This window comes from Oncorhynchus mykiss, chromosome 5 (assembly GCF_013265735.2).
Source record: "Oncorhynchus mykiss isolate Arlee chromosome 5, USDA_OmykA_1.1, whole genome shotgun sequence".
NCBI lineage: Eukaryota > Metazoa > Chordata > Actinopteri > Salmoniformes > Salmonidae > Oncorhynchus > Oncorhynchus mykiss.
The window spans coordinates 13,781,671-13,925,849 of record NC_048569.1 but is presented as its reverse complement, the minus strand read 5'-3'; the positions used below and the strand labels follow the sequence as shown (position 1 = coordinate 13,925,849).

Here is a 144,179-nt window from a genome sequence, read left to right as displayed (position 1 = left end):
GTAACTACAATGTTGTTGATCCATCTTCAGTTGTCTCCTATCACAGGGATTCAACTCTAGCTGTTTAAGTCACCATTGGCCTCATGGTGAAATCCCTGAGTGGTTTCCTTCCTCTCTGGCAACTGAGTTAGGAAGGATGCCTATATCTTTGTAGTGATTGGGTATATTTATACATTATTCCGTGTAATTAATAACTTCACCATACTGAAAGGGATATTCAATGTTTCTGTTTTGTTTACCCATCTACCAATGGGTGCCCTTCTTTGCGAGGCATTGGAAAACCACCTTGGACTTTGTGGTTGAATCTGTGTTGGAAATTCACTGCTCGGCTGGGGGACCTTACAGATGTGTGTGGGGTACAGAGATGAGGTAGTCATTCAACAATCATGTTAATCCCTATTATTATACACAGTGAGTCCATGCAACTTATTATGTGACTTGTTAAGAAAATATTTACTCCTGAACTTATATAGGCTTGCCATAACAAAGGAGTTGAATACTTATTGACTCAATAAATTTCAGCTTTTCATTTTGTATTCATTTGAAAAAATGTGTAAAAACATAATTCAATTTTGACATTATGGGGTATTGTGTGTAGGCCAATGTAAAAAATGTAATCTAAATTAAATCAATTTTAAATTCAGTCTAACTCAAAAAAAAATTGAAAACGTCAAGCGGCGTGAAGACTTTCTGAAGTAGGCCTATCATTAACATCATTAACATTGTTTTATTTTTCCTGCTTGAAACTGACATTTTACTTCATATTATGAGGCATGTCTTACCTTGCTTCAAAGTAGCCTATAGCCAAAATCCCACCATAGCAACATGGAGGCAATTGTTTTATAAAGACTTCCTCGTATGCGTACTGCTGTTCTATTGGTTTTCTTCCAACTTCCTTTTTTATTGTCTATCAGCCAAAGGCATCCTAGTCATATTAGCAACCGATAATAGTTGTTGCATCTTTAGATCTCACCTCTTTCTAAATTCCTTACAGATATTTCTAAACCGTGTGTGGTTGTGTGGTGAGCATTTTAGAAAGATGTTTTCCCGCAAATTGCATTTGGGAACATTCACGCGTAGGCCTAACGCTGGGTGCACATTGCTGCACTTTAAATGTGAAGAAATAATAGTTTATCAACATTTGAAGCTAAACACTCTGATCTGTTCCATCAGCCCTATTAATTGATACAGCGTATACCTCCACTGCACTACTTTGATACACATCGTGGGGATTAAGAAGTGAGTACATTGAATGCCCACTGAAAAATAAGTGGGTATGTGACGTATACCCTACACTACACCATGGTCTCCCAATTGAATAACAACCTATGGCTGGCCATTGGCCATGTTGCTCGCCCCCGTATCCCTGTGTCCATCCCCCAATCAGTCTCCGCTCTCAGCCGCCATCACAGTGCAGGGCGACCAGCGCCGGCCATGGTGTTGTTGCCATGGAAACCCCAACCCCTATTGCGCCTGTGGGGATAGGATGGAGTGAGTTGCGGCTCTGCAGGGTTTGGGGATTATGCCCAAGATGCATTAAAATAGGGTCTGTTCTCCCCTTATTAAAATAGGGTCTGTTCTCCCCACATTGAAATAGGGTCTGTTCTCCCTACATTAAAATAGGGTCTGTTCTCTCCACATTAAAATAGGGTCTGTTCTCTCCACATTAAAATAGGGTCTGTTCTCCCCTTATTAAAATAGGGTCTGTTCTCTCCACATTAAAATAGGGTTTGTTCTCTCCACATTAAAATAGGGTCTGCTCTCCCCACATTACAATAGGGTCTGCTCTCCCCACATTACAATAGGGTCTGCTCTCCCCACATTAAAATAGGGTCTGTTCTCTCCACATAAAAATAGGGTCTGCTCTCCCCACATGAAAGTGAAATATCTCACCGTGTGTACCAGCGAAGACTTGCGTAAGCATCAGAATGTAGGAACATAATGTTTTGCTGGGGGTTGTGCCAAACATTGCATCTGTTTACATTATCACCATGACACGTTGTGCTCTGCAGCAACCTTTCTCTTTATCCAGGCAGCTCCCTACATATTTAACATGGCTGAGAGAGAAAAGGATCAAAGGACTGCCGGTGCCTGTGACATATCAGTGTCAGAGCAGCAGACCTGTAATAATAAGCTGAACACCCCTCTGTTCTACCACTGTGGACTCACTCCATACAAACACCAACAATACAGGACAAAGCTATTTCATTAACACCTTCATATGAATAGATTTGACCATGTTGAAATGTTAATGAATAGATATTGTATCTGAAATAGTATCTCCAAATATTTTGAACTGCCTAGGTGTACTCACTGCTCAAACATCTGGAGTGGAAGTGCTGGCCTAACTTAAGTGAATACTGCAAGTAAACACAAGGTGTGGAAATCTCCATGTAAATTACTAGACTTAATCTACTAGAGCTAGCGTAGTATTTTTATATGGAGAGAGTGATGCACCTTGATTTTAAACCAGCTCTGTGTACTTAGTATCCTAGCCCATGAAGACTACTGCAGTGACAGCCACACTACTGTTTAGTGAGAACACTGCACTTTGTAGATTAAGATGGATTAAGATGCCAAACACATTTCCTCTTCCTCTCCCTCTCCTCTTCCTCTCTTTTCCTTGAATGAGGGGGAATCTCCTTCCTCGCTCTAGGATGCCCCATACATAATTTATGATCCCTTTATTAATTGAAGGTCTGTCTCCACCGTGTTTGTGTGTATATGTCTGTGTTTGTGGGCCAACCCACCCTCTTTTATGCATGAGTCTGTAGTAGTAGTAGTAGAACACATTTGTCTGGTGAAGTGAGGAGGTAAAACTCAAGACAGGCTATCTGAGACTGGGAGCAGTTAGTTTAGTCTGGTTTCAAACACTCCTAATGAGGCTCATCTGGCTCAGCTCTGACCACTGACCTCGTAGCCTGGTCCCAAGACTGTATTCCATATTTACACAGAAAGAGCAATTCCATTATACTGGGTGAATGCTGCAATAGACAAAGTACATAATATATGAGGACAATGCAGAGACGAACCATATAACTAGGCCTAATAAAAGTGTACTCTCTACAGGCAGTTCATGCACAATATATCGGTGAACATATCGGAATAGGCTGATATTAGCTTAAATTGCCAACATCGGTATCGACCCGATGTCTAGTTTAACGCTGACGTGCAAAATGGATGTCAAAGCTGATGTGCAGACCTATATAACGTAGGTACATGACGTAATGACGATCTAGAAGAAAAATAAACGCACACCTATTAAGACGAGGTGCTGGCTAGCGGAGTAGAAACTAGAAAATAAAAGAGAGCCGCACACTCTTGGAGCTCAGATGCAAAAATTGAATACCAATGTTTCGACAGCCAAGCTGTATTCATCAGGCTATAATCACACAAACACTACGGGATGACTCATTTATATAGTGTCAAAAGACACAGGTGTGCACACTGTCATCACTACGGGATGACTCATTTATATAGTGTCAAAAGACACAGGTGTGCACACTGTCATCACTACGGGATGACTCATTTATATAGTGTCAAAAGACACAGGTGTGTCTTTTGACACTATATAAACGAGTCATCCCGTAGTGTTTGTGATTATACCCTGATGAAGACAGCTTGGCTGTCGAAACGTTGGTATTAAATTTTTGCATCTGAGCTCCAAGAGTGTGCGGCTCTCTTTTATTTTCACATGACGTAATGACACCACGTAAAATGTTGCGCTACACGTGCAACACAGCATTCCTAAACTAGCCCACAATGTCTGCTGTGTGGATCGAGCAGTCATTTAAAAGAGTAAAAAAATAAAATTGCATGCTTATGAATGTGCTGGTTGTCATACCGCTGCTGCCATTTCAATGGCATTTGAGAACATGTTTGAAACTTGGAAACACACTAGCGAGCTCCTTTCGAACAACTGACTCGAGAAATAAGCTCATTAACTGCACCTGCAGCAGATGTGATAGCTTCTGTCATGGCATTGAAACGCCTGCTCAACAAAACTGCCGACACAGGCTGTGAACAAGCGATTCGGTGGCATTCTCTCTTTACTGTGTCGCTACCATGCTCGATGCTAGGTACAAGGACTGCTACTTTGATGCAGACAAGAAACAGGGTTAAAGTGAAATGTTACAGACACAGCAGGACAAGATGGAAACAGACACAGTGACAGTGTGCACAGAGGAAGAGAGACCACAGACAGACAGAGCTGAAACTTCACTGCTTGACATGTATGACATGCACTCCACACTGGCCTTTCCCACCTGGACAAAAGGAACACCTATGTGAGAATGCTGTTCATTGACTACAGCTCAGCGTTCAACACATGTGTGCCCACGTAGCTCATCACTAAGCTAAGGACCCTGGAACTAAACACCTCCCTCTAAAACTGGATCCTGGACTTCCTGACGGGCCGCCCCCAGGTGGTAAGGGTAGGCAAACACGACTCCAACACCGTCATTAAGTTTTCTGACGACACAATAGTGGTTGGCCTGATCACCGACAACGATGAGACAGCCTATAGGGAGGTGGTCATAGAACTGGCTGTGTGGTGTCAGGACAACAACCTCTCCCTCAATGTGAGCAAGACCAAGAAGCTGATCGTGGACTACAGGAAAAGGCGGGCCCGAACAGGTCCCCATTAACATCGAAGGGGCTGTAGTGGTGCGGGTCTAGAGTTTCAAGTTCCTTGGTGTCCACATCACCAACGAACTTTCATGGTCTAAGCACACCAAGACAGTCATGAAGAGGGCACGACAAAACCTATTCCTCCTCAGGTGACTGAAAAGATTTGTCAGATCCTCAAAAAGTTCTACAGCTGCACCATCGAGAGCATCACCGCCTGGTATGGCAACTGCTCGGCATCTGACCGTAAGGCACTACAGAGGGTAGTGCGTACAGCCCAGTACATCACTGGGGCCAAGCTTCCTGCAATCCAGAACCTATATAATAGGTGGTGTCAGAGGAAAGCCTATAAAATTGTCAGACTCCAGTCACCCAAATCATAGACAGTTTTCTCTGCTACAGCGGTACTGAAGCACCAAGTCTAGGACCAAAAGGCTCCTTAACAGCTTCTACCCCCAAGCGATAAGACTGCTAAACAATTAATCAAGTGGCCACCGGAATACTTACATTGACACCCCCCCCTTCCATTTGTTTTGTACACTGCTTCTACTCGCTGTTTATTACCTCAACTAACCTGTACCCCTGCACACTGACTCGGTACCGGTACCTCTATACATAATATAGCCTCATTATTGTTATTTCATTGTTACTTTTAATTATTTTTTTTACTTTAGTTTATTTTGTAAATCTTTTCTTAACCAACTGCAGTTCAAGAAGAGTTAAGGGCTTGTAGTGAGCATTTCATGGTAAGGTGTACTCTTGTTGTATTTGGCGACTGCAATGTAGTCAGCCTGGAACGCGGCCCATGTCTCTTCCCTTTGCATTGATCATGCCTACTACAGCTCTCAGTTTAGAGTGCACTTGAGACAGGAACCTTATTTTTGTTCCCTTTTCATTGCCTGTTTTGTCAGCTAAGGATCAGCGACATGGAGGAACCTTGAAATCTTAAACCTCTTTGTGCCTTTTGCTTGCGGTGAAGAGGGCTTTTTCAGTAATGTGTAATGAGGCCTGAAGAAGATCCTTTAATGAAGAAATGGCATGACCTTGATTACGCAACCACTTACCGTTTCTGGGTCGTCTTGCTTTATTTTGATCTGTATAATGTCATTACTAGCACATGCATGTAGTAGCATACGTCACTCCTATGTTATATTACATGTCTGCATATCTGGAGCTTTCCTTTCACCCCAAGCAGATTTAAGAACCTGCCCCAATGCATAGTGCCAACTGTAAAGTTTGGTGGGAGGAGGAATAATGGTCTGGGGTTGTTTTCATGGTTCAGGCTGGGCTAGTTCCAGTGAAGGGAAATTATAGACGATTCTGTGCTTCCAACCTTGTGGCAAGAGGTTAGTCCTTTCCTGTTTCAGCATGACAAAATATTTGTATTTTTTTTATTTAACCAGGCAAGTCAGTTAAGAACTAATTCTGTATGGACCTCGCTTTGTGGGCTCCCAAGTGGCGCAGCGGTCTACTGCATCACTACAGCACCTGGTTTGAATCCAGGCTGCATCACATCCGGCCGTGGGAATATGGGAATAGGGCGGCTAAACCCATATCGTCATGACGTCCTACCCCGGCTAAACCCAGACGAAGCAGGACCAGTTGTGCGCCGTCCTATGGGACTCTCAATCACAGCCGGATGTGATGCAGCCTGGATTCGAACCAGGTGCTGTAGTGATGCCTCTTGCACTGAGATGCAGTGCCTTAGACCGCTGCGCCACTTGGGAGCCATACAGAAAGGTCCATACAGAAATGGTTTGTCGAGATCGGTGTGGAAGACCTCAACCACATCGAACACCTTTGGGATGAATTGGAGCGCTGACTGCGAGCCAGACCTAATCACCCTACATCAGTGCCCGACCTCACTAATGCTCTTGTGGCTGAATGGAAGCAAGTCCCTGCAGCAATATTCTAACACCTAGTGGAAAGCCTTCCCAGGAAGAGTGGAGGCTGTTATAGCAGCAATATTCTAACACCTAGTGGAAAGCCTTCCCAAAAGTGTGGAGGCTGTTATAGCAGCAATATTCTAACACCTAGTGGAAAGTCTTCCCAGGAAGAGTGGAGGCTGTTATAGCAGCAATATTCTAACACCTAGTGGAAAGCCTTCCCAGGAAGAGTGGAGGCTGTTATAGCAGCAATATTCTAACACCTAGTGGAAAGCCTTCCCAGGAAGAGTGGAGGCTGTTATAGCAGCAAAATTCTAACACCTAGTGGAAAGCCTTCCCAGGAAGAGTGGAGGCTGTTATAGCAGCAAAGCGGGGACCAACTCCATATTAATGTCCATGATTTTGGAATGAGATCCTTGACGAGCAGGTGTCCACATACCTTTGGTCATGTAGTGTAGTATAGGACAAAATGCATCACTTCTCTGCCCCTTTGCTATAGTGTGGTAGGGTAATCAGACCAAAATGCTTGTTACAAGCTACTATCTCTACAGTGCTGTTATATCAAATCTTTATAGCCTATGGTTTGGAGATGACAGCCTAGTAGACAGAAGCATGTCTAATCTACGAAATATATGATCAACTATTTGATTTTGTCTGTTAAGCTGTGTGCACTGAACTGACATGCATGATTGTTGCTGACACTCCGATGTTCAGATGAAGGGGATTTTTTTTTAAATGACGGTTTGATGGTATTTTATCTTTTTGAATTGATAAAAGTTCTACATTTGTTTTATGAGTAGTACGTGAACCTAGGGTGACACCACATACAGTTGAAGTCGGAAGTTTACATACACCTTAGCCAAATACATTTAAACTAAATTTTTCACAGTTCCTGACATTTAATCCAAGTAAAAATTCCCTGTCTTAGGTCAGTTAGGATCACCACTTTATTTTAAGAATGTGAAATGTCAGAATAATATTAGAGAGAATGATTTATTTCAGCTTTTATTTCTTTCATGACATTCCCAGTGGGTCAGAAGTTTACAAGCACTCAATTAGTATTTTGTAGCATTGCCTTTGAATTGTTTAACTTGGGTCAAATGTTTCGGCTAGCCTTCCACGAGCTTCCCACAATAAGTTGGGTAAATTTTGTCCCGTTCCTCCTGACAGAGCTGGTGTAACTGAGTCAGGTATGTAAGGCCTCCTTGCTCGCACAAGTTTTTTCAGATCTGCCCACAAATGTTCTGTAGGATTGAGGTCAGGGCTTTCTGATGGCCACTCCAATACCTTGACTTTGTTGTCCTTAAGCCATTTTGCCACAACTTTGGAAGTAGGCTTGGGGTCATTGTCCATTTGGAAGACCCATTTGCGTCCAAGCTTTAACTTCTTGACTGATGTCTTGAGATGTTGCTTCAATATATCCACATCATTTCCCCCCCTCATGTATTTTGTGAAGTGCACCAGTCCCTCCTGCAGCAAAGCACCCCCACAACATGATGCTGCCACCCTCGTGCTTCACGGTTAGGATGGTGTTCTTCTGCTTGCAAGCCTCCCCCTTTTTCCTCCAAACATAACGATGGTCATTATGGCCAAGCAGTTCTATTTTTTGTTTCATCAGACCAGAGGACATTTCTCCAAAGAATACGATCTTTGTCCTCATGTGCAATTGCAAACCGTAGTCTGGCTTTTTTATGGCGGTTTTGGAGCAGTGGCTTCTTCCTTGCTGAGCGGCCTTTGAGGTTATGTCGATGTAGGGCTTGTTTTACTGTGGATATAAATACTTTTGTACCCGTTTCCTCCAGTATCTTCACAAGGTCCTTTGCTGTTGTTCTGGGATTGATTTGCACTTTTCGCACCAAAGTACGTTCATCTCTAGGATGCAGAATGCGTCTCCTTCCTGAGCAGTATGATGGCTGTGTGGTCACATGGTGTTTATACTTGCGTACTACTGTTTGTACAGATGAACGTGGTACCTTTAGGCATTTGGAAATTGCTTCCAAGGATGAACCAGACTTCTGGAGGTCTACACATGTCTTCTTGATTTATTTTGATTTTCCCGTTATGTCAAGTAAAGAGGAAGTGAGTTTGAAGGCAGGCCTTGAAATACATCCACAGGTACACCTCCAATAGGCCAATTGACATAATTTGATTCAGTCAGAAGCTTCTTAAGCCATGACATTTTCTGGAATCTTCCAAGCTGTTTAAAGGCACAGTCAACTTAGTGTATGTAAACTTCTGACCCACTGGAATTGTGATACAGTGAATTATAAGTGAAATAATCTGTCTGTAAACAGTTGTTGTAAAAATGACTTGAGTCATGCACAAAGTAGATGTCCTAACTGACTTGCCAAACTATTGTTTTTTAACAATAGATTTGTGGAGTGGTTGAAAAACGAGTTTTAATGACTCCAACTTAAGTGTATGTAAACTTCCATCTTCAACTGTACATACATACATTCTAAGTGATTTTCAATGGGTCTTTCTCCATTCTTTATACTGTTCAACCCAATTTTTTAAAAATACATTTCTGCATTTCCTGTGCTCATTTATGGTAATTTCCACACTGCGATGTAGGGCTGCAAGATATGGGGCAAACAATCTAGGCCTTATTTTTAACCAAATGTTGCAGTTGCGATTTGACACTTAGGTGAACTGTTGGAATCATAAAAATATAATAATTATTATAATTATATAATTAATTTAATAGTGGGCACTTTGAATACAGTCTTTGACATGACAACGAATGAAAATGCCAGGGAGGAGTTATTGTGACAGGGTAGGAACCAAAGAGAAAGATCACATCGCGTCATTGGATGGCTGGGTGCCAGCAGCGTTTTGCATGCGCCAACAGAAGTGGAGCAGACATTTTCTCTCTCTCCTATTGAAGAAGCTATCGTCCGGTTGAAATATTATCAATTATATATTGTAAAAGCAACCCGAGGATTGATTATAAAAAACGTTTGACATGTTTCTAACTTTACGGATACTATTTGGAATTTTCAACTGCCCGGTCGTGACCGCTCGAGCCTGTGGAATTCTGAACATAACGCGCCAACCAAATGGAGGTATTTTGGATATAAAAATTATCTTTATGCAACAAAAGGAACATTTATTGTGTAACTGGGAGTCTCGTGAGTGCAAACATCCGAAGATCATCAAAGGTAAGCTATTCATTTTATTGCTTTTCTTACTTTTGTGACCAATCTACTTGGCTGCTAGCTGTTTGTAATGTTTTGTCTGCTGAGAGAGATATCCTTAAATAAACGCTTGGTATGCTTTTGCCGAAAAGCTTTTTTGAAATCTGACACGCCAGGTGGATTAACAACGAGCTAAACTGTGTTTTGCTATATTGCACTTGTAATTTCATGAAAATTAAATATTTTTAGTCATTTTATTTTAATTTGGTGCTCTGCAATTCGGCGGATGTTGACGAAAATTATCCTGCTAACGGGATGGGTGCATCAAGAAGTTAAAGTAATTTTTACCCATATGTTTTTGGGCTCATTTCTGGAGGTGATCATTATGTTTTAAGTGTTATCATAATTTTATTTTCATACATTTTGAGTAGAATGTCTGTTTAAAAAGTCACCAGAACTGAGCTTCAGTCCTTCTATATGGGACCCCGGACTCACTGTTACTTCAGGAATTCAACCAGTGTTCTCATTAAATGTGAGTAATGTGATTAAGTGTGTGTCTGTAACTGTGACATGCTCAATTTGGCTACACCATTGTAGTGTATATTTTAAGCAGGCATTATGAGAACCCAGGGGTCCTGACTGAAGTGTCACCAGCGTTCTGTTCTTTCCACAGCTCTGGGATGTGCGTGTGTAAGACAGGCGTATACGGTGACAAGTGTGACGATTGCCACCCAGGTTTCTTCCGGTTCAGCAGCACGGGTTGCCAGCCATGCCAGTGCAATAATCACTCCAGCTACTGCCACCCACAATCAGGTGAGTCACCCTCGCTGTGCCCAAGGTTGAAACAAATGTCTGCCATGGCCTCTACTCTATGCCTGGGCTGTGCAGACTGCAGAGAAGCCACACATTTGCACAGATGCAGAAATGCATTAAGCAAACTAACTTTTATTAATCAAATTAACTCTAGGGAAGCATTTTCCATGAAATCATATTCGTAACATGTCCCCAACAGAGCTGTTTATGCAGTTAACACAAAACAGCATTAGTTGTAATGTAACGGTAAAAAAAACTGCCATATTGACTTCTCCTCCGGAGAGATTCACTCCCATGCTGCCTGCTGACAGACTGTTTGGGGAGTTGCAGGGATTTGATTTGTATTCACACTGTGTGATATTGCCTTGGCCTTAAAAGAAAAAAGAAAAAATCTGTCGGCTGTTAAAATGAGTTTGTCGACCACAGCCAACGTAGCTCCCATTCCGCTAATGAGGAAATGCCAGAGTCATCACTCCGCTGCAATCACTGTGATAAGCATTTTCGCCTGTTCCCTTTCGCTTTTCCATGGTTCACAGCTGGGCAGAATGGCAGGCCTAAGTACGTGCAGCATGATAAGCAAATTACGCACCTTTCCTCCTACACACATTAATGAGTATAGATCTGTATATAATGACGAGATGCCGATGCCCTAACAATGGGAGTGGTTGTCCCAAAGGCGGAAAGGCAGGTGACAATTGTAGGGCCAAAATAAGCCCATAGAAACGCATTGGGCATATTTTTGGACAGATTTTGGCGAGAGTGAAATCTCTCGATTTGCATTTTCCTCTCTGTTTACACACACACATCTTCTCTGTTTACACACACATGCCGAGCCCCTACCCCCGCCACTCACAGCAACAAAGATGAGAGATCACTTCTTCCCCTCTGACAAATGGTTTCAGTTCACTATTTGCATTTGAGATTTGGTCGAACAGAATCGGTCATATGGAGACCCAAACACATTGTCATTATTTTACTGTATTAGAGTTAACCTTTCTAACGAATGTTTACGTCTCAACTCATCAGATTACATGCCGAGCAGACACTACTAAAACGGGAGTATCAAACAACTTTGATTTTCGAAAATTAATGCTCACTTTGTCGCGCACGGCTTTGCGGTACCACGTACCCGTTATACTAGCTGTCTAGTCTGTGTTTTAGAAACACAATTATATAAGGAATTGGCAACTCGTTCTCATTCTGAGAAATAAGGTAGGCCACTTGATTTCAACATCTGAACAAAGTGTACAGGTTAGCATCCTTTTAAACACTTTGAGACGGACAGAAGGGTGTGTTCATAACCATTCAACTGTTCTGCCTTGTTAGCTATCAAATGGATCAAAGTTGGCTAAACTAGAAATATAAATATTAGTTGGCTACTCGCTATCACGTGGGCTTGTGCTTGAGAGATTGTTTGAGACCTGTGTTAATTTCCTATAATGCCTTACACAAGAAGTTAGAATTGGGCTGTTAGAGAATGTGCATTATGCTTGGTTCAAAAAAGCAGCTTAAACTATTTTGATAAAATATACTGAACATAAATATAAATGCAACGTGTAAAGTATTGGTCCCATGAGCTGAAATATCCCAGACATTTTCCATACGCTCAAGAAGCATATTTCAAATGTTGTGCACACCTGACAGGTGTGGAATATCAAGAATATTAAGCTGATTAAACAGCATGATTTAATTAAGCAATAATGTCAGAGGCGGTGTGGTATGTGGCCAATATACCATGGCTAAGGGCTGTTCTTAGGCACAACGCAACGCATGGTCACCAATGTAATTAGAGCAGTAAAACTAAATGTTTTATCATACCCATATGGTATACGGTCTGATATACCATGGCTGTCAGCCAATCAGTATTCAGGGCTCGAACCACCCAGTTTATAATCAGGGACAATAAAAGGCCACTCTAAAATGTGCAGTTTGTCACACAACCCAATGCCACAGATGTCTCAAGTTTTGAGGGAGCGTGCAGTTGGCATGCTGACTGCAGGATTATCACCAGAGCTGTTGCCAGAAAACTGAATGCTCAATAAAACGTTGTTTTAGAGAATTTGGCATTATGTCCAACAGGCCTCACAACCGTAGACCACGTGTAACCAGGCAGTGGGTGGGCCTGGCTTCCAAGTGGGTATGTCTATGCCCTCCCAGGCCCACCCATGGCTACACCCCTGCCCAGTCATGTGAAGTCCATAGATTAGGGCCTTATTCATCTATTTCAATTTACTGATATCCTTATATGAACTGTAATTCAGTAAAATCATTGAAATTGTTGCATGTTGTTTTTATATTTTTGTTCAGTATAATTCAATTATTAGTGGGTCTTATGGTTGTGGAAGGCTTATATTAAGCCTAGGTATAATTTCACAAGCCCTGAATTCATTAGATTATTGACAACTGTTTTAAATGCAGTGTATTTGACTTTTAGTTGTACAACAAAGCTAATATATAGAACTTTTTTTTTAATCGAAATATACATTGCCTTCAGGAAGTATTCAGAACCCTTGCCTTTTTCTACATTTCGTTACGTTACAGCCTTATTCTGAAATGGATTGAATAAAACAATTTCCACAGCAAGCTACACAAAATGCCCCATAATGACAAAGCAAAAACAGGTTTTTGGAAATGTTTGCACATTTATTAAAAATAAAAAACATTCCTTATTTACATAAGTATTCAGACCCTTTGCTATGAGACTCGAAATTGAGCTCAGGTGCATCCTGTTTCCATTAATAATCCTTGAGATGTTTCTACAACTTGATTGGAGTCCACCTGTTGTAAATTCAATTGATTGGACACAGGCCAAAAACCAAGCCATGAGGTCAAAGGAATTGTCCGTAGCGCTCTGAGACAGGATTGTGTCGAGGCACAGATCTAGGGAAGGGTACCAAAACATTTCTGCAGCATTGAAGGTTCCCAAGAACACAGTGGCCTCCATTCTTAAATGGAAGAAGTTTGGAACCACCAAGACTCTTCCTAGAGCTGGTTGCCTGGCAAAACGGAGCAATCAGGGGAGAAGGGCCTTGGTCAGGGAGGTGACCAAGTTCCCGATGGTCATTCTGACAGAGCTCTAGAATTTATCTGTGGAGATGGGAGAACCTTCCAGAAGGACAACCATCCCTGCAGCACTCCACCACCAGCCTTTATGGTAGAGTGGCCAGACATAAGCCACTCCTCAGTAAAAGGCACATGAGAGCCTGCTTGGAGTTTGCCAAAAAGGCACCTAAAGACTCTCAGACCATGAGAAACAAGATTCTCTGGTCTGATGAAACCAAGATTGAATGCCAAGCGTCACGTCTGGGGGAAACTTGGCACCTTCCCCTTGGTGAAGCATGGTGGCAGCATCATGCTGTGGGGATGTTTTTCAGCTGCAGGGACTGGGAGACTACTCAAGATCGAGGCAAAGATTAACGGGGCAATGTACAGAGATCCTTGAAGAAAACCTGCTCCAGAGCGCTCAGGACTTCAGATTAGGGCAAAGGTTCACCTTCCAACAGGACAACGACCCTAAGCACACAGCCAAGACACTGCAGGAGTGGCTTCGGGACAAATCTCTGAATGTCCTTGAGTGGCCCAGCCAGAGCCTGGACTTGAACCCGATCGAACATCTCTGCAGAGACCTGAAAATAGCTGTGCAGCTACGGTCCCCATCCAACCTGACAGAGCTTGAGGATCTGCAGAGAAGAATGGGAGAAACTCCCAAAATACAGCTATGCGAAGCTTGTAAGCGTCCTACCCAAGAAGACTCGAGGCTGTAATCGCTGCCAAAGGTGCTTCAACAAAGTACTGAGTAAAGGGTCTGAATTCTTATGTAAATGTGATTTTTCAGTTTTTTTTATAAATTACCCAAAGTTTTTTTTTTTTTTTTGCTTTGTCATTATTGTGTGTAGATTGATGACAGGGGAAAACAATTTAATCAATTTTAGAATAAGGCAGTAACCTAACAAAACGTATAAAAAGTCAAGGGGTTCGAATACTTTCCGAAGGTACTGTATATCATGAATCGCCCATAAGTTAAAAAAAACTCTGATATTTTGGCCATACTGTATCACCCAGCCCTACGGTATACACAAGGCACTCATAATACCAGTCATGTGAGTGTTGCAGTGTCATTCATAACGCCCTTTATAACACATCACTGGTCTACGACTATTATGGACCTGTTTTGACTTTCTGTGTATATTGGGCCTTGGCCACACACTGTGTTGTCAAATAGAGAAATGCATCAATTTAGAGACAGTAGCCAAGTTAATGCCATGGTAACGATACTGTTTTGTGAGTGTTGATCTGGACAACGATAACTGCATCTATACAGAAGAGGAAGTAGTACCGATACCCTCCCAGCTCATGTAGACTACCATGAAGTAGCATACATTTCAAGCTTATGCAATGCTTTTCAATGCTTGAATGCTAGTCTTGAGTCATACAATCAATATTCTTCACGAGGGTTGAAAAATCCAGAAATCCTAGATGGAGGATTCCTGGAATGAGGAGGGAGTAAGAAGGGAGGGACTCCTCCTCTCACCAGAATTTCGACTGCTTGCCGCCCCAGCCTTAGAATAGGGTGTGTACTGTACGGTCCAGTTACTCATCTTTCTCACTCTCAGATCACCCGTGACCTCTAGCCTGGTCCCAGATCTGATGCCATGGGAGTTGGCTATATAGTACAAACACACCAGGCCTTCTGAGCACAGGTCAGAATAGCAGAACTCTCCGGAGAGCTGGTTGCCTCAGTGGGCCTAGGGCAGTCACCATCTTTGAATACAGGACATGAACAGGAGACCTAATGATCCATCGCCATCTTTGTTCTGGGTCCCAGGGGATGCCAGGGGGCCTTGTGTAGGAAAATCCCCAGCGGAGGTGTCTTACAAGGAGGTTTGTCTTGGTAGACACAGCCCCTTTGATCCCTGCCTTCAAAGACGGATTGGAATAAAAGACACCCTTGCCTAGTGCCTCCTAAGCTCATACCATTATGTCTCTTTGTGTGTCAGACTGTCGGGGAAATATGCTCTTCATCTGGTGTGCTGCTACTACTACGGAGAAGCAGTTCGAGGCCAATGTATAAGAAAAATTGGATGTCAAGACTGAAAGCTCAAAGCAATCGAACCTCCATTGCGGTATTTACACAGGCATTTTCTTGCCATGATCAAACAAAATCTCAGAATGGTTTGCCATTGTAAAAACCTACTGATTTTAAGATCACTTTATTGGTCAATTGCACTCAAGGTCAAACTGTAATTTGACTTCCGCTTGTAATTCAACCCTTCCGAAAGGCACACATGCAAACACATACAGGTTTTTTGAGAGTTGCTGGGGGCTGTTGTGGGGGGTTAAGTGCCTTTCTCAATGAAACAATGGCAGGCAATGGCATCTAGGATTTGATACCAGAAACCCTCTGGTTGCCAGCTCACGTCCCGACAGATTTTTCCCGATGGACCCGGGATTTGAACTGGCAAACCTCCGGTTGCTGGCTCAACTCATTGATCACTAGGCCACCTGCCACTCAACTGATGCTACCAGTTAGAGCCTACCATGGAGGACAATATCAGAATGACAGGTGGGCAGATGTGAACAAGACACTGCGATAATAATAGTAATATAATGTTATTCTTAACAATTTATGGACTCAGAGCATTTCCCTTAAAAATATTAAAACCTGGTGGTGGAGACCAGGGAAGGAGGTTGCACAGCGGTATAATGTACTCCCACTACTGTACTTTAAATATACCACAACTATAACCTGTGGTCCCCATCACCACATGCAATGACTTCGGCATAGTTAGTCCTACTATGTAAGCCAAAATACCAGATGTGGGTTCAACTACTAAACTCTGCAAAAAAAGAAGCATCCTCTCACTGTCAACTGCGTTTATTTTCAGGAAACTTAATATGTGTAAATATTTGTATGAACATAACAATATTCAACAACTGAGACATAAACTGAACAAGTTCCATAGACATGTCACTAACAGAAATTGAATAATGTGTCCCTGAACAAAGGGGGGTCAAAATCAAAAGTAACAGTCAGTATCTGGTGTGGCCACCACCTGCATTAAGTACTGCAGTGCATCTCCTACTCATGGAGTGAACCAGATTTTCCAGTTCTTGCTGTGAGATGTTACACCACTCTTCCACCAAGGCACCTGCAAGTTCCCGGACATTTCTGGGGGGAATGGCCCTAGCCCTCACCCTCCGATCCAACAGGTCCTAGACGTGCTCAATGGAATTGAGATCCGGGCTCTTCGCTGGCCATGGCAGAACACTGACATTCCTGTTTTGCAGGAAATCATGCACAGAGCGAGCAGTATGGCTGGTGGCATTGTCATGCTGGAGGGTCATGTCAGGATGAGCCTGCAGGAAGGGTACCACATGAGGGAGGAGGATGTCTTCGCTGTAACGCACAGCGTTGAGATTAACTGCAATGACAACAAGCTCAGTCCGATGATGCTGTGACACATTGCCCCAGACCATGACGGACCCTCCACCTCCAAATCTATCCCGCTCCAGAGTACATGCCTCGGTGTAACGCTCATTCCTTCGACGATAGACGCGAATCCGACCATCACCTCTGGTGAGACAAAACTGTGACTCGTCAGTGAAGAGCACTTTTTGACAGTCCTTTCTGGTCCAACGGCGGTGGGTTCGCCTATTGCGGACAGTCTGAGCACTGATGGAGGGATTGTGCTTTCCATGTATAACTCGGGCAGTTGTTGTTGCCATCCTGTACCTGTCCCGCAGGTGTGATGTTCGGATGTACCGATCCTGTGCAGGTGTTGTTACACTTGGTCTGCCACTGCGAGGACGATCAGCTGTCCATCCTGTCTCCCTGTAGCGCTGTACGGACTTTGCAATTTATTGCCCTGGCCACATCTGCAGTCCGCATGCCTCCTTACAGCATTCCTAAGGCACGTTCAGGCAGATGAACAGGGACCCTGGGCATCTTTCTTTTGGTGTTTTTTAGAGTCAGTAGAAAGGCCTCTTTAGTGTCCTAAGTTTTCATAACTGTGACCTTAATTGCCTATAGTCTGTAAGCTGTTAGTGTCTGAACGACCGTTCCACAGGTGCATGTTCATTAATTGTTTATGGTTCATTGAACAAGCATGGGAAACAGATTTTAAACCCTTTACAATGAAGATCTGTGAAGTTATTTACATTTTTTACGAATTATCTTTGAAAGACAGGGTCCTAAAAAAGGGACGTTTCTTTTTTGCTGAGTTTATTTGAAATCATTTCAAATACACTACATGACCAATCACTACATGACATCTCATTCCAAAATCCTGGGCATTAATATGGAGTGTTTGCTGCTATAACAGCCTCCACTCTTCTGGGAAGGCTTTCCGCTAGATGTTGGAATATTGCTGCGGGGCTTGCTTCCATTCAGCCAGAAGAGCATTAGTAAGGTTGTGCACTGATTTTAATTGATTAAGCCTGGCTTGCAGTCCATGTTCCAATTCATCCCAAAGGTTTCAATGATGTTGAGGTCAGGGCTCTGTGCCGGCCAGTCAAGTTCTTCCACACCGATCTCTACAAACCATTTTTGTATGGACCTCACTTTGTGCATGGGGGCATTGTCATGCTGAAACCGGAAAGGACCTTCCCCAAACTGTTTCCACAAAGTTGGAAGCACAGAATCTTCTCAAAAGTAATTGTATGCTGTAGCGTTAAGATTTCCCTCCACTGGAATTAAGGGTCCTAGCCCAAACCATGAAAAACAGCCCCAGACCATTATTCCTCATCCACCAAACTTTACAGTTGGCACTATGCATTTGGCCATGTAGTGTTCTCCTGTCTGACTGCCAGGGAACGCGTTTCCACTGCTTTAGAGTCCAATGGCGGCGAGCTTTACACCACTCCAGCCGACTCTTGGCGATGCGCATGGTGATCTTAGGCTTGCCTGCGGCTGCTCTTCCATGGAAACCCATTTCATGAAGCTCTTGTGCTGACATTGCTTCCGGAGGCAATTTGGAACTCTAGTGAATGTTGCAGCCGAGGACCGACCATTTTTATGTTCTATGCTCTTCAGCACTCGGTGGTCCCGTTCTGGGAGCTTGTATGGCATACCACTTCACGGCTTAGCCGTTGTTGCTCCAGGACGTTTCCACTTCACAATAACAGCACTTACAGTTGACCAGGGCAGCTCTAGCAGGGCAGAAATTTGACAAACCAACTTGTTGGAAAGGTGGCATCCTATGACGGTGCCATGTTGAAAGTCACTGAGCTCTTCGGTAAGGACATTCTACTGCCAATGTTTGTCTATGGAGATTGCATGGCTGTGTGCTCGATTTTTTTATTATTATTATTATTTTTTGCAACTGTCAGCAACAGGTTTGACTGAAATAGCCAAATCCGCTAATTTGAAGGCGTGTCCACATACTTTTGTATATGTAGTCTACTTCAGTGGTGCTTGATTGAGCTTGCATGTTGCAATGGAACCAATTAATAAGTCCCTCACATGCAAACCCTGTCCCCTGGCACACCAGGTGAAATAAAATGTTCTGATATATACAGAGCTCAACTGAGTAAACTAACAGCAAAGTCTGACACTAAAAACGACTGCTATTAGTTTAGGGGGTCCATAGGGCCCAAAGAGCAAAACTTTTTCCGAGCCAGCTGGTCAGCTTTACGACTTCAACTGATGTGGGTTTTTCTATTGGCATTCATTCACTTTCAAGAGCAACAGAACATTGTAATCCTACCACCTCACCAGCCACTACTGTGAGGCTTAGCCCTATGCTGAAAGCAGTGGCCTGATTGAGTAGCATGATCATGTGGCTGTTGCCAAGCCTCTGTCCAAATCAATATACCTGTCTACAATGAAGTCATCCTGTCCACAATTAGGTCAGTCAGATAAGGCCAACTGTCACGAAGCAATCAGGTGTTAAATAGATATATATTAGCAGAGGGATTTGTCGTGGTGAAAAAGGTGCTTAAGCACTGAACCGCCGTCGGCGTGGCGAATAACCTAAACCCGCTACTGCTAACAATGCTAATTTAGCATGATACTTGCTCCTCGTAGTTGAGATGCTTTCTTGCTTCTAGCAAATAATGTAATTTTACAGTTTTAAGTTTAATGGGGTCCTTAGAACTAAACAATAGATCAAATTTAGATTTGAGTTGTAGTGGAATGCCTGTGAGGGGAATATCAGGCCTATAGCAGGGCGGGCTTGTTTCAACAGCTCATCACTAAGTGATTATGTTAATTTGATTAGGTTCACTTATTAATTCACCGTCTCTTATGAAGGGGGGAAAGTATGCAAAAATCCAGTTTTTCCCAAGAAATTCGATTTCACCTTGAAAATGACTGTTACTTTGTGGGAAATTCTTGTTACTTAGTACTGCCTATACTTGCCATATTCCGTAGGCTAGTTTATGTTCAGACTGTATGTAACATTATAGAAGTTCTCCTGTTGGGATCCTAATGAAAGCACTAGGGCTGTCCCCGTGTCTTTTCTTTCAACGACAATCGATTGGTCAAAATTAAAACGTATTTTTCCATATATAGACACATCCTAGGTGTTTTTAATAAAATCAACTACATGTAGGCTACTGAACTTTTCTGATGCTTTAATAACCACACTGTTTGATTAAGTAATTAAGACCCACAAATTACTTGAGGAAACCAGAGATTAAGATCTTGAAGTTGCTGGTAATAGGCTACACCAGCAGTCAACAACCTTTTCCATTTGGATTGCCAATTTAGCTTAACATTTCTACCCTTCTGCATGCCAGTTATGATTTTCATATGCAACTTTTCACGGAACAGTTTCATTAAATGTATAATAATCTTTGTATCTCAATCATTTTCTATGGTTAATTTACATTATATCTAAATGAAAATTATACAAATCTAAACGTAACTTTTATTGCCATTGCCAACTATGTAAAAATAGCCTACATAAAGCCAACAAATAAAAACGTCCTGATAAAAATGAATATCCTATCAATCACATTGGCTACCCATGGCCTGTCTGCAATGAACTTGAAACATTGTGTCAACTAGGTGGCCAGAGACTGACATGAGCAAACTTGCAACATTGTATAAATGGGCCCTGAAGAGTTTCCTGCACCAGTGAGCTTTGGATAGACAACTGTAGGCTATTTATGCAAGGGATAAGAAGTAATCAGGTATTTTATGTTTCCACTGGATCACAGCATTACATTTTGCCCTTTCATGCTGAGTGGTTATAGAAAGGGAGAGAGCTGAAAATATGTTTTAAATACTTTGAGGAAGTATTGACATTCTCAATTGATTCTAAAAACAGACTTTGTTTACTTGCTCTTTGAGGTGAAGAAAACCTTTCTTTGAGAAGCTCCACAGTTTATTATTGGTGGTAAGTTAAGACAATCGCAAATACTATCAGACAACCCCAAATCAGCACATGTATAGGCCTACATTTGCACGCAGGCCAGGTATACTAGTCCTACATCTATATGCGTAATCAGGTGTGAGTCCTTACTCAACATTGACAGGAGCATTTCAAACAAAAGACCATGAATACATTTACGACTTGTAAATGGAATGACATTTAAAAAAAACTTGAGTAGCATAGGTTGTGAGTTCTGCAAACATAATGTCCACTCTGACAATGACAACGGTAAACGACTGTAATAATAATAATAATAATATATTGAATGCATTAACAAATTATCGTATCCAAACATTGCAGATTAGAAATTATTGGAATTAACAGTAAATGTAGGCTACTACTGGTGATATATGCTATGGGGAATTGATAGACACAGCAAACCATGCACACAATTAAGTTATGAAACCATGAATACACAGGAAATGGCGGGAGAGAGCGCATTCTGGAGGGAGAAGTCCCTTCTGCATCTGAGCCACACTGCCATTATTCTTGGACTGTGTCATCCCCGCAGCCTCCTCAATGGATTAGTCCACTGAGACAGGCTCAAACAGGTGTCTCTTGTGCTATGATATATTTACAACTGCACAATTTTTAAATGTATTATTATCATTTTTATTTAGAATTTTTTTTAAAGCCTCTTGACCAAACAATCGACCAGTTTACTAAATGGGGTCAGCCCTATAAAGCATACACAGTTTGAACACTGTTCCTCCCCCTATAGAATCACTTCCTGGTCCTCTGAGCTTTGCAGTCACATGAACTCTTTTGCACTTCCAGTTACCCGGCTGAGTTTTTTTACAGCCCTCTGCCTGTCTTTTTCCAACTCAGTCAGAAACTCACTCTCCACTGCCCTGCGCACTAGCGCCACTTCCGCCCTTCTACCGTTGTGACTCTACCTCAGTCGCTCAACACTGTGACAGCACAGTCAACTGTTTACTTAACACCTTGTCCCTCCTCTTTTTCTCTCAGGCATCTGCTTGAACTGCCAAGGGAACACCAAAGGACCCGGCTGTGAGGAATGCAAGTATAATTTCTACCGGAGGCCCAGCGCTGCCCTTACTGAAGTCTGCGTCCCCTGCCCCTGCTCCAGCGTCACCTCTTCTGGCAGCTGCCACCTTGGTGAGTCTCCGAATCTACTGCGCCACTGACCACCACCTCATTTAATAACTCTGCCAACTCTGGCTGGCTGTGTCTCTCCCCTTTGTGGGCAGGAAGCAGGGAGGCCAAAGCGGGAAGTGCTCCTACATTTGTTTTGGTTTACAAGACTGACTAACTGGCTTAATTATGTAATAGTAGCTGCCAAGAAGCAGCCATTATAATTTTCGACAGACATCTTGTACTAACAAACAGCAGAGTTTAGATCCTTTTGACTAGAGAAGGTTTAGGATTCAGTAAAGGACCAATGTTCTATCTCCCTCTTAGTCCATTTTCTGTTTCCTATTGAGATTTGTTAACAAACCACGTCTATGAGAACAATTTCAACATTTTCAATGTTTCATCATGTTCGCAAGTGTTGTAATAGCCCTGGTTGTAATAGCTTGTTGTCTGTCAGTGCAGTCAGTTGTTCCATGCCAGAGTGGTGTGTTTTTATCTCAGTGGAGATCTCTCTCTCACCTTCTCGCTCTCACCCACTCTCCCCTCCCTCTATCACCCCCCCTCTCAATTCAATTCAACAGGCTTTATTATTATTTTTAATAGATAATAAACAAAACTGAAATAAACAATCAGAAATTAACAGTAAACATTACACTCACAAAAAGTTTCAAAGGAATAGAGACATTTCAAATGTCATATTATGGCTATGTACAGTGTTGTAACGATGTGTAAATAGTTAAAGTACAAAAGGGACAATAAATAAACATAAATATGGGTTGTATTTACAATGGGGTTTGTTCTTCACTGGTTGCCCTTTTCTTGAGGCAACAGGTCACAAATCTTGCTGCTGTGGTATTTCACCTAATAGATCTGGGAGTTTATCAAAATTGTGGGTCTGTGTAATCTGAGGGTAATAAGTGTTGTTAATATGGTCATACATTTCGCAGGAGGTTAGGAAGTACAGGTCAGTTTCCACCTCATTTTGTGAGCAATGTGAACATATCCTGTCTTCTGTTGAGAGCCAGGTCTGCCTTCGACGGCCTTTCTCAATAGCAAGGCTCACAGAGTCTCTAAATATAGTCAAAGCCTTCCTTAATTTTGGGTCAGTCACAGTGTTCAGGTATTCTGCCACTGTGTACTCTGTTTAGGGCCAAATAGCATTCCAGTTGGCTCAGTGTTTTTGGTTAATTCCAATGTGTTGCTGTCCTAGGGCTCTGTGGGGTCTGTTTGTGTTTGTGAACAGAGCCCCAGGACCAGATTGCTTAGGGGACTCTTCTCCAGGTTCATCTCTCTGTAGGTTATGGCTTTGTTATGGAAGGTTTGGGAATCGCTTCCTTTTAGGTGGATGTAAAATTGGAACTACTTTTTTCTGGATTTTGATAATTAGCGGGTATCGGCCTAATTCTGCTCTGCATGCATGATTTGATGTTTGACATTGTACATGGAGGATGTTGTTGCAGAATACTGCATGCAGTCTCAATTTGGTGTTTGTCATATTTGTGTTAATTCTTGGTTGGTGAGCGGACCCCAAACCTCACAACCATAAAGGTCAATGGGTTCTATAACTGATTCAAGTATTTATAGCCAAATCCTAATTGGGATGTCAAATTTTATTTTCCATTTGTTGACGTAGAAGGCCCTTCTTGCCTTGTCTCTCAGATCGTTCACAGCTTTGTGGAAGTTACCTGTGGTGCTGATGTTTAGGCCGAGGTATGTATAGTTTTTTGTATGCTCTAGGGCAACGGTGTCTAGATGGAATTTGTATTTGTGGTCCTGGAAACTGGACCTTTTTTTGGAACACCATTATTTTTGTCTTACTGAGATCTACTGTCAGGGCCCAGGTCTGGCAGAATCTGTGCAGAAGATCTAAGTGCTGCTGTAGGCCCTCCTTGGTTGCAGACCAAGCACCAGATCATCAGCAAACAGAAGACGTTTGACTTCAGATTCTAGTAGGTTGAGGCCGGGTGCTGCATGCTGTTCTAGTGCCCTCGCCAATTCATTGATACACTATAAATACAAAAGTATGTGGACACCCCTTCAAATTAGTGGATTCTGCTATTTCAGCCACACCGTTGCTGACAGGTGTATAAAATCTAGCACACAGCCATACAGTCTCCATAGACAAACATTGGCAGTAGAATGGCCTTACTGAAGAGCTCAGTGACTTTCAATGTGGCACAGTCATAGGATGCCACCTTTCCAGCAAGTCAGTTCATCAAATTTCTGCCCTGCTAGAGCTGTAACTGCTCAGCTACGAAGTGGTAGGCCACACAAGCTCACAGAACGGGACTGCCAAGTGCTGAAGCGCACACTCACTACGAAAATGCCCCTGGAAGCAACGTTAGGAGCTTCATGAAATGGGTTTCCAATGCCGAGCAGCCGCACACAAGCCTAAGATCACCATGCGCTATGCCAAGCAACGGCTGGAGTGGTGTAAAGCTCGCCGCCATTGGACTCGCCGCCATTGGAGCAGTGGAAACGCATTCTCTGGAGTGATGAATTATGCTTCACCGTCTGGCAGTCCGACTGCGGAATCTGTGTTAGGCGGATGCCACGAGAACACTACCTCCCCGAATGCATAGTGTCAACTGTAAAGTTTGGTGGAAGAGGAATGAATAATGGTTTGGGCTATCCCCCTTAGTTCCAGTGAAGGGAAATCTTGACTGGCCTGCACAGAACCTTGACCTCCACATACTTTTGACATTTTCTCAGTACATTGTTTTCACTGAGGAAATGTACGAGTCTGTTGCTAATGATGATGTAGAGGATATTCCCAAGGTTGCTGTTGACGCATATCCCATGGTAGGTATTGGGGTCAAATTTGTCTTCGCTTTTGTGAATTGGAATGATCAGTCCTTGGTTCCAGAACTGAGGATGATGTTTGTGTTTAAGTCTGTGTATATTTTATAATTTCTTCTCTCTCTCTCTCTCTCTCTCTCTCTCTCTCTCTCTCTCTCTCTCTCTCTCTCTCTCTCTGTGGGGGGGGGGGGGGGGGGGTCCACGTTGCATAACATACTTGATATAAAGGCTCTTTAGAGGAGGACACTGATCAGACCGGGTGTTTTCTGATCTGTTTTTAAAAAAAATGGCTTCTCTTTAAGACCTATTCTAGACTGATATTTAGCGAAGCAAAATTCTGTCTGGTGATCCCAGGCCATCTTCTCACCATAATCTACCACCTACCAATCAAATAGCCTTTCCCACCATAGCCTTTGGGGGTTTGTTTCATTTTATGAAGCCTTATAACGTTAGCCCCAATTAACGGCGAGGTTTAAAGTAGTTTTCTCTAGAAGGAGATGGCACTATATAGGGATCAATGCCCTGCAGAACGATTCTCTTACAAGCAGGCTTAAGTCATCTATCAAAGTGATAAATGCATTCAATATACATCCTATCCTCCTTGAAATTACTCCTGATGCTTACTTCTTGTGAAGGAGAGACTGCAAAAGCAGCCATTTCACAGTGATTAAGCGCTCTGTTTGGACTGCAGGGTAAGTAGGCAATTAGTGACCTTCACAAGGATAAAAAGTGGATTAAATAAACACAGGTTGTGCTCATAAGCAGGGGTGCAACTTTCACCAGGCCCCTCCATATTCTGAAATTGCATTTTTGTGCCCCCTACCAGTTTTATCATTGGAATGTGATACAAAATGAGGCTACTGTGTGCTTTAGGACCATGTGAACGCCTCCGGGCGGTCAGATAGGCTGTTTTGGAGTGTTTATCCGAGAGGAAAAAAATACTATGTCCCCCCCACTTCTAAAACCAAAGTTGCGCCCCTGCTCATAAGGCCATTCATGGAATGACTTGAAAAGCATTTTCATTGGAGATTTAGATTTTCCATTGAGCAGGCTTTTTAGTGCAGGAGTTTGCCTAATCTGGGTTATGAGAGTTTGCATATGAACTCAGGATTAAAGGGATAGTTCACACATGATAAAATATTTAAAAAATGTCATACCTTAAAATGAGTCTATGGGCAAAGAGAGACAGTTCCAATGTGTTACTTAGTCACTGCCCTGGAATGCTGTTCAGACTGTAGGCGTGCCATCTCTCAATGAATTCAAACCAAGTTATTACACAATCACTTTGAGGAATAGCAACTCTGCCAGGGATTGTGTCATTAAACAACTTGGTTTGAAGGTATTATGATGATTTTATCCTACATTTTGGGGGGGGAATTGCTTACATTGGTATATTAAAGGCAAGGTGCAGTCAAAAACTTGATTTTGAAATAATACTGTGAAATTGTGGAAAGGATGATAATGCCCTTTTAGTGTAAGAGCTGTTTGAAAAGACCACCTGAAATTTCAGCCGGTTTTAGTGGGATGAAGTCTTGCCCTGCGTGGTGACATCACCAGGCTGTAAATTAGTTAATAGATCAATAAGAAAGAGAGTTCCAAACCTCTCTGCCAATAACAGCTAGTTTTCAGTTTTTCCTTCCCCAGTCAGACCACTCCCCCTCCCCAGTCCGACCACTCCCCCTCCCCAGTCCGACCACTCCCCCTCCCCAGTCAGACCACTCCCCCTCCCCAGTCAGACCACTCCCCCTCCCCAGTCAGACCACTCCCAGACAGTCCTAGCTAAATTCTTGCTTGAGAAATTGCTCTCGACTAAGAACCACATATTAAACATTTAATTAACATTTATTTATTTTTTATTTTTAAGTCACAGTAAGATACTTAATTGCTACCCAGAAATTATTTGACATTGAGATAAAAACGGCTGCATTGGACCTTTTTAAAGTTATTGCATGTAACAGTATACCATCAAATTGTTTAATTACTTACCACCACCTTTAATGGCAATTGATTCACTCTTGTCCTTCATACTCTACCTATATAATGGCACAATATATTAGATGTACCTAGATTGTCCTTGATGTGGAAGCGTCACAGCTGTTTTAGCACCGTTCAGTCTTCATTCAATCCTTTTAGTATCTATTGATGGATCCAACTCCCCGTCTGTCTGTCATTTAACTACACACACACTACTACTACTACTACTACTACTACTTCTACTACTACTACTACTATTCACTCACTCACACAGTGTTTAATGCACAGTAAGAATGATTGACAGCCAAACTGAAGGGACCACAGAGAAGGAGACTGGTTGCCCTGGCAACGCCAACAAGTGTTAAAATGCCTGTACCCCTGATAATGCACTGGGAGGGCCCCTCTGGCTAAGTTGATGATGGGGATAAATGCTCCTGCAGTCCAATGCATACAAATGGAGGGTCAATCAGATACAGTGCGTCCTGGGGGGCTATTGTCAACCGAGCAACGCCTGGCTGCTGACTATGAAATAGGCTAGTATCTTCTTTAATAAAATGTTATGCTGTTTCAAATTAAACAAAATACCCTGCTCTTGTTAAAGCGTTTAGAATTAGTTTGGTTTGCTTGTTCCAGAGATTATTGCATCCATTCATCCAATACTTCACTGACTGTATACGACAGCAGCATACTGAATGGAATTCTGCGTGTTATGTTTGTTTATTTGAGTTAGTAAATCCAAGAAGGATAATGTAGCATTTTATTGCATTTTATCGCCTACCAATCATAAAATCTAATTATATGGCTATGCCGATATTGGATGGGTATTTCATGCCTCATTCACATTTTTACAACAAACTTATGCATAACTGCTTATTCAGCACGTTTAGGAGCATGTCTTCTCCTGTTAAACTTACAACCTGGTCCCTAGATTTGGATGTGCAGTGGGGGCAACAGCTTGACCCCTTGAGCGTGTTTTGGGTGGAAGGTATCCTAGCTTTTAATAGCGTTGGTCCAGTAACTTAAAGGTCGCTGGTTCGAATCCCACAGCCAACCGGGTGAAAAATATGTCTGTGCCCTTGAGCAAGGCAACCCTAATTGCTCTTTTAAGTCGCTCTGGATAAGAGCGTCTGCTAAATGACTAAAACATTTTTTTAAATAAAATAAATGTGCTTCGGCACGTCTCATCTCATTCTCCACTGACTCAGAAGATTGAAGTGTATGTGTTTGCTGTGGAGGAGAGAAGGATGAGAGGGGAGGGAGTTGAGATTCTTGTCATCCACTAAGCAGTGAAGGAAACTGGGGGGAGCCCCCTAGCTACCACATGCCTCCTCGCTCGTGTGTCCCAGATCTTGATTTCGTTTCACATGCTCTGTCTAGCATGGGTAGCATTGGTCATAGCGTCACTGGCCAAGACGCTGAGAGAATTGTAAGCGAGAGACTAGGCTACAGTATAACACTATCAAGCAAACAGGCTTGGAGATGAATAATATAAGGGTTGTGTGGGTTGAGGTCTCTATCAGTCACCTCACAACACCCCGGACCCATGGAAATCCAAAGCCATTTTTAATATGATGTGATAGAAGGAAACTGCAACAAAAAAAAACATTTTTAGTTTATTCATATGCTGCTAAATGCTGAATTTCAATATACAATACATACAGAACCTCATAGATTTCAGACCAATGCTAACTCTTGTAGTTTTGTGAGCGTTTGCCATCTAGGGAAGGATCCTTCCTCCATTAATTTGCTAACGGGTCAGAAATTGGGCCATCCTGTGTACACATGACCCAAATCTATGAATATGTCACTTTGAGGTTTTAATTAACTACTCGAAGGCCTTTGAATGTCTTTTGGGAAGAAGCCTCTACACTGGTACTCAGTTAATAATTAAACAATTCACTAGATAAATTATCAACATGGTACTGTACATACATGTAATGTACAATGGTTTGTCCTCATTTTGAAAGGTAGACTCCGCATGCTGTGTTTCCTGTATATGTTTGTTAGTTCCTTGTCAGTGGTGCTGACAGATAAGTTTATTAATGGGCCACGCGTCCAGCTGGCAGCCACCCTGCTGTTTCCGTCCACAACACAGGAGCAGACCAAACAGTTCAACGTCCTGTCATCCTGTAGTTTTCAGACCAGAGGTTCCCCTGCTTTGTTTCCCCCTCCAGGGCCACTCTATATCCCCAAAAAGTATTAACAACCAGTGTATATGAAACACTGAGTACGTTTACATGCACATTAATCATTTGATATCAAACTGATTATGGCAGTAGGCTGAGTATGGCATTAGTCATGTAAAAAACACCTTACTCTGCTTATCCTAATCGATGTAAGGTCAAAATCGAAGTAACACAATTTCCCCTCTGCTGTTCACTGGAAGCTGCACACTGAGATAAATAAGGTATGGTGGGACAAGGGGGCGTCAGAGGTTCCAGTTTTGCTTTAGTTATGGCCATGACCTTGTAGGCAATTTCTGCAGACAGATACAAGTCTGTGTTTTGACCAACATGAATACAGCAGTTCTGTATGTTTAAAATGGGACTCCCCTGTGGCAAAGGTCAAATGAATTGCCCATGAAGGATTTATCACATTTGCAATGCAAATCATTTTACACTCTGGTTCACCAATACACTGAGGCTGGATGTTTATTAGGCGAAAGGTAAAAGGGCCCATGCTAAAAGAGGAAACCGTTTCTCTCTCTGTCATATGACACTTTTTCACTAGAGAATGTAGTGTCATTAGGCTCCCTACGCACCACACAGGTTTTAATTGTCTGGCATGTACCACACAGGTTTTTAATTGTCTGGCATGTACCACACAGGTTTCAAGGAGTGTCTGAGGAACATGAATACTTCCAGCATGCGTCACTAACCTGTCATTGTGTGCATAAGTGTGTGTGTGAAATTAATTTTCAGCCTCTCTGCTGCCAACAGTAAATGCTTTTAAATGAGCCCCTCTAATATTTCACTAATTGTCACCGCCTTCTATTTCCCTGCTGTGACTGATGATGGTCATTATCCTCCTAGCCTGTTACTCTGCACATTACCTGTGAAATTGGTTTAGCTCAAAGTGTGTTCCTCCTGAGTGGCAATCATCTGAGGAGTCGAGGTTCTTTGATCTGCTTGGTTTACATTCTGTTGGCAGTCCATTGCAGAAGGCAAAGTGAGAGAAGGTACAGAGAGGGGTTCTAGTGCTTAGCTTTAGATTTATATGTCACCGTTCACCAAGCCTTTGCACCAGAACAAATTTCACACCTTTTTGTTTATCTTCCTCACAATTGAACAATCATAAGGTAAAGTTAACTCAAATTGTAAAACAGTAGAAGAAATGGTGCTTTTGCATTCTTTAATTACCTCTCGTTGCCATAAGAGCAAGTGACTGATCGATGAATTGATATCTGACAATACATTTGAAGTCAGTACTCACTCTTAATGAAAGCTATTAAACTACAGTACCCCCAGTGGGCAGAAGTGTCTGGGAACGAGATTACTGTACGCACAGTCTCTCTGGCATGTTTTTTCTCTGAAGTCCTTAGACTTTGTGGGCCACGACACATCCATTTTGAGCTTAGGGATTTAAAATTCAGGGCATAAAAAACAAAGACGATGCATTTTGAGGAAATCTTGTTATGGTTTGTTTTCACAGTTAGTTTGAACACGACTCGCCTCTGGCGGATAACAGCGACTTCTGTTAATCCTCTTTTCATTAGATTTGGAGTAAAGATGGCACAGAAACAAAGGCAAGAGTGGAACCAACCGCACAGATTGTGGAGCTCCGATGTAGAACAGAAATGTGTCAGTCATATGTAGGGGATTCAGTTTAATAGTACAGGACACGCTGCTCATGCAATTCCACCATTTAGGAGGTGCATGAATGAGAGAATGGACACAACACCTCTCTTTCTGATATTATTTGTTCTAGACTGTTTGGCCCTGTGTACTTCTGGTTGTAAAAATGCATCTGGTGATACTATTGTAGCCACAGAGGGACATTGGATGTTTCTGGTCAACTAGGTGTACAGTATGTGCAGAGGACAAATCACTATCTTAGTGTGATGGGATTGGCATTGAAAGTTAGTGCTTCTTGATGGTATCCTAGCATCTTTGTCAATAATATATGTAATTTAGCAGATGCTTTTATTCCAAAGTGACTTAGTCATGAGTGCATACATTTTACATATGGACAGTCCTGGGAACTGAACCCACTATCCTGGCTTTGCAAACGCCATGCTCTACCAACTGAGCAAGACCATGACGTACTGTGTGTTGACTTCTTATCCACAGAGAGAGTAAATGTCAAACCCGTCAATATAACTTTTAACCTGCACATTCCTGAATGTTTCACATTTGAAGTTGTCTCTGGTGGAACTGTAATGTTACATCTCTGCCACTGTGCTTATGCATCCTGAGAAAAGTTGTTTTGTGCAAAGATTTGCCGTCCAAAAAATAAATAAAAGGACGTCGTAATATTAGCGTTTTGTTCTCACAAAAAATATCTTATTGTGGTGTGTAAAGCATCATTTCTATTTTTCCGTTTGAAGTGTTCAATTGTCTATCATACAAGCACAACCCATGCTACAGTCAAGTGTTCCAAAATGTTTATCCCATAGATTGCTACCACCACCTAGTGGTAGAAGGTCTTCTTAACTCCCCACACTGAACCTTGCTGTGATGTTTATATCTTCCTCCCAGACCCCAGAGGACAATCTGTGTGTGACCAGTGTAAGCCAGAGTACCAGGGGCCCCACTGTGACCAGTGCAGGGGCGGCTTCTACAATGCGGACAGCATCTGCCTTCCTTGCAACTGCAGCGGGAACGCCGACCCCGGGACCTCGCCCCGCATCTGCAACCCTGAGACGGGTCACTGCCTGAGCTGCGTCAACAACACGTCGGGGAAACACTGCGAGCGCTGCGCTGAAGGATACGTGGGTAGTGCCATCATCCACAGCTGCAAAGGTCAGAATCATTCAATAATAATCCTAATCTTAGTCAGTAGAACAATCTTTCATGTGGATGACAAGCGCTTCAAAGGAATGAACTTTGGTAGTGTTACATTTAATCTTGCTTACTGTCTGTGTTAAATTAACATTCTGACAATGTATCTCTAATTCAGTGTTATTTTGTCATCACGCTTGTAAGCGTAATATAATACTAGATTATAACAATGGATTCATATGTACACTGGGAAAGTGTTGAATTTCACATGGACTTAAATATACATTAACAACGTTTCTATGACTGATATTCTCCTGTAATCACCATTGAATAATTCCACTGTAATATTAAAGATGTATAATAAAATCAACAAACAAAGCTGAGGATGCATAATAGTAAAACAATTAGCAGTGACCTTTATCAAGAGACAAGACAGTGAAGTGTTCCTTGTGCTAAGCAGACACACTTGCCTCTCTTCCCCAGCTATAGTCACTCCCACCCCTGAGCAGAACACGACAACAACCACCACCACCACCCTGACCCTGCGCTCCACCCCCTCTAGTGGCCACACTATGACTTCCACCTCCAATGCCACCACCACTCAGCTGACCACCACAGCCTCCAGCACCACACCAGGTCTCCTCGCCAACACCACGGCCGCCATCTCCGAGGTCTCCTGGACCCAGTTCAATGTCATCGTCCTCGCGGTGATCATCGTGGCAGTGGTGGTGCTGATGGGCGTGGCGGGCGGTATCTATACCTACCGCGAGTACCGCAACCGCAAGCTGAACGCTCCGTTCTGGACCATCGAACTTAAAGAGGATAACATCAGCATCAGCAGCTACCACGACAGCCTGCCTAACATGGGGGACGTGTCGGGCCTGCTGGAGGAAGAGGCCAGCATGGAGGTGGCGCCCAACGGCCAGCTGGCGCTTAGCAGCCCCATCAACATGTACAAGGCGTGATGATGGGCCATGGGCGTGGATGCTTCTTCTTCTTTGGTGTTTTAACGGCGGTGTGCAAGCTAATGTTTATTGGTGTTACCGCAGCCTTCTGGACTAGTGTGGTAAAGACTCATCCTCCGGGAAACTGTATTCTGTCCCATCTCTACCACACCCACCAACCCCACCCATGGTGGTCACACCCACCATGGAACTCTGACTGGGGGAGGGATGTCTCTGACTGGGAGAGGCAGAGAGGGGGGAGGAAGGTCTCTGACTGGGAGAGGCAGAGAGGGGGGAGGAAGGTCTCTGACTGGGAGAGGCAGAGAGGGGGGAGGAAGGTCTCTGACTGGGAGAGGCAGAGAGTGGGGAGGAAGGTCTCTGACTGGGAGAGGCAGAGAGGGGGGGGGGGTCTCTGACTGGGAGAGGCAGAGATGGGGGGGAGGTTTATCATCCAGTCCTCAGGATTAAATAATAAATGATCTGCTTGTTGCGGTTACTAAAATGAGGAGGAGCTGGAAGGATGGACTAACTACAGAATCAGAAATCAAGTGACTTCTGAGTCACCCAGACTGGGAGAAAACAACCTGAGTTTGAGTGCTTCAGAAGGGCCTGGGAGTTTGAATGCTTCAGAAGGGCCTGGGAGTCTTTGTGCCCTTCATGATTCAACCTTTGAGCCACAGGGAACCACATTGACCTAAGAAGAGAGTGAAGGTGAGCATGTGGAGGTCCGTGAAGGCTGAGTGTCCAGCCAGGCCTATGAAACCAGTTAACTGAAGCCCACTCTGAAACGCTGCATCACACAATCAAAAACATACTGAATATTGACAGTATGTGCACCTCTTCAAATACACATCCTCAAACACTATGTTTGCACATAGAGTACTGCACACACATGCACAAGCACTAAATAAAACACACACATGCAGACCTTGTACCATAATAAAACACATACACACAAAATAAAGAGAGCGTGTATTGTCCTGGTTGGTTTTAATGAAGGATAACTTGCTTCAAAATTGTTTATTTACATTGTATAATGAGAGAGAAAATGGACAAAGTTTTGCAACGATTATGATTCATACAACACTGCTGTGGGGCCATTTTGTTTTGACACTAAAATGAAACGATTGCAGGGTTCTGGTACACTGTTAAGTCTAGGGCATCTATTTCACTTGGAGAAAACAAGAGGCTCCAATTTTTAAACAAGTGTTTTTGTTTATGTTATTTGATAATTTATTGCTTTCTGTTTTCCTCAATAAGCTTTCTGCTAATGTGTTGCACAGCCAGATTTTAGCCATGCAGATGCCAGAAGGCCCATTACAGAAAATGTATTGGTTTACGGCTGAAACTGAAGTTAAGGCAGGAGAAGTCATTTTCATGGTTTATTTTATTCATAATAATAATAATAATGAACTGGATTTGTGTAGCAAGTGCTCAAATGGTTTTACTATTATCCACTACTTCCACCTGGATGATGACGCTCGAGTTCAGTAGGCATGAAACAGAAGAAAAAGACTGAAACGTGGAGACACTACCTAGACTTGTTTTCGTTTTCTGTTTCAAAACATTTTACCACCCGTGTTACCTACTGAACATGACCCAGCTGTCACAGTGGACAGATGAGGAAGTGCATCATACAAATGAAGAATCGGGGGATTATGTGGGCATGATTGTCTGAAGGCCTGACTGGGAATTTAGCCAGGACAGCAGGGTTTAACAACACCCATACTCTTGCTACTTTTTTGGAGCATAGCTAGTAATACTTATGGAAAAGGATGAAACCATTTAGCGGTGAATTCAAAAGCATGCGAAAATAGGGAGGGCAGAGCTCTTTCCCAATTATTTTGAATGCAACGCAAACTGGTTTGAATTATGAGATTTGGGAGAACTATTGTCACCATACCAGGTTTCTTTGAAATTGTAATTACCTAACAATTCCCACGTGCACCGAGTGTACAAAACGTTAGGAACACCTTCCTAATATTGAGTTGAACCCTCTTTAGCTCTCAGAACAGCCTCATTTATTTAGTGCATAGACTCTACAAGGTGTCCAAAGCATTCCACAGGGATGCTGGCCCATGTTGACTCCAATGCTTTCCACAGTTATGTCAAGTTGGCTGGTAGTGGATCTCTGCTCTGAATAGCTCGTTCCATCTCATCCCACAGATGCTCAATTGGATTTAGATCTGGTGACTGGACAGGCCACTGTTTGTGGAACCATTCCTGGACAATTCTAGCCTTGTAGCATGGGTCATTTTCCTGCTGAAATAATCAATTTGCAGATGGATACACTGCTGCCCTGAAGGGATGCACTCAGTGTATATCAAATGTCTAGTTTCAGTTATCAATAATGGTTCTTACCTTCCTTCAAGCTGCTCAACGGATCTGAAGCTCTGAAACCCCTCCCCACCCCACCCCATTTCCCTGCAATACATTTCTCCCCATCTTTCCACCTAGAGATCATGTGCTCTTACTCCCTCAGGTACTGTCCTGCTCATTGTAAATATGAACATGATGTACAGATTTGTTGTAAATAAGAAGCTATTATTGTAGATAGGAGGGTGAATTATTTTCAGGACTGGGAATTTCTGGGCCTCTTCTCTGGGTTGTTTTGACATCCAGGCATATTAGGGGTATTCTCAACTCTGATCTCTTCCCATTGAAACGACATACCAACCTTAATTCTTCCATAGAAGCATAGGTGCTGAGATTTACTAGATGCCTTTTCTGTCCGATACACCTTGTACATACCACAGCTAATGTAACCTACCAAAATTAAACTCTGTTTTTGTTTATTTTTTGTGTCAGTGTTGTTAATTTATTATATAAATGGTTCAATATGCAGAAATTGCTCCGGCATTTCCTGTTTGATAAAATTCGAATTGTTTGCCAAATTTCAGTTTATGACAAAACAAGCAGTCATTGTGTACCATCTAAAGCACAGTGAAATTGTATTTTCAGTTTGAAGCTGGTGTACAAAACCTAAAGTAAAGATGCAAAAACTAAACTTAAGAACGGGAAGCATAGAAATAGAACACACACGTAGAACAGATCTACCACTTCTCACTTAATATGGAGTTGGTCCCCCCTTTGCTACTATAACAGCCTCCACTCTTCTGGGAAGGCTTTCCACTAGAATTTGAAACATTGCTGCAGGGACTTGCTTCCATTCAGCCACGAACATTAGTGAGGTCGGGCACTGATGTTGGGCGATTAGGCCTGGCTCGCAGTCGGCGTTCCAATTCATCCCAAAAGTGTTCGATCGGGTTGAGGTCAGGGCTCTGTGCAGGCCAGTCAAGTTCTTCCACACAAACCATTTTTGTATGGACCTCGCTTTGTGCATGGGGGCATTGTCATTCTGAAACAGGAAAGGGCCTTCCCCAAACAGAATCGTCTAGAATGTCATTGTATGCTGTAGCGTTAAGATTTCCCTTCACTGGAACTAAGGGGCCCAAACCATGTAAAAACAGCCCCAGACATTATTCCTCCTGCACCAAACTTTACAGTTGGCACTATGCATTCGGGCATGTAGCGTTCTCCTGTCATCCACCATACCCAGATTTTGTCCTTTGGACTGCCAGATGGTAAAGCGTGATTCATCACTCCAGAGAACGCGTTTATACTATTCCAGAGTCCAATGGCGGCAAGCTTTAAACCACTCCAGCCTACGCTTGGCATTGTGCATGGTGATCTTAAGCTTGTGGCTGCTCGGCCATGGAAACCCATTTCATGAAGCTCCTGACAAACAGTTATTGTGCTGACGTTGCTTCCAAAGGCAGTTTGGAACTCGGTAGTGGGTGTTTCAACCGAGGACAGACACAATTTTACACTATGTGCTTCAGCACTCAGCGGTCCCGTTCTGTGAGCTTGTGTGGCCTACCACTTCGCGGCTGAGCTGTTGTTGCTCCTAGACGTTTCCAATTCACAATAACAGCACTTATAGTTAATCGGGGAAGCTCTAGCCGGGCAGAAATTTTATGAATTGACTTGTTGGAAAGGTGGCATCATATGACGGTGCCACGTTGAAAGTCACTGAGCTCTTCAGTAAGGCCATTCTACTGCCAGTGTTTGTCTATGGAGATTGCATGGCTATGTGCTCGATCTTATACACCTGTCAGCAAAGGGTGTGGCTGAAATAGCCGAATCCACTCATTTGAAGGGGTTTCCACATACCTTTGTATATATAGTGTACACGGTATGTCAGGGATCATCAACTAGATTCAGCCACGGGACGATTTTGTTCTGGAGCGGATGGTCTGGGGGCCAGAACATAATTACAAATCATTTGTATACTGAAAATTGACCGCAAGAAGACCATCAGATATGTTTGACTAAAACAGAATCATTTCAAACCTTCCTTACATTTGTATCCAATCACGTGTCTCTGTTATGTGTGAGAATATTTGGACAGATTTCTTAAATTAAAATCCCTTTGAGCTGATTTCCTGGTGTTTTTAGTCTTATGTTCACACTGAAAATTCCACATGACTTTTTTTGCTCAGAAGACCTGGGGGAATTAATGTAATTTATTAAAAAATATTTGATCAACCAAATAAAAATCAACATACTGTATCTGTGTTTGTGCGCATCACTTGCATGTGTGCGAGATGAGTGAGCCGTTGCTCAAGGAGAGAGAGACAGTCGGACATTGCAGTAGCATGTAATTTAGCCTAGAAAATATGATAGAACAGACTAGACCGCACGCGCAGATTGATTTTGTATCCCCACACCCGATGCGATCAGGACACGCAGGTTGAAATATCAAAATGAACTCTGAACTAATTGTATTAATTTGGGGACAGGTCGATAAGCAAACATTTATGGCCATTTCGCTAGCTAGCTTGATGTTGCTAGCAAATTTGTCCTGGGATATAAACATTGAGTTGTTATTTTACCAGAAATGTACAAGGTCCTCTAATCTGAAAATTAATCCACAGATAAAATGGTAAACCGAGTTAGTTTCTAGTAATCTCTCCTACTTCAGGCTTCTTCGTCTTTGGACTTTATATGGTGGTTGGCAACCAACTTTAAGCTGCATTACCACTACCGACTGGACTGGAGTCTGGACCTCAGTTCATCTTTCAATCACCCACGTGGGTATATGCTCCTAAAAACCAATGAGGAGATGGGAGAGGCGGGACTTGCAGCGTGTTAAGCATCACAAATAGAATAAAGTTCTATTTTAGCGCCTGGCTACGCAGACGTGCGCGAGCAGTGTAGGTGCAATGATTGAATAACATGTATGTGTACATTTATTTTGCAATCCTCGAACGTGACGCGAGCGATGTGGTCAGCATGTAATAACTTAGTAGCCAATTCAAAACATACTGTATCTTGTACACTGTAGTTAACTGTTACGCTATTATTAGTGTGTATTCATGTTTTCGTCATGTCCAAAAAAAACTTTCCACCGACATGCACGAATAAGGTCATAAAGTTTAACTTATTCTGACGATTCATTTAAACAGTTATTTTTTATGAAACTAAAAATGAACTTTGCCCATAGTATTAATAGTGATTTGAGTCATTCCCGGTGAATTGAATCATGTGAATCAAAATACCAATTAGGTGTGGATGCAAAGCAATGTAGTTTTGCATACCAATGCACAACTCTAGATTTCTTACATACTCATATTATTATTATTGTGGGCTTGTAAAACAAGACCCCCACTTAAATCTTCTAAGTACTTATTATTATTATTATTTAGCATTCAACTCCTCTTAGACCGTTTAAGTTAGAAACGACATTCAAACTTTAAAACGTGTAGACTGGTCTGCATTGAATTGCTTGTACTTTTTTATATCTTATATACAGTGCATCTGAAAAGTTCAGACACAATCCTGTCTCAGAGCCCGACGGACAATTCCTTCGACCTCATGGCTTGATTTTTGCTCTGACATGCGCTGTCAACTGTGGGACCTTATATAGACAGGTGTGTGCCTTTCCAAATCCTGTCCAATCAATTGAATTTACCACAGGTGGACTCCAAGTCCATCCAAGTCCAACATCTCAAGGAGGATCAATGGAAACAGGATGCACCTGAGCTCAATTTGGAGTCTCATAGCAAAGGGTCTGATTAGTTATGTAAATACGTTTATTTTTGTTTTGTTTTTAAATACAAAAATGTCAACCTGTTTGCTTTGTCATTATAGGGTATTGCGTGTAGATTGAGAATTTGTATTTATTTAATCGATTTTAGAATAAGCCTGTAACGTTACAAAATGTGGAAAAAGTCAACAGGGCTGAATTCCGAAGGCACTGTATACAAACCCTAGAAAAATATTTCGCTACACTCGCAATAACATCTGTTAGCCATGTGACCGATACAATTTGATTTGATTTGAGATGACTGGTGGTGGCGCTGTTTTGAAGCCACTGCGCCAGCATTTTTGTACTCCACCACAATTTTTTAATTGTAAATAAATTGTAAATGCATTTATTTATGTCTACATTTGTTTTTGCCAATATACACGATTACATGTATTAAAGTTTTGTTTTTTTTGTCGTGGGGAACTAACATTAGTACTTCCAAAAAATTATATTTTAAAGGAACATTTTAATTTTTTATTTTTTATGTTTTTTTTCACATTTTATAATAAATAAAAAAATTAAGGCTTCTAAAGGAATATAGAGATCTGGTATATTCCATTAGAAGCCTTAATTTATTTTTATTATAAAATGTTTTTAAAAAAACTTTTTTTTTTTTAAATGTTCCTTAAAATATAATTTTTTGGAAGTACTAATGTTAGTTTCCCCACGACAAAAAAACAAAACTTTAATACATGTAATCGTGTCCTTTGAAATATTTAATTGAAATACTGTAGAATGCCATTAATTTGGCTCCCGAGTGGCACAGCGGTCTAATGCATCACTACAGACCCTGGTTTGATTCCGGGCTGTATCACAACCAGCCGTGATCGGGCGCACATTTGGCCGGGGTTGGCCGTCATTGTAAGTAAGAACTGACTTGCCTAGTTAAATAAAGGTTTAATAAAATAAATACCAATTCTTATGGAGGACTGAGTAGCAGTATGGTGGACGGTAGTTTAAATGCCTCTCATTGTCCAATACATAACATATGCAATCTAGGATTTTATACATCATAAATCCAACCCCTGTTTAGAGCTAGTAAAGGAACAAAAGAAGAACTACCATTATTTGGGCTGATTTCAGTAGCTTCTGTCTGCAGGTTCTTGTGGATCTATGTGGCAGTAAAGGGTGGAGTGGGTCAAGATCGAGCCAACCAGCAAAACTGTGAAGTGCGGAACTCTGCACGGTGGTCGACTGTCGAGACCTATGTGTGCCGGTGTATACGGAGTGACAGCTCATCTGTTTCCAACTATTATTTTTAAGATGTTTTATTGACCAGTTAGGTTATTATAACTGAGGAGAGTTTGTGCCAAAATAGCGGCTGGTCCATGATTCGTTCCCACGCGGAAACAGGCAGATCATTTCTGAAATGCGGTAGTGTTAGCCACTAGATCAGATTTTGAATTTGAACATTTCACCATGGTTGTCATATTTGAGGTGATAGGTCATGTTTTCACTGTTCTCATCATATCCTCGTTTTCTGTCTTCTAGTGACCGCAGCAATGGTGTTGCGAACATATTTAAAACCAGACAAGGCTAACTGTCATGTTGGCTACCGCAACAAAGGTACAGGATTGGTGACTACAACGCTCTGAATCAAAAAGCATGTGTTTGATTTAGCTAAGATGACTCTGTTTCAACTCAAAACATTTCCAAATATCTTTCAACAGTGTGTGATATCATTTATTTTTTAATGTCATTATTCTGTGCTTTTGCTTGTAACGCAAACGGAAAACCATTAGAGCCCTGATTACCGCAGTGAATATTGGGAAGACAGCTGGAGCATCATCATAAGATCATTTCACATGTATTTAAAATAGGATGTAGTAACAATGTTGTAAAAGTGAACTTACAGTTCGCTACCGTTTGCCAAATACTGCTGTCCCGCAGTTCAGTTACGCCGAGGCGCGTATCGTAGCTATTATAGCCAGGACGACAACAAACAGACGCATACAAGCAACAGTACACTGACATTCATCAAAAATAAACAATCGTCAGTTTTAAAACTGCAACTATTTGGAATAAAACTAACAGTGAAATCCACTACGACTTAACATCTGGCTTCAAACTCAGTTCAGACTCTTGCGGTAGTTTAATGGTAAACCTATCGGTAGCTGGACTCCTAGCCACAACTTTAGCGGTGCATTCAAAAGCATACGGATATGGAAGGCAGAGCTCTTTCCCAATGCTTTTGAATGCACCACAAACTGGTTTGAATTATGCGATTTCAGATAACTATTTACACAGTACGAGAGAACGGTTTCATCACATGCCCAGTTTCAGTTATCACTGCAATACATATCTTTCCATCCTTCCACCTAGAGAGATTATGTGCTCTTACTCCCTCAGGTACCGTCCTGCTCATTGTAAAAATGAGCATGATGTACAGATTGGTTGTAAATAGGATGCTACTATTGTAGATAGGAGAGGGTGAACTATTTTCATAACTTTGGGAATTCTGGGCCTCTTCTCTTTGGGGCGTTAGGTAGGTTAGTGCGTTGGGCCAGTAACCGAACAAGGCAGTTAACCCACTGTTCCTAGGCCACCATTGTAAATAAAAATAGGTTCTTAACTGACTTGCCTATGTAACAGTATACATTTTAGACCGTCCCCTCGCCCATACCCGGGCGCGAACTAGGGACCTAGAACCCCGGGACGCCCGGGAACGCCCGGGAACTAGAATCTCAATTCAACGGCTCAGACACAAGAGGCATGTGGCAGGGTCTACAGTCAATCACGGACTACAGGAAGAAATCCAGCCCAGTCACGGACCAGGATGTCTTGCTCCCAGGCAGACTAAATAACTTTTTTGCCCGCTTTGAGGTCAATACAGTGCCACTGACACGGCCTGCAACGAAAACATGCGGTCTCTCCTTCACTGCAGCTGAGGTGAGTAAGACATTTAAACGTGTTAACCCTCGCAAGGCTGCAGGCCCAGACGGCATCCCCAGCCGCGCCCTCAGAGCATGCGCAGACCAGCTGGCCGGTGTGTTTACGGACATATTCAATCAATCCCTATACCAGTCTGCTGTTCCCACATGCTTCAAGAGGGCCACCATTGTTCCTGTTCCCAAGAAAGCTAAGGTAACTGAGCTAAACGACTACCGCCCCGTAGCACTCACTTCCGTCATCATGAAGTGCTTTGAGAGACTAGTCAAGGACCATATCACCTCCACCCTACCTGACACCCTAGACCCACTCCAATTTGCTTACCGCCCAAATAGGTCCACAGACGATGCAATCTCAACCACACTGCACACTGCCCTAACCCATCTGGACAAGAGGAATACCTATGTGAGAATGCTGTTCATCGACTACAGCTCAGCATTCAACACCATAGTACCCTCCAAGCTCGTCATCAAGCTCGAGACCCTGGGTCTCGACCCCGCCCTGTGCAACTGGGTACTGGACTTCCTGACGGGCCGCCCCCAGGTGGTGAGGGTAGGCAACAACATCTCCTCCCCGATGATCCTCAACACTGGGGCCCCACAAGGGTGCGTTCTGAGCCCTCTCCTGTACTCCCTGTTCACCCACGACTGCGTGGCCACGCACGCCTCCAACTCAATCATCAAGTTTGCGGACGACACAACAGTGGTAGGCTTGATTACCAACAACGACGAGACGGCCTACAGGGAGGAGGTGAGGGCCCTCGGAGTGTGGTGTCAGGAAAATAACCTCACACTCAACGTCAACAAAACTAAGGAGATGATTGTGGACTTCAGGAAACAGCAGAGGGATCAACCACCCGAGCCACTGCCTGTTCACCCCGCTATCATCCAGAAGGCGAGGTCAGTACAGGTGCATCAAAGCTGGGACCGAGAGACTGAAAAACAGCTTCTATCTCAAGGCCATCAGACTGTTAAACAGCCACCACTAACACTGAGTGGCTGCTGCCAACACACTGACACTGACTCAACTCCAGCCACTTTAATAATGGGAATTGATGGGAAATTATGTAAATATATCACTAGCCACTTTAAACAATGCTACCTTATATAATGTTACTTACCCTACATTATTCATCTCATATGCATACGTATATACTGTACTCTATATCATCGACTGTATCCTTATGTAATACATGTATCACTAGCCACTTTAAACTATGCCACTTTGTTTACATACTCATCTCATTTGTACATACTGTACTCGATACCATCTACTGTATCTTGCCTATGCTGCTCTGTACCATCACTCATTCATATATCCTTATGTACATATTCTTTATCCCCTTACACTCTGTACAAGACAGTAGTTTTGGAATTGTTAGTTAGATTACTTGTCATTACTGCACTCGCATTAACATCTGCTAACCATGTGTATGTGACAAATAAAATTTGATTTGATTTGACCTTCTGCACACATCAACAACTGACACCCACGAAGCATCGTTACCCATCGCTCCACAAAAGCTGCGGCCCATGCAGAGAAAGGGGAACCACTACTTCAAGGTCTCAGAGCAAGTGACGTCACTGATTGAAACGCTATTTAGCGCACACCGCTAACTAAGCTAGCCGTTTCACATCCGTTACACCTAGTTAAATAAAAAATTTTTTTTATTTTTTTATCTGAGTTAGTTTGACATCCAGGCCAATTGGGGCATTGTGGGTATTCTCCATATTGCATTAGTCCGATTGGTAGAACTCTTCCCACTGAAACATACTAATAATTATTCCGTAGTAGCAGATGTGCTGAGTTTTTTTTAGACCATTTTTCTGTTCAATAGGCTACGCCGTGTACAGCTAATGTAACCTACCAAAATAAAAATATGTGTCCATACTGTTCATTTATTTTCTTAGTGTCTCACAGAATTCCTTTTCGAGGTTTGGGTGGTCACTTTAAAATATGGATTTTGTGTTCACATTTTTGAAGTTGTAGCTTATTTCTGACACCCAGGTTTTTGAACATTTTTTTTTTTAAAGTTTGCTGGTTATTTAGCAACGTCCAAAATCTTCTGGGTCGCATTTTTACAGCAATGCTAGTGGAAACGGAATCAGCTAGTGGTGCGTTCAAAAGCATGGGGCAAATGAAGGAAAGCAGCTCTTTTATTTCAAAAACACTGAAGACAAAAACAACTACCTCTGTCATGTACTGAGTAAGGAGACCAACTGACATTTACATTTGTATGCCATTTGGATTTGGGATGGTCAGTCAATGTTTTCACTTTCAATATTAAGAATAGTCTGTTCATAGTCTTGTCAACAATGAGCACTTTTATGTATACTGTGAGGTTAACAGTTTATATTATTTACAGTATAGTGTCCTTAAATGCTGTGAGAATTGGTTTGATACCAAGGCAATTGATACCAAGACAAACCCTGTCTAATCATATGATACTGAATTTAATTGAAAAATTTGTCAACAGTGATAAACTAAAATTCATACTGATTAAGCCTACATGACTTGTAGCTTGTTTCTAATCACACAGCATGCCACATACTGTACATTGGGTCACTCCAGATGCATCATGGTGAAAAATACTGAATGAAATCTGCAATTTGAGGATATCAACATACAAGGCCAATCAAAAGACCTTAAATTTGCCAACAGGTTTATCTATGTACAGGTAAGATGAGTTTTTATACAGCTAATTTAAACACTTCTCTCACCATTCCCTCGACTACAGCAGTTGCAACTTCTCTCAAACTCTTAAAAACACCTATTCAATTGATATTTGTGAGAGAAGAGTTTGTGCACAGTACAAAAAAAATCAAAGGAAAATCTATTTCACTGAAGCAGTAGCGATGGAAGGACAAGCAAATGGTGCCCCAGTCATTACCATAGAGCGATGAACAACACCCATTACAGAGGGAGGGAAATCATTTTCTTTGTGGTGAAATGTTCATTGTCTAGTTCAATGGAGTGATAAGTAAAAGGGTCACTAAATGCTTTTCTACCACAGAGGATGTTTTACATATCAGGGTACTGACTTAAAATAACCAACCTGACGATTATGGCGACAGTGCATATAGTCAGTCACCTTAGTATTTACACACAAACATAATGCGTCTAACATGCATTTGAAGTCATTTGCAAAGACATCTATTTGAACACTTATTTTGCATCGTACTTGTTGACCTAGCGTTCAAGATTTCAATCAAGTTTCAAGTGATCCACAATCCGTGTCGTTCCACCCTTTTCCATCTCATAAATTTATATTGTATGTCGCATGACCACACAACGGTTCAGTTATGATGGGAATTTGAGAGAATACACTGATTATAGTGTCCGTAATTCAGTAGTGTAAGCCTCTAGGACTGCTCATAGATAAGCAACTGCTCAGCATTTCATTTCTATGCATCTCTGTAATAGTTGGCTCAAACTCATACAGCATCTGTAATTGGGCCCTGTTCGCTTTGCAGTTTTTAGTTGGTGTTGAAATCAAAAACGTACTTCAACAATTAAAGCTTTGTGCGGCAGGAACACAGAATCAATATTAATTCATGCTGATGTCAAACATGAGCTGCTGTTATTTAAATCCAATTAAATAAATAAGGTTGGCTTTCCCAAGCGTTCTAAAAGACAGTCAGCGTGTCATTAGCAGTTTCTTGTCGTTGGCTGCAGCATATTAAACTGATGCTCTGTATCACAGAACATAAATATATAAAGATGGTAACTGCTTAGATCCATGGTCCGTAGACTAGTAGCCTGTGTTCAGTCCCATGTTGTTCAATGTTCATTAGGCTTTGCAATTGAATTTTTAAAAAGATGTTTCGCAACAAAATGAACATTTCTTATTGGACAAAGTCCAGGTAGTCCCGCCCTGTTTGTCTACTTTTCCTGTTTGGTGCCTAATGAACCCTGGCCCTTCTTCCTCCCACAGAAAAGTACCTAACTTCCTTCTGTCTCTCAGAGAAATGTCTTGTAAGCACATCGACGGCACTAGCTTCTGCGAAGGCAAACGAGTTTATGGTTGTTGAATTTACTCTAATCCTGGAAACCATGGTGATGATGAATGATTGACAGCAGCGGCCCACCATTGTCAGCTTCCCTAAAAGGCTGAGCAGGAGTCAGAGGACGAGACAGGTAGCAGACTCCATCACTCACTTAGCAGGGTAACACCACGTTAACAGGCCATCACGGACAACTGTCGTGGGAAGAAAAGAGATACATGTATTCGAGGAGAAACTGTAAAATGTTCATGTAAATCATCATTTGAGAGGATGCGGTACTCACTGTGGGGAGTGTACTCACTGTGGGGAGTGTACTCACTGCTAAACCAGCCCGTCGTACAGCGATAGAGCCTGGACGATGGACGGGTCTGCTTTGGAGCCCTCCTGGAATTCCTTCAGGGTCAACAATCCGTCTGCGTTCTGAAAAACGACAAATCCTCACATTTGAATAATACTTTATTACATATTACCAAATGGATAATGGCTGGACTGCTGTTCAATATTTAAACCAGTAGAGGGCACTCTTCGTCAGTCTCAGCATAGTGTATAACAGCCTATTTAATGCACCCTTATACAACCCAATCAGTCAGCGTTGGTCTGGCCCAGTTCCGAATGCCTCTTGAGAGAGTATCTAACTCTCCATTGGGTTTGATAAGGAGTCTCTCTGACAAAAAGCCTCGGGGCTTGGGCTAGCTAGTGTCTCCTTGAGGGGGGCATCAGAGTTTTCCGACTGAAAACAGGCCTTCTATGTGAGCAGTGCCAGCCGCACAGGGCACATGTATCCTACTGAGGAGGCTAGGAAGATACATTGGAACCATTGGCCTATCTTTCACATGCATTAGACAGGTGTGTGTGATTGGTTTACTCTACCTTGTCCATCATGGCAAAGATTCGGTCCACTCTTTTCTCTGGTGTGTTTTCTTCCTCAGGCAATTCCACCGTGTTCCCCTTTTTGTGACCAAATGTTACATTTTATTTGATTTAACATATGCATGGTAACACAGACAACAGACAACCCCCCCCCCCCCCCCCACAGGCCCTCGTTTACAGAAAATATCACAAATTGCAGGTCATAACAATTGTATTTTTTTAACAACAGAAGTTAATAACTCTACATTTGCCTCTTTAGCACCATGCATGCAGGACACAGAAAGATCCAGTTTGCAATGTTCAGAAATGAAAGCACACATTGACATAATGGCAGAGAGTAAAGTTCCTGCCAACGTAAAGCAATCATTTTTTGCGCTGCTGTAATTCTGGCAAGACATATTCGCTTTTCACAAACAGTAAGAGCCACGGAAGAACAGTGATTGACAGTAGTGGTGTTGGTGAAAAGGGAATATTTTTTTGCAACAATGGTGGATAAAGACATCAAAACCTGATTCGAAAATGAGGAGACCTCTGGACATTCATGAAACCATATGCAAAAAAGTGCCTTGGGGACCATGGGGGAAAGAGCAAACAATTTGGTACGGGAATTATTTTAATTTGACATATTTTACGTGGTGTGGTGTATAGTCGATGTATGAAATAAAAATCGGTCATCTGATGATTGTGATTTCTTGATGATAATGAGATGTTGGAACAGACCGAGCAGCAGTTGATGGCAGTCTGGTAAGGATAGAGCCCTACACCATTGTGTGTTAAGGGATAGAGGTTTATTTGCAGCTGTCAGAAAGTATGTATATAATTTATAGACTAAGGCTGGGATTCAATCCGATCAGAGGAAGAGCTGTGTTATAGAACGCTTGACATTTTAAAGGTAGTCCTAATTTCCAATTGAGCCGACGTATGCAGCATTTACCTGAATGTATTCTCCGCAAATCCGGGAACATTGCCTTTAAAAGGTGCATAATTGACAAAGTGAGATCGAACTGAATCCAATGAGCAGTTGATCAAGCATCGTTTTTTGTTACAGGATTCGTAGTTAGCTCTGTTCCCCATGGTGCACCATAAGCCCGGAGCGCTGCCCATAGCTGCAAATAAACAAAAAGAGGTCCCTGGTAAATTATGTTGACGTTGTACCCACCGTGTTCCCCTGTACGCGCGGCTGCGCGCAATCAAACAAACACACACACACACACAAATGCCTGTTACCTGCATGAAATTACGGAATATTTATTTAAATGCTAAACACTACACGGGACAAGGTATCATCTAAACTGTCTCAAAATGGCTCACTTAAGAGCAACAACCAGACGTTCCCATTGAAATGTTGAAATACTGATTATGATGCTCCGTACCCATCAACTAAATTACGAGAATAGATCAAAGCTGAATATTTGATGTTGAGACAACTGAGGAAGAACTTACCACCATCTGGTAAATGGCGTCCACAATATTCAGCATCTCGTCCCGAGTTATGTAACCGTCGTTATCCAGGTCGTAAAGCTTGAAGGCCCCTGCAAAAGCCATAAACAGCACATGGAGGAAACCTTTTTTTTAACCCCGTTTTTCTCCCCAGTTTCGTGGTATCCAATTGGTAGTTACAGTCTTGTCTCATCGCTGCAACTCCCTTACAGACTCGGCAAACGGTAGAGAGCTGTGTATCCCCCAAAACACAACCCAGCACTGCCTCTTGACACAATTCCCACTTAACCCGGAAGCCAGCCGCACCAATGTGTCAGAGGAAACACATTGCACCTGGCGACCGCGTACGGCACACGGCCCACCACAGGAGTCACTAGTGCACGATGGGACGAGAACATCCCTGCCGGCCAAACCCTCCCCTAACCCGGACGACATTGGGCCAATTGTGCGCCGCCCCATGGGTCTCCCGGTCGCGGCTGGCTGCGACAGAGCCTGGACTCAAACCCAGAATCTAGTGGCACAGCGATGCAGTGTCTTAGACCACTGCGCCACTCGGGAGGCCCAGAGGAAACTTGTTATATATTCCTTAGGACTGCTAATATATACAGTAAGTGACACCTAATTTCACTACGATTGAAATGCATTCTAATACCTCTCTACCTGTTAGCCAATTACTGCATCAACAACTGTCAGCAGTTGATCAACTCCTGCTAATGACCTGAGGCGTGCAGGGGTGTGGGTGACAGTATCAGCATGTGTGAAACAGGGTGTGTGTCAGTATATCTCGACACTGCATTTATAGCGTTTATTCCTGTTATCCCTGCCGTTCATCTACAACGACAGCTGTGACCACATACAGGCGTCTGGGAAGATTAGAGATCACCTTGTTGATGCAGGAGCCAACATGACTAGGTCAAAGGTCAGTGTGAGAAAATGGTAATGCAAAGCAGTGAGAGAATGGGATAGGGAGAGAGAAAGCGTGTGAATTGGTGTGTTATTTTTAATGCTGTGGCTGACTGGGTTTGAACCTGGGTCGACTGCGCGCCTCAAGACTGTGCTAGCCTGCTGAGCTAAAGCTTAGGCCCTAGGATATTTTCTCCAGGCTTACATCTGAGCTTCTCGTCCAGGGTCCCTCTGGAGGTGACCGACAGGGCCTGGATGAACTCGGCAAACTCAATACGTCCATCCTGCAGAGAAACAGAAGGAAAGAGGCAGATAAAGAGTTCGTACAAGAAAAGTGGAGGGAAGGAGAGAGACCGTGGAGGGAAGAAGTAGGGGAGCTCAGGGTGCACCCTCCCTCCAAAAAAAACACAATGAAATTGTTCAAAAAGTAGTATACTGGGTCTTTAATAGTCCTGTTTAGTGGACCGATATAACCCCCCCCCTAATAATCGACCAGACACAGAAACAGGCTATAGTGAGAGAGACCAACCATTCAATCTCTAGGAAAGAACTAAAGTCTGGCTTCTCAATGGAAATGACTGTAGACTGAGAGGTCTCTTAAAGCAAGCAAAAAATGTTTAAGCCATTTAGCAAACGCTTTTATCCAAAGAGACTTAGTCTTGCGTGCATACAGCATTTACTTTTGGGTGGTCCCAGGAATCAAACCCATAGTGCAAGCGGCATGCTCAACCAACTGCGCTACAGAGGACCAGTACATTAGCCATGACATAAACATTTCAGTTATGCAATGGAACCCAATCCAAGCATTTTATAAGGGATGTTAAGTGATGTCTTTTCATACACTAAGCCAGTAAGGATGTTAATTGGTTTACTGTTGTCCTAGTTTCTAAGAAAATAAAGTGAACATAAATGCGTTCCGCAGGCAGCCTGTTACCTTGTTCTCGTCAAACACATTGAAAACGAAGCTGGCGAACTTGGTGGGGTCACCGAAGGGGAAGAATTGCTTGTAGATCTTCTGGAAGCCAGCTGAATCCAACTGACCACTAGGACAGTCCTTAATAAAACCCTTATACCTGGGGGTGGATGGAGGGAGGAATGAGGAAAGGAAGAAGAGGGGAGGGAGGAGAGAAAAGAGAGAGGTGGTGAGCGGTGAATCGATGAATGGAACAATTACTGCATTCAGTGTGACTGATGAAACTCATTCCTAAAGTAAGGATCCCTGAGGCCTGCTAGAAAGATCGGATAAAGAACGTCCTGCTATCAAGTAGCACAATGATAAGACTGTTGTCTGCATGAAAAGAGGCATAATAAAAAAATCAAATATCCCAAAAATATTTGATATTTTGAATTTTTCTGAAATTCACTACGAAGAAATAGCATTTAAAATAAAATGATTAAAGAAATACTGAGAACATTCAGTGGTTCTCAATCCTGGGCCTGGGGACCCTAGTGATTCACATGATTAAAATCAACAACTCCTCATCAGGCTTTGATGATTTGAATCAGGTGTGTAGTGCGAGGGCAAAAACAAAAATGTGCACCCCTTTGGGTCCCCAGGCCCAGGATTGAGAACCACTGCTCTAGCATGATACTGAGCCTTTTTCTAAAATGTTTTATGAGATTGGAGAACACATTGGGAGGGATCTTAGACCATTCCTCCATCCAGAATACTTTCAGATCCTTCATCGTTTGTTTGTTCTTATGGACTGTCCTCCTCAATTCAAACCACAGGTTTTCAATGGGGTTCAAGTCCAGAGACTGATATGGCCATTGCAAAATGCAGATTTTATGGTCAATTAACAATTTCTTTGTGGATTTTGATTGGTGCTTGGGGTTATTATCTTGCTGGTAGTTTCAGCCTCCTCGCAAAGGCAACCAGGTTTTGGGCTAAAATGTCCTGGTACTTGGTAAAGTCCATTGTGCTGTTGACCTTAACAAGGACCCCAGAACCAGTGGATGCAAAATAGCCCCATTACATCAAAGATCCCCCACCATATTTTTTTAGAATTTTAATTTCCCCCCCTTTTTCTCCCCAATTTCATGGTATCCAATTGTTAGTAGTTACTATCTTGTCTCATCGCTACAACTCCGTACGGGCTCGGGAGAGACGAAGGTCGAAAGCCATGCCAGCCGCACCAATGTGTCGGAGGAAACACCGTGCACCTGGTGACCTGGTTAGCGCGCACTGTACCCGGCCCGCCACAGGAGTTGCTAGTGCACGATGAGACAATGATATCCCTACTGGCCAAACAGGACGACGCTAGGCCAATTGTGCGTCGCCCCATGTTTTCTGCCCCATGTTTTCTGCCCCATGTTTCTGAAGCCATTGGAAAGAGACAACACACCCACACACAAACTTCTCTGCCCGCCACCAACCACAATACCCTGCCGATCCCTATTTTGCCTCGCTTGTCTTTGAAGTGATTTTGCATCACCCCGTGCTGTGAAGTCAGTGCTGGAAGAAGAAGACTCTCACCCAAAGCGTTTACAGTGCTAGCGGCCGGCTGCGACAGAGCCTGGGCTCGAACCTAGAGTGAGGTACTTTTCTGCATAAGCTTCTATTTTTCAACGCCAAACCCACCACTGGTGTGCTTGGCCAAAGAGCTCTATGTTCATGTCACCCTTGCACTGGTTCTAAGCCAAGTGCCAATGCCGTTGATCAAACTTTCCTTACTGCTACTCAAACAAAACTACCCCCAGCCTTGAGAAAGACCAGTCTTTCATCCAAAACCACACTGTTCAGTTCTTTTACTTTCCCACACTGTATCTGAACGAGGAAGAGATGAGGGACTGACACTGCTCCCACACAAGGGTGTAAGCAGTAGGCTCACTAGTGGATGACAGCGACAGCCCCTGTTTTATTACCGTTTGATGTGTTGTTTGCCTACTCGGCAGACAGAACGATCCCCTGGCATTGTGATTTGTAATCTCTCGCTCGGCTCTATTCATGTCAGCTAGCTAGCACTGTAAACGCTTTGGGTGAGAGTCTTCTTCTTCCAGCACTGACTTCACAGCACAGGGTGATGCAAATCACTTCAAAGACAAGCGAGGCAAAATAGGGATCGGCAGGGTATTGTGGTTGGTGGCAGGCCGAGAAGTTTGTGTGTGGGTGTGTTGTCTCTTTCCAATGGCTTCCTCTCACAGTATGATCTGTGAGTTGAGATAGAAGCTCTCGTAGGCCTTTTTGCAGCTATAGACAGAGACAAACACATTTCAGTCTAGCCCAACTCACAAAGATATGACTGGGGACAGGGGCATGAATGGGTACTGGGGACAGGGGCATGCCTGGGGACAGGGGCGGGACTGGGGCATGAGTGGGGACTGGGGCATGACTGGGGACAGGGGCATGATTGGGGACAGGGGCATGACTGGGGACGGGGGCATGACTGGGGCATGACTGGGGACGGGGCATGACTGGGACTGGGGCATGACTGGGGACAGGGGCATGATTGGGGACAGGGGCATGATTGGGGACTGGGGCATGACTGGGGACGGGGGCATGACTGGGGCATGACTGGGGATGGGGCATGAGTGGGGACTGGGGACAGGGGCATGACTGGGACAGGGGCATGACTGGGGACTGGGGCATGACTGGGGATGGGGGCATGACTGGGGATGGGGCATGACTGGGACTGGGGCATGACTGGGGACAGGGGCATGACTGGGGACGGGGGCATGACCGGGGATGGGGCATGACTGGGACTGGGGCATGACTGGGGACAGGGGCATGACTGGGGATGGGGGCATGACCGGGGATGGGGGCATGAGTTGGGATGGGGGCATGCCTGGGGATGGGGGCATGAGTTGGGATGGGGGCATGCCTGGGGATGGGGGCATGAGTTGGGATGGGGGCATGCCTGGGGATGGGGGCATGAGTTGGGATGGGGGCATGCCTGGGGATGGGGGCATGAGTGGGGACTGGGAAGCATCAGAGTAAAAGCTGTGAGGGGTCATTTTCTCTCTCCTTCTCCTTCTGACTGCTCTTCCTTCTTTGAGTCTACATGTCATGTTGTTCAGTAACATGTCTCTCCGCGGTTCTCGATAAGTTTCTTATCAGAGTGGGAACTCGACCCAGTGTCAACAGCTCTCCATCTGTGGTGTGTACGGGGAGCCACAAGAGGGGGAGCCACGGAACTTGGCACAGAAAGGTTATGAGGTCAAAATAACCTAGCACTGGTCTGAGGTGATGCGTTGTGACAGAAACGTCCTTTGTTTTGATTGGCTATGGCGAACATAAATGTTTAGCTGCTTTTGCGACACCACATCTCTTATATTCTGCTCTTATGGCCAGTTTCAACGCATTGCAGGTGTCTGTAAACTTCACTCAATACTCGTTGATATTTTTACCTATTTAAGTTGTCCTACGGCCAATCGTGCATGTTTTTTTTTTTTAAACAGTGAGTTCTGCCTAAATATAGTAATGAATCTGGCGACCGGCAAAACGGGTAACCAATCGGAAGCTGGCCGCAACATCAGAACACGGCACCACCTTCGTAACCCCAGAGACTAGCCAGAGGTTATAATGACTATGAGGAGATAACAACAGGGTTGTATACGGCTACCAAGGCAGCAGCTTCTCAGGGTGTGGACCTCTGGCTACAGGCTGAGGGCCAGGCTGGTCTAGCGAGGTTATGTCTGCAGCTGCCACAACTAGTGGCGGTGCCAGCAAAATCTCAGGCAGGAGAGCTGTGCCACTGGGCTCTGTTGTGGTACCTGGCCCACGTACATATGTGTGTGGCCTGACACCTCAGCCAACACACTGAGTCTGGGCACAGAGCCTGGCCAGCCCACCACCATTCCTCAGAGGATGGCCAATGATAGATTGTTTTCATCAAGCCCTTTTCACTAGGCTACACAGTGTTCTTTTGAAACACGGCAGCCATTTTGTGCCCGAGCGCTCACCACACTTTCTAGTGGAGGAGAAAGCAGTGATTTCGCAGGCACGGGATAGTTATAGGGCATTGCTACTACATTACTGTGACAGGCCAGGTATGAAATGTAGAAAGGACACCCATTGTCTTGAGATGTCACAGGATCTTTACCAACCACCTCAATTTAACGTTTCATTCGAAGGACGGTGTCTGTCCAAATTCAACTCGAGGCATCAGCTACAATACTTTGAAAGCTGTAACGCCTTACAAAGAGCCTTCTATTTCAAGATGTGGTTATGAAAGCCCGGTGATGCATTGGGTGTCCATGGTAACGAGGGCTGAACAGGAAGGTTGCTGTAACATAAACACTGTAGGAGTTTGCTGAAGTTTTTAGCGTTCCACAAATATGGTTGATGCAAAATCGACAAAACAGAGAGTGTCACTGAGTTCTGGTGCCGACTATAATGCCAGCTGACTCACCACCTACAGCTGTTGTGCCCTTGAGCAAGGCACTTAACCCCTAACCTGCTCCAGGGGTGCATTGCAGCTTTGCAGTTGAACCGGAGGTTTTCACAGATGGGTTGCAATGTTGTTGACTGAGGGTACACAAGTATAATGGAGCATTTGCAATACGGGGTTGACTTAGTTGTTAGCTGAGCCAATAAGAGGAACTTACCATTGTTGTACCTCTTTTTCTGTGACTGCAGACAGAAAACAGAGAAAAGGAGATTGTTAGAAGAAAAACAATTGACATAAAGACAACACACAAGACCGACAGGAGGTTTTCACTGAAGGCTGCTTCATATGTTATTCAGTCGCTGAAATAACTTACATCTGCTGGGAGTGAAATGCTGTGTGTAACCCTGCTCATCTTAATAATTTAAAGATAATATATAAACATAAAAAGCCAAAATAAAAGGTAGAGAATGTATGAATAATGAAACCCCCCTATGGAGTGATTTTAGTGCCAACAGAAAGTCTATTTCTTAACACAAATTCAAAATGAAGAAATTCAGATTTGATTTCTGGTGCAACTAATATAACTCCATACTATACCATCCATACATACATACCATCCATACATCTCTATACCATCCATACATCTCTATACCATCCATACATACATACCATCCATACATCTCTATACCATCCATACATCTCTATACCATCCATACATACATACCATCCATACATCTCTATACCATCCATACATCTCTATACCATCCATACATACATACCATCCATACATCTCTATACCATCCATACATACATACCATCCATACATCTCTATACCATCCATACATCTCTATACCATCCATACATCTCTATACCATCCATACATACATACCATCCATACATCTCTATACCATCTATACATACATACCATCCATACATCTCTATACCATCCATACATACATACCATCCATACATCTCTATACCATCCATACATCTCTATACCATCCATACATCTCTATACCATCCATACATACATACCATCCATACATACATACCATCCATACATACATACCATCCATACATCTCTATACCATCCATACATACATACCATCCATACATCTCTATACCATCCATACATCTCTATACCATCCATACATACATACCATCCATACATCTCTATACCATCCATACATCTCTATACCATCCATACATACATACCATCCATACATCTCTATACCATCCATACATACATACCATCCATACATCTCTATACCATCCATACATCTCTATACCATCCATACATACATACCATCCATACATCTCTATACCATCCATACATCTCTATACCATCCATACATACATACCATCCATACATCTCTATACCATCCATACATCTCTATACCATCCATACATCTCTATACCATCCATACATCTCTATACCATCCATACATACATACCATCCATACATCTCTATACCATCCTGGTTTACCATAGCTGTGTTTCCCCCCTATAAGAACGAACATCAATACATCATAAATGTTAACACCATGTGCACTGTCAACAAGTGTATATTCTGTTATTATTCTGTTATTACTCCAGATATCAGCGTGCACCAATTGTATTTATCAGGAGTCAACTGCATTTGTTAAAACATAGGTATTTTCTGACATACTATTAGTTCCTGACAAATGGCGAAGCAACAGCACCACAAGTCCACTATTTGGATGGGCTTGCACGGGCCTCCATCACCATTCTGTTGACAGCACAGGCAGCTGTCACGCCCTGACCATAGAGCTTTTATTTTCTATGTTGGTTAGGTTGGGGTGTGATTTAAGGGTGGGTTATCTAGGTGAATTATATTTCTATGTTGGCCTAGTATGGTTCCCAATCAGAGGCAGCTGTTTATCGTTGTCTCTGATTGGGGATCATATTTAGGTAGCCGTTTTCCCATTGTGCTTTGTGGGATCTTGTCTATGTATAGTTGCCTGTGAGTATTATATTAGCGTCACGTTTCGTTTGTTCGTTTTGTTGTTTTGTTCTATAAAGTTTTCTATTCCAAAATAAAGGATGGAAACATACCACGCTGCATCTTGGTCCACTTCTTATAACGATCGTGACAGAAGATCCCACCACAAACGGACCAAACAGTGTGGCCAGGAGGAGAAGACATCCTGGACTTGGGAGGAGATAATGGCAGGAGACGAAAGCCTTCCATGGAAGCAGACACAGGAGGATCAACGGCGACTCCGAAGTTCATGACCACGACGGAAGCCCCAGAGGCAGCACCCAATTTTTTGGGGGGGATGGGGCACACGGGTTGGTTGGCGGGGCACACGGGTTGGTTGGCGGAGCCGAGGGGCGAGTCTGAGAGCAAAGAGGAATATTGGGATAGACTGAGCGAGGAGTATTGTGAGATAGTTGAGGGGAGTGATGAGGTAGAGTGGATGTTTTGGTGTCTGGAGCAAGACAGTCGCCGTGAGTAGCGTGGGACCAGTCAGGGACCAGTTTTGCGGAGATACGCAATGTGTCTCCAGTGCGCATCCACAGCCCGGTGCGTTCTGTGCCAGCTCCTCGCACTTCCCGTGCGAAAGTGAGCATCCAGCCAGGATGGGCTGTGTTGGCTCAGCGCTCCTGGTCTCCAGTACGTCTCCTTGGTTCAGGATATCCTGTGCCTGCTCTATGCACTGTGTCGCCAGTGCGCCTTCACAGCCCAGTGCGTCCTGTGCCAGCGCTCCGCACTTGCCGGGCTAAAGTGAGCATCCAGCCAGGACGCGTTGTGCCAGCTCTACGCTCCAGACCTCCAGTGCGCCTCCACGGCCCAGTATATCCTGCGCCGGCCATACGTACTGTGTCTCCAGTGCGCCTCCACAGTCCAGTACGTCCTGTGCCTCCTCCCCGCACTCGCCATGAGGTGCGTGTCATCAGCCCGGTGCCACCTATACTGGTCCCACACATCAGGCCTTCAGTGCACCTCCACAGTCCAGCACTTCCGGGGACAGTTTCCAGTCCAGAGCTTCCGGCGACAGTTTCCAGTCCAGAGATACCGGCGACAGTTTCCAGTCCAGAGCTTCCGGCGACAGTTTCCAGTCCAGAGCTTCCAGCGACAGTTTCCAGTCCAGAGCTTCCGGCGACGTTTCACAGTCCGGAACCTGCAACGACGGTCCACGGTCCGGAACCTCCTACGACGGTCCACGGTCCGGAACCTCCTGAGACGGTCTACGGTCCGGAACCTCCTGAGACGGTCCGCGGTCCGGAACCTCCTGAGACGGTCCGCGGTCCGGAACCTCCTGAGACGGTCCGCGGTCCGGAACCTCCTGAGACGGTCCGCGGTCCGGAACCTCCTGAGACGGTCCGCGGTGCGGAACCTCCTGAGGCGGTCCGCGGTCCGGAATCTCCTGAGACGGTCCGCGGTCCGGAATCTCCCGAGACGGTCCGCGGTCCGGAACCTCCTGAGATGGTCCGCGGTCCGGAGCCTCCGGCGACAATCTACGGTCTGGAGTCCCCGGCAAAGAACCACGGTCCGGAGTCTCCGGCGACAATCTACGGTCTGGAGTCCCCGGCGACGATCTACAGTCTGGAGTCCCCGGCGAAGAACCACGGTCCGGAGTCCCCGGCGACGATCTACGGTCCGGAGTCCCCGGCGACGATCTACTGTCCAGTTCCTCTGGCGACGATCCACAGTCCGGTTCTTCCGGCAACGAGCCACGGTCCAGTTCCTCCGATGACGTGCCCACGAGCGGAGTGGGTACTTCGCCCTGCACCGGAGCTGCCCCCGACGTTAGATGCCCACCCGGACCCTCCCCTATTGAGTCAGGTTTTGCGGCCGGAGTCCACACCTTTGGGGGGGGTACTGTCACGCCCTGACCATAGAGAGCTTTCATTCTCTATGTTGGTTAGGTCGGGTGTGATTTAAGGGTGGGTTATCTAGGTGAATTATATTTCTATGTTGGCCTAGTATGGTTCCCAATCAGAGGCAGCTGTTTATCGTTGTCTCTGATTGGGGATCATATTTAGGTAGCCATTTTCCCATTGTGCTTTGTGGGATCTTGTCTATGTATAGTTGCCTGTGAGCATTATATTAGCGTCACGTTTCGTTTGTTCGTTTTGTTGTTTTCTATTCCAAAATAAAGGACGGAAACATACCACGCTGCATCTTGGTCTACTTCTTATAACGATCGTGACAGCAGCTTAGTGATGAAATCAACTTAATGGGCTGCCTCTGTTCTTCAGAAAGAGACAGATGCCAGTTTGCATAGCATCAGAGTGTTTAAAACTCAAGAGAGATATTGAGACAGCACTTGAGCTAATAGTGGATCAAGAACAGTGGAACAGGAACTTCATTGCCCCCTCCCCCAAAAAACAGAAAACCACTGCCATTGGATACACTACATTTCAAATGTGAACATTTCTGACATGATTTCATAGAGATGCGAGGCCTACCTTAAAATAACAGATCTCCATACTCCCTAATTTCCTTTACTCAGTCGTACGGGTGGAAGAAAAAAAACATCCAACTTCATTAAATAAAATCTACTACCTTGGATCCGGGGAAAAAAAGCCTTGTGGGCTCTCGGAAGCAATTCATCTCCATGGAAACCAGAGAACATATGCATACCAGGGGGAACGAAAGGTAGAGCTGTAGTAGACAATAAGAAATATTCTGACTGTGAGTGAGTGCCGAACGTATATGAGTGAGAGAGTATTGAGTGCAATTGGTGGCAGCAGTGGGATGTTATGCTGTTGTTAAACAATACTCACTGTTTATGGTCAAATATATATATACAGTGCCTTGCGAAAGTATTCGGCCCCCTTGAACTTTGCGACCTTTTGCCACATTTCAGGCTTCAAACATAAAGATATAAAACTGTATTCTTTTGTGAAGAACCAACAACAAGTGGGACACAATCATGAAGTGGAACGACATTTATTGGATATTTCAAACTTTTTTAACAAATCAAAAACTGAAAAATTGGGCGTGCAAAATTATTCAGCCCCTTTACTTTCAGTGCAGCAAACTCTCTCCAGAAGTTCATTGAGGATCTCTGAATGATCCAATGTTGACCTAAATGACTAATGATGATAAATACAATCCACCTGTGTGTAATCAAGTCTCCGTATAAATGCACCTGCACTGTGATAGTCTCAGAGGTCCGTTAAAAGCGCAGAGAGCATCATGAAGAACAAGGAACACACCAGGCAGGTCCGAGATACTGTTGTGAAGAAGTTTAAAGCCGGATTTGGATACAAAAACATTTCCCAAGCTTTAAACATCCCAAGGAGCACTGTGCAAGCGATAATATTGAAATGGAAGGAGTATCAGACCACTGCAAATCTACCAAGACCTGGCCGTCCCTCTAAACTTTCAGCTCATACAAGGAGAAGACTGATCAGAGATGCAGCCAAGAGGCCCATGATCACTCTGGATGAACTGCAGAGATCTACAGCTGAGGTGGGAGACTCTGTCCATAGGACAACAATCAGTCGTATATTGCACAAATCTGGCTTTTATGGAAGAGTGGCAAGAAGAAAGCCATTTCTTAAAGATATCCATAATAAGTGTTGTTTAAAGTTTGCCACAAGCCACCTGGTAGACACACCAAACATGTGGAAGAAGGTGCTCTGGTCAGATGAAACCAAAATTGAACTTTTTGGCAACAATGCAAGACGTTATGTTTGGCGTAAAAGCAACACAGCTCATCACCCTGAACACACCATCCCCACTGTCAAACATGGTGGTGGCAGCATCATGGTTTGGGCCTGCTTTTCTTCAGCAGGGACAGGGAAGATGGTTAAAATTGATGGGAAGATGGATGGAGCCAAATACAGGACCATTCTGGAAGAAAACCTGATGGAGTCTGCAAAAGACCTGAGACTGGGACGGAGATGTGTCTTCCAACAAGACAATGATCCAAAACATAAAGCAAAATCTACAATGGAATGGTTCAAAAATAAACATATCCAGGTGTTAGAATGGCCAAGTCAAAGTCCAGACCTGAATCCAATCGAGAATCTGTGGAAAGAAGTGAAAACTGCTGTTCACAAATGCTCTCCATCCAACCTCACTGAGCTCGAGCTGCTTTGCAAGGAGGAATGGGAAAAAAATTCAGTATCTCGATGTGCAAAACTGATAGAGACATACCCCAAGCGACTTACAGCTCTAATCGCAGCAAAAGGTGGCGCTACAAAGTATTAACTTAAGGGGGCTGAATAATTTTGCGCGCCCAATTTTTCAGTTTTTGATTTGTTAAAAAAGTTTGAAATATCCAATAAATGTCGTTCCACTTCATGATTGTGTCCCACTTGTTGTTGATTCTTCACAAAAAATACAGTTTTATATCTTTATGTTTGAAGCCTGAAATGTGGCAAAAGGTCGCAAAGTTCAAGGGGGCCGAATACTTTCGCAAGGCACTGTATATATATTCTACCTGCAACCAAAAAGGGTTCTTTTAGGTTCTAAATAGCTCCTTTTTTCCCTAAGAGTGTAGGAGGAGGAGAGTACTGGTAGGAGGAGAGTACTGGGAGGAGGAGAGTACTAGGAGGAGGAGAGTACTGGGAGGAGGAGAGTACTGGGAGGAGGAGAGTACTGGGAGGAGGAGAGTACTGGGAGGAGGAAAATAGGGGGAGGAGGAAGGGAAGAGGACAGTAGGGGGAAACAAAGAAAGAGGGAGGGTTTAAAAGGAGAAAAGATATGGAATGAGCCTCTCCAAGCGAAGGGCAGAGCAATAAGACGAGCTGCAGTCATGCTGAAAAGAAGAAGAGGACAGAGTGGAAGAGAGTATGGAGAGGAAGCAACAACAAAGAGGCAGACAGAGAAAAAGGGAAGAACAAAGGAAGAGCTAGATGGAAAGGGGAGAAGGGGAGTTAGAAGCAGGAAGGAGGACTAGACCTAGAACCTGCATAGTGCAGAGCTATCGAAAGCTTTGTGGATGAGTGTGTGCACGTGTGCATGGTATAGTGAGTTTGACTGTTGCTTGTGCTGATGGATTGAGGCAATATGATCCTTTGAGCCAATGTATGTGACTGTGTGTGTGCAGTATGGAGAGAATGTGTGTACTGTGTGTGTGCAGTATGGAGAGAGTGTGTGTACTGTGTGTGTGGGTGGGCGTGTTAATGGCTTTAGCGGAGGCTGGCTCTTAGAGCTATGCCAATGAGAACCTAATTATACCCTTCCATTTCTCAAGGAAAAACAATTACAGAGTAAAAAGAAACAGAGCAGAAAACAGGAGAAGCTTGCATAATCTGACAACAGCAAGATCATGCAAGGCTGCAAAAAAGGACTTTATAAATAACATTTGACTGATTTCAACAAGTCAACCAACTAAATCAGCTAACTCAAAACGCATTTACGCCAGCCCCCTAGGTTATCACCAGTAACCCTGCACATTGATTTGGTACTGACCCCAGGACCGAGTTTGGGAAACCCTAGACTAAATTACCTCAGTGAGAGATGTGTAGTAAACAAAAGCTGCTTTCTCGTCATTCCTTTTTGCATGCCCAGCCCTTTCCTCCTCAGGACTGAATAGACTTCCATGACACATTCACTCTCCAGAGTATATGAGAGCCATCTTAAGTGCTTCTCGTCATATCGCTATCACCCTGTATTAAAACTGAAACATTGACTGTGGTGAATGCTAATTGCTGAGGCAATGAGACTAAATGGAAGTGATCTCCCTGCGATGAAGTTGCATTCAGAACCAAAGAGTGATGTCTCAACCGCACCCTCTCCCCGACAGCACTTTAGGTTGGCACACATACTGCTATAATTAGGAAACGCGAGACCCCGTGTGAGAGCATGAAATTAGCCCGTTTGACATGCTCACTTCCCTTCTCAATGGGGGGCGTCTTCATCCACACATACACACACACACACTAGTTCACACACTACACCTCACCATGAAAGATGTATCTTGCCATTACACACATTCAAACACAGGAATATAATATTCTGATTTATTTCTGTGAAATCTCTTCTGAATTCTAAATAGTTAACAAATTATCAAGGCTGAGTAGAGAAGCTTAAATATGCACTATGCGGAAATCGCTCCTCCATTTCCTGGTTGCAAAAATGTGTATAGTTCGCTCAATTTAGAGAATCATTGTACCATCTAAACTGCTGTGAAATATCTTTTCCATAACCAAAGTCATTTTATTTTCAGCTGTTTGAAGCTGGTGTTAAAAACCTAATGTAAATGCAAAAATGAAATAACGGGAAGGATAGAAATAGTGCACAAAGAACAGATCTACCGTTTTTAGACTTTTATTTTTTATTTTTTCACCTTTATTTAACCAGAAAAGCTTCTTAGACTTGCTTTCAATGAGAATGACAGGTCTATATTATTGTCATCATTAACTATTTGGAGTTGACATTTATTACCAGACAATTACTGATGTACAGTATATGTCCTGCTGGTAGTGTTAGATATTAAAGCTGAAATATGTCCCTTTTTGTGCAACCCAACCAAATTCACATAGAAATGTGTGTTATATTTGATTTAAAAAGCACTTTTCATAACAACAACGATTATGGTGACATCCTTACCGCCCAATGTATTACTATTATCAGGTGAAATCGTTGCATACAGCACCTTTAAAGATGCACTATGCAGAAATCGCATCGTCATTTCCTGGTTCCTAAAATTAGAATAATTTGACTAATTTCAGTTTATGTGACAAAACAAGGAAGTATAGTGTAGAGCAGGGATCATCAACTAGATTCAGCTGCGGGCAATTTTTTTTCTTGAGCAAATGGTCGGGGGGCCGGAACATAATTACAAATAATTTGTAGACTGCAAATGAAGCGCAAGAAGCCCAAACAGATATAATATTGGAATAAAACATAATAATTTCAAACCTTACTTACGTTTGTTTATGATCATGTGTCTTTCTATTATTCGTGGAAATACATGGGAACAGATTTGCCAAATTAAAATCACTTGATGCTGGTTTCCTAGTGATTTTAACGTTTTTTATGTCCAACAATGAAAATTGAACAAACAAATATATATATATATATATATATTTATTTTATTTTGCTCAGAAAACTTAGGGCGCCTTTAAACTCATCTCTGGACCTCGAAACTGGTTCCACTGCATTTTTTCATTTTCCCCCTTTAATCAGGGACTGATTTGGATCTGGAACACCAGGTGTGTGCTATTAATTGGGGCGGCAGGTAGCCTAGTGGTTATAGCGTTGGACTAGCATTGAATCCCCGAGCTGACAAGGTTAAAAAATCTGTTGTTCTGCCCCTGAACAAGTTAACCCACTGTTCCTAGGCTGTCATTGAAAATAAGAATTTGTTGTTAACTGACTTGCATAGTTAAATAAAGACAAAAAAAATTAAGGTAGAACAGAAAACTAGCAGGCTCTGGACCTCGTAGGTTAAGAGTTGAATAACCCTGCTGTAGAGAATGATTGCATCTAAACAGCTCTTTAATAATGTGAAGCATAGAAATAGCGCACATAGGCCAGATATACTGCTTCTTAGACTTGCTTGCAATGAGAGTGACAGATCTATAACACACATTTCTGAATGAATTTGGTCAGGTCACCCAAAAAGTTACATATTGCAGCTTTAAATATTGTGTTTTTTCAGAAGATACAAAAGAAGGTAGCTTTTGAGAATTTCAGCCATCTCATTGAGTGTTCTTGACCAGAGAAACAGGGAGACATAACAGACATGGTAGTCGGCTTTTATCGTTATCCGCAAGAGTTTACCTTCACTCCGTGGGGGTGTTCCTCGAGGTCTGGTTCAACCTTTGACCCTGCTAAAGGTCAGAGTTTATCTCTGTTAGTATGGTGGTGATTGATAAATAAGCCACACACACTACTGTAGGGGAAAGCATTCCACTGACACCATGTAGACATATCTATAGCCTGTAAAGGTTTCTCAAAAGGACAGATACAGCTATTTAGTTATTGCTTTACTTGATTACATTTTAGCCTACTCTGATTTAGTGCAGCATATTATTTGGTCGACATTGTTCTAGAGCATGGCTTCATAATCTTCATTAGAAGTATTGCATCAAGCGCTAAGCGGATTTCGAGTGACTACTGAGTCTCTAACGTGTATTAGCACACCTGAGGGAAAGCCATTCAATCTGAGAGGAAGATGTACTACAATGGTTGCTGTGTCCATGTCTTCAAACCACATTACCGAATGGCTATCACCTTCCAAAGGCTGGACGACCAATTTACAACAGTGTAATAAACTGAAATACTTTTCAGATATTCAATATATATGATTTAATGAGTCTCTCTTTAGTTGGGGATTTGAGATTTGCTCGTTAACATCTTAATGTCCAAATGTTGTATGGCAGGAGTAGCTGAAAAGTTTACATAGCAAAGAAAGTTGCATAATTGTCTCCCACCATAGGATCGCCATTACAAATGTGTCTTTCTTTCTATTTATTTGGCTTTTGCATACAATTAATCACTATCCAAGACTTGGACAAAGCACCTTACCTGATGATCACTTGGCTGTCTCTCAACAACAGTGTGCTGATAGCCTGTTTTAAAGTCAAGGATCGCAACCAACGGGTAAGTCATGTCATTTTACCTAAGGCTCTATTGTAAAATGCTAGATTCATTTCAAGGAATCCTCTTCTGTAGCAATCAAATGTTAATGTTTTTTAAGGTTGGGCCATCAAAGACAGCACACACTACTAGTGGCGGTTGGAGAGGGAATAAGAAAGTCTAAAAATAAATTAGTGTTAAAAAAAAGGAAAACGGTCTGCTATATCAAGACAGACTGGCAGAAAAGAAAGGAAAGGGATAAATGAAAGGAGTCTAACTTAAAGATATAGAAAGAGAGTGCTATACTTACAGTAGGTTTTCCTGGTCAGCTCCTCCACCATTTCAGGCTTTAGTTTGCTGTTGGACTTCCCCATAGTTTAAGCATATGCCTTTAAGCCTTTCTCCACGTGCTTTAAAAGACTCCCAGTTCTGCCACCTTCATTACCATTTTAAAAAAATATATATATATAATCAAAAAAATACTTCTTGAAGTCTTGCTCTTCAAGTAGCAGACATAAAATTACGTGGAATTATAGAAAAAAAAGGGAAAAAACGATCAGGAAAAGGCAAAGAATACTATGAAAGAGCAGCAGTAGCGTTAGTCTCTCCTCTCGGCGTAGCAGGATGAGTCTGGAGAGAGGAGGGCTGTAGCCTGTAAACCACTCAGCCGTGTTACTCCTGCTTCCTGCAATCCTGGCTTGCTGCTGCTGGAACACCCTACTGGGAATAGGGTGGAAGAGAGGAGGGAGTGTGTGTATACAGTATGTGTGTGTGGCCAGCCGGGAATGTGTTGATACTGTTCACCCCTGGCAACAGGAGCCACTCCTCCTCATGTACTCTCTCTCTCTCTCTATATATACAGTGCCTTCAGAAAGTATTCACACCCCTTACTTTTTTTTTTGTTGTGTTACAAACTGGGATTCAAATGGATTTGTCATTTTTTGTCAACAATCTACACAAAATTATCTGTAATATCAAAAAGGAAGAAAAATTCTAACATTGTAAAAAAAAATGAAATAAAACACTAATATATATTGGTTAGATAAGTATTCAACCACCTGAGTCAATACATGTTAGAATCACCTTTGGCAATGATTACAGTCTTTCTGGGTAAGTCTAAGAGCTTTGCACACCTGGATTGTAAAATATTTGCACATTATTCTTGTTAAAATTCTTCTAGCTCTGTCAAGTTGGTTGTTGGTCATAGCTAGACAGCCATTTTCAAGTCTTGCCATCAATTTCAAGCCGATTTAAGTCCAAACTGTAACTAAGCCACTCAGGAACATTCAATGTTGACTTAGTAAGCAACTCCAGCGTATATTTGCCGTTGTCTTTTAGGTTATTGTCCTGCTGAAAGTTGAATTTGTCTCCCAGTGTCTGTTAAAAAGCAGACTGAACCAAATTATCCTCTAGGATTTTGCCTGTGCTTAGCTCTATTCGGTTTCTTTTTATCCTAAAAAACTTCCTAGTTCTTGCCAATGACATGCATACCCATAACATGATGCATCCGCCACCATGCTTGAAAACAAGGGGGTAATTGAGCTTGACAAAATGTGCACTAAAGTATCTTCCAATAAACACCAGGGATATGTGTGGCTATTGAAAGCAAACCTTTAGATTTTCCAGTTGACTTCAACAAGAGTATAGGCCTATGAGAAATAAAATGTTTGCATGGTACCCATTTTAATAAGATATTGACTGGCAGGCTACATCTCAAAGGAATAATCCAAAAGTGCTTCTCCTACTACCTGGGCACAGGGCTTCAGTTTTCTCCGTAACTCTGAGGTTTGTACCTTTGAGGTTCTATGTATAACTAAACCATGCAGAAAATCATCAGAACAAAAAAAGCCCCGGTTGGCTAAAGCCCATCCCACCTGTCTCTATCCCTCCCAGATTAATCTATAACAGAAGGACTTTGTTGTTATACACGGTAGACTACAGTGAGCTCCAAAAGTATTGGGACAGTGAGAAATAATGATGCGTGAGAAAGTTACAGAGACAAACATAGAAATGCATCCAACAAGTTTGTAGAAACATACACTTAATATTTTCATTGCATGCTAGGAATATGGGACCAAATGCTAAACGTTTGACTACTTTAATACACATACGTGAATTTGTCTCAATACTTTTGGTCCCCTAAAATGGAGGGACTGTGTACAAAAAGTGCAGTCGTTACTAAACGATTCACCCGATATGGATGAAATACCCTCAAATTAAAGCTGACAGTCTGCACTTTAACCTCATAGTGATTGTATCATTTCAAATCCAAAGTGCTGGAGTACAGAACCAAGACAACCAAAAATGTGTCCCTGTCCCAATACCTTTGAAGCTCACTGTATTTAAAAAATGTTCCACCTTTGTAAGTAGGTCACTGATAGAACAATGATTTAAAGGGGTTATGAAAGAGACTTAAAGCTACAGTGACACCTTATGGGGGTCATTTTACGTTTGGCATAGGCCTATGTTGTAATGTCATATGTTGTTCAAATTTATTTATAAAGCCCTTTTGACATCAGCAGATGTCACAAAGTTTTTTGCTTTATCTTGGCCAGGTCGCAGTTGTAAATGAGAATGAGAATGAGTTGTTCTCAACTTGCCTATCTGGTTAAATAAAGGTGAAATAAATAAAAATAAAAATGTGCTTATGTTTTATGGATTCGCTGCAGATTGTTGCCAGATTGAATTTCTGTTTACACTGGCAGATTCCAGCGATAGACCATGATACATCTGACAAACAGCTGCCTGTCAAAGCCAACCGGTTATTGCTGCAGAGGTTCTTATCATTGGGGAGAGGCTTTACGGCTCGGAACTGAACTGATGAAGCTTTGCATGTTTCATGGCAGGAACACAGTCCTCACCACGCGATATGACGAGAGGGACAGTCCATCTTTGCCATTGAACCACTTACCCGTGGAGAAGCCTCAAATCTACTAATCGCCCTCGCCAAGGGACCTGGCTTGCATGTGTAACACGTGGAATATAGACCCGGGTCTCCCACGGGAGCAACCAATGTCTTAGATCAGCGTTTCCCAAACTCGGTCCTCGGGATCGCAAGGGGTGCACGATTTGGTTTTTGCCCTAACACTACAAACATAGTTATGTTTATTTTTTACCTATTTATTAACTTATTTCCCGGATATCTTCCGAACTACCCACATTGCAGTATTTCTCAACATCATATGGAGGATCTACTCTGTGCTATTGAGTTTGTATGCTAGCTCTGTAGCTAGCTCAAGCAGGCTAACATTAGCCACACCTCATGCTCTTCACATACTTTGTGGTTGTATTATCTAGTGGGAACCCTTTGGTACGTTCTTGCCGTGGGCTCAAAACAAATACAATAAAATTCATACCTGCTTGCTCTAATTGTGTAACGTACCTCGTAGGTTCTCCTTTTTGTTTTGTCAACTTTTCGGCATGTTCTCTGTGAAGTAGGCTACGGGACTTTTGTAACTTTTTCCATCTTGGCTAAGTGCTAGAGTTGACTGACATCTGAAATCTATCTATTTTGTATTTAATTTGCTATAGCTATTGGATTTTCCCTGAGTTGTGTTGTGTTAGTTGTATTCTAACTGGTCTCCAGTAGTTGGGTTCTAGCATGCCGACCGTAGCCGGGCTGACTGGCTAACTCATTCTGATGTAACGTTAGCAGGCTGGTAGGGTTAACATTAGCAGGTTAGTAGGCCTAACTTTAGCAGGCTAGTTGGCTAGCAACCTTGCAATTCAATTTGTAACAAATTCATAAAGTATTTGCTTATAAATTGGCTGAAAATGTTATTGATACCAGTAGTCATGAGTGCAAACAATTTGGTTTAATTTGGAGTCATTTTTGCTGGAGTTTACATTATAGCATTATAGGGAACTGGCTGGCTTGCCGGGTCCTCCCTATTACATCACACATTCTTCGGAATTATGATCGGTTTTAAGTAACTCCAAAAATAGAAATGTGAGGTGTATAACATTGTATTGGGACTTTTGATGTGTATACTAATGCAAATCCATATGTTACATGTGGTTATGTTTATGCTACTTACCCTTTAATCCAGCCTGGCCAGGAAAGAGGCACAGCTGACAATTGACACTACTTTGCTGTGGTCTGAGCTGGTTAAGCAGCCTACCACACAATTAGTGTGCCTTAAGAAGATGGGTACACACACTTTGAACAGAAAGAGAGATGAGCAAAGTAGGGTAATCCGAGAATAGACATGCTCATCTTGAAATAGAGTTTGTGGGGGGAGGGAGGTGGGGGGGGCATTAAATGTTGGGTTGATGTAAAAACAAAATGCATATTATATGATGGCATATTTTTGCCTGTTTAATGGGTAAATAGCCTAATACAAGAGGCAAGTCTTGAGTATGTTTGGGAATGCATTTTAATTCAGTTATTTCAAGAGATTAAATGAAAATCATGAGAAGTCTATCAGAGGGCGCCTTCAAGGGCTCTATACTAAATATGAATGCAATTATGTAATAAAAATGTAATTGAACCAAAATAGACCTACAAGAGAATGTAGGCTGCATGTTGGTCAAGGTGGTCAAAACTAGTACATTTGACTGCATAGCAAGCTTGGAGAAATATTGAAGTTCCAATCCATTCAAATCAAATCCAAATCAAATCAAATGTATTTATATACAGTGCCTTGCGAAAGTATTCGGCCCCCTTGAACTTTGCGACCTTTTGCCACATTTCAGGCTTCAAACATAAAGATATAAAACTGTATTTTTTTGTGAAGAATCAACAACAAGTGGGACACAATCATGAAGTGGAACGACATTTATTGGATATTTCAAACTTTTTTAACAAATCAAAAACTGAAAAATTGGGCGTGCAAAATTATTCAGCCCCCTTAAGTTAATACTTTGTAGCGCCACCTTTTGCTGCGATTACAGCTGTAAGTCGCTTGGGGTATGTCTCTATCAGTTTTGCACATCGAGAGACTGACATTTTTTCCCATTCCTCCTTGCAAAACAGCTCGAGCTCAGTGAGGTTGGATGGAGAGCATTTGTGAACAGCAGTTTTCAGTTCTTTCCACAGATTCTCGATTGGATTCAGGTCTGGACTTTGACTTGGCCATTCTAACACCTGGATATGTTTATTTTTGAACCATTCCATTGTAGATTTTGCTTTATGTTTTGGATCATTGTCTTGTTGGAAGACAAATCTCCGTCCCAGTCTCAGGTCTTTTGCAGACTCCATCAGGTTTTCTTCCAGAATGGTCCTGTATTTGGCTCCATCCATCTTCCCATCAATTTTAACCATCTTCCCTGTCCCTGCTGAAGAAAAGCAGGCCCAAACCATGATGCTGCCACCACCATGTTTGACAGTGGGGATGGTGTGTTCAGCTGTGTTGCTTTTACGCCAAACATAACGTTTTGCATTGTTGCCAAAAAGTTCCATTTTGGTTTCATCTGACCAGAGCACCTTCTTCCACATGTTTGGTGTGTCTCCCAGGTGGCTTGTGGCAAACTTTAAACTACACTTTTTATGGATATCTTTAAGAAATGGCTTTCTTCTTGCCACTCTTCCATAAAGGCCAGATTTGTGCAATATACGACTGATTGTTGTCTAATGGACAGAGTCTCCCACCTCAGCTGTAGATCTCTGCAGTTCATCCAGAGTGATCATGGGCCTCTTGGCTGCATCTCTGATCAGTCTTCTCCTTGTATGAACTGAAAGTTTAGAGGGACGGCCAGGTCTTGGTAGATTTGCAGTGGTCTGATACTCCTTCCATTTCAATATTATCGCTTGCACAGTGCTCCTTGGGATGTTTAAAGCTTGGGAAATGTTTTTGTATCCAAATCCGGCTTTAAACTTCTTCACAACAGTATCTCGGACCTGCCTGGTGTGTTCCTTGTTCTTCATGATGCTCTCTGCGCTTTTAACGGACCTCTGAGACTATCACAGTGCAGGTGCATTTATACGGAGACTTGATTACACACAGGTGGATTGTATTTATCATCATTAGTCATTTAGGTCAACATTGGATCATTCAGAGATCCTCACTGAACTTCTGGAGAGAGTTTGCTGCACTGAAAGTAAAGGGGCTGAATAATTTTGCACGCCCAATTTTTCAGTTTTTGATTTGTTAAAAAAGTTTGAAATATCCAATAAATGTCGTTCCACTTCATGATTGTGTCCAACTTGTTGTTGATTCTTCACAAAAAAATACAGTTTTATATCTTTACGTTTGAAGCCTGAAATGTGGCAAAAGGTCGCAAAGTTCAAGGGGGCCGAATACTTTCGCAAGGCACTGTAGCCCTTCATACATCAGCTAATATCTCAAAGTGCTGTACAGAAACCCAGCCTAAAACCCCAAACAGCAAGCAATGCAGGTGTTGAAACACGTTGGCTAGGAAAAACTCCCTAGAAAGGCCAAAACCTAGGAAGAAACCTAGAGAGGAACCAGGCCATGAGGGGAGGCCAGTCCTCTTCTGGCTGTGCTGGGTGGAGATTATAACAGAACATGGCTAAGATGTTGAAATGTTCTTAAATAATAGGTCTGGGACAGGTAGCACGTCCGGTGAACAGGTCAGGATTCCATAGCCGCAGACAGAACAGTTGAAACTGGAGCAGCAGCACGGCCAGGTGGACTGGGGACAGCAAGGAGTCATCATGCCAGGTAGTCCTGATGCATGGTCCTACGGCTCAGGTCCTCCGAGAGAGAGAAAGAAAGAGAGAAAGAGAGAATTAGAGAGAGCATACTTAAATTCACACAGGACACCGGATAAGACAGGAGAAGTACTCCAGATATAACAAACTGACCCTAGCCCCCCGACACATAAACTACTGCAGCATAAATACTGGAGGCTGAGACAGGAGGGGTCAGGAGACACTGTGGACGCATCCGATGATACCCCCGGACAGGGCCAAACAGGAAGGATATAACCCCACCCACTTTGCCAAAGCACAGCCCCCACACCACATTATAGACATAATATAAGAAAGAAATTTAAACATTATTATTTCAAAATTATCTTTGTGCTAGACTGCGCTCTATTCTGTAGGCCTAGCCTATGGACCCCGCCAAAAAGTGTCATTTTCAAAAACATGTTTTTGTTGTTGTCAAATGTTTACCTCACTTGCTGTTCACCTCATCAGGCTCACCTCTTCATTAATAAAAAAAAAGAGGAACTTTTTAGGCTTTGGACAGTCTTAATGTGGGTAGGCCTATTCATTCATCCCTTCTGCACGAAGTCAGTGCCACCTGTCCTGTCGGTGCTGACTCTTGTCGCCAACTGGCTGAACTGCTCTCCGGCTCATCTAGTCTGACATGAAACACCGATACCGAAGTGACTTTTTCGTATCAGGTTAGGAGAAATTTACACAGCAGGCTAAGATAATTAACATAGCAGGTTAGGAGACTTAAATTAGGTTTAGGAAAATGCTCTCAAAATCACTTTATATCAAAGTGGCTTGAAGTGAGTGTGTCCCCTAGTCTGACATCACGTGGACCCTTCGACCCCTTCAATGGGACTCCCTAAAAGCATGCACCATGGCTCTTCTATGGAAAAGGCCATAAGTACAGTGCCTTGCGAAAGTATTCGGCCCCCTTGAACTTTGCGACCTTTTGCCACATTTCAGGCTTCAAACATAAAGATATAAAACTGTATTTTTTTGTGAAGAATCAACAACAAGTGGGACACAATCATGAAGTGGAACGACATTTATTGGATATTTCAAACTTTTTTAACAAATCAAAAACTGAAAAATTGGGCGTGCAAAATTATTCAGACCCTTTACTTTCAGTGCAGCAAACTCTCTCCAGAAGTTCAGTGAGGATCTCTGAATGATCCAATGTTGACCTAAATGACTAATGAGGATAAATACAATCCACCTGTGTGTAATCAAGTCTCCGTATAAATGCACCTGCACTGTGATTGTCTCAGAGGTCCGTTAAAAGTGCAGAGAGCATCATGAAGAACAAGGAACACACCAGGCAGGTCCGAGATACTGTTGTGAAGAAGTTTAAAGCCGGATTTGGATACAAAAAGATTTCCCAAGCTTTAAACATCCCAAGGAGCACTGTGCAAGCGATAATATTGAAATGGAAGGAGTATCAGACCACTGCAAATCTACCAAGACCTGGCCGTCCCTCTAAACTTTCAGCTCATACAAGGAGAAGACTGATCAGAGATGCAGCCAAGAGGCCCATGATCACTCTGGATGAACTGCAGAGATCTACAGCTGAGGTGGGAGACTCTGTCCATAGGACAACAATCAGTCGTATATTGCACAAATCTGGCCTTTATGGAAGAGTGGCAAGAAGAAAGCCATTTCTTAAAGATATCCATAAAAAGTGTTGTTTAAAGTTTGCCACAAGCCACCTGGGAGACACACCAAACATGTGGAAGAAGGTGCTCTGGTCAGATGAAACCAAAATTGAACTTTTTGGCAACAATGCAAAACGTTATGTTTGGCGTAAAAGCAACACAGCTCATCACACTGAACACACCATCCCCACTGTCAAACATGGTGGTGGCAGCATCATGGTTTGGGCCTGCTTTTCTTCAGCAGGGACAGGGAAGATGGTTAAAATTGATGGGAAGATGAATGGAGCCAAATACAGGACCATTCTGGAAGAAAACCTGATGGAGTCTGCAAAAGACCTGAGATTGGGACGGAGATTTGTCTTCCAACAAGACAATGATCCAAAACATAAAGCAAAATCTACAATGGAATGGTTCAAAAATAAACATATCCAGGTGTTAGAATGGCCAAGTCAAAGTCCAGACCTGAATCCAATCGAGAATCTGTGGAAAGAACTGAAAACTGCTGTTCACAAATGCTCTCCATCCAACCTAACTGAGCTCGAGCTGTTTTGCAAGGAGGAATGGGAAAAAATGTCAGTCTCTCCATGTGCAAAACTGATAGAGACATACCCCAAGCGACTTACAGCTGTAATCGCAGCAAAAGGTGGCGCTACAAAGTATTAACTTAAGGGGGCTGAATAATTTTGCACGCCCAATTTTTCAGTTTTTGATTTGTTAAAAAAGTTTGAAATATCCAATAAATGTCGTTCCACTTCATGATTGTGTCCAACTTGTTGTTGAGTCTTCACAAAAAATACAGTTTTATATCTTTATGTTTGAAGCCTGAAATGTGGCAAAAGGTCGCAAAGTTCAAGGGGGCCGAATACTTTCGCAAGGCACTGTATATATATTCTACCTGCAACCAAAAAGGGTTCTTTTAGGTTCTAAATAGCTCCTTTTTTCCCTAAGAGTGTAGGAGGAGGAGAGTACTGGGAGGAGGAGAGTACTGGGAGGAGGAGAGTACTAGGAGGAGGAGGGGGCCGAATACTTTCGCAAGGCACTGTACATGTCTGGCGTCCAACGTAATCTGTGTCCTTATAGTCTCCCCTCACTTCTATACAGCTACAACCGGAAGTGACCTTTCGTAGCAGGTTAGGAGAACATTTACGCAAACCCTAACTCTTTTCTTAACCTTAAACTAATTCTCCTAACCTGCTACAAAAAATTAACTTCCAGTCCTAGCTGTATCGAAGTGACGTGTTTTAATGGAATCTCCCCTTTCAAAGCCATGCAAAGGTCGCATGACCTGTTCTCTCATTTCTAGTCTCATTCGAAAAGCAATACCAAAATACATGCATTAGAATAAATTCAAGCATAATGGACATCTATATTTTTCCTGATATCAGGCTACTACAGAATCCACAATGTGTAGGGCTCATGTTAAACAAAGATGCTCTATTCAAAGCAAATTGGGAAAAAAAAGCCTATTCGTAATTAAATAATTTTGGCAGATGTTTACAAGGCTAGACGACTAGCAATGTCCACTAGACTTTTCTGTTGTTATCTACTTTGACAAAAGGTGTTTTTGGTTGGTATATAGGTCCATTATCTGTCATTCTATCAATGTATACATTTTGTGTATTTATTTTTTTAGTTCTAACAAATCTGTAAAACTGCTTTCAGTGGCACAAAACACAGGAGGTTGGTGGAACCTTGAGATAATGTTCTTGTGGTAATGGCTGGAGCGGAGTTTGTGGAATGGAATCAAATACATCAAACACATGGTTTCCAGGTGTTTGATGCCCTTTCATTTGCGCCGTCCCGGACATTAGTATGAGCCGTTCTCCCCTCGGTAGCCTCCTGTACATGGCGAGAGAGCAGTCCCTCCAAATTGTGCTGCCAGACTAACCAACCTCCCACACATCTCAAGCCTGTCAATGTATTATTGAAAGCATCCATCTGTCTCCCTCAAACGCCACAGAAATCAAAAAAGCCTGTTCCAGAACAAACAAGAAAGGGTGGGCGAGGGCTTTTGTTACATGCCTCTCTTCCAGACCCCCTTTTAAACATGTCCCCATCAAAATTCTAATTGAGCTCAGAAAATGTGATGCATAGCATTTAGGGACAATTAATAAGACAGCTTTAAAAACAAAAGACGTCAATTGAGGATCAAAAAAGCCTTTATGAACAGAGGATAAAGTATTTACATGGTTGTTCATCTCCTTTTGTAATTTAACGATATATGGAGTCTTTAAACAAACACAGCTTATGTGCAACATCAAACATCAGCAAACATAATTATCTATCTCCCATTGCTTTCTGGTCTGGAGGCCAATGTGTTTTGCATTACTGTTATATAAACAAAATATAGACATAGCAACATCTTGATCAACAAATAATGGCATCATCGGTCAGTATACCCCTCTCCGCCACTGAAGATGTGGTCTTCCGCTTTGGCCATACTGACTTTAAATACATTTATCAGTCACCTCTGACCATATGGTTGGTATAGGGAGAAGTAAAAGTACATCAAGATATTGGATATTCTATATGGCGCCTCAGTTTCTCAAGCAGTTAGACAAGTTTCATTGCTACCAAAAATAAAACTTGACGGGCCAATGGATTTTTCCCTGAAAATGACTTGCTGACAAAACAAATTGCAACCCACAAGCTAGACTCACACGAGGCAGGGAACCTTGACCCAAATGGGCATCTGTAAGCATCTCACAAACATAAGTCACAGTACCACTCCACTGCAGATGAAGCACCACAAATTAAGGAAGAATAGGGAAAACAGAAATAATCTGATGCACAACACAAATAACTTAAAAAATATATTTTAAAAAGTGATCCGTCAGTTTGTGAGATGCTGTATTTCATTAAAACTAGAAGTTAAGTTTTTCCACTTTATGGTTTGCAAGAAGGGATAAATAAATAGTGTTCTTTACCACTGGCTTTTGACATTGTCTCATCAGAACGTATTTTGTTGTTTGTGTGTGTGGCAGATGGTGAGTCACAGGAGATATCATGCTGCATGTACATTAGAAAATAAATAATAACAAAGACAAATAATTACCAAGCACAGCAGCCTCAGTGTATCAATTAAAACAGACAAGGAATTGTGGCCTTAGTTACTTGGAGTCCCCACATTTCCTTCACTCTAACATCAAAGGATAATTCTGATTCAGAGGGTCATTTCATTGATATACATTAACATACACATAGATACAGTTAGAACCACCATTGTTAAACCATAGTTGGAGGTTCCCCAGTTAATATTGGGCTGTTACCCACACACAAGTGAAGTGGGTTAAGAATTCATGTCTGGGCAATGAGTGTCCGTCGCCACACTTGTGACCACATAGTCCAGAGACGCTGTATTTGGCTGAGCTGGGGTACTACATCTCCCATCAGGCCATGCTCTCCCGCTCTTCCGTCGGTCCATTTGCACTCCTCTTCACTTTCTTCACTCCATCTCCCATCGCCGTTGAGGTCATTATTCTGAAGCGGCAGCAGAAAAAGGCATAGGATTTAGTCCCCCAAATATTTTTTTTTTTTAAATAAAAAATGTCAACCCTGAAAACCTCCACCACATCCCAACATTCAGTACAGATGGAACAAGCATCTTGAAACATTGGTCTAACTTAATTTGGATTGTCCCTTTGGATAGTCCCTCACCCAGACAGCTCAGGACCATTGGATTTGGATGAAGTACTATGATAAACTGGCCGCAGACCATTAAATTACCCAATTAACTAGGTTTATTAGCCATCCCTAGCCACCCAACCAGCATAAGAAACAGCTGCATGTTGCAGACAGTTGACATTTAATAAGTTAGTTTAATAAGATAATCAATCACCGTATTCTTATCGGCAGACTCAACAGCCTTGGTTTCTTTAATGACTGCCTCGCCTGGTTCACTAACTACTTCTCAAATAGAGTTCAGTGTGTCAAATTGGAGGGCCTGTTGTCTGGACCGCTGGCAGTCTATGGGGGTGCCACAGGGTTCAATTCTCGGGCCGACTCTTTTCTCTATATATAATAAATGTTGCTTTTGCTGCGGGTGATTCTTTGATCCACCTCTACTCAGACGACACCATTCTGTATACATCTGGCCCTTCTTTGGACACTGTGTTAATAAACCTCCAAACGAGCTTCAACCCCATACAACACTCCTTTCGTGGCCTCCAACTGCTCTTAAAATGCTAGTAAAACGAAATGCATGCTCTTCAAACGATCGCTGCCCACACCTGCCTGCCCGACTAGCATCTCTACTCTGGACGGTTCGGACTGATGTGGACAACTATAAATACCTAGGTGTCTGGCTAGACTGTAAACTCTCCTTCCAGACTCACATTAAGCATCTCCAATCCAAAGTTAATTCTAGATTTATCTTCCTATTTCGCAACAAAGCCTTCACTCATGCTCCCAAACATACCCTCGTAAAACTGACCATCCAACTTATCCTTGACTTCGGCAACGTCCTTTACAAAATAGCCTTCAACACTCTACTCAGCAAATTGGATGCAGTCTATCACAGTGCAATCCGTTTTGTCACCAAAGCCCCATATACTACCCACCACTGCGACCTATATGCTCTCGTTGGCTGGTCCTCGCTACATATTCGTCGCCAAACTCACTGGCTCCAGGTCATCTATAAGTTCCACCTTATCTCAGCTCACTGGTCACCATAGCAACACCCACCCGTAGCACGCGCTCCAGCAGGTATATTTCACTGGTCATCCCCAAACACCTAATTTGGCCACCTTTCCTTCCAGTTCTCTGCTGCCAATGACTGGAACTAATTGCAAAAATCACTGAAGTTGGAGACATATCTCCATCATGAACTTTAAGCATCAGCTGTCAGAGCAGCTTACCGATCACTGTAGCTGTACACAGCCCATCTGTAAATAGCCCATCCAACCAACTACCTACCTCATCCCCATATTTGTTTTTCTGCTCTTTTGCACACCAGTATTTCTACTTGCACATCCTCATCTGCACATATAATCACTCCAGTGTAAATCGCTAAATTGTAATTACTTCGCCACTATTGGCCTATTTATTGCCTTACCTCCTTAGCACACACTGTATACATATTTTTATATTGTGTTATTGACTGTACATTTGTTTATCCCATGTGTAACTGTTGTTTTTGTCGCACTGCTTTGCTTTATCTTGGCCAGGTCGCAGTTGTAAATGAGAACTTTTTCTCAACTGGCCTACCTGGTTAAATAAAAGGTGAAATATATATGTGTGTAAAAAAAAGTAATTATAATCTAGGCATCCAAATCAAGGCATACCTCTAGGTAGAGTTTGACCAAATACCTGCCTCAAGCACACAAAATGGGAGTACCATCTAAAGAACCCGAAGGAATTTTTGAAATATTCAGAATGTTCCACTTTCTTTGAAAGCCTCCTCGGGCTGCTCCACAAACATACAGCCCATGTTTAATTCATACTGTGTGTGGTCCCACTTTGAAAATGTCCCTAACACTTAGTGTATGTATTTAAATGGTATAGTATAAATACAGAATGCATATAGTCCTCCAGTGTGGGATTCTTTATGTACACAAGGGTGTCCAGGTCTCTTTTGATGTAGATCTGTGTATCGTCAGTCTAACATTAGAAGTGAACACCATTATTTTTAACCCACCTGCTGTGTTCTGGTCGAATTGGACCGATTTACAAGTTCTCTCTGAAAAATGTAGTTAATCTGATTGTCATAAGGTTCCATGACTTTGTCCACACAGGACATCTGAACAAATACATTTTGATGATTTTCATTACATTTTGGGTGTTTTATTTAACTTTTTTACAGCTGTGGTGTTCCTGGTCAAAAATGACCAGCCATTACAAGTGAATGGGTGAGACTACAATTAGTGTATAAAATTGAGTTCAGGCACATGCCCATTCATCAGATGGACACACTAGCTCTCCCAGACCCCCACATGCATGTGTTTGAGCGCACACACACCTCACTCCCCTTCTTGGCTTCCATGGCAACCACCACAGGAACCTTTCCTCAATAGAATCTTTCCCCCCACGGGAACCACACCTGTTGGCATTCTCACAATCGCAACATTGTTTCTATAATATATCCAACTTTTCTCACAGCTCTGGTATATAAAGCATTTTTAAGGGCTTGCTCACAATTCATTCTGTGGTAGCATAATGACCAAACGATACACTGTATGTGAAGCTCTTGATCATATCTTTGATCATGACACTGGTGAGGAGAGTCCTTGTTAAACTTTGATACAAAGTAGTATGTAATAAATAGCACAATACGTTTCATCTGAGTGTTTGTTATAGTCAAAATAATCCATACATTGTGCTTTTTTAAAAACTCAAAAACGAGTTGTATGAACTCAGGTCAATGAGGCCTATAGGCTATAAATAGCAAATAGAAGTTAAAAACTTGTAATGTCCACAACAACTTAAGTTGACAAAAAGATCTAACATTAGGTGATGATATATGTATTATTATGGATTTAGTCAGCTATAATGGGGTGGTCATTTTGGACCAGGAACACAGAATTCATTAACATGAAACAAACACAACAGGAGGGCAAGAGACAAGAGAGAGCATGTAGATTATTTATAGAATGGGTCTTAAAATAGAGCCTTGAGGGACACCACATGAGATCCCACAGTTGGGCATAACCCATGGCAACATATTGTATATTTTACTCTGATCACATAGTTTGGTTGTTTCTCCTATCTTAGTTTAATGCACTTCGATGAGCCACTAGGAAAAAAAACAGTTACAGACTAGGTCATGCATATAACAAAACAGTTGTAGGGAAATTCCTGACCTCCAGACAGAGAATCAAGGCACATTACCTGTGCCCATATTCATAAAGCCTCTCGGAGGAGTGTTGATCTAGGATCAGTTTTGCCTGTAGATTATGATGAATGGACAGAGGGGACCTTAAAGCCTCTCAGAGTATGAGTGGTTAAGAATACAGGCCTCCATTTCATTTAATGAAAAAAATATTTAAAGTCCTCTTGAGAACACATAAGCCATATTTTCTTGACTTGCCTCAGTAAACATGTGTACTGGGACTGACTAGATGTATTGAATGATGTATTGAATGCGAGTTAATAGTTGTGGCTGGAATAATCAACGCAAGGCCAAGAAAGACATTTCAAAAGCAACCACCACCACCTCATTATGTTCAATAACAGCTTGGAAGAAAAGACATCTTCATACACCCGGCAGCTGAGTCAACTATATACCACACTCCTTTTCAGAACATCCACTGAAGCCCCGCCCGTCAGGAATAAACAGGGGGAAAGAAGTGTGTAGAAAATGTGGAGCCCGAGTCTGTGTTTGTATGCTACAGTATGTATTTGAACACAGTTTAGCATGCATGACAACAGGCATTGGATTTGTTTTTTGTGTACATGTACACAGGTGAGTCTGTATGTTTGTATTATACACCCCTGAGTTTAAAGTCATTACTGTACGCTTGTGTGTGTGTCCACTCCCCCTTCAGCTCCTGGTCTGTGGGTCTGGTGCCAGCTCCCCAGGCGAGTGACCCAATTCTGGGCATCCAGGCCGGCGAGAGGAGAGCAGGACGCTAGAAGCCGGACAGGAGAGGGAGGGGGAGGACGGCGCAGCCTAGACCCAGTTAACCAGCTGCACCTGGCACTCCTGCTCCTTGCCCCAAATAGTTTAACCTTTGTCGCGCTCCATTGCTGTAGCAGTCTTGCTAGGTGTGCTATAGGCTCATTATTCCACCCAGCCAACTCCTGGCATTCAGGCCCTAATCTCTCGTGGACAGATGAACCTAACATAAATGATAGCAGCGACTGTCAACAGACTGAGATATGACAACTAACGAGGAACTTTGGTCTAGTACGCAGATCTTTTTGTTGTGAATCATTTGGACAAATCACAATTTCCCAGGTGCTCACATCTTTCGAATTTTGCAAAGAACATTGGGTCCATACACTTGCAGAGTTACCGTTTAAGGGAGGTGCTTAATATATGTTTTAACTTGATTAAATAATTGATCTGACCAAATTACATACAATTTTTGTTCTGGGTTTACCAAGATTATTCAGGCCTTAAATCAAGAAAGATCTAATTTCTTCCTAGGAGAGCTACAGTTGTGTGTGCAGGCATTTCTGTGTATTTCTCCTTTGCAAAGATAAACCAAGAAGCTGATTAACCAGCATGATCTTTACACATGTGCACCCCTGTGCTGTGGACAAAAAAAGGCCACTCTAAAATGTGTAGTTTTGCCACACAACACAATTCCACAGAAGTCTCAAGTTGCAATTGGCATGCTGACTGCAGGAATGTCCACCGGAGCTATTGCCAGAGAAATGAATGTTCATTTCGCTACCATAAGCTGCCTCAAACGTTGTTTTAGAGAATATGTCAGTACGTCCAACCAGCCTCATTACCACAAACCAGGTGTAACCACATCCGGCTTCTTCACATATGGACAACGAACACAATTGCATTTTATAGATGACAATTTGAATGAACAGAGATACCGTGATGAGATCCTGAGGCCCATTGTAGTGCCATTCATCCACCGCCATCACCTCATGTTTTAGCATGATAATGCATGGCCCCATGTCGCAAGGATCTGTACACAATTCCTGAAAATGTCCCAGTTATTCCATGGCCTGCATACTCACCAGACATGTCAACCATTGAGCATATTTGGGATTCTCTGGATCGACAGCATGTTCCAGTTCCTGACGATATCCAGATACTTTGCACAGCCATTGAGGAGTGGGACAACATTCCACAGGACACAATCAACAGCTTGATCAACTCTATGCGAAGGAGATGTGTCACGTTGCATAAGGCAAATGGTGGTCACACTGGATACTGACTAGTTTTCTGATCCACGCACCTACTTTATGTATTTAAAGTATCTGTGACCAACAAATGCATATCTGTATTGCCAGTCATGTGAAATCCATAGATTAGAGACCAATTAATTTATTTCAATTGACTGATTTCCTTATATGAACTAACTCAGTAAAATCTTTGAAATTGCTGCATGTTCCGTTTATATTTTTGTTCAGTATATATAATTCATAAATACAGCTGGTTCTGGGAAGTGTTTCCAAAATCCTATTTGGCCCCCTTGGGTAAGATACAACAGTCTACACAGAGGGAGGTAGGGAGAGAACAGGGACCAAGGACACATGGTACACTTTGGATATTAAGAACAAAAAAAGGAGAGAAAACAGGTAGAAGAGCCTGGAGAGAGGTGGAACAAGGGAGGAGGATGAGTGCGGCAGGCTCCATTGTGACCTGGATGGAGAGATGAAGAGAAAGAAATGGAGCGGGAGGGAGGATGAAAGCTCGGGAGGAGGGCGAGAGGACATTGATTAAGTATCTCAGGGACGTCGACATACTGACACTCTAAAAACAGATTGAGTAAAAAAAAAAAAAAGATAAAAGCGCCTAAAATAAGAAAACGGTAGACAAGGTGAATGGAAGCAGGTCTGCTGGTGTACTGTATGTAGGTTGGAGCACCAAATAGCCATGTTCCTTTTAAAGTGGAACTGACAGCGTTTTAACTACTTTGCAGATATGAAAACAGACAATCATAATATTAGTCAAAAACATCAAATTCACGGTTTATGCTTCAAAACCAACTTCATAAGAGGTTTTAAAAATAGATTCTATTTGGATCAAAATTCCATGACGTACAGTAAGGTATTGTTGGCAGAATAGATGATTGCAGTTCAATGCATGAGTAATATAATTCACCAATACATTTCTTGGTAGTCCAAAACAGATTGTTATCATGTTGTAAAATCACAGCTGGCCTGGTACATTGTTTGCTGCCGGGATGCATCATTTCAGTTACTCAATATTCTGGACAAATACAGATGACTGTAACTAAGGTTGGGAATGTCAATACACTCAAACTAGTAAGGGAAATGATCACAAGTCAGTCATAACTTGGCTAAGACTAGCGTATGTGACAAACAAGGCCCGTGGACCGAATATAAAATATCAGTCAACAGTTGAGTCATCTACTTTATAAAATTACAGCCCGATGCGCTCGCAACTTCAATTGTGCTACTTTCGTGTGTCCCGTTTACAGCATGCAGCAGTGGGAAAAGTGTACAGACATACCACAGTCCTAGCTAGGCTACTAAAATGCTGACTTGGTTTTTAAAGCTTGACAATTAACACCATGCAACAGGCATGTAGGCCTATTACAGAAACATTTGAGCAGTAGCCTAGGTTGGCTACTCAACTAGCTACATTTTGAGTTCACCATACAGAAATGCTGAATTCAACCACACCGGTGATCCATTTTGTGCAAAATAATATACACATTTAAGTTTTACAACGACCTATAGTTTTATTTGTGTTATTAAATACGTTTCAATTAGGGTCACAGCAGATTATGCACATTTGGAAGCATATCAGCAGAGGCTGGACAAATATAATTAATTTATTGTTTTAATATGTTAAAATCCTATATAAACAGCATCATGTGGACATTATAAAAGGGACATATTTTTTACAAATAAAACAATGACCATGTTCGGGTCACAGTTTAACGTTTTGTTGTAAAAACAAATAGGCTATGTCTGGCCCGCAAATTCGTTGTTTTTAAAAAAAAAAATGTAAATGGTCTGTAAGCTGATTTACTTTTTTTATTTAATTTTATTTTTAACCTTTATTTAACCAGGCAAGTCAGTTAAGAACAAATTCTTATTTTCAATGACGGCCTAGGAACAGTGGGTTAACTGCCTGTTCAGGGGCAGAACAACAGATTTGTACCTTGTCAGCTCGGGGATTTGAACTTGCAACCTTTCGGTTACTAGTCCAACACTAACCACTAGGCTACCCTGACTTTGACACCCCTGGCTAGCTAAAAAGCCGGAGCATAGCGTTAGCTAGCTAGCTGCTGGGAAGATGTCATAGGAGGAGTGGGTGAGTGACCAACTTTTTCCCCTCATCGTTTTTTATTGGCTACAGCTAGAGATGCTGCAGGTGTCATTTGGTTAGTGAGCAAGAAATGTTCAATCGCTTTGCTAGCTAGCTTGCTATGCTGAACTTGAACGACTTATCTACAGTTAGCATCTCTTAGTTGTCAATCAAATGTTTTTGGCATCGATCAAATAAGCGGGCAGGGAAGTTCCCATTCAGTTGTATAAACATGGGTTGGGACAAGCATGCATTGGCAGGCAAGCTGCAGAAGGACGAGCAGACCACTAGTCCCCATCATCAGTGCCATTTTGACAGCTAACTAGTTGAAGGTTGATCTAATGTTTGATTTTAGCTCATCTCGCATTAGTTTTGATCTTGTTGATGTGAATAGGCAGCTAGCCTAACTTCTCATGGTTGTTTGATCAATAGGCTCCCGAGTGGCGCAGCGGTCTAAGGCACTGCATCTCAGTGCAAAAGGCGTCACTAGAGTCCCTGATTCGAATTCAGGCTGCATTACATCCGACCGTGATTGGAAGTCCCATAGAGCAACGCACAATTGGCCCAGCGTTGTCTGGGTTTGGCCGTCATTGTAAATAAGAATTTGTTCTTAAGTGACTTGCCTATTAAAATAAAGGTTAAATTAAATAAATAAATAAAATAGGATAGTGATGTTCCCAATTGTAAGACTCCCATGGTATTCACATATTTGCAGAATTCATTCGGGTAATATTTTGTGGCTTTTGGCGAATGTTTTCTAAAAATTTAAAGTCGCGCTGTTGCTTCTGCCTGTAAACACACAATCCAGTTCAAAGTGAATGATGGCAGGCCTGTGTGACAAATCGCTTCATTGCATATAGGCCTACTGTAGCTCTGTGGCTATGGCACACCGGTCTGTGTAGACTCTGGTCCTGAACACAGATTTTTTGCAGTGTATTAATTGTTCAAACGCACGGCCGCTTTCCCAATATATTTCAGAATTTTCACAAATGTCTTACTATACATCCTTCCCAAACATTCTATGAATTTACAAAAAATTACCATATCTAAACGGTCAGTTGTACAACTGAATGCATTCAACTGAAATGTGTCTTCCACATTTAACCCAACCTCTGAATCAGAGAGGTGTGGGGGACTGCCATAATCAACATCCACATCTTCAGCGCCCAGGGAACAGTGGGTTAACTGCCTTGCACAGCTATGTTCTCGCTTGTCAGAAAATGTTAAAAATAATAATGTAATTCTGGCTGGGTGTGTATATGAACAAATTTTAAAAGATTTCATGTTACTAAAATGCTGTCAATTCCACTATAATTGGGTTCCTCTCATTGGGTGCCCCAGGGGCCTTGGTAGAACTCTCTGCATTGAACAGGTGGCACCTAGGGTGACAGGGAGAAGTCACACAGCTGTCCTCAGACCAGACCATATTGGGAGGGGTGACACTTAAGAACAACAGGGGGAGGTGATAAAACTGACACAGTTTTTTCATGTGGGCCACAATGGCGAGTAAGGATAGAGGAAGTAGAAAAAAGCGAGGTGCCTGGTTTACAGTAAGTGAGGGTTCTATTTTGACACCATCATGCCAACCCAAACCGTACTGGCGCTGATATTTTTTTATTCACATTGTCCTTTCCAGCATGAATAGAGCCCCTATGGTAGATGCATAACCAGGCCAGACCAGTACACTTTGACTCACTTGATTCGGCTCAGCAGTGTGAAAAAGCATACAATACTCCTGGACCCGTAGTGACGAATTCGAGACAAAAGCCATAGCCATTTGTGACTCGTTTCAGGAAACTAGGCGAGTCACTACTTCACAGTTTCAGACATTTGAAAGTTATTTTATTTGATCAAAATGCGTTTTTTGGCAGAAATGCCTTCTGGAACATGGGAACTTACATGTGCCTTAAAAGCAAACTTGTATGCCATCTGTAAATACTAATAAAATTGTTAAATTATAATCCTAAAGTCACAGAAAAAGAAAGGACTGTGATTGGCTGAGATAATGGATGGGCTGGACATGAGAGATGAGTTTGCCATGTAGCATGCTTCTGTCTGTAACAGGAGCTTCTCAGTATGTGTAAAGCAGTGTATGTGTGTAAATGTCTAAAGCAGCTTTTTTTGGGTGTTTTTTTTATTTTTAGCCCCTTTTTCTCCCCAATTTCGTGGTATCCAATTCTTGTCTCATCGCTACAACTCCCGTACGGGCTCATGCGTCCTCAACCCAACCAAGCCGCACTGCTTCTTAACACAGCGCGCATCCAACCCGGAAGCCAATGTGTCGGAGGAAACACTGTGCACCTGGCAACCTTGGTTAGCGTGCCCGGCCCGCCACAGGAGTCGCGATGAGACAAGGATATCCCTACCGGCCAAACCCTCCCTAACCCGGACGATGCTATGCCAATTGTGCGTCGCCCCACAGACCTCCCGGTCGCGGCCGGTTACGACAGAGCCTGGGCGCGAACCCAGAGTCTCTGGTGGCACAGCTGGCGCTGCAGTACAGTGCCCTTAACCACTGCGCCACCCGGGAGGCCTAAAAGCAGCTTTTTTGAAAGATATCACAAAGCACTGCACAAGTGTTGCTAAGGCTCTCCACTTTCTGGAGGACCAAGTTTTGAAATCATTGGAATGCCAAGTGGAAGCAGAGTATGATACCTAAGGAGAAAATCCAGGCGTTTGATTGCAAATGCGGAGGGAGTCGAAAAGAGAACAGAAGATTGTTGTATAGAATACCTGTCTGGACTACATCTTCAAACTAAGAGCAACCATGGCATCAGAGAGGGATAAGCATTCATCCATGAATACGGGTAAGAGTCTAGCTAGATACATTTTCAGATATTATACGTTTCTAATTTTGTCAGAAGGTCATCTTCATTGCAAGTTAAAGTGTACAGTTAGCTGGCTAGCCAATGTTAGCTGGCTGGCTCGCTAGCTAACGTTACGTGTATGATCTGTGTAGTAAATGTTATTCGCATCTCAGATCCATTTGCTTTGCTAGTTAGCTAGCTACCTAACATTGAACCAAGCTAGTTGGTTAGCTTTAGCTACCTGTAGATTAATGCAGTAATATTACGTGTTGGGATTAAAGTTCAAATGACTCCACTATGCAAGGAACCACTTCACTCTATCCTTTACACCTAACAAGCTAGAAAAATAAAAAACATTGTTTAGAAAGTAGCTTTTAGTTGCCTGGTTTGGTAGATTGACATATCATGAATTTATTAGTATGTCACTGCGACACCTGTATACAGACAAGTCGATAGAATTAATATAAACCAGCCTTTAAATCTTGAAATCTTTGGAATACTCCACGTTCAGCACATGGCCTCATGTGAATCCTTCAAGAGATGGGTAGGGCTAAAACAAAGAGCTTTCCAGTAGCTGTCCCAACATTCAAGGCCCATTTTCTCAAAAGTGGGGTTATAAGTTTATCAACTTTCAAAGCAGAATTTTATTTCCATTTCTTCCTCAACTGCAGTGTATGATATACCATTTTCTAGCTCCGAGTCCCTACTTTTATCCAATGAAAAAAACAATTTCAAAGTTTGCTACATAAGACCGAATCGAGATGGTCGGTCACACTTTGTCTGTGCTTTGACTATAACTTCTGACTATACGTTCCAAGATGCTGATGTGTGCTTGATAATGATTTGGTGCTAGTCAGACTCACACTTCCTCCATCTCCACGTCGTCCTCCACAGAGAGCAGCAGGTAGGGGTTGTAGGAGGCCGGGCGGAACTTATGGCCCGTCAGGAAGAAGAATGCCAGCGTGGCCAGCTCATCCAATAGCTGAAGACAAGGAGAGAGATCAAGAAAGAGAAATGGGTAGTAGTAAAAATGGTGTCAGTACATTGTAACAGCTAAACGTAAAAAACATAAAAGCCTTTCAAAATGGATCAAAAATGCTTTTTTTCCCAATCAAAACTGGTTTTAACTAAGGATTAACATACTGTTAAAGTACACTGCTCAAAAAAATAAAGGGAACACTAAAAGAACACATCCTAGATCTGAATGAATGAAATATTCTTATTAAATACTTTTTTTTCTTTACATAGTTGAATGTGCTGACAACAAAATCACACAAAAATATTATCAATGGAAATCAAATTTATCAACCCATGGAGGTCACACTCAAAATTAAAGTGGAAAACCACACTATAGGCTGATCCAACTTTGATGTAATGTCCTTAAAACAAGTCAAAATGAGGCTCAGTAGTGTGTGTGGCCTCCACGTGCATGTATGACCTCCCTACAACGCCTGGGCATGCTCCTGATGAGGTGGCGGATGGTCTCCTGAGAGATCTCCTCCCAGACCTGGACTAAAGCATCCGCCAACCCCTGACAGTCTGTGGTGCAACATGGCGTTGGTGGATGTAGCGAGACATGATGTCCCAGATGTGCTCAATTGGATTCAGGTCTGGGGAACGGGCGGGCCAGTCCATAGCATCAATGCCTTCCTCTTGCAGGAACTGCTGACACACCAGCCACATGAGGTCTAGCATTCTCTTGCATTAGGAGGAACCCAGGGCCAATCGCACCAGCATATGGTCTCACAAGGGGTCTGAGGATCTCATCTCGGTACCTAATGGCAGTCAGGCTACCTCTGGCGAGCACATGGAGGGCTGTGCGGCCCCCCAAAGAAATGCCACCCCACACCATGACTGACCCACCGCCAAACCGATCATGCTGGAGGATGTTGCAGGCAGCACAACGTTCTCCACGGCGTCTCCAGACTGTCACGTCTGTCACATGTGATCAGTGTGAACCTGCTTTCATCTGTGAAGAGCACAGGGCGCCAGTGGCGAATTTGCCAATCTTGGTGTTCTCTAGCAAATGAAAAACGCCCTGCACGGTGTCAGGCTGTAAGCATAACCCCCACCTGTGGACGTTGAGCCCTCATACCACCCTCATGGAGTCTGTCTCTGACCATTTGAGCAGACACATGCACATGTGGCCTGCTGGAGGTCATTTTGCAGGGCTCTGGCAGTGCTCCTCCTGCTCCTCCTTGCACGAAGGCGGAGGTAGCGGTCCTGCTGCTGGGTTGTTGCCCTCCTACGGCCTCCTCCACGTCTCCTGATGTACTGGCCTGTCTCCTGGTAGCGCCTCCATGCTCTGGACACTACGCTGACAGACACAGCAAACCTTCTTGCCACAGCTCGCATTGATGTGCCATCCTGGATGAGCTGCACTACCTGAGCCACTTGTGTGGGTTGTAGAGTCCGTCTCATGCTACCACTAGAGTGAAAGAACCGCCAGCATTCAAGTGACCAAAACATCAGCCAGGAAGCATAGGAACTGAGAAGTGGTCTGTGGTCCCCACCTGCAGAACCACTCCTTTATTGGGGGTGTCTTGCTAATTGCCTATAATTTCCACCTGTTGTCTATTCCATTTGCACAACAGCATGTGACATTTATTGTCAATCAGTGTTGCTTCCTAAGTGGACAGTTTGATTTCACAGAAGTGTGATTGACTTGGAGTTACATTGTGTTGTTTAAGTGTTCCCTTTATTTTTTTGAGCAGTGTATTTAACTTGGACTAATATAAAATATATATATATATATATATTAGTATTGTTTTACCGTTAAACAAAACATAGGTGGACACCCACCTGGTACAGCCACTTCCACTGAAAGGGAACAATGAACTTGATGAGAATTGCGATTATACGGGTGAAATAAATATAGCATACAATCTGAAGGAGAGAGAGAGAAATACAGACATTAGATAAATGATAAACAATTTTCTGAACACAGATATAAATAAGAAAACGGAGCATCCTTCTTTTCAGTCACTTTTTAGAGAGCGAGAGAGACAGGCAAATGGGGAAACAGAAAGTAAAACAAGTTTACAAGGCATAATCAGGAAGATTGGCATTGGCTGACAATATGAACGTTGATACAACAGAGAGAGAAGAGGGAGAAAGCGAGAAAACTAAAGCACAACCCCTTTGTTTGCAGAGTGGACATTACAATAAGAGATGAACATGTTAAACACCAACAAGACAGATAAAGAAATCAAAAACAGAATGTCCGAGAGCGAGACAGCCCAACAGTTGTAATATCTTTATGGAGGGGTTTCATACATGGCTATTCACGATTCAATTAATACAAAGAGGGAGCTGTAATGACTCCACCGAAGTGGAACGGATGAAAGATGAAGTAAGACCCGTGCACACATATACTGTACAGACTCCCTAAAAACACGCCACTTCAATACAGCTATCACTTTTCCTAGCAGGTCAGGATAATTAAATGTAGCGGGGTTAGCGAAAATGCTCTCCAAACCTGCTATGAAAAGACACTTGTGTCGAAGTGGAGTGTTTTTAGGGAGTTCCATACAGACAGACGTAGACACAATGCTGGGTTTGTTTCCATTTAAAAAGGCGTACATGTGGCTGTGTGTATGCATTGGTGTGTGCAAACAAGTGTGTGTGTGTGTGGCCTATCGTCACACCTGCAGTGTGTATTGATGGAGCTGTTTGTGAGGAGAGAGAGAGTGTCTGAAGAGCATGACAAGAGGAAACTTACCATCACATAGTAGTGCCTGAAGAGCTTCAACTGGGCAAGGTTGATAGCAGCTGCAAAAAAAATGACATTATTAATAAGATAGCAAAGACCTGTGAGAGCTTTTTAGTAACACACATCTGTCATCCCCCTCCAAAAATAAACATGGCTCATTTGAGACACCTTTTAGAAAAGTTAGGAGATGAAGAAAAAGGTTTTCTATAAGTAGAGTATATGACACTTTTTATTAAAACACCTCTAAAAAGAACATTGAATGAATCAGACGGGTAAAGGTTAGGGGAACTTCTAATTTGAGGAGTTTTGCATGATGATTAAAAAAGCAAGTGATCCAAGACGTTTGGCCCGATATAAATCCGTAGAAGGCTAAAAAGGCCCATCAGAGAAGGCTGTATTGGATGTAATAACGCTGCAAAGTGCCTTGATGCAATCTGAACCCCTTCCAACAGAAATGTGACCCCGAGGGGAAAGAAATGGAGGGCGACTTGTACAGTCATTCATCATTCTCACACTGTACAACTTCCTCCACAGAAGTGGGACTTCAAAAAGAGGACAGTAAGCTATAAGTATGGATCTTACTGTGGCCTACTTAGGACAAAACAAGCCACTTTGAAACCAGGTGAGCAATTATGGAAGTGCCATAACAACCTACTGTGGAGTCGAGGAATTTGAACGCTTTGTGCCGTAATCTACTCAGCCTGTGGTGGTTACCTACCCATAGAGACAGACGTCTGAAGCTACACTAGGTTATTCAACCCTAAAACATTTATAGAAAGACTCCTGGCTTTCTACCAGACAAGGTAGACATACAGACATGCATGTGGCTCTGAGTGATAACGTCTGCTCTGATAAATAAATCATATGTACCACACATACTGTGCACACACAATTTCGACACTAAGAAGCGAAGCGCTAAGGGAGTTGATACAGGTGCACTGATGAGGAAACTAAACTCAATTAGCTGCATGGAAACAAACAGTGGATTGTTCATTTGGAATGGTTACTCCATCATCTCTATGGGCTGTTCATTGACTTTAAGGAGCAACCACGTGGAATTGGAACTGGTCAATCAATTACATTTTATAACTGGTCAGCCAGAGAGAAAAAAAAACTTGAAGGCACGATTCCTAAATCTTCATGAATGTTGACTGAAAATTGACTTTTTCTCGTACTGAATTGTAACCGATGTAGTTTTGGTCAGATAGCAACCAATTTCTATTTGATCTGTTAAACAACTAGGAATTATAACACTAACACCAAGAATATATGGTATGAACACCCTCTTTACAGTCGAAATGGCACAAACAAATCTCTTGTGGATTGTAACAGCTTTGGATTTGGTGAGGTCTGTAGCCTAGTGGTTGGAGCGTTGGACTAGTAACCGGAAGGTTGCAAGTTCAAACCCCCGAGCTGACAAGGTACAAATCTGTCGTTCTGCCCCTGAACGGGCAGTTAACCCACTGTTCCTAGGCCGTCATTGAAAATAAGAATTTGTTCTTAACTGACTTGCCTAGTTAAATAAAGGTAAAATAAAAATAAATAAAAATAAAAAATATCATACTGCCTATTGTTCAATTAAAGAACTGTGGAATGGAGTCTGTCCAAAATGAGACATTTGACACAATTCACACACAGACAGAACCTTCTATGAGCTCCCATTCATGATAGGAATGTCATGAGAGCCAGCTCATTGACAAGTGCTATAAGACGAGCCCAACCTGAATGTATGTGAAATGGCCTGACATTTCAGTAATGAAACAGATCTGGTAGCTGTGCTTTTCCCTTTCCTCGCCTGGTCTAATCACGAGTAGAACGGGAATTAATTAGGTGGCTGAAAACTTCAACAGAAAAACTTCTGCATGGAACAAGGAGAAGGGGAGCACAATAGGCCAGTGGTATTCTACTGTTACCCTGAGAGTTCTGGAGAGTGATGGTTCTGTTCTACCCAATAATTAAACTGAACAAAATTATAAAAACGCAAACATGTAAAGTGTTGGTCCCATGTTTCCAGAGCTGAAATAAGATATCCCCAAAATTTCCCACACACACAAAAGCTTATTTCTCTCAAATTTTGTGCACAAATTTGTTTACATTTCTGTCAGTGAGCATTTATCCTTTGCCAAGATAATCCACCCAACTGACAGGTCTGGCATATCATAAGATAATTAAACAGCATGATTTAATTAGGGACAATAGGTCACTCTAAAATGTGCAGTTTTGTCACACAATGCCACAGATGTCTCAAGTTCTGAGGGAGTGTGCAATTTGCATGCTGACTGCAGGAATGTCCACCAGAGCTGTTGATAGAGAATGTAATGTTAATTTCTCTACCATAAGCCGCCTCCAACGCCGTTTAACAGAAATGTCAGCACGTCCAACCAGCCTCACAAACACAGACCATATGTGACCACACCAGCCCAGGACCTCCACATGCTGCTTCTTCACCTGCAGGATCATCTAAAACCAGGCACCCAGACAGCTGATGAAACTGAGGAGTAATTCTGTCTGTAATAAAGCCTTTTTGTGGGGAAAAACTCCTTCCGATTGGAGAGCCAGGCCCAGTCAGTCATGTGAAATCCATAGATTAGGGCCTAATGAAATTATTTCAATTGACTGATTTCCTTATATGAACTGTAACTCAGTAAAATTGTTAAATGTTGTGTTTTATGTTCAGTATAATTGCACACACCTGTTGTCCCAGGTCTAAAGCAGTCCCTGATTAGAGGGGATCGATAAAAAAATGCAATGGAACTGGCTTTGAAAGACACTAGACCATATTATATATCACATATGGAGGAAATGTTGGTGAGCAGGAACAGGATTATAATTTTTTTTGGACAAAGAAAAAGTGTTTCGGGAAGAAAAGAAAACCAATTCGTACACCAAGGCAACGGCATTAGATCTTGGTGTCGTTTTCTAAAGACAAGCACTTAGGGGACAGCAGTGAGAACATGTGGCAGGGGCGGCAACCCTGGTTCTTCATGTTTCTGATTTAACCAACCTAGGAGACTAGGTGTGTTAAATTAAGGCAATCACTGAACTGATCAATTAGCTCAGTTGGCCAGGTGTGGTGCCTAGTTGGAACAAAGTCCTGCAGTAACTGTGGCACTCCAGGAACAGAGTTGCCTACCCCTGCCATAGGGTATCCTGCTATGCTTTGAGAGGCCTTATTGCTCTCGACTGACTAAGCTCACAGAACAAAAAGCTAAAAAAAGGACCCTATTTGGCAGTGTATTGGCAAGGGGACGGGACACCGTTATGTTAGCTTCAGCATATCTTTACTGAGAAAACCGAATAGGAACCTACAGTTAACTTTGTCAGAAAAAAAGCTTCTGTTGGTTCTCTCCTGACTCATCCATCTGACACATCCATCTTTCTTTGAAATGAAAAAATAAATAAACCTGGAACCTTCACATTTGTATGAGCTATAGCAAGTTCCTAGGCAATATGACTTGGCAGCGGCATATGTTCGTACTGGTCCCCTGTGGAAATCGAACCCACAACCCTGGCATTGCAAGCGCCATGCTCTACCAACTGAGCCACACGAGCTAACGAGACATTGGTTTACCAACAAAAAAGTGTGGAACTGCGCAACTATAAGCATGTAAACCCTGGCATGGAAATAGTTAAAGGCTCTCTCATTCACATCCGCAGTTCATCCACAGCTCCTGACCATCATAAGCCAATCAGAGATTTAACCAATCAAAGCTCTTATAAACCTCAAAATTAACCACCCCAATGACAACACCTTGGGTCCCAACTTTCCTCAATATCTGAATGTGTGGGAGTGATGGTTCAAATAAAGCTGAACTCTGACCGACTATGATGAGGAATGCAGGGTGAAGTACAAACAGTGAAGGGCAATGAATAAGTTAGTCAGAGAGCATCCAGCTACGGCAGAGCAAAACACTCACTGTAAAACTAAGCTTTTAGGAGAAAACAACGCTGCCCATGACCTAGATCAAGGTTTGCCCTTAAAATATTCACAGACCACCATTTCACTCCAAACTACTTTGTTATTTTTCTCAAAAGACTTTGGAATTGTTTAAACTTTTATGAGAGGTTACTTGGGTTGTAACAGGAAAATAGCTGGGGTGAAAAACTATTCCAGACCACAGTTTTATACTCTGTGGTTGGGAGTAGGACCATGGACATGAGGATATGGAGTTGATTTTAAGTGGAAATGTCCCATTAGATGAAAGATTTTAACTCCCTGCTTGCCCTTGTTTTTGAATATGTTGTCGCAGTAAGGTGGCCAACTGCAGAGAAGCACTGGCACACAAAAATGAATGTTTTCTTAAGCGAAAAGGAAGCATACCTTTCCCATCTGTTGATGAGGCCTCTTGTAAATGTCTGATGGACCTGTGGACAAGTGAGAAAAGGAGAAATGTCATACCAAGTGGAAAACTGGAGGAGAGTGGCCATTATCTAAAATAATCGCTCTTTCAAAGTAGTCAGCTGGTCTCTGGGTACTTTGGGGCGGGGCACCTAGAAAACCAAAACCTTGGGGAAACACTGCCCATAGAGAACCTCAGAACTCACCAGACCACGGGGAAGAGGATGGCGCCGCAGCACAGCAGGTCCACCAGGAAGAGCACCTCTTTCCACAGGCCGTACTCCGTTGTGCCCTCCTCTGTGGACTCCAAGATGATGTATGCCACGTTGGCCAGCACCTGGAGGGGTCAAAGGTCATGTGCTCCCATCAGTGCCACTGCATTCCCCACTAGGTTGCTTTTTGGGTAAAGATTTCTAATCAGCCTATCCCTTGTCACTATATAAATATGACCCATCATCATGGTAGTCATGCCTTTTGGCACAAATCTAGGATCAGCCTACCTTGTCATTGTAGACGTTATCAAGTACAATGGTAATATTGCCTCAACAGTTAGATGGTTTTAGATAGATAGTATTGTACCTGTAGTGGAATGACAATCATGAAGATCTTCTTGTCCTTATCCGAGAGAATGTGCTTGACAAAAGCCCAGCCGGTCCCTATCAGAGCAATGGTGATGAATAAGAGTGCCCCCTTCAGTCTGCAGGAAGAAACACAAGCACTGCACGCTCATACCAAGTGACAAAACAACATTGATAAGTTTCAGTGCAGGTGAAGCGGAGACACAGAGGCCATTTTACTGGTGAGACTTACAGGTGAGTGATGTAGTAGACCACAGCCCATCCTTCTATGGGGAAGCCCTGGTTAGAGATGTAGTAGTAGTCAATCTGGAAGACAAATGTCTCAGACATCAGTTAATGACTCAAGCTGATGTAAAAAAAGAGGGACAAACTAAATTATATTCTATTTGATTTAATTTCTACTTCAAAACTTGGAAGCACCCCTTTATTGCAGTTAAATACAGCAAGGCTTGAATTGTAGTCCGTGTGCTCACCGCGTGGAAGATGAGTGATAGAGACTTGGTGAAGGGGAGAGCAGTCATGAGCCAGTGGATTTTATAGACATCAGCACTGCCAGAGAAAGAACAAGAGAGGAGGTAGAGAGAGAAAGAGAGAAAAGAGGGAATTAACATTGGTTAGGTTTATGCCATTACATTAATAATTAATCTCAACAAGGGAAATAAGAGTATGATGATATTACGTTGGTATGGAGGTAAATGTTTGGCTATCTGGCGCCCTCTACTGGTCAATGTAAAACAATGCAGGTGTGACTGAGGCAAGACCACTGCTATTCATTTACATTTGAGTCATTTAGCAGATGCTCTTTTCTAGACCCACTTACAGTTAGTGTATTTCCACAGCATTTGCTCAGGAGCTCATAGAGCAGTCAGAGAACTCTGAGGTAAAAGGTCATGACATGAGACAAAGGGTAGCACACTGTGGCATGCTGACTCATCAGATTAGTGAAGAAAATGAGATACCTAGTCAGTTGCACAACTGAATGCATTCAACCAAAATGTGTCTTCGAACCCCTCTGAATCAGGACAAATATTATTATTATTCAAGTCTTAAGGAAAGCACAGCCATTATCAAAACAGTGCCGACATCTCCTGTGCCTCAATACACCCCCCCCCCCCCCCCACCTCCTCCTGGGTAACTCACCGCTGAGTGCGGAGAACGTGCAACCACAGTGTGCCGAGGAAAAAGAAGAACATAGACATGATGATGTAGAGCTTGGGCAGGGGGATCTCCCCAGCAGACAGGAAGCTGTTGGGGTTCTTCTCCTCGATGTTGATCTGAAAGCATCACAAATGTTGGTTATACAGTAGATATAGCAATCTGAAGATTTGACCATTCAGACACAAATGAGCTAAAATATGAGCTAAAAGTGTGGCTAATGAATAATGTTTAATTTTATTATAAAACAATGTTCAGGATGTGATTTAGACAACATAGAAAATTAGGAAAAAGTTGATATTGGTATGGGGCTAGGTCCCTTTCAATGACGTACGAATAGGGAATGATGTCCTGACAAATCAGGAAAAATCCCACCCGATAAACCAGATACAAACTTCAACTTGCAACAAAAGAAAACTACGAAGAGGGTGAAAGAAACACACTCACTTCAATGCTGAAGCGGAGGGGGTTAACCATCTGAGTGTCTTTGCTGTAGCAGTTGTGGAAGTAGAAGTTGTACAGGCCTTGCTGCTCGTCTGTGCTGACGTTGAAGTGAAACTGCACGCAGGGAGGGGGGGGGGGGGAAACCCTGTGATCTGTGTAGCCCAACTCAAGCTAAAGAAATTATATTAGCCTGGTGAAACGAGCCTTACCTGAAAGGAGAAGACTTCTTTGTTTCTATGGAGTGGAAAAGGCACTTCAGACTTTTTCTGTGAATATCAAGAGAGTGGGATCAGAAGATGTGCGTTGATGAAATGACGGCTGGATCGCAATCCTTAAAAAGTCCTCATTCACAAACCCTTGGCTAAATTAGTAACTGGGTAAAACCCTTTATCTGGGATGCAGCCCTTGGGAGCAACTGGTTTTCCTGTACAATTTCTATTTGGTGACAGACCGACATAGATAAGTGAGAACAGGTCCCTTGGTGAATCAAATCCACTGAATCAATCAAAACCACTTAAACAGTTTTCAGAGGAAAAAAAGGGACAGTCCAACCCAGAGATAAAGCATGTTGGAATTGCTGTGCAAATAAACTTGTTTCACAAAAAGTTCACAAAACGTTTTGTTGAATAATACTTCAATTTAAATGTGCAAGAGCAAAGCTGTATAAATTATGACCCAGGAAACACAGTCACGTAATTTTAATGGGGTATGATCCCAAGAGCTTTGTAATTTGCTTACAAAACCGCCAGACACCAGGGCTCCAATGAAAAATATGTACTTTTTTTATTGCGTGCCGTCGGCATGGGTAAATGGACGAGGGAGCAAGATTGAGATCCAGATACTTATTTTCTTATATTGGTTGAGGTCAAAGGGTGACAGAGTATCTATACGGAACAAAAATACACTGCTCAAAAAAAATAGGGAACACTAAAATAACACATCCTAGATCTGAATGAATGAAATATTCTTATTAAATACTTTTTTCTTTACATAGTTGAATGTGCTGACAACAAAACCACACAAACATTATCAATGGAAATCAAATTTATCAACCCATGGAGGTCTGGATTTGGAGTCGCACTCAAAATTAAAGTGGAAAACCACACTACAGGCTGATCCAACTTTGATGTAATGTCCTTAAAACAAGTCAAAATGAGGCTCAGTAGTGTGTGTGGCCTCCACGTACCTGTATGACCTCTCTACAACGCCTGGGCATGCTCCTGATGAGGTGGCGGATGGTCTCCTGAGGGATCTCCTCCCAGACCTGGACTAAAGAATCCACCAACTCCTGGACAGTCTGTGGTGCAACGTCGCGTTGGTGGATGGAGTGAGACATGATGTCCCAGATGTGCTCAATTGGATTCAGGTCTGGGGAACGGGCGGGCCAGTCCATAGCATCAATGCCTTCCTCTTGCAGGAACTGCTGACACACTCCAGCCACATGAGGTCTAGCATTGTCTTGCATTAGGAGGAACCCAGGGCCAACCGCACCAGCATATGGTCTCACAAAGGGTCTGAGGATCTCATCTCGGTACCTAATGGCAGTCAGGCTACCTCTGGCGAGCACATGGAAGGCTGTGCGGTCCCCCAAAGAAATGCCACCCCACACCATGACTGACCCACCGCCAAACCGGTCATGCTGGAGGATGTTGCAGGTAGCAGAACGTTCTCCACGGCGTCTCCAGACTGTCACATGTGCTCAGCGTGAACCTGCTTTCATCTGTTCAAAAGTGACCAAAACATCAGCCAGGAAGCATAGGAATTGAGAAGTGGTCTGTGGTCCCCACCTGCAGAACCACTCCTTTATTGGGGGTGTCTTGCTAATTGCCTATAATTTCAACCTGTTGTCTATTCCATTTGCACAACAGCATGTGAAATTTATTGTCAATCAGTGTTGCTTCCTAAGTGGACAGTTTGATTTCACAGTGTGATTGACTTGGAGTTACATTGTGTTGTTTAAGTGTTCCCTTTATTTTTTTGAGCAGTGTATAAATACAACATGTAAAGTGTTGGTCCCATGTTTCATGAGCTGAAATAAATTATCCCAGAAGTTTCCCATATGGACAAAATGCTTATCTTTCTAATTTTGTGCACAAATTTGTTTACATCCCTGTTAGTGAGCATTTCTCCTTTGCCAAGATAAATATGCCACACCTGTCAGGTGGATGGATTAAGAAGCTGATTAAGCAGCATGATGATTACACAGGTACTGGGGCCAATAAAAGGCCACTCTAAAATGTGCAGTTGTGTCACACAACACAAAGCCAGTTTTAAAGGTACCGTGCAATTGGCATGCTGACTCCAGGAATGTCTACCAGAGCTGTTGCCAAAGAATGTAATGTTAATTTCTTTACCATAAGCCGCATGTTGTTTTAGAAAATTTGGCAGTATGTTCAACCGTCCTCACAACCGCAGAACATGTCTATGGCGTTGTGAACAGAGTGCCCCATATTGGTGGGGTTATGGTATTGGCAGGCATAAGCTACAGACCACGAACACATTAGCATTTTATCGATGGCAATTTGAATGTACAAAAATACTGTGACAAAATCCTGGACCATTTTTTTTTAAAGGCATATGTGACCAACAGATGAATGCTTGTATTCCCAAGCATGTGAAATCCATAGATTAGGGCCTAATGAATTTATTTCAATTGACTGATTTTCTCATATGAACTGTAACTCAGAAAAATCTTTGAAATTGTTTCACATCGCTTTTATATTTGAGTTCAGATATGTTATATGAATATTCTTACCTCTGCAACATCCCGCTTGGGTTTACTCTCACCTAGGATTCAAATGACAACATTGAGAACAACAGATAAAACAATATATGGTCATTGGTCATAACTTACACTGCTCAAATGCAGAATTCCTCAGCTACCTCGAACTTTGGTGTAAATCTACCATCAAAGCAAGTTTAAAACATGTCCTTATCTCAAGTCAGTATTTATTCAGCCCTAAATAAAAATGTATGAACTGTAATGAGGAACCATACCATCACCATGGTCTCCCACAGGGTTTGTGTCATCTTTCCCCTTTACATGTTTCTGTTGGTCAGCTCCAGTCTCAATGCCTATTGTCTCTTTGAGGCCAGGGAGGATGTCAGGGAACACATTCTCCTCAGATGACATCTTCATCTTCACCCTGAGTCACACACAAACAAAATACATGTTTAGCCAAAGTTATGGTATAACATGCCGGTGGCAATAACTTGTTTGGCTGCTTAACTTCTTGGTGACTGGGGGGCAATATTGAGTAGCTTAGATGAATAAGGTGCCCAGAGTAAACTGCCTGCTACTCAGCCATAAAAGCTAGAATATGCATATAATTAGTAGATTTGGATAGAAAACATTGAAGTTTCTAAAACTGTTTGAATTATGTCTCATATGGCAGGCGAAAACCGGAGGAAAAATCCAACCAGGAAGTGGGAAATCTGAGGTTGGTCGTTTTTCAACTCATTCCCCATTGAAGATACAGTGTGATATCTGGAGCAATGAACCGCCCTTGCTGTCTCTGCCTGGCCGGTTCCCCTCTTTCCACTGGGATTCTCTGCCTCTAACCCCATTACAGGGGCTGAGTCACTGGCTTACTGGGGCTCTCTCATACCGTCCCTGGAAGGGGTGCATCACCTGAGTGGGTTGATTCACTGATGTGGTCATCCTGTCTGGGTTGGCGCCCCCCCTTGGGTTGTGCCGTGGCGGAGATCTTTGTGGGCTATACTCAGCCTTGTCTCTGGATGGTAAGTTGGTGGTTGAAGATTTCCCTCTAGTGGTGTGGGGGCTGTGCTTTGGCAAAGTGGGTGAGGTTATATCCTTCCTGTTTGGCCCTGTCCGGGGGTGTCCTCGGATGGGGCCACAGTGTCTCCTGACCCCACCTGTCTCAGCCTTCAGTATTTATGCTCTAGTAGTTTGTGTCGGGGGGCTAGGGTCAGTTTGTTATATCTGGAGTACTTCTCCTGTTCTATTCGGTGTCCTGTGTGAATTTAAGTGTGCTCTTTCTAATTCTCTCTTTCTCGGAGGACCTGAGCCCTAGGACCATGCCCCAGGACTACCTTGCTGTCCCCAGTCCACCTGGCCGTGCTGCTGCTCCAGTTTCAACTGTTCTGCCTTATTATTATTCGACCATGCTGGTCATTTATGAACATTTGAACATCTTGGCCATGTTCTGTTATAATCTCCACCCGGCACAGCCAGAAGAGGACTGGCCACCCCACATAGCCTAGTTCCTCTCTAGGTTTCTTCCTAGGTTTTGGCCTTTCTAGGGAGTTTTTCCTAGCCACCGTGCTTCTACACCTGCATTGCTTGCTGTTTGGGGTTTTAGGATGGGTTTCTGTACAGCACTTTGAGATATCAGCTGATGTACGAAGGGCTATATAAATAAATTTGATTTGATATTGGTCATGTTGCACTTCCTAAGGCTTCCACTAGACGTCAACAGTCTTTAGAACCTTGTTTGATGCTTCTACTGTGAAGTAGGGCCGAATGAGAGGGGATTGAGCCAGGTGTCTGGCAGATTGCCACGAGCTCGTGACGCGCGGTCATGTGAAAGTTAGCTTGCGTTCCATTGCTTTTCTACAGACAAAGGAATTCTCCGGTTGGAACATTATTGAAGATTTATGATAAAAACATCCTAAAGATTGATTCTATACTTCATTTGACATGTTTTTATGACCTGTAATATAACTTTTTTGACTTTTCGTCTGACCTTTCGGCTGGACTTGCACGCGCGTGCAAGTCCAACAAAAGGAGGTATTTGGACATAAATGATTAACTTTATCGAACAAATCAAACATTTGTGAAACTAGGATTCCTGGGAGTGCATTCTGATGAAGATCAAAGGTAAGTGAATATTTATAATGCTATTTCTGACTAATGTTGACTCCACAACATGGCGGATATCTCTTTGGCTGTTTTGGTCTCTGAGCTCCGTACTCAGATTATTGCATGGTATGCTTTTTCCGTAAAGTTTATTTGTAATTTAAATTTGAAATTTAATTTAATTTGAAATCTGACACAGCGGTTGCATTAAGGATAAGTTTATCTAAAGTTCCATGTATAATAGTTGGATCTTTTATCAATGTTTATTATGAGTATTTCTGTAAATTGATGTGGCTCTCTGCAAAATCACCGTATGTTTGTTTTGGAAGCAAAACATTACTGGACGTAACGTGCCAATGTAAACTGAGATTTTTGGATATAAATATGCACTTTATCGAACAAAACATACATGTATTGTGTAACATGATGTCCTTTGAGTGTCATCTGATGATCAAAGGTTAGTGATTAATTTGATCTATATTTCTTCTTTTTGTGACTCCTCTCTTTGGCTGGAAAAATGGCTGTGTGTTTTTATGACTTGGCTCTGACCTAACATAATCATATGTTGTGCTTTCGCTGTAAAGCCTTTTTGAAATCAGACACGATGGGTAGATTAACAAGAAGATTCTTTCATTTGATGTATTGCACTTGTTAATGTAAGAAAGTTACATATTTCTAAAAAATATTTTTGAAATTTGCGCAATGCCTTTTCAGCGGAATGTTGTCGAGGGTTCCGGCCGTAAGAAGTTAACCAACAATGCAGCTAAGAACAATAACTGTTAAGTAAAAAATAAGTAACAAATCATTAAAGAGCAGCAGTAAAATAACAATAGCAGGAGGCTATATACAGGGGGTACCGGTACAGAGACAATGTGCAGGAGCACCGGTTAGTCGAGGTAATATATAGACGTCGAAGAGAGTTAGTGTGACCATGCATAGATAATAAACAGAGTAGCAGCGTAAAAGGGGTGGGGGGCAATGAAAATAGTCTGGGTAGCCATTTGTCATGACGTTGGCCTATGGGTAAGGTTTATGACCCTCCCCATAAATACCTTTCTCCCTCCCTCTCTCTTGACTCTACAGAGGGACTCTTGATTAGCCTTTGTTAAACAGAGAGTCTGGGAAACATCAAACAAGTGGAGGGAAAGGAACCATATTTCAGTAATAGAACCAGTTGAAAATATGCGTTGGTACTTAATGAATATGATGTCAGTTCGGTTGTCATCTGAGACATTATGACTGATGACTGTATCTGGAAAAGTCTACAACACATTATAGTTATCAGATTCACATGGAATTGTGGTGCAATTCAATTGTTTAAATATAAAATTATTTGGTACCAGATGAAATGTAATTTTAGCTTCCAAATGAGAGATTTAGGTTTTCATAAGGTTAGGGCTCTGCTCAATCAGTGGCCCGCCCCTGTGAAGAGACATGGGTTGTAGACTGAAACACAACCTTCTCCCTCCACTATATAAGCCCTTGACGAAAATGTAACTTTCTGTTCCGGGTACATTAGGATGACGATCCGATGTCAGAAGGGTTCAGATAATAACTACAGAACGAAGCCAACCTCAGCGTGAGCTTTGGTTGCGAATGGTATGAACTTTGAACTCTTATTCGCTACCTCCTAGCCGTTGAGTTAGCAACAGCAGCTGCAAACGTGGGCTAGGAAAGAACAGACAGAGTATCCCGTCTACCACACAACGACGTTACTACAACGTATTCAATTTACCAGCAGAGACATTCTTCAGAGGACAGGAAGATCTCTGTTGGCCAACACGACCAGCATTTTCAACCAACCCACCGAAGCTCAGAGTAAATATTTATTGCATTTTCCTTTTCCAAATGGGCGGTAATTCTAAATTCTAACCCATTTCCCATTTGGGCGATAGAGTAGCTGCCTACGGCCCGATAGAGACATCGCTTCTCCCTTTGTTCTTCAGTCTTCCCGCTCTTTCACTCAAACCCAGCCCCCTTTTCTGTGTAACCAGCTGTCATATCTGTTCCGTCCGCTAGGGACGTTTTCCTTTGACATAATTTGTAATCAAGGTATGATTCATTCTGAGTATATGTAATTCTGTGTGATTAGTTAGTTATTTAGTAAATAAATAATTAAACCCAATTTTGTATTGCTGATTTAACTTGTTAGCCAGGGTTCGTGAAGATAACCAAGAATTTACAACTTTCAGATGAGACTGAAATAAGGTGACGATTAATATTGACTGCTATTGATGTAAAATATTACTAGGTCTTTAAGAGTTTATTCGGAAGATAACAGCTCTATAAATATTATTTTGTGGTGCCCCGACTTTCTAGTTAACTTCTTATGGCTGCCATCCCGTTAACGGGATAATTGTCATCAACAACCGCTGAATTGCATAGCGCCACATTCAAATAATATTACTAAAAATACTTCTATTCATGAAATCACAAGTGCAATATTGCAAAACACAGTTTAGCCTATTGTTAATCTACCTGTCGTGTCAGATTTTGAAAATATGCTTTACAGCGAAAGCAATCCAAGCATTTGTGTAAGTTTATCGATCGCTCAACAAAACATTATGTACACCTAGCATCAAGTAGCTTGGTCAAGAAAATCAGAAAAGCAATCAAATTAATCGTTTACCTTTGATGATCTTTGGATGTTTTCACTCACGAGACTCCCAGTTACACAATAAATGTTCCTTTTGTTCCATAAAGATGATTTTTATATCCAAAATACCTCCGTTTGTTTGGCGCGTTATGTTCAGAAATCCACAGGAAAGAGCGGTCACGACAACGCAGACAAATTCCAAGTAGTATCCGTAAAGTCCACAGAAACATGTCAAATGTTTTTAATAATCAATCCTCAGGTTGCTTTTAAACTATATAAATCGATAATATATCAACTGCAAATGTCTTTTTCAGTCGGAGAGGGAAAGGCAATGGCTGCCCAAATTCTGTTACACATAAAAAAACGCTGCTGGCACCCGGCCATATAATGACGCGATGTTATCTTTCTCGCTCATTTTTCAAAATGAAAGCCTGAAACTATGTCTAAAGACAGTTGACACCTTGAGGAAGCAATAGGAAAGGGAATCTGGTTGATATCCCTTTAAATGGAGCAAAGGCAGGCTATGGAGTTCTCAAAATAGAAGCCACTTTCTGGTTTGATTTTCCTCAGTGTTTCGCCTGCAATATCAGTTCTGTTATACTCACAGACAATATTTTGACAGTTTTGGAAACTTTAGAGTGTTTTCTATCCAATACTAATAATAATATGCATATATTAGCAACTGAGACTGAGGAGCAGGCCATTTAGTTTGGGCAACTTATTCATCCACGCTACTCAATACTGCCCCCAGCCATAAGAAGTTAATTACATTTACATGATTAGCTCAATCAGGTAATATTAATTACAGAGAAAGGATTTTATAGAATAGCATGTCATATCACTTAATCCGGCATAGCCAAAGACATGACACATTTGATTAGTTGTTCAGGAATCTTATAGAAGGGTAGAAGTTGTTAAGAAGTATTTTGGACCACGTTCAATGCCATCGGAAGAATCCCGGAACATATTCCAGTCTGTGTTAGCAAAACAGTCCTGTAAAAACAGTCCTGTAGCTTAGCATCTGCTTCATCTGACCACTTTTTTTATTGACCGAGTCACTGATGCTTCCTGCTTTCATTTTTGCTTGTAAGCAGGAATCAGGAGGATAGCATTATGGTCAGATTTTCCAAATGTATGGTGAGCTTTGTACATGTGCGTCTCTGTGTGTGGAATAAAGGTGTTCTAGAGTTTTTTTCCTCTTGTTGCACATGTAACATGCTGGTAGAAATGAGGTAAAACAGATTTGCAATAAAGTCCCCAGCCACTAGGAGCACCGCCACTGGATGAGCATTTTCCTGTTTGCTTATGGACATATACAGCTCATTGACTGCACTCTTAGTGCCAGCATCGGTTTGTGGTGGTAAATAGACAGCTACGAAGAATATAGATGAACTCTCTTGGTAAATAGTGTGGTCTACAGCTTATCATGAGAAACTACCTCAGGCAAGCAAAACTTGAGACTTCATTATATTTCGTGCACGAGCTGTTGTTTACAAATATACATAGACCGTTACCCCTTGTCTTACAAGAGGCTGCTGTTCTATCCTGCCAAAAAAAAGTGTAAAACTGACCAGCTGTATGTTACTCATGTCGTCATTCAGCCACGACTCCGAGAAACATAAGATATTACAGTTTAATGCCTGTTGGTAGGATGTACGTGCTCGTAGTGAGTCTATTTTCTAATCCAATGATTGCCAACGTACAAAGGCAGATTACCCACTCGTCGTCGGATCCTTACAAGGCACCCAGACCTACATCCCCAATATATATTTGTCTCTTTCTCCTGCGAATGAGATTATGATGAGGGCCTTGTCGGTTCTCTGGAGTAAATCCTTTGTGTCCGACTCGTTAAAGAAAAAAATCTTCTTTCGGTACGAGGTGAGTAATCGCTGTCCTGATATCTAGAAGCTCTTTTCAGTCATAAAAGACGGTGGCAGAAACATTATGTATAAAACAAGTTAGAAATAATGTGGGAAAAAAAACATAATAGCACAATTGTTTAGTGGACTGTAAAACCACAGCCATCAAGTTGACTAGCCTGATTAAATTAAAAAAACTATTTGTAAACAATGGTAACTCTTTGTAGAAGGGTACATGGGGTTCCCTGCGGTCAGATAGAAACTCACTCATTTTTCTTGAAGTCAAATAACAGCAATGCCACAGCGACGTCACTGCTGGGAGACTTCTTAAGGACACAGTAGTCCAGATCTTGATCATCCTGTGCACACACACACACCAGACATTATTGATCTCATCCTGTTAGTAGGAGTACCTCCTGTGTAGGCCTAGTCCATGTTGAAAAGCTTCAGTAATAACACCAAACAGATCTTAGACTAGAATGGATACTCACTAAATACGTAGAGAAGCCATTGCTGCTTGTCCTATCCAGACTGAATCCAACCTGAATAGGAAACAGGCAAAGATTACAAAATAGATGTTGGTCAGAGCCATGCATTTTGTTAATAAGAAGATTAAATGTACCTGGCTACATCATTTCCCAATGGGACTTCTCATGCAATGACAATTCCCAGAACAGTTATTGAACAGACCACTGACAGATATTGAAATGGATCTTACCGTGGAGCTGTCAATCTTGTCCAGATCCTCCCCAGTAAGGGTAAGACTGGACATATTCACTATCATGTAACCATGTTTGTAGAAGCCAAAAGTGTTCAGGTGGACTTTCTGTCGAATGTCATCCTGAAAGAATGTACATGACAAACAACATTTGATTTTGATCAAGGTCACTGTTAATTGACATTGTAGTATCAGTGCATTAGAGATTAGCTGGCCACCACACTTGGTCAATAACTGTGGCCTACCATTTTCAAATCATAGTACAAGGTGACCAGCTATTAAATCAATATCAACATAGCTAACAAGTGTTGCTTGTTAGCTAAAACGCTCAGTGGATAACATGTTAAATACAATTAGAGACGAGCAAGTATTGCGACCTTATGTCGTATCCACGCGTAATTAGCTACACTAGACGATGCATTTATTATGATGAACCGCTAGCTAGCTAGAAGCTAGGTCTGATTGGCATGAAACTCTATTCACTTGTATGACAGTAAGCGGCCATATGAAACTGACAAATAAACCTACCTCGAGTTTAAGATGATGTAACCTGCAATGGCTTTCTCTGAGAAATAACAAAAATAACACAATAGTAGCCGTAAACATATATATTTTGTCGGTCGCCATTTTTCTAAAAAAGCATACTTGCAAGAAACATACTTCCGGCAGGATTTACGCACTGACGCATAAAAAAAATTCTGCTACGTCGTACGTTTTTCTTGTTTTGCGTTAATCTTTTGTTTTGGGTAATACATTTTTCCTTGTGTTTTTGGTACTTTTCCTCGTTTGTTTAACAACAAATTACATGTTCTGCTTGAAACATTGAGAATGTAAAACAATTTCATCTTCATTACATTGGCTACATTCCAGGCCCTGTACAAAGCAAGTCAATCACCAAATATCAATTATGGAAAGAGTTGAAAATGCAGTAACCACATTAATACTAGCGCTCCCAAACTGGACAATATGATGCATAAGAAAACACACCTGTTAATGATTCATTTAATTATCTGAAGTGCACATACATTTAAAACCATAGAATTTCTCTGAAATGTTAAGACCACTTTGAAAGAGATTTGGGAATAGTCTAGCAGTTTCTAAACCCCAGAGAAATATTGGCTGCATTCCAGGCCAACTACATTACAGTCACCTGCCAGATCGTACGACGCCTGGATCATATCAGCTACCTGTAGCATATAATGTAGCAATCTTATACCTGGCTGTGCAGTCGATAATAGGTCACCCATTAGTTGCTGGGTGTACTGCAGCAATGACTGCAATGTCAGACTAGAACAGGGCCAATCACTCAAATCGAGCGCTAATTTCCATGATACTTTGGGTATAAGCATTAGTCCAAAACGTTTTGCAACAGGAAACAAGAGTTTCTACTTTCTATTGGACAAATTCATGTAGAGCCCTCCCTGTTTTATTCCGTTGGGTTCCTAGTGAGTACACACCCCCGGTGATTTTTTTTGTGTGGGGGGGGGGAGAGAGAGATGTATTCATTAGTCAGTTTCCATTGTCAAACATTTTGCATTCCTCCACAACAGAAAACTGACAAATGTAGGTAGGTCCCTCCCGGTTTTGTTCCATTTGGTTGCTAGATTAAGACTGGTCCTATTGCAAAAAGCTTTGCAACAGATACAGACTTACAAATACACCCTACCTCTAGAGTGTGATTGTGTGTTTCTTTACAGTGGACGTACAGACACACATTTACAAGGCAGTGTCACAAAGCAACTGCAGTATAAAAGACTTATCAATTATGACAGCTTAGAGTAATTTACAGACATGTTAGTTGACATCGTGCTCAATGCTAAAGGTCTAGTTTTATTGTAGAGGTGTTACATTTTTATTTAACAAGGGAGAATATCTGATTTACCAAGACAATGATAGCTACACGAAGCACATTTGAAATGTTTAAGAATACAGTCAACATATAATGCAAGTCCGCGAGATCGGCAAATGAGGATCTCACTAAGAAATAGTGAAACAAAATTTTAACTGTTCTCTTTGTAAGAAATCCAGTTCATGTTGCAACACTCTCCCTATGTGTCTCTTATTGGTAGCAATGAACGGACAGGAAAGAAAGCCATTCTTGTACACAACCCAAAGAAACGTACTGGGTGGAAAGAGTGAGGCCTTTGACTAACCGTTTCCACACTTTCTTTGGATTACCTGTCATTTTCGGGGCCTACCGTCCCACTGCCGTCTTCTCAAACGCTTTTAAAGCACAATACCACTTCACGTAAACAATAACAGTAAACACCCGTGTCATACTAGAAGGCGCACAAATTAACCCCCCAAGAGGCCATGTAAACAGTTTTGGCTTCAAATATAAGACTTAAGGTTAATATGTTTTCTATTGTTGGAGACTATTTGACTTGAATCCATTTGTGTTGCATGAGCCAGTTTATAATTGCATAATCCATTAATTAGTAGTAATAACTTGTCATTGGTTAGGATGCTGGGACTGGAGATTTATTGCAGTGCAGGGGAGGCTAGATTGTGTGTGAGAGACTAGTCTCTCTTACACACACCTGCCCACAAAGGATCTGGACTCATGCTAACATCAATAGGGGGAGGAACAGAGTTCTTGCCCAGCACTGACTGACTGTTTATCCTAGACCCAAAGAGGTGACCCCACCTAGCCAGAAGGCATAAATATATATGCATGTGTGACCGGTTTGTGTGCTATGGAGCTGTAGCATCCAGTTTGTGTGTAATACATATAGTTTAAGCTTCCTTTGGTGTCTATCTGGAATTTGTACCAGAACCTTACACTGATTGTTCTGTATCTCTGGTTCTTTTCATAGTGTACTGATGTGTATATATTTTAAAATTTCATTTTGGGCTCATCTGTAAAAGAGACCAGTCTCAAAATGACTCCCTGTCACAATAAAATAAACGTGTGATCCTCAGTAAGGCTGTGTGTGGTACTGGCTAAAACATTTGACATGAACTTGTATTGGCCAGAGCCCTCTATCAATTGAAATGCAATGGCCATTTCTATTATGCTTACCAAGGACTCGGGGTAACACAAAACCCTGTTGCCTGGTACAAATTGAATAACCTACTAGTAAGCATAGCTAACAAGCTTCCCCTTAGGCTGCATGATATCCCAGCATTTAGCTCTCTCCAGAGAGGGTTTCTTCTTGATTCTGCTTACCAGACAAATCAATCTGATCTATTGCTGTTCTGACAGAACCATCCCTTTAAGAGGCAAAGGAAGGGTCAAGGTGTTTCAGGACGCCCCCAACCAGATGGAGGCTTCCAGCGACGAGGACGTGGATGCCAGTGGCATCTCTTAGCGGAGCGGCTTTGGCAGTCACGCTGGGCTTGACGGGGATGACCCTCTTGTCCGGATGTGCCAAGACAGAGTCCCTGCCCTGGCTGAGCCACTGGAGGGCGCTGAGGATGCAGGGGAAAACTAAGGTTTTGCTGCAGCACTCGGCTGCCACCAGTGGGAGAACATTGCGGGAGATGAGCAGCTGGTCGCCGGGCTTCTCTTCCTGGCCGTTGAGCAGGCGCCAGCTCCTCTGGTTGTCCAGGCAACGGGTGAGCATGTTTTCCACAGAGACATTGAAGTTTTGTTGGTCTGAGGAGAGAGGGAAGGCATTCGGGGGTAAAGGTTACACAATGCTACTCTGCTAGATTCTTCCAGAATCAAAATGGGTATAATTTAAAATGGCAGATTGTCAAAGGGAAATCACATGCAGAACAATTTAATTTTAGTTTCACTTTTCAAACATTAATAGCCAGAACATAAAAGCAACACTTCGGCCAATAGATTTATGACAATGTTTGCTGGTTTGGACACCATGTTAATAACACAGCAACATCTTTCTTTGCCCTTCCATTGACAGTGAAGTGAGAACATGCTCACATCCACACCAATGATTAACACAGATCGCGACGCATAATTACAACAGCAGAGCTATTCATTTAGTCATACTAGGCTACCGTTTGATCTGTCAAGCCGCAGTCATTGACAAAGTAGTTGATGCATGTTATGCCTGGCTAAAAATCACAATGTGATAGCCTTACCTGCATTACATGATGCAATGGCCTCTGTGATGTTGGGGCAGAACACAGCAAAGTCAAAATGGCACGGCTGAAATCCCAATATAGAAAAAAAAACTAAATCAGTTACAGTTGTCCTACTAGCATGGCACATACTTTTACATTTTAGTCATTTAGCAAACACTCTTAACCAGAGCGACTTACAGGAGCAATTAGTGTTAGATGCCTTGCTCAAGGGCACATAGAGATTTCACTTAGTCGGCTTGGGGATTCGAACCAGCGACCTTTGTTACTGCCCACTGCTCTTAACCACTAGGCTAGCTGCTGTCCATACAGTGCGTTCATCAAGTATTCAGACGCCTAGAATTTTTCCATTTTACAACCTTACTCAAATTTATTCAATTATTTTGTCCCCCACTCACAATACTCCATAATGACAAAGCAAAAACATGTCTAGAAACGTTTGTACATTTTAAATCTCACATTTAAGTAAGTATTTAAGACCCTTTACTCAGCACTTTTTTGAAGCGCCTTTGTAAATCGCTGCCAGTAGGGTCTTCTTGGGTATGACTCTACAAGCTTGGCACAGCTGTATTTGGGGAGTTTCTCCCATTCTGCCAATTATTGGAAAAATGACTTGTGTCATGCAAAGTAGACATCCTAACCAACTTGATATAACTATCGTTTGTTAACAAGACATTTGTGGAATGGTTGAAAAACGAGTTAATGACTCCAACCTAAGTGTAAGTAAACTTCCGACTTCAACTGTATGCATCTGTTTATTTGTAATAAATTTGCAAATGTTTCTAAAAACATGTTTTCCCTCTCATTATGGGGTATTGTGTGTAGATGGATGAAATAATTGTTTCACCATTGTGAATAAGGCTGTAATGTGGAAAAAGGGAAGGGGTCTGAAAACTTTCCGAATGCACTGTATATGACAATACCATCACAGCAAGATGGGCTGACATTTGTGATTGGGACACATTGATTGAATGTTTAGTACTTATCGTTGTTGGACAGTTAACCTAGCCTAGGGTACTCACAACCAGTAACTTTAGCATGGCTGCAGAGTCTCTCTCCCCTGTGGCGTTGAACAGTAGCACTCTGACCACAGGACCACTGTGAGGAGACATAGGGGGTAGGTATACGGTTAGGATACCAGAGATTATCAACTGACAGACTTTGCTTGAATTGCAGAGCTCAACAAATGGTAAGGTGCATAGACTACAATTGACAGGACAACACAGACCTAGTGGAGCACAAACTCACACGCAGATACTGACCCTGTGGTTCTTTCGTGTTGAGAGGCAACCTCGCTGAACCAGCTTACACAGGCCAGCATGCTACGGGTGGTGTGGGCCCCATCCAGGAAGTAGGTGACTGGGCCATGCTTCAGAGTCTGGGTCCTCCCCGGCCATTCAGTCTCCTCCAGCCCTACCGCCCAAGAGGAAAGTGATGTACTGTTGCTGAATACCAAAATGGGACCCTAGCATCTACTGCAGATCTAAAATGATTGGATAGGTATAAGCAGGAAGTTGCGCTGGAGGCTTCCTTGGTTGTTGGTGCTGAAACAGGGGAACGAACCATGGACCTTGATATACAGTCCACCTAGTCCTCTGCTATAAAGCCATTAGTAATTCAACCCGCACCCCACAATCCTCAAATTCAGAGAAAAACACTTAGTATTTTCATGACCCATCAATGCTCAGGTGACTGTTCACCCCCGTGGGTTTCACCGGAGGCTGTTATTTTGCAGGTGAGTGTGTTGGAGTTGTTCTATTGAACTGACCTTTCGCCATAATGGGGCTTGGCTGAAAGGCAGCGGCCGGTGACACGCCTTTACTCTCGCCAGCGGGGGAAGGGATGCTCTGGTCTACAGAAGAGTAGAAGATGAGGAATACACATGACCTGAAATCACCACACAATCAAAACATACCATGTCCAATAATCTCACACCTGTATACACCCAGGTTGTTCCTTTACCCTACCACCCCCAGACCAGCCTCAAACACTCACTCCCACCTACCAGGAAGGCAGCGTCTCTGTAGCCAGCTGTGGCTGAGCTGCAGGGCAAGAGAGGCGTTGGAGCGCTGGTGGTGGCCAGCCAGGCCCAGACGCAGAGGTCCCGAGTCAGCAGGGTACTCCTCCAGTTCTGGGCACACCCAGAGAGGACACTGAGGAGGAGGAAGAGAGAGGGTAGGAGAAATAGTAAAAGTTATTCAAGGACAGTCCAAGGGACAGATTCACATCAAAGTCCAATATTATGCCATTGTGTTACCCTGAAATGTGACATTTCACTCCAAAATGAGTGGGGCACCACTGCTAAATAAATACAGGGGAAACATTGTGTTCATACGTCATTGTAGGCCAGGTATCTACAAACTGTCTACAGACAATGTTGTATCTTGTTTTATGACTTCTTTATTGGCTCTCACCCCAATCTCCTTCGCTCTCTCTTTGAGAACCACCATAGGGCTGTCTGGTTGCTTCACAGTGAAGGCAGGAACTCCTGGCTGAGGAGACACGAGAAATAATTCAATAACGTCAGTAACTCCTACTGTTTATTTCAGCATAGTCAAAATGTGAACACTTGTGTCTTTCTTGGTGTTTTACTACATGCATTAAACAACCACGCCTCAATTGAGGCTACTTTGTAACATTCTAGAGGTGCTGTTCTGAAAATGTTCTGTGTCAGAATGTATCAAAAGTGCGGCCTTGACAAAGCAAGAGTCAAACTGTACTGCAATCTAACCTTAAAAATGCCCCCTTTCTGCCAGGCAATTTTCTCGATGGTATCCCCCAGTATTGAGGTGTGATCTATACCCAGGGAGGCGATGCCACACACCCACGGCCTCCTGTCAGAGGAGGACATACAGAGCATAGACTACAGAGTTCAGTGGACTCAATGGATCGTCACACAAAATAACTTTGTTTATACAGCAGGGAAAGTGAGATAAATGGTCTGTACGATACTGCATGCAGAGGCGGCATAAATTACATTTTTAAACAGATTTCATGTTAAAGGTAGACTAAATGACATAGCCATGTGGTAGAAGTGAACGACAGGCAACACTCCGATCTCACATCTGCGCATGCGTACGGCTTCACTTCACACTGTTACAGCGTAGTAGCCACGGGAACAAAACAGAGAAGTTGAGCCTCCTGTTTCAACGCCCTTAGTGGTTTCAGAAATTGACCCACTAGGTGGTTTACTTTCTGCATCTACGTCATAGCGCTGAGTCTACCTTTAACTAGTTTGTATTAGCTACTTGTTTTGAAAGTGTAACCAGCGGGTGAAGGGTGAGAACAGAAATGAACTGCATGTCAGATCTACCAGTTCTCTTGTTGGTGACCATCTAGTGTAGTACTAGCTTTGATCTGACCATGGAGAGTTCCTACAGGCGAGAATGATTTGCATCTCAATTATGGGAAAGTACAGGGGCAAGTCAAATTAATAATTTGTCCAGCGTAGAAAATGTTTTCCATACATAGTTAGAATTAGATAAGCTTATCAAAAACCTGAATGCTTGTGCCTGCATTGCACATCTTTTGAAAGTCTAACTCATTTAAAAAAGTCTGTTCTCAACAACCCTCTTCAAATAGCACCTAATGTCTCTCTCGCTCTATCAACTAACAATAAATGGAGACCTTTCATTGCAAAATGGGGCTGCTGACAAATGGGAGGCTTGACGAGACAGTCAGTCACGCTTTGTTAACGAGGTCGCACCATAGGACAAAATGGTGGAAGGGCTTGTCGAGTGAGTTCAGTGAGACATTAGGCACACAGCAGTAGTCACTAGAGACTTTGGAACTGAGCCAGGGGGTACAGTGAGGGGAATTAGGGTATGCTGCAGAGGGGGATTCCATGAGAGGGAATGGTTACATCAGCTGCATCATCATCAAAGAGATCTATTTCTAATCTAATTAACGGCCATTACGGACCATTGAACTAAATCCTGTTCATTTCCCATCCCATAGGATCCAACTACATGCTTCTTACCTGATTATGTTGGTGCAGTCGTAGGCTCCACCAATCCCAACCTCAATCACTGCCAAGTCCACCTGCATCACAAGACAGTATGGGTGGCTGAGCTCAACCCACATTTCTATTCAGTCATTTCAAGAGGTCAATTGAAAGAATTGATGAGTGCCATTTTTTTATTTTACCAAGAAGAATTGAGTCATGAAATGTAATTAACTTCCTGATTTGATGAGTCGATCTGACCCTGTGACAGATAGGCCATAACTCTCATCAGAAATGTTTACCAGTACAGGTTGTGACTCATTAGTAGCCACGAAGACACCAATATAAAACCACCAATATAAAAAATGAATTAAAGAAAGGTCACCACTATGCATTATAGTGTCTGCAAAACATGAGGGGCCCCTTGTCTCCTTTTTCATGCCAATCCTATCAGGTGTGTGAAGAAATGAACAAGGACAGAAGGGAAAGGGAGCACCCACCAGCCCTAGACACCCCAGCAATGCTGCACAGGGACACCAGAGGTATGATGGGAATACAGGACCTGATATGAGAGATGTGGTACACTGGTTATAGCGACCTACCTTCTCCTGCAGGAAGATGTGGAAGGCCAGGATTGTCAGGAAGCGGAAGTAAGCGGGCATACTCCCCCCGTGAGTGTCCTGAGAGGGGTCAAAGGTCAACAGGATATTACTATAACAGCTTCGTAGTATCCCTTCAACATCTCAAAGAGCAAATACGCAACCTCATTTAAGGGCGACAGCTACAGCATGGGACATCTACAACAAATCATATGACACACATGCATGCACTGGTCATTATAGGACGAGAGGTTTTTCATTTTCTTCCTAAACTCAATTATCAGTTCTAACGGCTAGAGACAGGAATACTACACAAGGTAAAGCGGGCTGAATTACAGGCAATGGCCCAAACCCAGATGTATACCGGTTACAGGCAAATTGTGAAGGGCCCTGCTATTTTAAATGTATGAGTAGAACTCATTTAGTTTCCAGTTCAGACAGTGGTACTTTATTAGTACGTCCAACGTAAAAATATTTGAAGAATCTATTCATTTTATTTTCTCTACAGGAAAAGAGAGAATGTGTCATATTCTGAAACACATTAAGGACACCTTCTCCTTGGAGGTCAATGACCAGGAGCACAGAAAGCAGAACTCCAAACCGTCACTACAATTGGAATCGTAACCTTTTTCCACAACTACCTTGGTTTCATACAGCCGTCCATACACCTGCCAGAAATATTTTGTGAAGAGTTCTTTGCCGATTGGTTTTCCATTAATTCTTATCCTCTCCCTGACTTGTACCAAATGTGGGGAACTGCAATCGACAGAAAAGAAATGTGTTAACAGTCAAAAACATGACTTAAAATATATAATTGAGGATGATTAATTCTTAAAAATAGGGGTATGGTAAGCGAACCTTTGCAGTAGAGTAGAAATTCACTGAAACATTTCTCAATTTCTTATGACTAAAATGAGTCTCGTTTCTCCAATAAATCTTCAGAAGGTTTAAAAATCTAAAACATGGGAATGTTTATCTAACACTAACCTAATAAAAGCAGTTCTGTATGAATGAGGTTTATGCAAAAAATAAATTAGGTAAAATCATAACGTCTGATCTTCAGGTCGGAAAGTCTGAGCTCTAGAAAGATGCCAGAATTTCCGACTTGGATGACCTCTCAAAACAAATTTTCCCAGTGGGATCATTTTTTCTCAGTTGTCTTGAACGCACTGAAGGTGGAGATTTCCGAGTTCCCAGTTGTCTTGCACTGCATCATGCACAAATTCATGCTGTTCCTATGACCAAAGAAAGTGAAATATTCCTGAATATTAAAATAGACAAACTGCTAATAACAATAGAAACCCAGGGCTATAGATACACTTGGCTAATCATTAATTGCAGCGAGAGTGGATGTAGGGGGAAGTGCGTTGTGTTTTGTAGTAGTGTTTAATAAAAAATGTAAAAGGTGTTAACAGAGCTGAATAAAACAGACATGAACTCACTCAAAAGCCACAGCTCTTTGTTATATTCTTTGACAGTCTCTGGCCATGGTTTAAAAAAAGTTTTGAAATCACACATAGGCTGTGGCCAGGGTTGTGGATGCCGTCTGGTGATTTGAGCTATCCGATTGGCCAGCGCAATAGGCACACTCGATTTAGCCACAGTCGATCATGACCACTGCTCTGTAACTACTACACAAGAACGTTGGCTCAGCAGTCAGTGAACTTACTGAATAATGTTTCATGCAGGAAATCAGATGACAGGTTATGGCTGGGTTAACTGGATGAGGCTGGTAATCACAAGTAAATGTCCTCAACTCTGCATCAAAAACAGTCCTTTTTTTCTCTCAATTAATTTGCTGTAGTTAGGACTGCTCTGGATTTGATACTTCTGGATATGTACCTGTAAAATCCAGTCCGAAAACCATAACTTCTCAGTATTTGTTCTGTGAAGGCACACGTTGACCCCTGAAAGATAAAACATTTGAAACATTACTCACCTTCTTCCAACAATGCCATAACAAGTTGTTTACGACATTTGTTTAGCAAACTTTGCACAAGATACGAGCTTGGGTCTATCTCATAGATTAGTGGATTTAAACGCACACTCCACACACCTTGCCTTTCGTTCCTGTGACATGAATGATATTGAGATGGTCAAGTTCTTCCACCTTGGAATCAAAATGGGAAAACATTTAGATTAGGAGATAATCAATTCTTGACCATTTCAAATGTTAGGGGTAGACACAGAATAAATGGTAGGGGTAGACACTGCTGGAGAATATATTTACCACCAGGCCTGCTCGCTCCAGGAAGCCCCTCATGGCCTGGAGCTGGAGTTGAGGGTGACCCCGCTCTCGACGCACTTGCTCCAGGGCACAGGCATTGGTCTGCAGGGTATTGAGGGTGCATACTGCGTCCTGTAGTGGCAGAAATAAAACACAAGAGTCCAAATAGTTTTTAATATCTCTGGATGGCATTGCATTTTATTTTACCTACCTATTTTGCCTAGTTAACTAGGCAAGTCAGTTAAGAACAAATTCTTATTTTCAATGACAGCCTTGTTCGGGGCAGAACGACAGATTTTTACCTTGCCAGCTCGGGGATTCGATCTTGCAACCTTTCGGTTACAAGTCTATCGCTCTAACCACTAGCCTACCTGCCGCCCCAGAATTGTAAAAAAAATTGAAATTAAAACCTTGCCAATTCCACTTTCGTAGTGTTTGATGCACACACGTGTTTCATTCAGACTATAGTTGATAACGGGGAGAAAACGCTTACATTAACAAAATCATTTCACATGCCAGGCGCAGTGGTCTAAACTTTAAGAAGACTGTCACTGTCTGTTGAATGCATGAGTTTACCATGGTAGCTATATTTACTTTGTTAATAATCTCGCACCATGACTTCACCAGCCACACGTAGCCTGTGGGCTGAGCTATCCAGCTAGATAGTAGAGACCGTTTGTGGAGATGGCTAGCTTGCAAGTAAGTGAACGTTGAGCAGGTATGTTTGGTACAGCAGCTACGTTTACTGTCTGAACAGTGCACACCTTTTTAATTGGGGCGTTGGGGTTTGCATATTAACTAGTTTAAGTAGGCTAACAAAATATCAAATTGCTCAGCGGAGTATTTATTATTTTTGACAAATAACTTGAGGAAAACATTTATGCTGAGAAGTTTGCTAAAACTGACCCGCGCCATGCTGCCTAGCCTCATAACTTGCAACAGAGAGCAGATTAGCTAACGTCCACCCCAAAGCCAGTCCATTCGGGAGTTGTAATAGTATTTGTCCCTTGCACGCGAACACTAGTTTGCTGATTTGAAGGTAAATGATTACTAGATAGATGGCGAAGTAGGAAAATGGCTCTCATTTATTTGTATGTATAGCAAGCTGTTGATCAAGTTGAACGTGAGCCATAAACTTGTCAAACTAGCGAGGTAACGTTAAATAGTACGTTAACTTGCTAGCACATTGGCTAGTAGATGATAGCCACAGTATCTTACCTGATACTCCATTCTGTGAAGTAGCGGTTCTGCCTTTGTACTTGAACACTTCACTGTGGTAAACTTGGACGACCAGTCCTTCTGGCGGAGGAACGCGGCAAATACGGAGCTCCGCTCCAACAGGCGAGAAAAGCTTACCATCATGGGGCTTGTGTAAACGCACACAGGAAACTGCCGCCAAATTTGGGCGATATTCCTGTCAGAACGTGATGTCGTCACGCCACGCCTATTGAGAGAAATGTATTGTTCTGTGGGGTTTATCGGCGGTTGGCATCCAACGCTATGGTGCATTACCGCCACCTACTGTACTGGAGTGTGGGCCAGAAACAAGGAGGAACTAAATCCTACCTGCCAGCCCCGTTTCTCTTAAAAAAAGACAGCAACATTTTTGAAGCTGTATCTAATGATGTTCTACACATTATGCTCATAGGAGAGAGGAGGTGGATGTGAAGGTGCAAATGAGCAAGTCAGTGGCTAATTGAATCATATGGACAGTGGTGGTGCAGTGATGCCAGGAGCAGTGAAAGAGCCACACCATTGGTAGGAATCTATAGAGTACCGCATTATGAGTCATACTACCCATATAACCTCAGGGTCAAACAGGGAAATGTTTCCAATAATTTTTACACCATTCGTTTTTCCCATGGGGGATTTTAGAAACACTTAAACTAAGGTTTGTGTATTGTGTAGGTTTACCCTACACATGGCCAAGGTGACTTTTATCAATATATTTGCCTGTATTTATCCCTCAAAAATGAAATGCTAATTAGCTGCCAATTCATAGAAATTTCTGTAGGACCTGGAAATGGCTTTTTTAGTATTGTTTTCTCTCTTTAGCTGTATCAATTACTGTCATCTACTGTTATGGATGAGGAATTGGTGTATAAGTATTTCCTTTCAAAATATTCCACAAGGTGGCACCATACTACTATGAGCGGTATAAAAACATGACCTTTTCCAAATCATATACAGCACATTCCAATTTTAGTCTCTCAATTGGAAATTATAGCCGTGTGTATATCAGATACCATGGGTATGACACAAAAATACTTGTTTACTGTTCTTTTTTTTACAGCAATAAAGGACCTCTGGGGTTTGTGGTATATGGCCAATATACCACGGTTACGGTCTGTGTCCAGGCACTTCGCTTCATGTTGTGATTAAGAACAGCCACACTCTCTTGGGTCTTATTGCTTAATTATACAGTGGTATATCAAAGTGGATGTAAAAAATAAATCCAGGACAGGAAACAATCTTGAAACCTCCACACTGGGCACACACTGGTTGAATCAACGTTGTTTCCAAGTCATTTCAATAAAATTACATTGAACCAATGTGGAGTAGACGTTGAATTGGCGTCATGGGTCATGTCAAAGATGCTTAAAAGTGCAATCCGTAACATTGATTTCTGGTGACAAGTATCGGCAATGTTGTGAGTGTGTTTGTTTCAGGTTGATTGTGTTTGCCACAGGTGATAGAGAGGATATTGGAACGACCTCAATGTCGTAGTGACCCTGTCAAAAGGTGTGGATCTCTTGGTGTAACGGCTGAGGTGTTGGGTTGACAGTCACTGGAACTGGGTTCGAGACCCAGTCAGGGTTATCCCCAAATTTGCTACATTGGTGTCGGAACTGTCATTAAGGCCATCGGAGAGGCGTGTACATGTGAGGGACTTGTTATAGAAAAGCATGGGCACCAAATTGTAGTTATAACATTGTTAATTCAAAGTAATATAAGTCCCATTTCTCCATGAATATCCGAGACCGAGCTGGATGTTACAATACAGTTAATATTTCATTGCCATTCTAAACCAATACTTTGTAATTCACTGCAGGACATTTTTATAGCACCATTTAATATTGAAGTCAGTTTTCAAATATTTTCTCTCCACACCTTTAATTACTTCAATATCACAATAAAAGGTGACGTTTTGTCACACCCTGATCTGTTTCACCTGTCATGCTTGTCTCCAACCCCCACCAGGTGTCTCCCATTTTCTCCCATTATCCCCTGTGTACTTATACCAGCGTTTGCTGTTATCTGTTGCCAGTTCGTCTTGTCTTGTCTTACCAGTGTGTTTTCCCGTTTTCCAGTATCGCTAGTTTCTGTTTTCTAGTCCACCCAGTTCTGACCATTCTGCCTACCCTGAGCCTGCCTGCCGTTCTCACAGTAACCCCGCTGTCAGCAGCGGGTCTCCCCAGGCTCCTCGAGAACCCGGCTTACCTCCTCCGGAGCGCTACAATGGAGATTCAGGAACCTGTTGGGCGTTTATCTCCCAGTGCTCCTTCATCTTCGAGCTGCAGCCCCCTTCTTTTCCCCCTGGACCGCTCAAAGTTAGAGTACCTGATAATGCTGATGTCCGGAGGGCTCTCGCCTGGGCTATGGTGGTGTAGGAGCAACAATCCACCGTGTGCTTCAGTCTGGAGGAGTTCATGGCGGAGGTAGAAAAGATGGTAGATTCTCCATTGTCCGGGAGAGGGGCTGCTCAGAAGCTACTCCTCCAACATCAAGACTCCTGTAGTGCTGCAGACTATGCTGTCGCTTTCCGCACATTGGCCACCAAGAGTCTCTGGAACACTGAATCCCTATTCGACACGTTCCTTTATTGATTATCGGAGGAGGTTAAATGAGCTCACTGCCTGGGAGCTGCCCATAGATCTAGACTCTCTCCTCGCCTTTACCATACAGATTTATGGGCGGCTACGGGAACGTAGGAGGGAGAGGTCTGTTCCCAGCCACATTCGTTCGTCCACGGATCCCACCTTACCTCAGAGGAATCCCGGAAGTCCCCGGCCTCTACATTACCAAGAGAATCCGAGTTCCCCCGGGTATCACAGAGGTCTGCCGACTTGCCTCCTCCGGAGCGTATGCAACTTGGCAAAGCTAGATTGTCTCCTGCCGAATGTTTACCCGGACTGAACTCCAAGAGCTGCCTGTATTGTGGAACTACAGGACATTTCATTTCTATCTGTCCATTAAAAGACCAGGCAGAGAATTTCCAATCTCCCATTACTTGTACCCCGCTCCATGCCATCATGCTGTGGGGTGACCGGTCTAAATCTCTCCGTGTACTTATTGACTCTGGGCCTGACTAGAGTTTTATAGACGCTACCCTGGTGCAAAGGTTTGGGTATCCCCACTCAACCCCTCTCCATTCCCATGGACGTCAGAGACGGACGGTCACTCTATTGGCAGAGTCACCCATAATACGGTTCCTATCAACCTGCGAGTGTCAGGTAACCGCAGTGGGTCTATGCAATTTCTGCTCATCGAATCTCCTCAGGTACCCGTGGTATTGGGGTTTTCATGGCTTCAGAGGCACAATCCCCTCATCGACTGGACTGTTGGTTCTATCTCGGGTTGGAGCAAGTTCTGCCACGCTCATTGTCTGAAGTCGGCACAGGACATCTTCCTGCGGGCTTGGGAAAAGCTTCCGGCCTCTCCTCTGTTCCCACGGAGTACCAGGATCTCCAGGAGGTTTTCAACAAGGCCCGGACCACAGCGCTTCCTCCGCATCGGCCCTACGACTGCATTATCGACCTTCTCCCGGGCACTACACCACCTCAGGGGCTGGCTTTTTTCCCAGTCGGGTCCGGAGACCAAGGCGATGGAAGGGTATATTGGGGACTCCCTGGCTGCAGAGTGTATCCGTCCATCTGTCTCCCCCGCCAGCGCAGGGTTCTTTGTGGAGAAGGACAAAACCCTGCACCCGTGTATCAACTACCAGGGCCTTAATGGTATCACGGTTAAAAACAATACCCGCTACCACTCATCTCCTCGGTTTTTGAGCCTCTCTGGGGGCTACAATCTTCTCGAAGTTAGCCCTAACCAGATGTTTGTCTGTACCTCGGTCCTGGAATGGGCTCATTCCTCCAGACTTGCCTGCCATCAATATCCCGTCGGACCCTTGCCTTTGTCATGACGTTGGCCTGGGGGGTAGGTTAAATTTGCAAAACCCTTGGTTAACAGAGATTCTGGGAACATCAGTAGGTGGGGGGAAATTAACTATATTCTGGTAATCCGAACAATTTAACATATGCAGAGGTACTTAATGAATATGATGTCAGTTCGGTTGTCATCTGAGATATTCTCATCAATGATAAGATGACAAACTCTACAGTGGAAAGTCTACACATCAGAGTTATCGGATTCACATGGAATTGTTGTTCAATTTAAATGTATGAATATTAAATTATTTGTGATGGGATGAAATGTGATTTTAGCTTCTAAAATGTGAGATTTGAGTCTTCAGTGGCCCGCCCCTGGGAAGGGACATGGGCTATAAAACTTTTCAAACACGCCCTCCTCTCCCTTCCTATATAAGCCCTTGACGACAATATAACCTCCTGTTCCGAGGATGTAGGACGACGGTCCTATGTCAGAATGGTTCAGATAATAAGTACAGAACGAAGCCAACATCAGCATGAGCTTTGGTTGTGAATGGTATGAACTTTGAACTCTTATTCACTACAGAAGTGATACCTCCTAGCCGTTGAGTTAGCAACAGCAGATGCAAACGAGGGTTAGGAAGGAACAGACAGAGTATCCCGTCTATCACACAACAACGTTACTACAACGTATCCAATTGACCACCAGAGACATTCTTCAAAGAACTCGGTTGGGCAACATGGCCTTCCATCTACCACCAAGCTACCGAAACGAAGCTCAGAATAAATATTTATTGCATTTTCCTTTTCCAAATGGGCGGTAATTTAGAATGCATAAAATACTGTATTTAAGATAGCACAGCTTCGGCCTTTGTTCCTCAGTCTTCCCGCTCCTTCACTCAAACCCAGCCCCTTTCTTTTCGGTAACAAGCTGTCATATCTGTTCCGCCCGCTAGGGACGTTTTCCTTTATGACGTAATTTGTAATCAAGTTATGATTTAATTATGTGTATGTGTAATTCTGTGTGATTAGTTAGGTATTTAGTAAAAAAATGATAAAACCCAATTTTGTATTGCCGATTCAAATTGTTAGCCAGGGTTCGTGCAGATAACCAAGAATTTACCATTTTCAGATGAGACTGAATTAAGATGAAGATTAATGTTGACTGCTATTGATGTAAAATATTACTAGGTCTTTAAGAGTTTATTCAGAAGATAACAGCTCTATAAATATTCTTTCTAGTTAATTACATTTACATGATTAGCTCAATCAGGTAATAGTAATTATGGAGAAATTATTTTATAGAATAGCATGTCATATTACTTAATCCGGCATAGCCAAAGACACGACACCTTTGTACGACAACATTTTTGGTGGCCCACCATGGTTCCTGACGTCTCTGCATTTGTCACCGCCCGCACTGTGTGTGTGCTCAGCAAACTCTGCTCTTCTCAAGACTAACTCCAGGTATCGGCGACAGGCGGACCGCCACCGGACCCCTGTTCCCCGCTACTGTCTTCGACAGAGGGTATGGTTGTACACTCGGGATCCCATAAACTTTCCCCCTGTTTTATCAGCCCTTTCCACGTCGCTAAGATTCTTAGCCTCTGTATACATGCCACTTTTCATGTGTCCAGGATTAAACCTCTGTCTCACAGCCCTTTGTCTCCTGTTTCCAGGCCCACCCCTCTCCCCCGTCTCATTGACGGACATCCAGCTTACCCGGTGAGGCGCCTCCTGAGTGCTCAACCTCGGGGCAGGGGATTCCAGTACCTGGTTGACTGGGATGGTTATGGCCCAGAGGAGGGGTGCTAGGTCCCCGCTTGGAACATCCTGGACCCAGCCCTCATCGCTGAGTTCCACCACCTGCATAATAAAATGTAAATAAAACATAATAATAAATCTGTCTGTTTTAAACTAGAGATATGTTTTTTTGCATGGGCTGCAACTCAATCCACCGCATCCGCCGATGTCAGCCTTCAGCATCTGAGGTGAAAACCTGTCTTCTTACGAAAACATCTGTAGCGTCTGAACAGTTTGGCCTATAATGTGTTATGACCCCTCTATGGAAGGATGAGACTCTCACGAACACAATGGTGTTCTCCGTTCTGCTCTACTGCCGATCTGCCAACTTAAGTCTGTAGTGTTCGAACAGTTTGGGCTACACACTAAAATGACAACTGTATGGAAAGGTGAGACTCTCATGAACATGTACATTGCTCAAGGACACCCACAAGCCTCACAGGACTGGTCTGAATGTAGCCCAGTACCAGTTTTAAAAAATGAATGGAAGTATACACTGAGTGTACATATTTTTTTTCATCAAATCTTTTTTTAATATATATTTGTTGACACCAAAAGGGGTTCAAAAATGTATTTACCCATAATTTAACTAGGCAAGTCGGTTTAAATGAACATATGGATTTCTCACCCTTCCTGTAGGGTCGTGATGGGTCCATTTGCTGTCATCTAGTGGACATTTTGCTCAATTGCCCTCAGCTATGCTTAGACTGTTGTTCATGTTTTGCTGTGTTCTAGTGTACTATGGAATATATAGCTTTCTTATTCTTGACACTTCTCCCATTCATATTTAAGGTTAGAACTACCTTTTAGTGTTCTGATACTTCTAGTTTGGAGTTGTATTTTTATGATAACATAGCTACAGTATTTCACCTTTTAATGTGTATAGTATTGCTTACTAGGTGTGTCCAATCAATTGTGTAACCACTCCCTCTTCCAATTAGGCCTATTGAAAAGCTGTTAAAAAGAGGACATTGTATTCCTTTTTTTTGTACTCCCTGACGAAGGCCATGCAGCCGAAACACATCGGTTTAAAACAAAAACTTTGTTTCTATTGGACATGCCATACTAATAAAGGCATTTTAATCAATTATATGAAGAGTGCCTTGGTCCTCCTTTCTTTTTGATGACTACATAAAGAGAGACCTAAGACAACAAAATAGCAAGGCAGAAACACATGACAACACAGCATGGTAGCAACAAAACATGACAACATGGTTGCAACACAACATGGTAGTAGCACAAAACATGGTACAAACATTATTGGGCAAAGACAACAGCACAAAGGGCAAGAAGGTAGAGACAACAAAACACCACGCAAAACAGCCACAACTGTCAGTAAGAGTGTCCATGATTGTCTTTGAATGAAGAGATTGAGATAAAACTGTCTAGTTTGAGTGTTTGATGCAGCCTGTTTCGTTAGCTGAGGCGATCTGAAAAGACGAGCGACCCAGGGATGTGTGTGCTTTCAGGACCTTTAACAGAATGTGACTGGCAGAACAGGTGTTGTATGTGTAGGATGAGGGCTGCAGTAGATATCTCAGATAGGGGAGAGTGAGGCCTAAGAGTGATTTTTATAAATAAGCATCAGCCAGTGGGTTTTGTGACGGGTATACAGAGATGACCAGTTTACAGAGGAGTATAGAGTGCAGGGATGTGTCCAATAAGGAGCATTGGTGGCAAATCTGATGTCCGAATGGTATAGAACATCTAGCCGCTCGAGAGCACACTTACCTGCTAATCTATACATTATGTCTCCGTAATCTAACATGGGTAGGATCATCTGAATCAGGGTTAGTTTGGCAGCTGGGGTGAAAGAGGAACGATTATGATAGAGGAAACCAAGTCTAGATTTAACTTTAGCCTGCAGGACACTAAGAAAGCTTTGTTGTAGAGCATTTAACACAATATCCGGGGAGGGGCCAGATGAGTATAAGACTATGTATCATCTGCATATAAATGGATAAGAGAGCTTCCTACTGCCTGAGCTATCTTGTTGATGTAAATTGAGAAGAGCGTGGGGCCTAGGGTTGAACCTTGGGTTACTTCCTTGGTGACAGGCAGTGGCTGAGACAGCAGATTTTCTGACTTTATACACTGCAGGTAGTTAGCAAACCAGGCCAAAGACCACTCAGAGACACCAATACTCCTTAGCCGGCCCACAAGAATGGAATGGTCTACCGTATCAAAAGCTTTGGCCAAGTCAACAAAAATAGCAGCATTGAGGACATTTAAGGTTGCAGTGACACATCCATAATCTGAGCGGAAAATACTATAGACATCAAGAAAGCCAGTCAGTTGATTGTTGACAAGTTTTTCCAACACTTTTGATAAATAGGGAAAAATAGAAATTGGCCTATAACAATTAGCATCAGCTTGATCTTCCCCTTTAAATAAAGGACGAACCGTGGCTGCCTTCCAAGCAATGGGAACCTCCCCAGAAAGGAGAGACAGGCTTGGCGATGATAGGGGCAGCAACCTTAAAGAAGAAAGGGTCTAAACCATCTAACCCAGATGTTTTTTGGGGGTCAAGTTTCAGGAGCTCCTTTAGCACCTCGGACTCAGTGACTGCCTGCAGGGAGAAACTTTGTAGTGGGGCAGGGGAAAAAGAGGGAGAAGCATCTGGGATAGTCGCATCAGAAGGGGTGGGAAATTAGGAAATGTTGGAAGGGCAAGGAGGCATGGCTGAGTCAAATAGGAATCCTGATTTAATGAACTGGTGATTAAAGAGCTCAGCCATGTGCTTCTTGTCAGTAACAACCACATCATCAACTTTAAGGGACATGGGCAGCTGATGAGGAGGATGGCTTATTCTCCTGGTCTTTAACCGTTTTCCAGAACTTCTTGGGGTTAGACCCACAGAGAGAGAACTGCCACTTAAAGTAACTAGCTTTGGCCTTCCGGATAGCCTGAGTGCACTTATTTCTCATTTGCCTGAACGAGAGCCAGTATGCGTGTGCCGAGCCTTTAGCCAAATGCAATTCATGAGGTGGAGTAAATCTGCAAGATCACGGTCAAACCAGGGGCTGAACCTGTTTTTAATTCTCATTTTCTTAAAGCGTAAAGGGTTAAGGCTAGAGTTAACTAGACGTTTATGTTATATGTAAATAGCACCTTCTCAGAGATAGGTATACAGATTGCATACAGATTGCATACAGGGTGGCTTTGCATACAGTATTATCTCTACAGTGGATAACATTTTTACTGTAAATCTGCATTGTATTTGTAAAAAGACCCCTTCCTTCTGCTGTCATTAATGGCACAGGTACCAGTACTGTACTTAATAAAGTGTTACTGTAAACTACAAAGAATAGATTTTTGTGTAAATCCGCCATTTCAATGGACATTTTTACTGGATTTTGCATTGGTTAGGTCGGCACTCTCTCCCATTTATTCAATTCCATGACCAAAACTGGTAACCAGATTTTCATTAAAAAACAATTCCCTTTTTCTGCAAGAACGCACATTAAAGAAAATCATGAACACAATAAAAGGATGTTTGGACAGGAATGATTTTTTTTTCATTTTTCCTGTAAACCTGGTTAGCGGTTTAGATTGAATACGCCGGACAACATCACACCTCAATAGGCCACTCTGTCACAACAGAATCAGAAGTATCATTGACTGACGTGTGTGTTGTTTTCTTGTTTACATTTTGCGGTGTGTTGCTATGAACAATAGAGGAACGTTCGCAAGTGGTGACACAGCTTCCTTCCTGTGTGTCAGATGAGTGTACTCTCTAGATGTAGGGTGCAAAAGAAATCTCAATATAATTCACTACACTTTACTCCCACCCAAAAGGACCAAGCTGAGGCTGCAGTGTCAACATGGCCCTCCGATTTGCAGGTGAGAGGTCTCCAACACACCTTGCAGATATGAATTACTTCTACATCAGCATTAATACACACACACACACACACACACACACACACACACACACACACACATACACACACACACACACACAAATGTAACCGGTATGACAGGGTGTGATAAACTACTGTTTAACAATTAAAAACACCCCTAGGGCTGTCTCAAATAACTTCATCTTTTCCCTGCAATCGTTAATCTGTAACTTGTTTACTGTGTGTGTGACAGTTCCAAGAAAAATATAATTCCTTCAAGGTATAACCTCGTTGAAGGAATGTCTGGTTGATGTTAGATGCCAGATTAAAAACTGATGGCAGATCAAAACTGATATCCATTTTCACAACAGTCTGAGTTTCATTCTGGGTTGATGAGTTAACATCCCAGTGAGTCAGAGATGGTAAATCTGGTGTATATAAGCTTAACATTTCAATGTGAAATTCACCAAAGACTTTATGCCACTGTTATGCACCCATGTTAACCTAGATAGTAAGCCTTGAGTGTACCAGATAACATAAGTCAAACATAATCTTCAGTCTGCATAAAGAGATGCGCTATTACAAATTTGAGTCACTCATTTCCAGTTTCCTGTCAGGAAGTTGTTAGATCCTGTATAGATCGATGGTAGTGAACATTTTAATAGAAATGTACAACATGGAACACACAAAACAAACCCAAACACAGTTACATACCATTGCACATTCACCTAAATTACAACGTTTCTTATTTGTCTACTTACCTTGTAAGCAGTATGGACAGACCAGTGACATGGTTAGAATTGACTTTGGGCATGTATTTTAAAGGCGTACTATAATTTCTATTGGTTGTTGGTTTTATATGTTGGTAGTTTGATGAATGTTAAGTGTTCTTGGTGTGCACGCTCACAAAGCACTTCCTTAAACATAATACCTTGCACACATTTCCCCATACTTGCTTGACCACATTGAAGAGATTGGTGTCAATTCCAAGCACTTTACTCTGGAATATACTGTATCACTCCTCACCTCTCCGTTCTGGCACAAATAATAGGGCATTGTTTCGTTTCTTAACTGTTGTTCACTGTATGGTTGTACTGTTTGTTTCTGTGGTAGTGTTTGTTTGTCGGTGTGGTTGTGTTGTTGTGTTGTGTTTTGTTTCACCCGCCTTTCGAATGGGACGTTAAACGAGTGTACTGACTCTCTATGGTCATAAAAAAAAACATTGCACTTATCGCAAGAGTAGGGATGTTAACCCTGGTGTCCTCGCTAAATTCCCGAACCGGATCATTTCCATCATGGCCAACTAATCATCCCCCTGATTCCCAATTGGAATATATCTCTCCTCACCTCTCCACCTGATAGCTTAAGTGCTGTGAGCGTTCTGGCACAAATTGTAGCCGTGCATCACCTTAGGGTGCTACACATTGGTGGTGGAAGAGGTGAGTTTCCCCCTTCCAGCACTTTGAGTATCTGGAAAAGTGCTATATAAATGCACTCAGTTATTAGGTTGTTTTCTGTCAGTCACACCCAAATTAAAATGACCAATAACTAGTTAAGATTATGTTATAAATATTCAGCTATGCAGCTATACATGGTAATGTGTTGCTTTTCCAGATTCCTACAATGACAGTTTGTAGTAAGTTTTCCATCACCAAGCTAGAACATTATCAACATAATCGTCAGTGAGATGGAATTCCTATTGTAAGAGTGACAACACAGACAAGAAACAGCATAGAACTCATGCTGCAGGTTAGAGCTTGTATGAAGGAGAATGAAGGCAGATTTCTTCTTGGGATGTTGTACAGTTTAAATAGATGAGCAATTCAATTATTTGCGTGTATGCATCTAGTGTGTGTGTGTGTGTGTGTGTGTGTGTGTGTGTGTGTGTGTGTGTTCTTTTGTATTAATTTATTGGTAAATGCCGATACCTCTTATATGGAATCTCTCCTTCGATGGAATGGAGGATGGGTTGTCCTGCTGTACATATAGGACTGCGCTATCACCACACACAGCAATGAACAGAGAGAGAGGGAGAGATCAGTGAAACAACAAGAGAGAAAAAGAGATAGCGAGACAGAGGAGGAAGTGGTGTATCACTGGGAATCTTAATAAGGTACGCATTTACATTTTTTATGTAACCTTTATTTAACTAGGCAATCAGTTAAGAACAAATTCTTCTTTACAATGACAACCTGTCCCAGCCTAACCCTCCCCTAACCCGGACGATGATGGGCCAATTGTGAGCCGCCCTATGGGACTCCTGATCACGTCTGGTTGTGATACAGCCCGGGATCGAACCAGGGTCTATAGTGACGCCTCTAGCACTGCATGAGGCTATTATACTTGCTGGAAATGTATTTTAGACTGACTGCATGTCTTAGATTTACTGTGAGTGAAATATAAATCTAAATAAAAATATGTAAATAATAATGTTAAATGAAATATGAGTACATTTAGTTAATTACAAAGTACATACATGGCAAAAATTGGAAAATCAATTCAATTAAACATGTAATCATGTAATCATGCAGTAAGAGTGTATTTTGCCGCCAGGGCTTGAGAATATATTTTACCAATACAGAATATAGTAATTATACAATAGTACCGGGATACCAGTGACAAACACATATTAGCAGTTGGTATTGCACAACCTAAAAGTGCTTATGTCATTAAGTTTTTATCTTCAATATTTTTGTAAACAAATTATTATTATGTTAGGCAAAAACAGTGACTACCTCTAATAAAAAAAAATACAAAATATTGGGTGTGTGAAGCTCTCTAGTAGTCAAAGCTTGTACTCTGCAAGATGAAAGACAATCGTGTAAAGTTCACGTATTTATTTTGTTCTTCGATTCCGCATGGCAAGCATAATGGTGTTCGGTTACTTTCATCTTTGGCTATTGGACATTGTGTTGAAGCTTTTCCATTTCCAATGGAAGTAAAGAAGTTGGTTTGTGAAATCAGATACTATTACTACTATTACTGCCACTGCTGCTACCACTACCACTACTACCTTGACCATGACTGCTACTACTACTACTACCACTACTACTACCACTACCACTACTACCTTGACCATGACTGCTACTAATACTACTACCACTACTACTACCACTACCAATACTACTACTACTACTACTTCTATCACTACTACTTCTACCACTACTATTACCACTACCAGTACTACTACTACTACTACTTCTACCACTACTACTTCTACCACTACCACTACTACTACTACCACCCCCACGACCATGACTACTGCCACTGCTGCTACCACTACCATTACCACTACTACTACTACTTCCATGACCATGACTACTACTACTACTACTACCACCACTACTACTACTTCTACCACTACTTCTACCACCACTACTACAACCACTACCACTACTACTACTACTACCACCACTACTTCTACCACTACCACTTCTACTACTACTACCACCACTACTTCTACCACTACTACAACCACTACCACTACTACTACTACTACTACCACCACTACTTCTACCACTACTACAACCACTACCACTACCACTACTACTACTACTACTACTACTACTACTACTACTACCACCACTACTTCTACCACTACTACAACCACTACCACTACTACTACCACTACCACTACCACCACTACTACTACTTCTATCACTACTTCTACCACCACTACTACAACCACTACCACTACTACTACTACTACCACCACTACTTCTACCACTACTACAACCACTACCACTACTACTACTACTACTACTACCACCACTACTTCTACCACTACTACAACCACTACCACTACTACTACCACTACCACTACCACCACTACTACTACTTCTATCACTACTTCTACCACCACTACTACAACCACTACCACTACTACTACTACTACCACCACTACTTCTACCACTGCTGCTATTACTACTACCACTACCACCACTACTACTACTACCACTACTACCACCACTACTTCTACCACTACTGCTATTACTACTACCACTACCACTACTACTACCACCACTACTTCTACCACTACTACAACCACTACCACTACTACTACCACTACCACCACTACTACTACTTCTATCACTACTACAACCATTACCACTACTACTACCACTACCACCACTACTACTACTTCTATCACTACTTCTACCACCACTACTACAACCACTACCACTACTACTACTACTACCACCACTACTTCTACCACTACTACAACCACTACCACTACTACTACTACTACTACTACCACCACTACTTCTACCACTACTACAACCACTACCACTACTACTACCACTACCACTACCACCACTACTACTACTTCTATCACTACTTCTACCACCACTACTACAACCACTACCACTACTACTACTACTACCACCACTACTTCTACCACTGCTGCTATTACTACTACCACTACCACCACTACTACTACTACCACTACTACCACCACTACTTCTACCACTACTGCTATTACTACTACCACTACCACTACTACTACCACCACTACTTCTACCACTACTACAACCACTACCACTACTACTACCACTACCACCACTACTACTACTTCTATCACTACTACAACCACTACCACTACTACAACCATTACCACTACTACTACTACTACCACCACTACTTCTACCACTGCTGCTATTACTACTACCACTACCACTACTACTACTACTACTACTACTACTACTACCACCACTACTTCTACAACCACTACCACTACTACAACCACTACCACTACTACTACTACTACCACCACTACTTCTACCACTACTACAACCACTACCACTACTACCACTACTTCTACCACTACTGCTAATGAAAATACAGTAATAACAATCCAGGTACACTCTTAGGATTAGTGGTGACTTGAGGAACCCTGGAGATCCTCAAGGAACCATTGCTAGTCAATGGTTCATATTTTCACCTTCGGTTATTTGAGGGATTCTTGGAGGAATCTTTATTGGTTCAATGTAGCAGTGGGTTCCTGTCGGATCCCTGGAGTGGAGGTGTGGCTTAGTAGGGGCATGGCTTTAAGCTAAATCTTTTTGAGTAAATGTAGTTCTTAATCGTCTGTTATGTTGTATCGTCGCCACATGTTAAGGTTGAACACTAACAGTGTTTTAGCTTCAATGAGGATAACAGAGGTGTATATGTTCCTCAAGAGTCTGTGCAAATCCCCAAGTTGGAATAGTTACCACTTTATTACTGTATATAATCAGCAATGTTAGTATGATTAATATTGTATTAGAATATGTAATATGCATAAATATTCAGGGAACATTCTAATTTGCAGTGTACAAACTTAACATGATGAACAGGAATTACATTTACGGGTGACCAGAAATAACTATCTGAAAGCCATGCCTCCAAAAAGCCACATCTCCAATCTGCCACCTCTACAATATATTATTAAAAAAAGGTTCCAAATTGAACCCCTCCCATCACAAAAAGATTCCCGTTTGAACTTCTACACAGGGGTTCCTTGAAGACCCTTTCAGTGGGGTTCCACAAGGAACATTTTTCAACCGGAAAGGTTCCGCCAGTGTGGCAACCCAAAAGGTTCTTCCAAGCACCTTTACTTCTAAGAGTGTAGATAATAATGATAGTTAGAAAATCTTTATTTAAAAAAATTCATACGTTGCCCACTAAGCTCTAAAAACAGATAGGGACTGTAGTGATGCCAGACTATAGAGCATGTCAGTCGAGAAAATACTCGTACCATTCATTCAGACCCACAACACTGGGCTAATCCAATTTCTCTGGCAATTCTCCAACAATTGAATTGATCAGCTGGTCTAGAGGCACTCTAATTGAGGCATGGAGGGTTAAGAGGAGGGTAACAGGAAGAGGAGCATTAATCTTTTGACTATGATAAGTGACGTGTGGACAGGCAGATGCTGAGGGGGAAGCAGTCTAATGCTCAACAGAACTATAGGGAAGGTTACTGTATAGGGTGGTGGCATTGTGTGTGTGTGTGTGTGTGTGTGTGTGTGTGTGTGTGTGTGTGTGTGTGTGTGTGTGTGTGTGAATATGGTTGAGTGAATGTCGATGGTTGTCTAGAGGGTGGTGGGCTAAGTGGTGACTCACTCTAGCAATAAGCAAGAGACTTTGGAGGGATCTCAGGCTGTCACACAAATAACAAAAATCAATTAGTCTAGGTCTGTAATATGGTCCAAAACCAAGCACCATATATCAATTAAGATATACAGTACTAGTCAAAAGTTTGGACACACCTACTTACTCATTTCTTTAGTTGTACTATTTTCTACATTGCAGAAAATAGTGAGGACATCAAAACGATGAAATAACACAAATGGAACCATGTCGTAACCAAAAAAGGGTTACACAAATCAAAATATATTTTAGATTTTAGATTCTTCAAAAAGAAGCCACCTTTTGCCTTTATGACAGCTTTGCACACTCTTGGCATTCTCTCAACCAGCTTCACCTGGAATGCTTTTCCAACTGTCTTGAAGGAGTTCCCCCATATGCTGAGCACTTGTTGGCTGTTTTTCCTCCACTCTGCGGTCCAACTCATCCCAAACTATCTCAATTGGGTTGAGGTCGGGTGATTGTAAAGGCCAGGTCATCTGATGCAGCACTACATCACTCTCCTTCTTGGTCAAATAGCCCTTACACAGCCTGGAGGTGTGTTGGGTCATTGTCCTGTTGAAAAACAAATGATAGTTCCACTAAGCACAAACCAGATGGTATTGCGTATCGCTGCAAAATAGTGTGGTTGCCATGCTGCTTAAGTGTGCCTTGAATTCTAAATAAATCACAGACAGTGTCACCAGCAAAGCACCCCCACACCATCACACCTCCTCCATGCTTCACAGTGGGAATTACATATGCAGAGATCATCCGTTCACCTACTCTGTGTCTCACAAAGACACGGCAGTTGGAACCAAAAATCTCACATTTGGACTTATCAGACCAAAGGACAGATTTCCACCGGTCTACTGTCCATTGCTCGTATTTCTTGGCCCAAGCAAGTCTCTTCTTATTATTGGTGTCCTTTAGTAGTGGTTTCTTTGCAGCAATTCGACCATGAAGGCCTGATTCACGCAGTCTCCTCTGAACAGTTGCTGTTGAGATGTGTCTGTTACTTGAACTCTGTGAAGCATTTATTTGGGTTGCAATTTCTGAGGCTGGTAACTCTAATGAACTTATCCTCTGCAGCAGAGGTAACTCTAGGTCTTCCTTTCCTGTGGCGGTCCTCATGAGAGTCAGTTTCATCACAGTGCTTGATGGTTTTGCGACTGCACTTGAAGAACTTTAAAAGTTCATGAAATTTTCCGATTTGACTGACCTTCATGTCTTAAAGTAATGATGGACTGTCATTTGTCTTTGTTTATTTGAGCTGTTCTTGCCATAATATGGACTTGGTCTTTTACCAAATAGGGCTATCTTCTATATACCACCCCTACCTTGTCACAACACAACTGATAGGCTCAAACGCATTAAGAAGGAAAGAAATTCCACAAATTAACAAGGAACACCTGTTAATTGAAATGCATTCCAGGTGACTACCTCATGAAGCTGGTTGAGAGAATGTCAAGCGTGTGTAAAGCTGTCATCAAGGCAAAGGGTGGCTACTTTGAAGAATCTAAAATCTAAAATATATTTTGATTTGTTTGACACTTTTTTGGTTACTACATGATTCCATATGTGTTATTTCATAGTTCTGATGTCTTTACTATTATTCTACGATGTAGAAAATCCCTGGAATGAATAGGTGTGCCCAAAGTTTCGACTGGTGCTGTATATCGATATGGACTGTTCAGTATTTCCTTTTAGTGAAGAGTTATCACATATTTTGAATATTTACTTTTCCCCTGCTCAAGGATACCAATAATGTACATTTTTTTGTAAAATGTATGATTTCCCCATAAATGTACATTTGCAAATGTCTGATGTATCAAGCAAGTGTTTTGAATGATCACTTATGTTGTCACACACACTCAATAGTGAGACCAAAGGATACAGGATGAAATGCATGGTATGAAACACAAGTAAACTCAACAATTACTGTGGTGTCAAGCCTTCAAACAAACTACTACATGATACATTCCAACAGATAATCTGGCACGATAAATACTAATGTTGACTCTCGTCTCTGTTGCAGTTCAGCGGAAGAACAAAACAATGACAGGTGAGTAATTATTTTTTCACTATCATTCCGCTACATCAGACATTATTGTTCTCTATGCCAAAGGATTTATTTTTGTCCCTCCTTTTTTTGGCTTTTCATAGACAACCCTATTTACTAGCTACATCATTAACTAGTCTTGTTATTCTGTTAGCTAACCTCAATCAAACATAACTTCAATATAGTTGTACCTTGAAGGAATTCATATTTTCCTTTGAACTGTAAAGAAGTTTAAAGATTAATGATTTTGAGGGAAAATATCAAAATGATTTCAGTCTAACTGTAGCTGTGAGGGATGTTTTAAAAATAGTTTTACTGCTTAGTTATAGTAATTGGACACCACAATCTGTAATACCGGTTAACTTTTGTGTGTGTGTGTGTGTGTGTGTGTGTGTGTGTGTGTGTGTGTCTGTCTGTCTGTCTGTCTTCCAGACTGTGGTTTTGAGAGGGAGTTTGTGGATGCTCATAATGACTATCGCAGGAAGCATGGTGCCCCGCCCCTAGCTCTGAGCAGAGACCTGTGTAACTCCGCCCAGAAATGGGCAGACCATCTTCTGTCAATCAAAAGCCTGAAGCACAGCTCCACCAATCACGGAGAAAACCTTTACTATGCATACAGCTCAACCCCCAAAAAACCTGTTGGTGAGCATATGTCAGAAAAAAAGAAAAAAAAAGAAAGAAAATCTAATACATTCTTTATTGTGCAATACTTTTAATATGTTACATCTGCTCCTGCCATGCCCTTTACTTCTCATCCTGTGTCTCCCTAACTTGCCACCCATCCCCTAGTGCTCTCTCCCTCTCTCTCGCTCTCTGTGTGTATGTGATTGTGTGAGTGGAGACAGGTGTGCTGGAGGCAGAGCAGATCCCCACCAGCTGCAATCTGTTCCATAATCAAGGCCTCTACAAATACTCAGCCCTGCCATTGCCACACTGCCAGTTTGTAGTCTCTGCTCAGTCACTCTGCGGGTCAAGCTGTTTGTCCCTGCATAGTGCTTGTTATCCTGTTGTGCATGGTTTTCCCTAGCCTGACGCTGCTTTTCGCTCTGCTACAGTTCCGTCCACTCTGCCTCTGGTCCCTGCCTCCAGTCCCTCGTCTTGTCAGTCCTGCTTCCCTGCTCTACTGCTTACTTGGATTCTGCTCCGGAACTACATACCCTGCCCCTACATACCCGCCTGAGCTTCCCCTGGCCTGCACCCCATCTCCCCCCAAGCTTTTCAATAAATACCTTAGTTACCTTATCCCTGTCTCCTCGTCTGAGTCTGCACTTGGGTTCACCTGCTCCGCCCTGCGTAACAGAATATGCAGCAGAGCTCAACTAGTGGAAAGTACAGTATTGAATAGAGCCTACAGTGGATATTGTGTAAACAACTTATCCTCTCCACTTATTAACTAGCATATGCAGACTGATTTTGAGTGGATCATTTTCCTGAATGCTCATTTGATAACAAATTGGTTCTGCTTTTTATATTTTTCTGAATGCATTTTAAAGGGAAGGATGCAGTGGACAGTTGGTACAGTGAAATCAAAGATTACCACTTCAATAAACCTGGCTTCAGCTCCGGTACAGGTGAGATACACAATCTGCAGAATCTAGGGTAAGACAGGTGTGTACTGCATTGTCGGAACTGGAAGCACAAGCATTTCGCTACACTCGCATTAACATCTGCTAACCATGTGTATGTGACAAATAACATTTGATTTGATTAGATTTTTACTGCCACCACAATTTAAAAAAAGTAATTTCTGGAGTTTAACCTTGCTAATGAATCACCCGTTTATTTGGATTCATTTCATAGACCACATCTGACTCTATTTCCAATCACTAACAGTGTCCAAATAGGCCTCCTACAGTACCTGTTGCTCTCCATCCTCGACATACTGAGCGTATACATATACTGACTTCTATACTAACAGTGGCCCCTGCTGTTGTTTCCAGGTCACTTCACCCAGGTGGTTTGGAAGGACTGCAGTGAGGTAGGTGTGGGCCTGGCCACAGATGGGCAAACAATCTTTGTAGTGGGCCAGTACCACCCAGCTGGCAACATGTGCAACGCGGGCTTCTTTGAGAAGAATGTCCTACCACTGGGTAGCTCCACCTCTAGAGCCCCCAAATGTTTCCCCACAGGTAAAATCTTTATACTCTCTTTGGATAATTCATTACAATCATTTAAAAGTTAACAGCAGGTATTTTGCATGTAAGTTTAAGTATTTTGATATGTTCACAAATCTACAAAACAGCCATTTTACATCCTGGCTGGTTGCAATGATTGGTGAACAAAAATTGAAAAAGACAATTAGATTTAAATCCCATACAACAGCCCAGTTACGATTGTCTCTCGGGAAATAAGCAACTACTAAAGATAAACTAGGTATTTCTGAATGAACCCATTGTATGACACAGCATCGGATACCTCAATCTCTCAACTGACAAATATATTTTCTTTCCTACAGCCGGAGAAGGAGGGGGCCTGAGTGTACCCCAATCTAAAATTGCCAGATCCTCTTCACCTGCATATAAGGCCCCTCCTCAGGCGAACGGCACTGGTGAGATGTTTTAAATGAATTTTCAGTAAATGTCTCCCATTATGTAAAGATAACATAATAATATTGGATAGGTAGTAGGCCCAATTTTGCCCTCTGAATTTTGGCCATAAATCTTACAGCCATACAATCCTTTCAAGTCATCGCAAGTGTCTCGGTCGTTAGGAGTTGGAACAAGTATTTTAACTTAATGTGCAGTCCATCCATCCATCTGTCTGTCTGTCTGCTTGCTCTAAGACCTGGGCCAGTTCCACAGAGACTTCCTACGGGCATGTAACAACCAGCGGATGGCACACGGAGCCCCAGCCCTCACACTGGACCCAGCCCTGAGTCAGGGGGCGCAGGCATGGGCAGAAACTCTACTGGGAGAGCGGGTGCTGAAGAACTCCTCCTCCCCCCATGGTGAAAATATCTGGGCCAAGACGGGGTCAGCGGGCATCACTGCTACGGGTAGGGAGAACCAGGAGGACGGATGGTCTGCAGGGACAGGGATATCTCAATAGGCAGTACATACGGCGGGCATATTTTGAATGGTTCCGGATGGGGATCGCTAACCCTATGCCTAACCTTAACCCTTACCATAACCTTAACGTTGACGCTAACCTCACCAACCCCATCCCTCCAAGCCTAACCTTAATCCTAACCCTAACCAATTTCGAACCCTATGCCTAACCTTTGGATATGCCTAACCTTTGGATATGCCTAACCTTTGGATATGCCTAACCTTTAGATATGTCTAACCTTTAGATATGCCTAACCTTTGGATATGCCTAACCTTTGGATATGCCTAACCATTGGATATGCCTAACCTTTGGATATGCCTAACCTTAACCCTTACCATAACCTTAACGTTGACGCTAACCTCACCAACCCCATCCCTCCAAGCCTAACCTTAATCCTAACCCTAACCAATTTCGAACCCTATGCCTAACCTTTGGATATGCCTAACCTTTGGATATGCCTAACCATTGGATATGCCTAACCTTTGGATATGCCTAACCTTAACCCTTACCATAACCTTAACGTTGACGCTAACCTCACCAACCCCATCCCTCCAAGCCTAACCTTAATCCTAACCCTAACTAATTTCGAACCCTATGCCTAACCTTTGGATATGCCTAACCTTTGGATATGCCTAACCTTTGGATATGCCTAACCTTTGGATATGCCTAACCCTTAGATATGTCTAACCTTTAGATATGCCTAACCTTTGGATATGCCTAACCTTTAGATATGCCTAACCTTTGGATATGCCTAACCTTTGGATATGCCTAACCATTGGATATGCCTAACCTTTGGATATGCCTAACCTTTAGATATGCCTAACCATTGGATCTGCCTAACCTTTGGATCTGCCGGCTGAACATCCACTTCTTTCTCAATAAGTACATTCCCAGGGGATCCCTCAAGATGTGCACATTTTTCATCTAATCTGATCTAATCTCATCTGATAAGGTCAAGAGGTGGTGGACGCCTGGTACAAACAAGAGGAGAACTATGACTTCTCCAAAACAGGACATCAGGACAAAACAGGTAAACCTTTCAGCATTAAAAGTAGAAGACAAGTATTTTTTTTTATAAAAAAAGAAATGTAACCTTTATTTAACTAGGCAAGTCAGTTAAGAACAAATTCTTATTTACAATGACGGCCTACACCGGCCAAACCCGGATGACGCTGGGCAAATTGTGCGCTGCCCTATGGGACTCCCAATCATGGCCAGATGTGATAGAGCCTGGAATCAAAACAGGGACTGTAGTGACACCTCTTGCACTGAGATGCAGTGCCTTAGACCGCTGCGCCACTCGGGAGCCACTCGGGAGTATACAGTAATGTAATGTGCTGTAATGTAAACGCCAAAGGGGTCTAAAAAAATAGCTCTAAAAATTACACCTTGCTTTAAACGGTCATCTCTGACCACAGCATGTCATGTTTAAAGTCTGCCTTGCGTTGATATTTTCCTCAATGTTAAACGTATTGATAATCCAAAAGAATTTGGTGATAATTGTGCTCCATTGTCAATCATCGCTCCCTTTCTTTCATTTCCTCTCCCTCTCTTTTTCTTTGTTCATCTGTTTCAGGGCAGTTCACACAACTGGTGTGGCGTAGCTCCAAGGAGGTGGGCGTCGGCATGGCAAACGGTGGCACGGGGATGCTTGTCGTGGTGGCACACTTTAAACCGGCTGGCAACATCAGCAACCCCGGTTACCACGCTCAGAATGTGATGCCAAAAGGGTCGAAAGTTACCGATAAACCAGTGGAGGTCGTCACTTCGAGAATGCAGGCGTTGGCCGTGAACTCACTGTCAGGTGAGCAGCATCACAGAGCGTGTAATGTGAACCTTGTGATGATGTTTTATGACAGGTTTACGACATTGTTGTGATATTGTTGTGAAGGCACTATGAGTTGGGGTGACAAAGTGTCACTCATACCTTTTAAAGGATTAATAAAGACTTAATATACCGTGTAACTCTCCATGTCCTGTATAGCCAATGAGCTTGGCCAGTTCGGCCGGGCTCTTCTGAAGTCTCTCAACCAATACCGGAGCCAGCACGGGGCATTACCTCTGGTGCTAAGCCCTGCCCTCACTAGGGAGGCCCAGGATTGGGCGGCTCACCTGGTGAGCATCAACACACTGATGAATAGTGGCAAAGGCCACGGGGAGAACATATTCTACTGCTCTGGCTCCAGCACAGCGACCCCTACTGGTGAGGCACATACCTGCACTGCACTGACATACAACTTATAAGGGCCAATGGGTAAAAAGTCAAGGGCCTAATTCCAATATGAAGTATGAGTATTATGAACTAACTCCGATACTGGATATGATGTTCACATAGTAGTCGACAATCCAAAGTCTCTGTCAATTGCCCAAAACTTTGGTTTGTTATTGTATGGGGTCGCAGGAAAAGGCTCTGCACAATGCTTGTAAAATTCCCCAAAAATGTGCATTCATTTATATATTGTCCTTCTCTTGCATATGAATTATAGGATCAGATGTGGCCGAGTCTTGGTACAAGGAGATTGAGAAGTATAATTTCTCATCCCCTGGTTTTCAGAGTGGAGCAGGTACGGTGTTCAGTGCCCTTGACACCTCATAACAACACAATGCTATTGATATATAACCTTAAGCACAACAGTCACTGTACAATATAGAACGTATTTTGTGAAAGTATTTAATCAAACTCCAAATCAGGAAAACAACAGTGCTCCCTGGCAGTGAATTTACCCTAATCAATAACACCTATGACATGAAACACAATTAAAGTCCATAAGAAATGTTAGGAGTGAGACATGCTGGCCGAAAATGTATTGTTTTCTGCATTTGGTGTTTGTTTGAAAAAGAAAATCAGTTGATTGGTGGCACTCTTGTCCTAGGTAATTTCACTCAAATGGTCTGGAAGTCCTCAAAGCAAGTAGGCGTGGGTTTGGCGACCAGTGGGCGGGGCACGTTTATCGCCGTGGCGTTCTACGATCCAGCGGGCAACATCACCAACCCAGGCTATTTCCATGACAACGTGAAAACCAAAGGAAGCACACTTTAGTCTGAGCCATATGTACTGTATGTATGCCGGCACTCCCAAAGGTTTCTATAGGAACGGGTGCTTATCTGGGCAAACACGTTGTTGCTGTTATCTTTGGTTGTTGCTATGATTTGTCCTCTTTTGGAAGGCTAAGAATCGTTTTTTGTTAGTTCATTGTTTTCCATAGATGGCGCCATTCGAACGCGCCACGCAGTTGCCAGGAGCCATCAGTGTAGACGGCCGTTGCACGGCCGTTGCGAGACAAACCTGACCTTAACTTTTTTAACTTCTATCTCAAATGATACCCTTACATTGTTATTTTCTAACCAACAACAGTAATTTGGGAAATCTGTATAAATGGATTTTACGTTGTCTTAATAGGAAATAATTTTAATGGTTATGGGTATTTTTTCATAACTGCAATATACAAGTAAGATTTTCACCGGACAGTTTCTTTTATAAATTCATTTTTCTGTTACCTCGAGTTATTTGGCTTTGAACTCGTCCTATAATCGTATTTGTGGCCAAAGCATAAACTGGAGAAAAAAAATCCACCTCAAATAGACAGTTTCATAAATGCTTGCTATTTCCTCATAGAACATGATGTCACGTTGGCTCGCTGAGCAGGCCAATCAGTGGTCAACTTGCATGAACATTTCTAATGACGGGTATACTCCCACACCATTCTGTTGTTGGGGTATGTCCAAGCCATTCACCCGCGGGACGGTTGAGCTAATGCGATTAGCTGTAGGTCATATTTCGTAGAAAACGCTGGACAGTTACTTAAAACCCGAAATGTAATGCCTTTAATCTCGTGCACGTTTTTGTAATTTACTGTCCATGAATAGAGAAATGTCGCTTTTTAAATGTATTCAATGATGTTTATCAAACATGTTGACATATAGACTGAGACTGCACTGTGTTGACATACAACGGGCAATAAATGGTGGAATTACATGTTTGTTGGTTGTAACATTTGTGCCACACTTTGAAAAAAATATTCAACGAGAGCTTACATCTAGTTAGCATCCTTGCTGCCGTCTTCCACCAGCAGAGGGAAACAGCTTGTTGTTACCTTTCACTGTATTCCCTGTCAAATAAACAGACAATCTAACTGGAGACATGTAAAGAATCTGTCTCTCACACACACACACACACACACAGACAGACACACACACAGACAGACAGGGTGAACAATTGTTACTCGCTTCTGTAACCACAGGGACAGACAGGCTTTGCATGGGGAATGCAAACAGAAACTAGAATAGCATGGCATCACATTACACCATTGTTCTCTATATCCCTAGGAGGAAAAGTGATGTGCTGTTATATAAGGGCCATCATAGTCACATTTTAAACAAGGTCAGTAGATAAAAGCTCAGAAGCTTTGCATTCTAGTTTGAATAGACAGGGATGAAATAGGATTCGAACGATAAAGCAGGAATGTGGTGCATGAAACTGTTTTCTACCCATGTGTTTTGAGGATTATCACTACTGTGTTTATGGTTTGGAATATCAATTGAGCTTTGTTGGTAATGACAAACA

General features: G+C 42.5%; 5 protein-coding genes across 12 annotated transcripts in view; 2 read left to right on the top strand and 3 right to left on the bottom strand.

Moving 5' to 3' along the window:
- Positions 1-32,914, top strand: part of si:dkey-220k22.1 (multiple epidermal growth factor-like domains protein 9) — an 80,326-nt gene extending 47,412 nt beyond the window's left edge. For all 3 annotated transcript variants that reach the window (XM_021601765.2, XM_021601766.2, XM_036976836.1), the window contains 4 exons: positions 10,323-10,462; positions 21,808-21,957; positions 31,404-31,667; positions 32,130-32,914. In XM_021601765.2, coding sequence (XP_021457440.2) covers positions 10,323-10,462; positions 21,808-21,957; positions 31,404-31,667; positions 32,130-32,611 — 1,036 coding nt within the window. In that variant the 3' untranslated portion in view covers positions 32,612-32,914. The remainder of the gene's footprint in view (positions 1-10,322; positions 10,463-21,807; positions 21,958-31,403; positions 31,668-32,129) is intronic.
- A 10,794-nt stretch (positions 32,915-43,708) lies between these two features.
- On the bottom strand, positions 43,709-65,398 carry ncs1a (neuronal calcium sensor 1a). Of its 5 annotated transcripts, none has more exons than XM_036976834.1 (9): positions 64,938-65,398; positions 54,335-54,359; positions 49,722-49,860; positions 48,993-49,071; positions 47,888-47,976; positions 47,604-47,624; positions 46,445-46,522; positions 45,894-45,994; positions 43,709-45,768 (listed from the first exon to the last, which is right to left on the bottom strand). In XM_036976834.1, the coding sequence occupies exons 1-8, from the start codon at positions 64,999-65,001 to the stop codon at positions 45,896-45,898; spliced, it is 594 nt and encodes a 197-aa protein (XP_036832729.1). In that variant the 5' UTR covers positions 65,002-65,398; the 3' UTR covers positions 43,709-45,768; positions 45,894-45,895. The 5 variants fall into 5 exon arrangements, 4 of the variants coding, with proteins under 4 accessions (XP_036832729.1, XP_036832728.1, XP_036832727.1 ...); XM_036976833.1 differs by having other exon boundaries at positions 45,858-45,994; positions 64,938-65,397; XM_036976832.1 differs by having other exon boundaries at positions 45,876-45,994; positions 64,938-65,394.
- Positions 65,399-75,042: 9,644 nt separating this feature from the next.
- On the bottom strand, positions 75,043-107,523 carry gpr107 (G protein-coupled receptor 107). The gene is made up of 18 exons (XM_021601762.2): positions 107,360-107,523; positions 106,832-106,954; positions 106,605-106,655; positions 106,381-106,472; positions 99,837-99,985; positions 99,595-99,626; positions 97,049-97,105; positions 96,843-96,953; positions 96,381-96,514; positions 95,714-95,789; positions 95,473-95,546; positions 95,242-95,359; positions 94,869-94,999; positions 94,645-94,688; positions 90,333-90,382; positions 89,414-89,497; positions 87,475-87,593; positions 75,043-76,381 (listed from the first exon to the last, which is right to left on the bottom strand). Exons 1-18 carry the CDS (start codon positions 107,456-107,458, stop codon positions 76,291-76,293), a joined length of 1,635 nt encoding a protein of 544 aa, XP_021457437.1. The 5' UTR covers positions 107,459-107,523; the 3' UTR covers positions 75,043-76,290.
- A 296-nt stretch (positions 107,524-107,819) lies between these two features.
- LOC110523240 (folylpolyglutamate synthase, mitochondrial) lies at positions 107,820-119,065 on the bottom strand. Its single transcript, XM_021601761.2, has 15 exons — positions 118,866-119,065; positions 117,651-117,779; positions 117,477-117,530; positions 117,263-117,327; positions 116,062-116,176; positions 115,424-115,501; positions 114,858-114,919; positions 113,610-113,712; positions 113,293-113,370; positions 112,884-113,031; positions 112,647-112,730; positions 112,141-112,291; positions 111,901-111,976; positions 110,879-110,945; positions 107,820-110,429 (listed from the first exon to the last, which is right to left on the bottom strand). Exons 1-15 carry the CDS (start codon positions 119,007-119,009, stop codon positions 110,047-110,049), a joined length of 1,737 nt encoding a protein of 578 aa, XP_021457436.1. The 5' UTR covers positions 119,010-119,065; the 3' UTR covers positions 107,820-110,046.
- A 9,128-nt stretch (positions 119,066-128,193) lies between these two features.
- glipr2 (GLI pathogenesis-related 2) lies at positions 128,194-143,753 on the top strand. Of its 2 annotated transcripts, none has more exons than XM_036976829.1 (12): positions 128,194-128,398; positions 136,544-136,570; positions 137,000-137,209; positions 138,061-138,138; positions 138,508-138,696; positions 139,023-139,115; positions 139,350-139,562; positions 140,568-140,645; positions 141,192-141,419; positions 141,600-141,818; positions 142,102-142,179; positions 142,489-143,753. In XM_036976829.1, the coding sequence occupies exons 1-12, from the start codon at positions 128,380-128,382 to the stop codon at positions 142,653-142,655; spliced, it is 1,599 nt and encodes a 532-aa protein (XP_036832724.1). In that variant the 5' UTR covers positions 128,194-128,379; the 3' UTR covers positions 142,656-143,753. The 2 variants fall into 2 exon arrangements, with proteins under 2 accessions (XP_036832724.1, XP_036832725.1); XM_036976830.1 differs by lacking the exon at positions 128,194-128,398 and adding an exon at positions 130,277-130,510.
- The last annotated feature ends 426 nt before the right edge of the window (positions 143,754-144,179 follow it).

Bases quoted from the DNA above. Each gene is read 5' to 3' on its own strand.
- ncs1a (XM_036976834.1), bottom strand. From the start codon at position 65,001: ATGGGGAAGTCCAACAGCAAACTAAAGCCTGAAATGGTGGAGGAGCTG. The intron at 49,861-54,334 runs GTAAGTTCCTCT...ATCCACCCCCAG, and splicing joins GAAAAAGAGGTACAACAATG to GTATAAGGGTTTTATTAAGG. The intron at 49,072-49,721 runs GTAACAGGCTGC...GTTTCTCTGCAG, and splicing joins ATGTGTTTGACGAGAACAAG to GATGGACGTATTGAGTTTGC.
- gpr107 (XM_021601762.2), bottom strand. From the start codon at position 107,458: ATGGCGACCGACAAAATATATATGTTTACGGCTACTATTGTGTTATTT. The intron at 95,547-95,713 runs GTGAGCACACGG...TTTGTCTTCCAG, and splicing joins TATCACTCATCTTCCACGCG to ATTGACTACTACTACATCTC. The intron at 95,000-95,241 runs GTACAATACTAT...TGACCCCTCCAG, and splicing joins TGATTGTCATTCCACTACAG to GTGCTGGCCAACGTGGCATA.
- LOC110523240 (XM_021601761.2), bottom strand. From the start codon at position 119,009: ATGATGGTAAGCTTTTCTCGCCTGTTGGAGCGGAGCTCCGTATTTGCC. The intron at 117,780-118,865 runs GTAAGATACTGT...CTGCCACTACAG, and splicing joins TTCACAGAATGGAGTATCAG to GACGCAGTATGCACCCTCAA. The intron at 110,430-110,878 runs GTAAGGCTATCA...CTCTCTCCTCAG, and splicing joins CATTGCATCATGTAATGCAG to ACCAACAAAACTTCAATGTC.
- glipr2 (XM_036976829.1), top strand. The intron at 139,563-140,567 runs GTAGGGAGAACC...TCATCTGATAAG, and splicing joins AGCGGGCATCACTGCTACGG to GTCAAGAGGTGGTGGACGCC. The intron at 141,420-141,599 runs GTGAGCAGCATC...TGTCCTGTATAG, and splicing joins GGCCGTGAACTCACTGTCAG to CCAATGAGCTTGGCCAGTTC.